Below are 144,179 nucleotides of genomic sequence, written 5' to 3' on the forward strand. Positions count from 1 at the left end.
ACCTATTGTCCCTGTTAACGAACGACGAGAGATGTTGAATCTTGGTTCTTAACAAGTAACTTACTTGAATTGCCGTGAGGTAAGGCTTTGTACTGGGCAGGGATTCGAACTCAGAAGTTAATCGAATAGATATCGACGCACAATCAACTGTGACATTTCGGATTTTCTCGGCAGTAGCTAGATGTTTTAACTGAAATGACGAGACGAAACATTAATTTTTTTCCTTCCCAAGACTCCAACCCGGCATCTATCGCTGTTATATTCTAGAGAAAACGAACGTTAAATATGGGTTTGTTGCACCAGCAGCGACATGTGAGCGTGTTGGAACTAGAAATAATATGACGAAGAGTTCAGTGCTCACTGGGAATACAGCTCCACGCATCATATCGCTTTTGACTACACACAAAGATACGTCAGCTTCCGAATTTTTGTCCAGCTCGGCCTAACATCTTGAACTTACAGTGATCTCGCAAATAGTCCTGTGTCTCACTGGGTGTCAAAACGTCACATATCGTTAGTGTTGACAACGAATGAAAATACATTAAACATTAAAATAATTATCCACCAGCAGATAGGTGTTCTCATGCTAGAGCTTGATAATACATAATGAAATCTATAGTGCCGGGCCAGGATTCGAACCCATTCACGCGCAGTATGTGGAGATGTTGAGGAATCTGCAGTTCTGAACAAACAACAAATAGTAGCCGTGCTGTATTCTCACGAAGGGATCAAATTGAGCGTTAAGTACGGTCTAAGTTGCATTCCCAGTTCAGAACCGAATTTATCGACATACAGAAGCTCAGATAAAATATGGACTAAATGTCCTTTGAGCGTTATTTAAGCATCACAAGACTGCACATACATGCAATCGATTTCGAGGTGCAAAGTGTTTATCTTACTTTGGTGACAGGTGGGCATAAGAGATTTCCAAAAACTTTTTATCGTACTGAAATAATCTTTTGTCGGAAAGAAACAAGGTAAGGGTTTTATTTGTATATATTTTGTAGGAAACTGTAATCGTGATGGAAGATTATACACCTTAATGTTTGACACAACTGCTAGGAGAAAACGCTGCATCCTAACCAAACCCTGCGGTTCCTCTCCATATCCCCGTAAGACACGAGCAGGGGATTCTCCACGCATACCGCTACACAGCTGTTCCTAGCACACCTGAGATTTGGCAACATCGTCACAAACATTAGGCAACACTGTGACAATGCAATCACTTCCGCCTATGGTACTGAATTGGCTCACTAAATTTACTTGATATTACCTTTCCATTTGAATGGCTCATGCTGTATAATCCTTACGTAAACTAAGATACTGAGGCAGAAAATTCAATTTTTTGGCTAAAGAAATGCTATTCTTCACATAAGTGGCAACTTTTATTATCTTTCACGATGCGTTATGAGGCTGAGCGACCAATACCATGATGAGAGTGGTGCAAAGGTAGCAGTGTGTCTGTAACCCGGTGGTACCGCCCATGTCTCGTGTCAGAACGGCTCAATCAGTCGTCAGTTCCAACTGAGGTAGGGACCATCGTGTGCGAGCTTTTTTTTTTAAGGAGTTGCGAATTTCCAGAAAAAATTCTGTATCGAAATCGGAAGAAAACCTTTATACATCAAATCTTCTTGGTAGCTCGACTCAGTAAGTTGTGGTAATCGTCATAGATCATGGCGTTCTGACTTCCAAGCTGCTTCGCAATACCAGCGTCTCTGAAGAAATTCGAATCGATCATCAACGATACGAATTTCAATATTGTTCTTCACTTAAGACTCACATTCCAGGGTGATAAGTATGAAGGAAATGAGCCTCTTGATTACTCTATGCTAAACTTTCCTGCAGACATGTGCTGACAGTGTCTCTAGCAACTTACTTTTTCTCTGGGTAGCTTCAAATGTGGCAGTTTTGTCGCCTTAAATCCAATTGAATATTCTAAATATCATTTGTGAACAGCGTTCACTACTCCATTAATTAATTTATGGACCTCAAAAGAAGCAATTTGCCTTAGTAGCTATAGAGCAGGTTCTGATAGGAATTGACGCAATCTTTTTCATCCATTTACCATAGAAAATCAAAGAAAGAAACCAAACATTACATTGCATTTACTCCCTGTGCCTTGAGTAACACATGTGAATCCATGACAATAATAAATTATTTGAAGAATCTCCTGTGCAAGGAAAAGAACAGAATGGGACGCTTTAATTATAGCGCACTGGATCAGAAACAATGAAATTAATTCTGTGTCACATTGATGTACTGCATTCTAATGTAATAAAATAATCATCAAATAAAAACGGTTTTGTGCCTCCTTTGCTATCAAGAGTGAAACACAAATCGTAGACAGATTTTATGGGTCACTACTCAACAACATTAAAGCATTTTACATGGTTGAGAGTGTGGAGTGGAGCAGATGTTGTCGGCAGAAGGCAGCGCAGTGCCTCAGCCCCCGCCGGTAGGCAGCAAACGGGTCCCAGAGAACTCAGACGCATGCGGTGTTCAGAGGCAGATGCTCGGTAAAGAAATCTTTCGCTAAAACATTGTTGAACCAAACTGTTATTACCAGTGTGACACAAAGCGAAATATATTGTAGATTCGCTTGAATTACACGCATAGCTTCAGCACCGAGAGGAAAGGGGCGATAAAAATTTTGTCGTTGTCTGCTTCCGGTCGCCAGACGTCATATTAGCTAGTCTCACGTTTTACCTCAAGACTACGGCCTTAGTCAAGAATAATGTACTAAGACTGAACTCAAGACTTCCTCTGGGAGGTGCCGCAGTCTACAATGTTGCAGATCGAACTTACTGCCGGACACAGTATCCTGAGAGGAGCACGACTGTGTTGTCCACCTTATGTGGACGGCTCGGCGGTCAATGTTTTGCTCTAAGGCTGTATCTACAACACATATTGCATCCTGAACACCTAGAAGAATTAAAATAACAAAAGTAGTTTATGAGAGCAACGTTAACTATGGCGTTCAAAGTATTCATAGTGTTGTGTTCGTGTGTGCAAACGCCTTCGTATGCCCACTCAAGGAGGACAAGGATACAAAGTCTAGCTTCAGTATTATAAAATCGCTACAGTCTGCGGATAAACTCAGACTTGGGTTGATAATTAATTTGAATATTTAGCAATACTATACCCATTGGTGTTAAACTCGTTATTAACCAATGATTCCCACAGCTAAAGGGACACCACTAGTGATACTTAGGCAGTGCTATCAGACGAAAAGATCAACCTGACACAAACTGTGGGAAGTTTGTTTTACAAACTTCGTACCAGGATAATGAGCTTTTACGTATTTGGGATGTCTGTGAACGTTGCTGCTTGAGACGATTTAAGACGAAAGTAAATTCCTTTAGCAACGACAATGTTTGAAGAAACCGTCTTAACGGGACTAAATCGTGATTTGTAAATCGTTTACCGGCCGTACTCTACCGCATTTCGCTGATTGGAAGGCAAATAGATTACGGAAAAATGTCACAGAAGGAAAAGGGAGAACGAAATGTCTCCCACTGGAAGGTCATGTTGTCTTATTTAAATGATTACAAAATCAGGTAAAACGACCAGTCAGATTGTCAGTATAAGAACATTACTGTTGTCAGTATGATGTAGCACTGCTCAGGGCCTGTAACGATAAAGGGCCCGTTTAGGTCAGTCATATTGTATAAAGAAGTGGAAGAGAGAGCACCGCTAAATTCCACAATCCGTATGCATTGCAGACACACAGAAATTACTGTTACAGTGTACTAATGGAGCCCAATTAATGAGAGAACTGCGTATTTTCCGGCGAGAGAGAGCACTGGCAAATAATCTTCGCTAAATTAGGTTACTTAATCTGGTGTCACTCTGAGCCAGAATTTATGGCCGGCGGCTGAGTGTAAGGTCAGTGGGCCGGATCCGAGTTTTGCAAGTGCGAAATACTTTCCTACATTATAGAAGCGAATATTAAACTGGAACTAATATTCCAAAAATTTTGAACTTGGATAGCTTAGAATGAAAATCTTTTTCTTTATTGCAAAGGAAAACAATTGATTTTCTAAAACATTCTCTGTCATACACAACTTGAAACAGGTCACGTCGACCAAATCATATGGAAAAATTGCCAGCGGCGTATATCGGCAGGCAGTAAGATCTCTTGGCTTTTGGTTTGGCAGTACTCGACAGCCATTTCTAGGCGCAAGTAATAGAAGAAAGGCAGAGCGTTATTGTTATCAAGTAACGTCTTCATCGATTACTTTAGTTTTAATGTAATCTATGAGTAATTACTCATAGATATTAACATGAAAAGAATTCTGTAGACAGAGAAAGAACCTCTTCTTGGGAAACTACTTGTATAGTGACCAAAAGGCACGAACTGATATTCAAGTACAGTGTTCCAGCAGCGGCATGAAGAAAATGATAGTAATAATGACGGTAATAATCCAATTATCCGGTAACTTCACACTTCCCAGTGGATCTTCACGAACTAAGAAAATATCTGAATTTGTGAACATTTCAAAATGGCTTCACATCGAGCCTATGATGCCTACAAGGGTCTTTACATCCTGCTGACATGAGAATAGCATAATCTCCGCGTCAGAAGCTTGTTTCTACTTAAACATTTAATAGACTCGCGTTTTATCCACCGTGACTACTTTTGTAAGCTCAGCACTTCATCCGTTGCAGCTCACTCCTGGGGCTGGGAAATATGGGCACAATGGCCTGGTGGAACTATCACAGGAGCAATGCGTGGGTTCAGACATTTACTTTTAAGAAGCACAAACAGATTTACTTTGCGTCTGGTAACCTCAAAAGAAAGACGTTATAATCCAGAATTCGCAATACAAATCACGTTCCATCATTACCAACTGGGCAGAGCCAGGTTACGTTGGGAAATGACATAGCGGAAGTCATCGTAAACAGAAATACAGTCGCCAGTAAACTTACTTACATTAGAAAATTTTATTTTATTTTATGAACCGATAGCCATTTAAAGGATGGGGCTCTTATTTTACTTGTAATTGATTGAACTAGAGACGTTGAAAAATTTGGTGCTGGACTGTGATTCGAATTCGTTTCTCCTCTTTCGAGGATCTGAATCTCTCGGGACATTATAGTTCAACCATTTCGTCCCTTTTCGCAAGACTGCAACCTTCTCTAGGTCTCCTCCAAAGGTAAGTATGTGGGTCCGAATCCTGATCCAATACAAAAATATTCATAGTTTCAGTTCAAGCCCTATAACGTGCACACCGTCCCGCTAGTGAAAACCAACGTGCGCTTTTAATGTCTATTCATGTGTTGCCAACAATCGCAATAGGTGTCATTATTTCTTGTCAAACACGCACACACCTTACCGTTGGTGAGTAAGCAACTGATATTTAAGCTATATTTGTGGATGCACGGTAGGCGTGTAGTTAGATTGTCGCTTAGGTACAAAAGTTTGTATCCTTAGTTTAGATTCAAACACCTAGCAGCTGGTAAGAAAAACCGATACGTAAATTTGATTTTACTTAATTAACAATACGATTACGTGTTGGGTTCGTATCTCCGTCATATAACTTCACATCATGCACTTAATCTTTAAATGCATGCGCACTTTGTTACTTGAGCATGGAGGTATATCAGACATCTTTCGTGGTTAGTTAACAGGGACGAAATTGTCTTGTTAGGAGTCCCGGTTTATTAAAAAAATTGTCGTCTTTTATTTTCAAGTTTAGATTTCATTACTGGTATTGGCAAAATTCATGACTCTTCATGGATAGCCATCAATATGATATGATTAGATTACATTAGATCAATTCTTGTTTCATAGATCATGAATACGATATTTCGTAATGACGTGTAACGTGTAATTTTAATGAAAGATTTCTTTACATACCATGATTCAATTTCTTTACAACAATTTCTTACTCTCTCTCATTCTTTTTGATTTCTCTCTCTCTCTCTCTCTCTCTCTCTCTCTCTCTCTCTCTCTCTCTCTCTCTCTCTCTCTCTTTCTCTCTATCATACACACACACATTCTTTTTTTCTTTATTTGTTTGTTTTGCTCGACTATCGGCGAGGCATGAAAACGTCTCTGAATGAGCTTCTTAGTTTTTAGTACACTTACGAAATAAATATAAAAATAACTGTGAGAGTTACTGATATATGATGCTTAGTTTTCAGTCAGTTCCGAGTATTATTAGTAACCACGCTCCAGTCCCTAAACCTAGTTACAGAAATGCGAATCAGACGCATTACGTATTCCAGGCCGTAGCAACCCCGACTTGGAGACACCAGCTATGGTCACTTCCCAGACCGCTGTACGATCACATCGGTTCGTCTTCTTTCTGCTGGTACTGTAACTGAGATTTGACAACAAGGCAACGTATGTTTGGCAACTCTGTGATCGACCAGTTGCTTCCTGGTGTGCACGGAATTTATCCTCAAAGTTCACTTGATTTTACCTGTCATTTCCATTGAATAATCTGATTTATTATCGCTTTACGTGTAACAAAAGATTGTAAATTTACGGTTTTCAGCCCAGGAAAGTCGTTGCACGTGGAAATCGCAACTAATCTCGTCCTTTAAATAGCGGTTTACGAGTGCTAGACATTATCGATCTCGTAAGAGTAAGCTAAGACACGTACTTCTACGCCAGCTCTATGGTAATGCGCTGACCTGAGAAATAGCATCTGTTATGGTTCGCACTTCCAGTCTCACTGACTGTAACGTTTTTATCCCTTCTGTGAAAGAGCTACTAACAGTCAGATAAAACATCGATAAGGAAATCGCAAAAAAATACTTTCGGCTCATAGTTCAATGGTGAAAACTTACAATGCTGCACAACGGGTAACTCCTCTTCCCGCCGCTGACAAGCAAATTTTGGGTTTCTAGGAATACAAAACTTTACTTATGAAATGCGACATTTGTACTGCACGACGTTTTCAACAAAGAGATGGCGCAATACAGTAGTTCAAGTGGAAAGAAACACTTCCTTTTCAAATTTGTGCATCCTACACTGTTGGCTGTTCTGTGTAGGTGGCAGGTACGTGATTTTATTTCGGTCGAATTTATGCACTGGGTAGTCGAGGCAGCTAGTTCATTGTGATTCGGTCAACCAAGTAAATGAATTTACTGAACCTGCTGCAAATTACTACAGGAAGCCTGTGTGTCAATTCTCATCCAGTGTGGTGCAACGGCGTTACGATAGGAAAATGAGCCACATACTTATAATATGCTTGAATATCTATGGACTGGGTTCGATTCCAACTTCTGTCAATGATTTTAGATAAGAAGAGACAGATTCCATTCTCTTCTGGCTACACCAAGTGAAGAAGATATAATGACATTGTGGTCTGAAATTGACATGAAAAATGATATTCCTTTTCTACAAAGTAGACGTTAGGATGAATCACAATAAAGACTGGAGCGGCGACACGTAGAAACCTTTCTTATACTTGTTATTTATTTCTAGTGACGAAACAAACGCTATGTAGGCTCACAGGACATTTAGTCCATATTTTATCTGAGCTTCTGTATGTCGATAAAATCGGTTCTGAACTGGGAATGCAACTTAGACCGTACTTAACGCTCAATTTGATCCCTTCGTGAGAATACAGCACGGCTACTATTTGTTGTTTGTTCAGAACTGCAGATTCCTCAACGTCTCCACATACTGCGCGTGAATGGGTTCGAGTCCTGGCCCGGCACTATAGATTTCATTATGTATTATCAAGCTCTAGCATGAGAACACCTATCTGCTGGTGGATAATTATTTTAATGTTTAATGTATTTTCATTCGTTGTCAACACTAACGATATGTGACGTTTTTGACACCCAGTGAGACACAGAACTATTTGCGAGATCACTGTAAGTTCAAGATGTTAGTCCGAGCTGGACAAAAATTCGGAAGCTGACGTATCTTTGTGTGTAGTCAAAAGCGATATGATGTGTGGAGCTGTATTCCCAGTGAGCACCGAACTCTTCGTCATATTATTTCTAGTTCCAACACGCTCACATGTCGCTGCTGGTGCAACAAACCCATATTTAACGTTCGTTTTCTCTAGAATATAACAGCGATAGATGCCGGGTTGGGGTCTTGGGAAGGAAAAAAATTAATGTTTCGTCTCGTCATTTCAGTTAAAACATCTAGCTACTGCCGAGAAAATCCGAAATGTCACAGTTGATTGTGCGTCGATATCTATCCGATTAAGTTCCGAGTTCGAATCCCTGCCCAATACAAAGCCTTACCTCACGGCAATTCACGTAAGTTACTTGTTAAGAACCAAGATTCAACATCTCTCGTCGTTCGTTACAGGGACAATAAATTCGCGTCCGGCAAAAATACTTGCGATATGTAATTTAAAGATGGAATTTGCAAACTGGCTTTGTCTAAAATCGAGGTATATCACTCTCTGTATGCCTAATCAGGAGTGGCAGTTAGTATCCGTCAGGCACGAAATCATTGCTTAGTCTGCATGACCTGAGTTTGCATCCATATGCAGAACGAGACGGTTCGTCGTGTCATTTGAAGTTCATAAATATTCTCAATTAGCTGCTCGTGAATACCTTTAATTTTTAATCTTATTTTGTGTTAAATAATAAGTACGGTATGTTACTTTGAAGAGTAAATCATGAATTCGACGAATTTACAATGTGCAATACCTATCTGACGTAATAATAATGAGAGTGGTAAAATGTCAGGTATGTCATTTATTGTAATAAATGTGAGCTACAAGCCTTAAGGGCAGTCTTATCTGTGATAAGGTGTTCCGTGATATTTGTAGTATCGTGGTATTACTTTACATCTTGAGTTATTGCGATACAGAACAGTTTTTTCTCGTGGTGACTTGTTGGAACCACTTTCAATAGTCAAACGACTGTACCAAGGAGCGATAAGGAGACCTGCTAGACAGTTGCGCTATGTGGGTTGCATGTGAATCAGGCGAATTTCAATTCAGGTCGTTCGGATACTATTGGGCATGAATGAACATCACGTGTATCGATTTCCATCGCGCTGGGGTAAGTCCTCCGGGATACGTTTATTCTCCTTAGTGTGTAAATATATTTGGAGCATGTCATTCAAAAACGTTTGAAACGACATAGACGGGAGCGGGTTGTTGTTAGGAGAGCAGAATGTATTAGACTCGCGGATCATGTGGTGTTATTGGCAGAGAGCGAAAGAAGTATGACTGAAATGTTAAAAGAATTGAACAAGAGGCGTGAGTAAATTGGAATGAGAAATAATAAGAAAATCGCAAAATGTCCGGTGATAGGTGCAAGAAAAGCAAGAACAACTATAATGTTAGGCAGGAAGATACACAACAATTTAGTGTTTTTAGATAACTGCGACGTGCTATTATGGACGACATTGGAAGTAATATGGAGGTGAAAATACGTATAGCAATTGCCAACGAGACGTTTCATAACAGGAGGCTTTTATGTGGGTGCGTTGATAGGGGATAAAATAGGCAGGCACAGTGAGAAATGAGGTGGTGTTGAGTGGGAGAACAGAGAGAAATTTTAAAGGTAGCAGGATGAGCAAACACAATTGGCATGGACACTGAATGAGAAGAGATTGTTTATTGATGGTATGGAGGAAACGGTGAATGCAAGAAGAAGAAGAAGAAGAAGAAGAAGAAGAAGACGATGAACATACCAGGTGATGGACAGCGTAAGAACAGAAAATAGTTGTGAGAAAACAAGAGGGTAACAAATGATGGGACTGCATGGAGAACTACATGTGAAGACCTGCCCTAGGGCAGAACACTCATGGTGGTGGTGTTGATGAAGAGGAGACTTATGTAGGACATTTTGCAAAACGCCCATTTTCTTGTAATCCAAATTTAAACAAAACATAGGCAGCTTATAATTTGTAGTCTATAAATGACCGTGAATTGCGTGACAGATGGAACTTGCCAGTATACCAGTTATTAGGACTTATTCCCACTCCACTGACGTATGGAGCGTGCGAACTGTGGCTGCTTAAAAGCCTCTGTGCGTGCTGTGCTTAGTCTCTTCTGGTCTTCACGCTTCCTACAGTTACAATACGTAGGCGGTTTAAGTATATTCCATTCCTACTTTCATCATGTAACGTCAGTTCTAGAAACTTTCTAATTAGGTCTCCTCGCGATACTTTGCTCTTCCACGGGATAGTCTGTGTCTACCATGAACTGCCCGTTAGTCAGTAAGTGGAATAATTGGTTTTCCGACACATGTCACCATGTTACTGTCGCCCTGTCTCCACGTCAGAGAGACGGAAATTCTGTGTGCCACATTTGAAGATGAGTCTGTAAAGGTTACAAAACTAGTTAATGGAATTACAAATAGTTCAAAAAGTGAGTTTTTGCAGTTTTCCGTATTTACATTCAATGCACTAGTCACAGGCTCTAGGCGATCCTTAGGGGATATGCTTAGTCGGTTGGGAGCGTGATGTGTCCCTCCGAGATTAATTTCACCTGGGCTTTAAGCGACTCACCGGTCAGCATTTACAGAGCTGCCAACTACATCTCACACCGGGAATATTACCAGGATTAGTTTGCATCGCAGCCTACGGAAGAGAACGCAAATCGAACGAGCATTCGCAGTCATTCCCTCCATTGACCACCATTCGCCTATATTCAACAGTTAAGGATTCCTCCGGAAATATTCCAAGTAGACTTTCTCTGGATATTTTACGTTTGTTTCCAAGCGCCTGCCTGTTCAATTTGATCAGAAACTGTGTGACATTTTCCAACGGGTCAAAAAACCTGTGACCATTCGTGCCGCCCTTCTCTGTATACATTCTGTATCGCCGGGCAGTTGTATCTGATTAGGATCCAAGAATCTCGAGCAATATTGGGGGATGGGTCGCAAGCGTGATTTGTAAGCAATTTCTTTTGTACACCGATTGTATTTTCCTAGAATTCTACCAACGAATTGCAGCCAGCCACCGTATTTCCCTAAGACTGCGACTATGTGACGGTTCCATTTCAAATCTCTAGAAATTTTTACACCCAGGTATTCATGTGGGTTGAGCGATTGCGAATTTGACTCGCTGCACTATACTCGTAGGATAAGGTTATATCGTTTTGTGAACCGAACAATTTTACATTTCGGGAACATTTAAACTAAGTTGTCATGCTTTGCACTACACTGAAATCTTATGAGGGCGTGGCTTCTTTCAAACAGAACTTTATTACAGGCAACAGCATCATTTGCGGAAACACTGAAGATCCAAATAGACCGCGTAACCACCGCCCCTTCTCCTCTCCAAATTGCTGTCTCAAAACGGTAAGTCCCATATGTAAACCACCTTCAGAAGTTCGTTCACTTTCCGTATCAGTTAATGTGTTAAAAACTTGACTTGAAGAAACATAACCCTTTGCAGTTGAAGACGCTCTGTTGTAAGAGAAGCTAGTTTTTCGAAAACGTCTCAATATTTATGTACTGAACTAGGTGTTGTACAATTCTATAATTTTCAGGTACATTTGGCGACGTATGTGGATACTGTCTGACAAATGTGTTGCGAATAAAGTGAGTAGTAAAGAAGTAATGAAGTGAAAGATCAAGCCTGATGCTGACACTTTACTGCACGAACAGCGAAAATGTAGAAGTGATAAAAGTCTTTTTCCTTTCATCATTCTGTCAGGGATGTCAGAGGGGAAAAAAAGTTTCGCCAAGTTTCGAAATTGTGTGTGAAGTTTGTTGGAAGTCGCCACGTGCTGCCTTTCACAAATGCTCGGTGAATATAGTCTCGATAATTTGCGCTCCATGAAATTATGCTGCCTTAGACGAGTACGCAGTTTGTAACTTTTAACGCCCGACTTATTGCGTAAACCTATGCCTTTAAATGAAGGACGGAAGGAGGATTGCATTTAATGTGCTATCGATGTCGAGGTCATTAGAGACGGAGCAGGAGTTGGCAATGCGTCAGGGAAGGGTAAAAGAAGTCCGCCGTTCCCTTTCAAAGGAATCATCCCAGCATTTGCTTGGAGCGATTCAGGAAAGTTACGGAAAACGTTTCAGGATGGCCGGATGCGGATTTAAACGTCATCCTCCCGAATGCGAGTCTAGTGTACTAGTTGACAGCTCGTCGTGTAGAAGCTAGCGTTGCTGGTGATGGGATTCCGGGTTCGATTCACGGCTGGGTTGCGTTCTCCGCCCGGGAAGTAGGTGTCTGTGATGCCATCATTTCATCATCATTCGTGAAGGTGGCGAAACTGGACTGTGTAAAGGTTGGGGCTTTGTACAGGCGCTGATAACCGTGCAGTTAAGCGCCCCAAAAACCAAACATCATCATCATCATCATCATCATCATCATCATCATCATCATACCATGTACTAACCACTGCGGCAGCTCGTTCGGTATACATTTAAATGAGCAGATTAAGTCAGCATTTTTAGTATTTACATTGACTTCGTTCTTCATAAATGAAAGCAGGAACTACGACAAGACAAAAGAATTGGGATAACGAATGAGAAATACCTGATTGTGCTTCTGTTTGTAGATGACATGATTCACGTTCACGAAATGACCTCCAAAGATCTATATACCACCTGAACGAAATATGCAATGAATACAACTTTAAAATTTCTAGTAATAAAACGAAAATAAGTGCACTCCGAGGAAAATACTCAGTCATTTTAAAACTAGTTTTGGATAATCCTGCTTTAGAACTGGTCTCTTAATCTTTCACTTAGGCTACGCTGTAAGATCTGATTTTTACTCTGATACTTAAAATAAATTACACAAATTCTAAGCTGTTTGTGACACTATTATCTGAATATTGGGCAATAAAGTACAAAAAGATTGTTCCGAAATTCTATAACGTGGTCCCGGTTCCTGTATTATGCTATGAAAGCGAAAACATGGTTAAAAAAAAAATCAAAAAAAAATCACACGGCAGAGATGAGGTTCCTAAGAAATTCGAAGAGCTGCACAACAAGAAATGATTAGGAATGAAGATACTAGAGAAAAATTAAGTATTTTCAACAGAAACTAAAAAATTCAAAAATATCGTGAAGACTGGTGAGAATGCTACGTCCCAGACTTCCCCAAAATATTATGAACTACAAACGGAATGGAAGACGTGATATTGAAAGGCCTCGGACGTGGGAGCAATTTCGTTTGAGAGACTATCCCGCACGGCGACTACTGAAGTACTTATACATTATAGAATTCTTAAGTTATACAAGCAAAATAAGTAAGTTTTAATGTAGTTTACGTTCACTGATGCAAAAAAAAAAAATTTTCTTGCTTTTTAAAGTGGGCTATGTTCTTTCTCATAGTTCAAACTGTCTCCATGCCAAATTTGAACAATATCTGTTAAGCGGTTTGGACTCGAAAACGAAACAGACTGTGTTACAAAGCAGAAAAGCAACTGAGAGAAAGAAGCGGCGTCGGTTTCTGCAGGAGGCGGACATCATTTTGTAGGACAATGTTCGGGCACGCTCGGTTCAAGTCGTGACTGATTTGATCGGTATATGGGGATGGGGAGCGCCGCATCACGCACCACACTCATCTACATCTACATTTATACTCCGCAAGCCACCCAACGGTGTGTGGCGGAGGGCACTTTACGTGCCACTGTCATTACCTCCCTTTCCTGTTCCAGTCGCGTATGGTTCGCGGGAGGAAAGACTGTCTGAAAGCCCCTGTGCTCTCTCTAATTTTACATTCGTAATGTCCTCGGGAGGTATAAGTAGGGGGAAGCAATATATTCGATACCTCATCCAGAAACGCACCCTCTCGAAATCTGGCGAGCAAGCTACACCGCGATGAAGAGCGGCTCTCTTGCAGAGTCTGGCACTTGAGTTTGTCAAACATCTCCGTAACGCTATCACGGTTACCAAATAACCCTGTGACGAAACGCGCCGCTCTTCTTTGAATCTTCTCTATCTCCTCCGCAAACCCGATCTGGTACGGATCCCACACCGATGAGCAATACTCAAGTATAGGTCCAACGAGTGTTTTGTAAGCCACCTCCTTTGTTGATGAACTACAGTTTCTAAGGACTCTCCCAATGGATCTCAACCTGGTACGCGCCTTACCAACAGTTAATTTTATATGATCATTCCACTTCAAAAAGTTCCGCACGCATACTCCGAGATATTTTACAGAAGTAACTGATACCAGTGTTTGATCCGCTATCATATAATCATACAATAAAGGATCCTTCTTTCTATGTATTCGCAATACATTACATTTGTATATGTTAAGGGTCAGTTGCCACTCCCTGCACCAAGGGCCTATCCGCTGCAGATCTTCCGGCATTTCGCTACAATTTTCTAATGCTGCAACTTCTGTGTATGCTACAGAATCATCCGCGAAAAACCGCATGGAACTTCCGACACTATCTACTACCTCATTTATATATACTGTGAAAAGTAATGGTCCCATAACACTCCCCTGTGGCACGCCAGAGATTATTTTAACGTCTGTAGACGTCTCTCCAGTGATAACAACATGCTGTGTTCTGTTTGTTAAAACTCTTCAATCCAGCCACAGAGCTGGTCTGATATTCCGTGGGCACTTACTTTACTTATCAGGCGACAGTGCGGAACTGAATCTAACGCCTTCCGGAAGTCGAGAAAAATAGCATCTACCTGGGAGCCTGTATCTAATATTTTCTGGGTCTCATGAACAAATAAAGTGAGTTGGGTCTCACACGATGGATGATTCCGGAATCCGTGTTGATTCCTACAGAGTAGATTCTGGGTTTCCAAAAACTACATGATACTCGAGCAAAAAACATGTTCTAAAATTCTACAACAGATCGACGTCAGAGATATAGGTCTATAGTTTTGCGCATCTGCTCTACGACCCTTCTTGAAGACTCGGACTACCTGTGCTCTTTTCCAATCATTTGGAGCCTTCCGTTCCCCTAGAGACTGGCGGTACACGGCTGTTAGAAGGGAGGGCAAGTTCTTTCTCGTACTGTGTAGAATCGAATTGGTACCCCGTCAGGTCCAGTGGACTTTCCTCTGTTGAGTGATTCCAGTTGCTTTTCTACTCCTTGGACACTTATTTCGATGTCAGCCATTTTCTCGTTTGTGCTAGGATTTAGAGAAGGAACTGCAGTGCGGTCTTCCTCTATGAAACATCTTTGGAAAAAGGTGTTTAGTATTTCAGCTTTACGCCTGTCATCCTCTGTTTCAATGCCATCATCACCCCGGAGTGTCTGGACATGCTGTTTCCAACCACTTACTGATTTAACGTGAGACTAGAACTTTCTAGGATATTCTGTCAAGTCGGTACATAGAATTTTACTTTCGAATTCACTGAACGCATCACGCATAGCCCTCCTTACGCTAACTTTGACATCGTTTAGCTTCTGTTTGTCTGAGAGGTTTTGGCTGCGTTTATACTTGGAGTGAAGCTGTCTTTGCTTTCGCAGTAGTTTCCTAACTTTGTTGTTGAACCACGGTGGGTTTATCCCGTCCCTCACAGTTTTACTCTACACGTACCTGTCTAAAACGCATTTTACGATTGCCTTGAACTTTTTCCATAAATACGCAACATTGTCAGTGTCTGAACAGAAATTTTCGTTTTGATCTGTTAGGTAGACTGAAATCTGCCTTCTATTACTCTTGCTAAACACGTAAACCTTCCTCCCTCTTTTTATATTCCTATTAACTTCCATATTCAGGGATGTTGCAACAGCCTTATGATCACTGATTCCCTGTTCTGCACATACAGAGTCGAAAAGTTCGGGTCTGTTTGTTATCAGTAGGTCCAAGATGTTATCTCCACGAGTCGGTTCTCTGTTTAATTGCTCGAGGTAATTTTCGGATAGCGCACTCAGTATAATGTCACTCGATGCTCTGTCCCTACGACCCATCCTAAACATCCGAGTGTCCCAGTCTATATCTGGTAAATTGAAATCTCTACCTAAGACTATAACTTGCTGAGAAAATTGATGTGAAATGTATTCCAAATTTTCTCTCAGTTGTTCTGCCACTAATGCTGCTGGATCGGGAGGTCGGTAAAAGGAGCCAATTATTAACCTAGCTCGGCTGTTGCGTGTAACCTCCACCCATAATAATTCACAGGAACTATCCACTTCTAATTCACTACAGGATAAACTTCTACTAACAGCGACTAACTCTCCACCACCGGTTGCATGCAATCTATCCTTTCTACCTGTCTGTACCTTTGTAAAAATTTCGGCAGAATTTCTCTCTGGTTTCAGCCAGCTTTCTGTACCTATAACGATTTCAGCTTCGGTACTTTCTATCAGCGCTTGAAGTTCCGGTACTTTACCAACGCAGCTTCGACAGTTTACCATTACAATACCGATTGCTGCTTGGTCCCCTCATGTCCTGCTTTGCCCCGAACTCGTTGAGGCTGCCGCCCTTTTTGTACTTGCCCAATGCCATCTAACCTAAAAAACCGCCCAGCCCACGCCACACAACCCCTGCTACCCGTGTAGCCGCTTGTTGCGTGTAGTTGACTCCTGACCTATCCAGCGGAACCCGAAACCCCACCACCCTATGGCTCAAGTCGAGGAATCTGCAGCGCACACGGTCGCAGAACAATCTCAGCCTCTGATTCAGACCCTTTACTCAGCTCTTTACCAAAGGTCAGCAGTCAGTCCTATCGACGATGCTGCAGATGGTGAGCTCTGCTTTCATCCGGCTAGCGAGACTGGCAGTCTTCACCAAATCAGATAGCCAGGGAGGGTTTCCTCCGATCCATAGCGACACACATCATTGGTGCCGACATGAGGGACCACCTGCAAATGGGTGCAACCTGTACCCTTCATGGCATCCGGAAGGACCCTTTCCACATCTGGAATGACCCACCCGGTATGCACACGGATTGCACATTGGTTTTCTTCGCCTCTCTTGCTGCCATATCCTTAAGGGGCCCCATTACGCGCCTGACGTTGGAGCTCCCAACTACCAGTAAGACCACCCTCTGCGACTGCTCGGATCTTGCAGACTGAGGGGCAACCCCTGGAACAGGACAAGCAGCCACGTCAGGCCGAAGATCAGTATCAGCCAGAGACAACCCCGGACTTGCGCCCTTCTGAGCTCAGCTTGATTCCTGACGTGAAGGTAGCGTTCTCGCTTTCCGCGTCTGGGTTCCGGGGTTCGATTCACGGCGGGGTCAGGGATTTTGTCTGCCTCGTGATGGCTGGGTGTTGTGTGATGTCCTTAGGTTAGTTAGGTTTAAGTAGTTCTAAGTTCTAGGGGACTGATGACGATAGATGTTAAGACCCATAGTGCTAAGAGTCATTTGAACCATTTGTCGAACTTTGGGGTATTCGGTTCGGAGCTCTTATGGAGATACGTCAGACAATAGACCGCTCCATTCGAACTACCTATACAACTGCCGTAGTTAGGGGTATCTTGCTCTTTCGACATCACTGGCGATGGCTTATATACATGAGCTGTTCAAAAAATATCCGACCTTTTTTAATTGTTGAAATCAACAATGGTATCAGGGCGCGCATGCGCTCATGTTTTCAGGCATATTTAGCACACATACCTGATTTTCTCCACTACTTTGGAACGCTTGCAAGTGGTACACGTTGGATTTAGTATTCTGAGCAAAATGACGTCTTTACATCACATTTGGCTCCAAGCTTGGCAATTCTCAAGTTGAAACCATCGTGTGTTTGTGGACAAAGTAATGGGTACTGCAGGGCTAAAGGAGTGGTACAACCATTTCAAAGGTAGCCGCTAATCAATGAAGACAGAAGCCAGTTAAGGTACGCCCGCAATATCCGCAAATCAGGTCGTTACTGATCCCGCAATATTGCTGGTGAAGCAGAATGGACGAATCACTATCAGAGAAGTTGCAGTCTAATCTAAAAGCCGTAAAGTCAACTAAATAACTAGGTGTTACAATAACTAACGTCCGCCCGCGGTAGCTGAGTGGTCAGCACGACAGACTGTCAATCCTAAAAGACCGGGTTAGATTCCCGGCTGGGTCGGAGATTTTCTCCGCTCAGGGACTGGGTGTTGTGTTGTACTAATCATCATTTCATCCCCATCGACGCGCAAGTCGCCGAAGTGGCGTCAAATCGAAAGACTTGCACCAGGCGAACGGGCTACCCGATGGGAGGCCCTCGTCACACGCCATTATTATTATACAATAACGAACAACTTAAATTGGAAAGAACACATAGAAAATGTTGCGGTTAAGGCAAACCGAAGACTGCGTTTTATTGGCACGACACTTATAATACGTAACAGACCTACAAAGGAGACTGCCTACACTACGCTTCTCCGTCCTCTTTTAGAATACTGCTGGAAGATGTGGGATCCTTACAAGATAGGACTTACGGAGTAGATCGAAAAAGTCCAAAGAAAGGCAGCACGTTTACTATTATCGCGAAATATGAGAGAGTGTGTCACACAAATGATACTGGATTTGGGCTGGACATCATTAAAAGAAAAGCGTTTTTCGTTGCGACAGTATCTTCTCACGAAATTCCAATCACCAACTTTTTCCTCCGAATGCGAAAATATTTTGTTGACACCGACCTACGTAGGTAGAAACGACCACAACGATAAAATAAGGGAAGTCAGAGCTCGTATGGAAAGACACAGGTGATCATTCTTTCCGGGTGCTATGCGAGATTGGAATAATAGAGACTTGTGAAGGTGGTTCGATGAACAATCTGCCATGCACTTAAATGTGACTTGCAGAGTATCCATGTAGATGCAAGTATAGGTGGTCACATTTTTACTATCCCCTGTATGTGCATATCGCTTCACACGACCTTTGTTACCTCAATGTCGATATCGGCATCATTTTCGAAATATGTGAGCTTACTTATATTATCTGTAATGTTAATATACAACAGGAACAATAAGGCTCCCAACACACTTCCCTCTGGCACAAGTGGTTACTTTTACACGTATAGATGAACTCTCCATTTAGGATGAGATGATGTGTCCCCCCTACAAAAATATTTTATTGGCCGTACTTTATACGATGCAGGCAAACGGTCAACTACAATTGCTGTTTACTGTGCGGTAACCTCTAGCGTATCAGAAGCGGTGTAGGAAAATGTTTTCAAATGAGTATACGCACTCGTATTTCGGCAGGTGCACAGTTTTGCCATTTCAATTTTTGCACGTTTTTACAGATACCTTTTCGAAAATTTCGAGCAAAACAAATCGAAATCTTTATTACATCACGAAACAATGAAGAAGCAAATGCGGGTTTGTTCGCAAGCCCGAAGCATTATCTGGTACAAGAATCATTGATTTTAATAAAGTAGCTGTCGATAGGTTTTTTCGTTGCTAACAAATGTAACTGACAATCACAAACTAATGACTTCTCAAATAACTAATTGTGATGAAACAGGCGTCTCGGTTAATGCTAAAAACCAATCGAACATCGCAGCTTGCAAAGGGAACCGTCCAGTGCGATCGTTAACCTCTGCAGAAAGGGGCGAAACTGCAACCATCCTCATTAGTACGTCAGCAAGCGGAGCTGACATTCCTCCTACGATTATTTTTCCACTAAAGAAGAAGCAGAAAGAATTTGAGTTAGGACTGACAGCAGGAGGTTGCGCTGAGGTCCACAGCACCGCATGGATGGCCACAGAGTCATTCTTTGTATGGTTTCCACAATTAGTGGTATTTTCTAAGACATCAAAGCACGTCCCAGTTCTCCTTATATCAGATGGCCACTCAGCTCATACCACGAACAATGACGTTATGGACTACGCGAGGGAGAGTGGCGTTTCTTCACCACCACATTGCTCTCACAGACTTCAGCCGCTTGATGTTTGTTTTATAAATCCTCGTTATAGTGATCAGCTTCGAAAATGGCTGCGAAGCCACGCAGGGAAAGTCGTAACTATCTTTCAAATTTCAACGCTTTTTGGTTCAGCTTTCGTCTAAAGCGCAACAATGAAAACCGCTATTAAAGGTTTCGAAGCTACTGCAATATGGCCCACGGACCCATCCATATTCAAGACGCACACTTCCTATCGGCACACACAACTGACAGCGGACGTGATAGGCCGTCAGATGAAGGGGTTATTATATCTGAACAATTGGAATTGCCTCCACCTAGCACACCAGCTGAAAAAGACGACTCAAACGGGCTGGATAATCAAGGGGACGAGGTTTCAGCGAATTGTTACAATGAACTGCCGCCTAAGAATAACAAAGTTATTGGGGCTAATTGTTCTAATCTTGGGTGCTCTTGGATGACAACTGACAACACAACCTCCTCATTTCATATTTCACCTGAGATTCTGATTTTCTTGTCAAAAGTTAACGAAAGCAAGAAAAGAGCGAGACTGAAAAGGGGGAACAACGTTGTTTTAACTGATTCGCCGTACAAAAAAGAGTTAAAAGTCATTAATGGGAGAAATAGAAAAAAGAACTTTGACAAAGAAGAAAGAGCAAACAGAAAACTTTTTGCGAAAGAGAATAAAATTAAGAACTCAAAAACGAGAGAAAGAGCCTGAAGATAAATGGAAGAAAGGAGTAAGAATACTATACTAACGAGAGTGATTATGAGGTAAGTTCTGACTGTCAGTGTGTATATTGTGGTGGGTTATATTCAAAATCAGTTGGAGGTTGGGTCGCTTGTTCCACGTGCAAAAAATGGACACACGATTCTTGTGCAGGAATAGATAGCGAAGATGATGAGTGTCTCCCCGTGTGTGAATTTTGTAAACAGCCTCAAGAAAAGGATACGATACATGAAAACTGTAGTTTGACATTAATACTCACTTTAAACTAAAAAAAATACCGAGCAAGCCAATATTTTCTGCATTTCCGATAATTTTATACGTTTTTGTAATCACTTGTATTTACCACCCCATTCTGCCGCGTGCAAATGATATAAATTTCTGTTTTTGAGTGAGAAAATATTGTTGTTTTATTTTATGGCAATGTTCTTATATTTTTGTGATTAATACATCATAATGTGTTCATATAAAAATTTGTAACTCTCTTATTTATCAATTTTGTACATTTAATCAAAGTTTTCAACTGTGCACCCCATTATACCTTGGATTCCCCAACGTGTCGGATAAGAAAGATAAAAATACAATCACTACTCGTTTCTTCAACGACAATTTAAGCTGTGTTCTGTGGTTCCTCCCAGAGTTCATCACGATATATTCCGAAAAAAATCATAGTTAACGAACGTTATAAATTGCTCTAGAAACGAAGGCAATCCCAGTTAACATTTAATAAGGCCACTGGTATCCTTCGAAATGCAACTAATCAAAGTAATGCAGAACGTCGTGGGTCACAGCGGATGGGTGGAATCGAAATATGACATTTACCCACGATCGCTTCTTTTTGTCAATTTGTGCCATTAATTTCTCTGCTCCCTAATCTGATTTCGTATCTCCCCATCAGCTATTCGATCAAAACTTTTTTAGCATTCTTCTACACCACCACATTTCGGAAGTTTCTAGTCGTCTCCTGTTTGGGGAACCAGGCATGTTAACTGCTGATTCGCAATATATTTATTCCGAAAGGCAAAAGGAACCCCGAAAACAATGAAAATAATTTTGTTTATTGGTGACTGTACCAGTTTGATTTACACTTACTGCGAATATGATAGTATTTTATTCCAAATCCTTATTTGAAGGTACTAAAATGTCGGTTTAAATGGCAGCTTGCTATGTAAGACATGCCCACTTGTTTCTCTGTGCCATCTCTTCTTTGAGATGATAAGCCTAGGGACATTTTACCCGTAGTTTTTGAGCTTTCACCTATTGAATACATTTTTTCTTGTCTCGTAGTCAGTTGTTTGCTACAGTAATAACGTTTCTGAACAAAACAAATGCCAAGATCTACCCACAAAGTTTTCGAGAGAAGTTCTAGAAGACTTGCAAGAAATAAAAAAGTAAATATCATGAAACAAATGTTATGTTTTTGTACAGCATGCATACTATTGGAAAGTGAAAGAAACTATGAATTTAAATGAGTGCATGTACGACGTTAAGTGCAATGCAACTTTAAATTTTCCGTAACTTTTCTAACTAAATGTACCTTTCCTCTCAAACCATTTATCCCAGAACCATGGAATTCTAACGGTCAGTTTTCTTACTCGAGGGCATGAAGAGTCGAGGGATATGAAAGGGAAGCAGTGGTTGGGAAGGGAGTGAGACAGGGTTGTAGCCTATCTCCGATGTTATTCAATCTGTTTGCTGAGCAAGCAGTAAAGAAAACAAAAGAAAACTTCGGAGTAGGAATTAAAAACCATGGAGAAGTTGTATTATAATGAACACTATGGTCTTTTTATTTTTGAAATTTGCCTGCAAAACCTCTCTTTCAAAATTTTTCTAAAAATTTCAGTATTAATATATTATTCATGAAAAATTGTCAGCTTGTTGGAAAACAGTGGAAATGCATGTAAGTAATGTTTTGTGTTTTACCGTTAATATAACACAACTTAGAATAAGGATCATATAAATAGATCAGTTAACATGGTGGAGATGGAAGATACGTTCTCACCGTGAATATTGTGTTTAAAAACAAATGAATATTTTCAAATCAACAGCTCATTTCATGAAGTCATAACTAGAAGTGAATAATCTCCACAAAAATTGGTAAGTTAATTACTTTGGTGCAAGAAAGTCTCCATCATTAAGGAGAACGATGTTTTCAATAACTTGCCGGCAGCCACAAAAAGCTTTACTACTGACAGATTTCAGTTTACGAGGAGCCTAAAGGATTTCTTGCTAACCATCTCTTCCGACACCATTAATGAATTGAATTATTTATTAGAACTAGCGCGCGCGCGCGATTGAGAGTGTGTGTGTGTGTGTGTGTGTGTGTGTGTGTGTGTGTGTGTGTGTGTGTGTGTGTGTTAGAGAGAGAGAGAGAGAGAGAGAGAGAGAGAGAGAGAGAGAGAGAGAGAGAGAGAGAGAGAGAGAGAGAGAGGGGGGGGGTCAAATAATACGTGTACAATCAGAAGTGTGACTAAATTTTCATTCCTCGTTCATGATCAGTCCATTTGCGGTCTGTGGATAGTAAATTAGCATATTATTTTCCCATTGAGTATCTCCCCATTATGGATCAATTTCAATGGAAAGTACATATAATCTAACCCTCTTGTCTGCCCCACTTCTGTTGAAGGTTACACATCACACAAATACCTTGTTGTTGTTGTTGTTGTCTTCAGTCCACAGACTGGTTGGATGCAGCTCTCCATGCTACTGTATCGTCTGGAAGCTTCATCTCCCAGTACCCACTGCAACCTACATCCTTGTGAGTCTGCTTAGTCTATTCATCTCCTGGACTCCCTCCTCGATTTTTACCCTCCACGCTGCCCTCCAATATTAAATTCGTGATCCCTTAATGCCTCAGAACGTGTCCTACCATCCGACCCCATCTTCTAGTCAAGTTGTGCCACAAAGTTCTCTTCTCCCGTATCCTATTCAATACCTCCACATTAGTTATGTGATCTACCCATCTAATCTTCAGCATTCTTCTGTAGCACCACATTTCGAAAGCTTCTATTCTCTTCATGTTCAAACTATTTATTGTCCATTATTCACCTCCATACGTGGCTACACTGCATACAGATACTCGGAGAAAAGACTTCCTGATACCTAAAGCTATACTCGATGTTAGCAAATTTTTCTTCTTTAGAAACACTTTTCTTACCATTGACAGTCTACATTTTATATCCTCTCTACTTCGACCGTCATCAGTTATTTTGCTCCCTAAATAGCAAAACTCCTTTACTACTTTAAATGTCTCATTTCCTAATCTAATTCCCTCAGCATCACCCACCTTAATTCGACTACATTCCATTACCCTCGTTTTGCTTTTATTGATGCTGATCTTATATCATCCCTTCAGGACACTTCATTCTGTTCAGCTACTCTTCTAGGTTCTTTGCTGTCTCTGAATTACAAAGTCATCGGCAAACCTCAAGGTTTTAGTTTCTTATCCATGGATTTTAATTTCTACTCAGAATTTTTCTTTTGTTTCCTTTACTGCTTGCTCAATAAACAGATTGAATAACATTGGGGATAGTCTACAACCCTGTCTCATTCCCTTCCCAACCACTGCTTCAATTTCATATCCCTTGACTCTTATAACTGCCACCTGCTTTCTGTACAAATTGTAAATTGAATTCGCTCCCTGTATTTTACCCCTGCCACCTTCAGAATTTGAAAGAGAGTATTCCAGTCAACATTGTCAAAAGATTTCTCTAAGTCTACAAATGTTAGAAACGTAGGTTTGCCTTTCCTTAATCTACTTAATAAGGTAAGTCGTAGGGTCAGTATTGCCTCACATGATCCAGTATTTCTACGGAATCCTAACTGGTCTTCCCTGAGGTCGGCTTCTACCATTTTTTCCATTCGTCTGTAAAGAATTTGCGTTAGTATTTTGCAGCTGTGACTTATTAAACTGATAGTTCGCTAATTTTCACATCTGTCAACACCTGCTTTCTTTGAAATTGGAATTATTTCATTCTTCTTGAAGTCTGACGGTATTTCGGCTGTCTCATGCATCTTGCTCATCAGACGGTAACGTTCTGTCAGAGTTGGGTCTCCCAAGGCTGTCAGTAGTTCTAATGGAATGTTGCCTACTCCCGGGATCTTGTTTCGATTAAGGTCTTTCAGTGCTCTGTCAAACTCTTCACGCAGTATGTCATCTCCCATTTCATCTTCATCTACATCCTCTTCCATTTCCATTATATTGTCCTGAAGTACACTGCCCTTGTATAGATCCTCTATATACACCTTCCACCTTTCTGCATTCCCTTCTTTGCTGATAACAGGGTTTCCATCTGAGCTCTTGATATGCATACAAGTGAATCTCGTTTCTCTAAAGGTCTCTTTAATTTTCCTGTAGGCAGTATCTATCTTACCCCTAGTGATATGCGCCTCTACATCCTTACGTTTGTCCTCTAGATATCCCTGCTTAGCCATTTTGCACTTCCTGTCGATCTCATTTTGAGACATTAGTATTTCTTTTTGCCGGCTTAATTTACTGCATTTTTCTATTTTCTCCTTTCATAAATTAAATTCAATATATCTTCTGTTACCCTCTTTCTCTGCGCATGTCAAGTTCCGTAGGCCCAAATTGAGGAGCAAATCTTCAAGGTCATGGAACGTGTCAGTATCTACATCTACATCCGTACTCCGCAAGCCGCCTAACGGTGTGTGGCGGAGGGTACCCTGAGTACCTCTATCCGTTCTCCCTTCTATTCCAGTCTCGTATTGTACGTGGAAAGAAGGATTCTCGGTATGCTTCTGTGTGGGCTCTAATCTCTCTGATTTTATCCTCGTGGTCTCTTCGCGAAATATAAGTAGGAGGGAGCAATACACTGTTTGACTCTTCGGTGAAGGTATGTTCTCGAAACTTCAACAAAAGCCCATGCAAAGCTACGGAGCGTCTCTCCTGCAGAGTCTTCCACTGTAGGTTATCTATCATCTCCGTAACGCTTTCGCGATTACTAAATGATCCTGAAACGAAGCGCGCTGCTCTCCGTTGGATCTTCTCTATCTCTTCTATCAAACCTATCTGGTGTGGATCCCACACTGCTGAGCAGTATTCAAGCAGTGGGCGAACAAGCGTACTGTAACCTACTTCCTTTGTTGTCGGATTGCATTTCCTTAGGATTCTTCCAATGAATCTCAGTCTGGCATCTGCTTTACCGACGATCAACTTTATATGAACATTCCATTTTAAATCACTCCTAATGCGTACTCCCAGATAATTTATGGAATTAACTGCTTCCAGTTGCTGACCTGCTATTTTGTAGCTAAATGATTAGGGACCTATCTTTCTATACATTCGCATCACATTACACTTGTCTACATTGAGATTCAATTGCCATTCCGTGCACCATGCGTCAGTTCGCTGCAGATCCTCCTGCATATCAGTACAATTTTCCATTGTTGCAACCTCTCGATACACCACAGCATCATCTGCAAAAAGCCTCAGAGACTTTCCGATGTCATCCACCAGGTCATTTATGAATATTGTGAATAGCAACGGTCCTATGACACTCCCCTGCGGCACACCTGAAATCACTCTTACTTCGGAAGACTTCTCTCCATTGAGAATGACATGCTGCGTTCTGTTATCTAGGAACTCCTCGATCCAAGCACACAACTGATCTGATAGTCCGTATGCTCTTACTTTGTTCATTAAACGACTGTGGGGAACTGTGTCAAACGCCTTGCGGAAGTCAAGAAACACGGCATCTACTTGTGAACCCGTGTCTAAGGCCCTCTGAGTCTCGTGGACGAATAGCGCGAGCTGGGTTTCACACGGCCGTCTTTTTCGAAACCCATGCTGATTCCTACAGAGTAGATTTCTAGTCTCCAGAAAAGGCATTATACTCGAACATAATACGTGTTCCAAAATTCTACAACTGATCTACGTTAGAGATATAGGTCTATAGTTCTGCACATCCGTTCGACGTCCCTTCTTGAAAAAGGGGATGACCTGTGCCCTTTTCCAATCCTTTGGAACGCTTCGCTCTTCTAGAGACCTACGGTACACCGCTGCAAGAAGGGGGCAAGTTCCTTCGCGTATTCTGTGTAAAATCAAACTGGTATCCCATCAGGACCAGAGGCCTTTCCTCTTTTGAGCGATTTTAATTGTTTCTCTATCCCTCTGTCGTCTATTTCGATATCTACCATTTTGTCAACTGTGCGACTTCAAGAGAAGGAAGCACAGTGCAGTCTTCCTCTGTGAAACAGCTTTGGAAGAAGACATTTAGTATTTCGGCCTTTAGTCTGTCATCCTCTGTTTCAGTACCATTTTGGTCACAGAGTGTCTGGACATTTTGTTTTGATCCACCTACCGCTTTGACATAGGACCAAAATTTCTTAGGGTTTTCTGCCAAGTCAGTACATAGAACTTTACTTTCGAATTCATTGAAAGCCTCTCGCATAGCCCTCCTTACACTACATATCGCTTCGCGTAATTTTTGTTTGTCTGCAAGGCTTTGGCTATGTTTATGTTTGCTGTGAAGTTCCCTTTGCTTCTGCAGCAGTTTTCTAACTCGGTTGTTGTACCACGGTGGCTCTTTTCCATTTCTTACGATCTTCCTTGGCACATACTCATCTAACGCATATTGTTCGATGGTTTTGAACTTTGTCCACTGACCCTCAACACTATCTGTACTTGAGACAAAACTTTTGTGTTGAGCCGTCAGGTACTCTGTAATCTGCTTTCTGTCACTTTTGCTAAACAGAAAAATCTTATTACCTTTTTAATATTTCTATTTACGGCTGAAATCGTCGATGCAGTAACCGCTTTATGATCGCTGATTCCCTGTTCTGCATTAACTGATTCAAATAGTTCGGGTCTGTTGGTCACCAGAAGGTCTAATATATTATCGCCACGAGTCGGTTCTCTGTTTAACTGCTCAAGGTAGTTTTCAGATAAAGCACTAAAAAATATTTCAATGGATTCTTTGTCCCTGCCACCCGTTATGAACGTTTGAGTCTCCCAGTCTATATCCAGCAAAATTAAAATCTCCTCCCAGAACTATAACATTTCCCTAAGGGGCTCCATCACTAGCCTAACGTTGGAGCTCCCAATAACTAATAAACCCCTCCCCCCGTGTGCCTGCTCGGACCTTGCTGAAGGAGCAGCCACATGTCCATTCACAGGCAGAGCGGGCGATGCCACACGGCCAGCCTCCACATTGACCCTCCGCCTCGTGCGCCGCGAACGCCACTGAACCCGCCACTCCCCTTGGGGAGAGGGTGGCCCAACCGCGCCCGGTACCCGCGAAGATCTCTCGACAGCAGGGACAGTGGGTGAAGCATCTAATACCTGGGGTGCACCATGCGACGCACCAGACTCCCCACTGCCGCTACACTCCGAGGCAGCAGCCTGAAGACGGCTGACCGCGGCCATCAACACGCTCAGCTGTTCGCGAAGAGTGGCCAGCGTCCGTACACAGCAGTCACACATCCTATCCATCCTAAGGAATCAATTTACCGAAGAGACTTAATCAACTTTTAAGTAGACTGCTAATTCACTAAAGGCGGCTGATTACTGACTAAACTGTGATTGCTAACCACTTCTTGTAGAAAACAATGAAAATAGCACTACCTGTCTCTGGACTGTATTCAAAACAAACACTAGCACTACTGGCACTATGGCTGACTACAGGGACTCTCTCTGACTGTATTCAAAACAAACACGAAAACTATTTAACTCTATTACTAGCACTCGACAATTAAAGCTTCCTAAAAGCAAAAACACACGGAAGAAGAAGTGACAAGTAAGAAAAATAGAGTTAATACTTAAATTAAGGTAGCTCGCTGCACAGCAGACGTGAAGCAGCCGGCGGTTAGGGCGACACATGAACTTACAACAAAAAAGTAATAACAGATAGAAATACATGTTCATGAACCTGAGAGAAAATCAGTCCATAAGTTTAAGCAAACGCTATCAGCAGTACAATGAGAATCAGCTTAATTTTTCAATTAACTCCTCGACAGAATAAAAGGAGTGACCCATGAGGAAATACTCCAGTTTCGATTTGAAAGCGCGTGGATTACTGCTAAGATTTTTGAATTCGAGTGGCAGCTTATTGAAAATGGATGCAGCAGTATACTCACACATTTTTGCACAAGAGTTAAGGATGTCCGATCCAAATGGAGGTTTGATTTCTCCCGAGTATTAACCGAGTGAAAGCTGCTTATTGTTGGAAATAAACTAATATTGGTAACAAGAAACGACAATAAGGAATATACATATTGAGAGGCCAAGGTCAAAATACCCAGACTCCCTGAACAGAAGTCGACAAGAGGTTCGTGAACTCACACGACTTTTTGCCCGAACCTCCAGTTTCTGAGCCAAAAATATCCTTCTAGAATGGGAAGAGTTACCCAAAAACATAATACCATACGACATAAGTGAATGGAAATAAGCAAAGTAGACTAATTTACTTGTCGAAGTATCACTCACTTTCGGCACCGTTCCAATAGTGAAAATGGCAGTATTAAGTCTTTGAACAAGATCCTGAACGTGGGCTTTCCACGACATCTTACTATTTATTTGAACACCTAGGAATGTGAACCGTTCAGTTTCACCAATCATATGCCCATGCTGTGAAATTAAAACGTCAGGTTTTGTTGAATTGTGTGTTAGAAAATATAAAAACTGAAGCTTACTGTGATTTAACGTTAGTTTATTTTCTACAAGCCATGGACTGAGGTCATGTACTGCACTACTTGAAACGGAGTCAATGTTGCACCCAACATCCTTTACTACCAAGCTAGTGTCATCAGCAAACAGAAATGTTTTAGAGTTACCCGTAATACTTGAGGGCATATCATTTATATAAATAAGGAACTGGAGCGGCCCCAACACTGATCCCTGAGGAACCCCCTCCCCCTTGACAGTACACCACTCAGATCCCTCATCACACTGTATTACTTTCCCCCATTCCCGTAGATCGTTCCCTAATGATCTTCCTGAAACACTCTACAACTTCTGATTCTGTCAGTTCTTTCAGGTCCCATCTCCTTAAATTCCCACCTTTTTCCAGTTTCTTCAGTTTAATCTACAGTTCATAATCAATATATTGTGATCAGAGTCCACATTTGCCCCTGGAAATGTCTTACAATTTAAAATCTGGTTCCTAAATCTCTGTCTTACCATTATATAATATATATGAAATATTGCAGTATCTCCAGGTCTCTTCCACGTATACAATCTTCTTTCATGATTTTTGAACCAAGTGTTAGCTATGATTAAGTTATGCTCTGGGCAAAAACCTACCAGGCGGCTTCCTCTTTCATTTTTTACCCCCATTCCATATTCACCTACTACGTTTCCTTTTCTTCCATTTCCTACTGTCGAATTCCAGTCACCCATTAATATTAAATTTTCATCTCCCATCACTATCCGAATGATTTCTTTTATCTCATCACACATTTCATCAATTTCTTCATCATCTGCGGACTACTTTTACGACTTTGGTAGGCGTGGGATTCGTGGCTATCTTGGCCACAACAATGCGTTCACTATGCTGTTTGTAGTAGCTTACCCGCATTCCTATTTTTATTAATTATTAGACCTACTTATGCATTAGCTTCATATTAGCCTTCCTAATACTAAAATCTATATCCGATGTTAACAATGACGCCGGTGGATGGACTATCAGGAAATTACTGACCGTCGAGAGAGTCACAAATATAACCGACAAGCTAATGGGCCCTTCACAGGAAAAGGTTTTTTGCCAGAAAACGGGGAAAATTGAAACCCAGCAAATGAGTAAAAAAATGTATATTCACTGACAAAAAAAATAGTGTACGCACACAACTTACACAACAATAGTCTGGGATTACTCTATTACGTAATACAGTTTTTGTGATTGTATCTTGCAGCTTTAGTTATTTTTAATTAAAAGAGGCTTTAAAAGGACAGAAAGAACGTGTTGGACTACGCTACAGATCGTTCTGTTAGCACAGTCTTTACTTTGTAATCACTTTCGTTGACTTCGGCAACTCTCAACAGAAATCTCCAACCTAACCGAGACAATGTGCTACGATACAGCCGAGATCATGACAAGAGAATGGGCTACATCACACTCGAAGTAAATGTATATAGGTAAGGATCCCCATGACCTGTATACGTCTGTTATAAAAAATCTCCAAGCCACTCTCCTCAAATAGACCGCAATCTTCTCTTGACCTTCAACTGTTACTATTTCAGAATTAAAAACCAGATTCAAAGAAAATTTGGCTACAAGGCACAAAACTAGAAAAATAAAAATAATAAAAGTGAGAACGTGAAACATGTTAGCAATAACCATAAACAGGAGATTTACAGAAAATATAATTGAGAAAGGAAATCATTAATATTATCGACCGTTTAGGAACTCTAGGCTACGAAATGGATAAAACCACATATCGAATAAGTGGTGGAAGAGTTAGTGTGTTTTAAGATTAAATCCAAACAAGAATTAGAGAAAAATATATCGAAGCAAGGCCTCTATTACGAAAAATTGCTAAATCTCGAGACAAATTGTGTCCTTCTGTATTAGATGAAATGTTTTGACCCCTAGTACGGATGAAACAGTATCCGCAGTATCAACAGGAACTTCGGACATGTGTTTCATATTTCATCCAAGCCTGCAGTCTATAAATATTTAAACAAAATACTAAAACAAAATACCACTACAGGGGAATTACTTACGAAGTAGTTCTTGGTAAAGAAACACAGGACACAATTACGTATGTAGGCTTAATACGAACTACAACTGTGTTTATAAATCGCTATAGTTGCCTTGGACTAACGACGAGCAAATATCAATATAACCTGTACGCTTTTCAAAGCTGTTATCCATGAAAAAGCCAAACTACGTATCGTGAACAAAATACAATTTAACACCGAAACAATGACATTAGCTGACAATGGGCACAGACTTTAGTCAATGGGCACTGTTGAAAATTTGTGCCAGACCAGGATTAGCACCCGAGTCCCCTGGTTACGAGGGAGAGGCAATGATCACTGTGTCCGAATTACACAGTGGTCAACAGAATAGCACGAACTGCCCGAGCATGCCGTTCTTTAGATCCAAATTCTCAATTTCTCCATAGACTGCTAATGCACTGCTCCTTGAACATAATCCTCCTCCCTTTAATTATACAGTACATGGCCAAAAAAACAGACACCTAATATATGCAAACTTGGCCTTACGAACATTGCAGACGTCGTCTATGTAACACACGTCAAACTTCAAAGAATTTACCAATTCGTTGCATTGTTTACTATAGACCACAAATCAAGTAACGTAAAAAAAGCACTGCGTCTATTGAGATCATGATTCAGAGTTAAAAAAAACTAATAAGTCGCCTACATATTACAGTTGCTGCCGAAAGAGGAGAACCATTATTTTCCCACAAAAGGAAATATAGTTAAAATTACGCTTCTATTTCGGTTAGTTTATGCGGTTACTAAAATTTGCAGTGAAAGTTACATAGTGGACTCTACCCTCCCCCCACCAGAAACGTAGTTATCGTGGCTGTTGTGAGACTTTTGTACACAGTTAGAGAAAGTGTGTTAAATGTGGCGCGGACGGAAACGCTAGGCTACGCTACAGGGCAATCTGCTCGCACAACGTTTAGTCGGCATTCATAATCGTTGGCGTAAACAACTCTCAATCAAATTACCACCTTCCAACCTAACTTAGATCTCGGGCTACACTACCAATCGGCCTGTCATCACAACCAAAAATTCATTGAGGGGGGTGGGGGGATTTCCTGTAGCTCTCTCTAATGTATCTCTAGGCAAAACTGCCAGTTTTGTCAGACTCAACAGCAAGATTTACCAATGGTAAACACTTTTGAGACGGCTCGTAATTTTAGAATAGTCCTCTTCGTCTTACTTGGCATAAATTGTTCGCTGGCGTACCAGCAGCTAGCTCCCTCAGTGTCTGCTTCTGCCATCGCACCACGCTAGTCTGCTGTTGTCCTAGCAGACCGAACGCACCGCACATGCGATACCTTCGGAACCACTCACTGGCCAGTTAGCAACTGAGCGGAACACTGTTTACATCGTGAAAGGAAAACTATGCAAAGATGTACACTTAAATGGCACGACTGAGTAGCACACACACAGTAATATCTGAGGAATGTCCTTCGACACGCGCAGAACGAAAGTCTTCTCGCGAACGTACAGCGTCTCTGAAAAAAAATCTCGTGACTATATTCCGGCGTTACGACCAGGTTCTCATACAAATGAGCAAAAAAGGGTACATTTGAAATTCTTTTTGAGACAATGAAAATACATTCGAAAGATCTGTTTGGGAATTACGAGTGATAATACTATGAGCTTAATTTTAGATTTTCAATAAAAAATGGCTCCCGTAATTATGATTTGATCAAGGGCCTGCGAGACTGGAGTACGCAGAGCGCGTGCAGTGTGGCACCTCATATGTTACCTGAATTCAAAAATGGGTAACATCAGTTGATACTACATTATTCCTCTGAAATTGAAAATGGATAACATCAGTCGATAAAACATAAAATTTATGGGAGCGTATACCTAACCGCAATGAAACAACCTTAAATTTAACGATACAGTGCTAATTCGAACTTTGAGTTCGATTTTTGAGGGTTTGTTTCACTCCTTATGCCTACACAAAAATTAGTTAATATTAACAAATGTCATATTATAGCTATAAGTTCCTAAGCAAAGTGTTTACTTTTAGGGGTCAGAGGTAGATGTTAAGAGAACGAACCACTTTTAATTTATGCTGCATGCCGTTCTGAGAAAATAGTTACCCGAAAAAAATGTGTTCAAAGTTTAGGGAAAACATTTAGTTATATTATTACTTCGATTTGCATGAACTGAGTGTTACATACATATTTTTAATGTCGCTGAAAACGAATCTGAAGTCAGATTTTCAATATTCAAAACAGCTAATCCAATACGGAGGGCAACCGATTATGTTTTGACCAATTTTTACCAAAAATGTATTTTCGTTATTTACGTTTAGTCTGCAAGTCAAGGAGTATTTATCAACCCTTCCTCTACCTCTGATTGTTCCTAGACAGCAACTTCCTGTTCTTCTTGGCAGGAAAAGCCGATCTGTCAAAGCTGGATATGCAGCACTCGGCAGCCTGCACTTGATATTCGTCCGTATTTTCGGTGAGTATGTTTGCATGCATTCTGCAGTATGAATCATTTTGAGCACGTGCGACACGGGACGAGTTATCATCTACATCTATATGGATACCCTGCAAAACACATTTAAGTGCCTGGCAAAGGGTTCATCGAATCACCTTCACAACTGATAATTAATTGAAACCCTCAGCTGCCGACAGGTGTTGTTGATATACTTCGATGGGGACAGCTGAAAAGTGTGCCCCTACTGGGACTCGAACCCAGAATCTCCTGCTTACAAGGCAGACGCTCAATCCATCTGAGCCATCGAGGGCACACATGAACAGCACGACTGCAGGAATTTATCCCTCGCACGCTTCCCGTGAGACTCACATCCCCAACCGTCCACAATCCGCATACGTAATGTACTTAATAGGTATTTGTCCATCCACTCATTACTGGCTCACACTAAGGTGACGATTCCCGTAAGAGTTCCGGCAACCTGTGCGCATTCGCACAGACGAAGGTCAATGGCTGGGTAACGTTTAACCATAGATATGAAGATAGTAACTGCTCTCGAAGGAACAGGCGCCACTGACGACCTTGCAACTCTTCTAGAATACATGATAGACCGGCCGATGTGGCCGAGCGGTTGTAGGCGCTTCAGTCGGGAGCCACGCGACCGCTACGGTCGCAGGTTCAAATCCTGCCTCGAGCATGGGTGTGTGTGATGTCCTTAATTTAGTTAGGTTTAAGTCGTTCTAAGTTCTAGGAAACTGATGACCTCAGATGTTAAGTCCCAAAGTGCTCAGAGCCATTTGAACCATCAGTCCCTATGTTTACACACTACTTACAGTAACTTATGCTAAGGACAACACACACACAACCATGCCCGAGGGAGGACTCGAACCTCCAACAGGGGGAGCCGCGCGAACCGTGACAAGGCGTTGGACACATGGCGGGTACCCCGCGCGGCTCATGGCAGCCGTGACACTGCTTCAAACAATGGACTGTAGAAACTTTTGTAAAGCACGGATTAAAAAAAAAACTTTCTGTTCCAAGAGTCTAGACAAGTACACCTTTTAAAAATGCAACTACAAAGAAATTGAATTTTCGAACGTTTTGAATGAGAACCTGTCCTTATGGAACACCGTTCATCAAATGTCACAGGGATTATATACTCAGGTTTCACATGTGGATTAACACTTTCTAATCAATATCCGGAATGAGCAGGGCTTAAAACTTTGAAGAGTTAAATTTCAAGGGCCGTTCTCTTGTATGCAAATAGTTTCACAGTAGAAATTTTTCTAGTTTTATTTATTAATTTATTTATTTATTTTTTGCTGTAGGTAAAGAAGGATAGCATTGTGAGGAGGGGGAAGGGGGGGGGGAGGAATCTTGCATCTCCCACCTTGGAATTCTCAGTACAGAATTTTTATTCATTACGAGATTCTTAGCCACTTGCAGAAGTGATTTCGAGTGATTCTGCAAAACTTTTCCTTTAGCCAATCGTAGCAACTATAGGATTCCGTTCCTGCTGCATGACATGTCTCGGAACTTAAACTGACCAACTCATTTGCATAAAGAGCTAGCTTATCATCCGCTTCTTTACTTGCGTAGACCGTTCATGGTCTGCAAAGAATTTTTTTCTTTAATCGTTTTTTTATGTCTTTTATAAACTGCAACACTTTCTAAACTTTCTAAACTTAGCGCCGTTGAAGCATGGTCTTTTACTGAATGATCAAAAAGCAATGCTGACAGCTGGAGTCCAAGGTTTTTGTTAATCAAGCCGTTTGTATTCTTGTGGTGATATCTCCGTACAGTCTTTCATTCCCTAACGCATATTTCTTTATATCTAATTGAGAAGTGAAATACCGGTTTTCATAGATGCAGATTTAAAATATTTTAATATAACGCAATAAATATTTCATTAAAATTTTCATCCCCTTATGCTCGAAGTTCCAAAACCAGAAAAACACGTAGTTTTTAAAAATTGTAACATATTAGCCGAATACGAATTGTCAGATATATTTAGCAATCCTTTCATAATGAACCATTTTCTGAAACATCTCACACCCTTTAGGGGTTGGGTTTTCAAAAACAATTAAACACGTATTCTTCTATTTAGAGCCGAGGAGCCAAATTCAAATCTTCATCCATTTAATTCTAAAAATGCTTTCATAGTGAAATATTTCATAAAACATTACATCCCCTATTTCACTCTATTAGTGAGTTAAATTTCCAAAAGCAACGAAACACATTTTTTTTTACATCCAACCGAGATGTCAAATACCTATTTTCATAGATGTAGCTATAAAAATGCTTCAGTAGTTCTTTAATAATGATTTATTTTCAAAAAACCTTCACTAATTATTTTATCCCCCAATGGAAGAATTTCGGAAAATGCTAAAAACCTGTTTCTTTTTTGTATCTGACTGAGACACCAAATGTCAATTTTCGTAGTTTTGTAGTTATAGCTTCAATAGGGACATAGGGACATATTAAAAAAAAAAAAAGACTTTCAACCCATGTTTCACCCCCATAGGAGTGAAATTTCGAACAATCTCTTCTTAAATGATGCTTTCAGCGTAAGATTTACACCTTCATCAAATTTCAAGTCCGTATACTTTGCAGGTTGGGCTGGAAGGCTATGGGTCAGTGAAACCTGTGCCCCTATTGCACCTTCTTGGAGGTTGTAGTTCCAAAAACAGTGAAACACGTAGTTTTCTATAACACAATATTCATAGATTTCGCTTTAAAAACTCTTTCGCACTGAAATACTTTCATAAAACATTACATCCTATATTCCACCCTCTTAATCGTTGAATGTATCAAAAACAGGTTTTCATATATTTCATGAAACATTTCATCCTCTGTGATATGGGGTATGGTAGTGACACACCAAAATCACAATAGTAATCCGTTGTAGTTGCTACATATTTTATTACAATCAAAAGCATTATAAAATCACAAGGCCAGATCAGTTGGACAAATAATAAATAAATTTCGTTAAGTGGAACGAGACCCGTAAAACTTGAAATTTGAATATGACTAGGTATATATACTTAGGTAAAGCTTTACTTAAATAGCACAAATGTCCATAAAATTCATAGCAGAACTCTCACTACTTGCAATCAGGGGAGAAACAGATTAAGCGTAAGAATACAGATATTTAACGTTCGGCTTGCCAACTTTCCTAAACAAAACTGTATAAAAATGACTAAAACAATTAAGGGGGTCCTTTAATTTTGACTAAACGGACCTTCAAATTTACTTACTCAGTTGATTAATCAACAATATTCTTAGAATGATTACAACTAGAACATGACTATATGACAATACCCTTAAAATAAGGTTGCTTCAATATTTCGTGTGAATTGGCGATAGACGCGAGTAGACCAAGGATTCAAATCAATACAAGAGATCCACGAGGCAGAGAATGACATAGAAATATACTCAACATGGCAATGCAATTGAACTTTGGATGCTATAGTTCAGCACCGGAAAGATGGAATCACGCAAAAGTGACAACATAACCCAAGATGTAAAGGAGAGGATATGGCCTCAAATATCTCTCTGCCGCCGTGGTGCTCTGCTCCCAGTATGTTAGCGTCGACCGCTGCCAGTTATCTCTAACACAACACACATCAAGAGCAGACAATTTTCTGAGACATAAACTACACAACCCTATCTGGAGAACAGGTGAGCAATACAACTGGACTGAAACCAATGAGCCTCCGTGAGTTACTTGGCCAGTGCCAGCCCTTAAACTTTGATTAATAAGATCGCTAAAAATCATACCGAAGTTAAGATGACGAGACTTATCTCCAGGTTCGCCATATTAGTGGCAGAGACAATGAATTGGCGACGCTCTTATCCGTATGTTCGCGGCAGTCTGGGGAAGGCAAGGGCCACGTGGAGCCGGATCTGGGGGTCAATTTCCTTCTCTCCGAGACACCCGGCTTCTTCTGCGACTTAGCCAGCAAACAGGCCGAGGACCCCGGGTGGGGACCGATTCGGCAGCAGTTGGCGGATGGCGAGGTCTTCGGGGGGTGGGGTGGGGGGGGGGTGTCTTGTGTAAAGGGGAAGACAACCGTGGTGAAGGGAAGGTCTGTCTTCCACAGGAACGAGTTAGCATGGCACTCAGATATTTCCACGATTCGGCGGTAGGGGATCATTTGGGGTTCTACAAGACCTTGAACGGAGTTCGGGAACACATGTTTTGGCCCACCCTATATGGCGATGGCATGCGATTTGTTGGCAACTGTGTCCAGTGTAAGCGCGGTAAGCCCGATGTTGGGCCGCACAGAGAACTACTACAGTCGGTTAGCGAGCAGTGTCCTCTGGACCGCGACTCAAAGATCGAAACATCGATCGACGGAAACTGGCGCCAGAAACGCACCAGCTCACTCTATTTCATCCCCTTAGGGGTTGAACTTCCAAAAACACGAAAATACGTATTTTCTTATTTGTAACCTTGAAGTCAAATACCAATTTTCGTAGATATAGCCTTAAAAATACTTCCATAGTCCTTCCATAATTTTTTATCTCAAGATAAAATGTTCACCTACTATTTCACCTCATAGAGGTTAAATTCCCAATAATACTGGAACACATATTTCTTTATTTCTGACCTAGAAACCAGATACAAATTTTCGTCTGCCTAGCTTCAAAATTACCTTAATAGCTACATGTTTCAAAAATCCTTTCATTTCCTGTGTATCCCCCTTAGAGGTGGAATTTCGAAATATGCAGTATAAGCGGTATAAGATCAACAACCTTTCCAAATCTCAAGGTTTATTTTCCTTGGCGGTCTGGACTGTGTGAATTTCATAGTAATGGCCTCCACACACACACACACACACACGCACACACACACACACACACACACACACACCACTAACAATGCCACCATCACCTCCTGGGGAAATTTCTGCAGACGCCCTTGTTCCACTGCAGTCATATTTTGCCGACGACCTACATTTAGCAGCGTGGGAGGGATAGTGTCGTGCAACAGACAGTATACTCAGTAGACAACGAACTGTTCGTTGTGAAATCAGGGACATAGGAACCGAGACTGACACAGAAGGTGCTGAAGGTGAAGCACACTAGACTCGTGTCTACCACGGCTTCAAATAGTATCGATTTACTATGAACGGAAGTTCCGAAAAGTGAGCAAGTAATTTTACAGTAAATTCAGTACCGATGGTGAGGATATACAACGAAAAACATTTCTATAATATTTCAGAAATAATGAAACATTCCACTCGAGTCGCGCGGCAGAAAACGCAATGGATATGCTTGCACTTAAGACGGAAGGCCCCACGTGCTTACGCAGGCTTACGACAGATCGCAAAATTCGGCAGTAGGCGTAAGCCAACCTCTTGTGCTGCCATCTGTTATTGATGCCAGGCATCAAGGTCTCAGTAGTTCGACCATCCACTGGAGAGTAGTTGCTTTATAAGTACTCCGTCTTCAGGCCACGAGTGACCTACTGGGACAGCACCATCCGACCGCCGTGTCATCATCCGTGGAGGATGTGAACAGGAGGGGCGGGGATCAGCACACTGTTCTCCCGGTCGTTATGATGGTTTTCTTTGACCGGAGCCGCTACTATTGGGTCGAGTAGCTCCTCGATTGGCATCATGAGGCGGCCTGGATGATCACCCATCCAAGTGCCTTCAACGCCCGACAACGCACTTAACTTCGGTGATCTCACGTGAACCGATGCAACCTCCGCGGCAAGTCCGTTGCTGCAGATATTTTAGAGTAGTTGTTACGTTTCATAATTATCTAGTTTACGGGGAAAATGTAAAAAAGGCGATTGTCACCGAAGCTACAACTAATCTGAATTTCTGGTTAGTTATCAAGTGGTCTTATGTGCAAGCCTGATTTTTTCATCCTTTGTGGTGGGAATGATTCAAACCCGTCATGTTCTTCTTATGAGGTGTTCTATTTATTTTGCACACAATGATCGTTTGTAGTTGTGTTGAGTTACCACCTTGATAAATTTTTGGATGGCGCACGTATCATAACTGAGATCTGCGCTTGCGCTTAATGGCTGAAGGTCAATTAGCGTAATGAGTAGTAGCGAATGTTATAGTAACATGTTTGTAAATTATTTCAGGTAAATTACCTTAGTAGTGTAATATTATCAGTATACCAGTACAGTATGTGGGCCAATTACGTTAGTCATGGAATACTATCCGTATAAGACTATGTCACCTTGATGTCCCGGAATTTGCTTCAATTTTGGAATCCACGAAAGAACTGGAAATTTTCCTTTACACAGCTTTCCATATAATTTCTATTACAGTGATTCAGTCTTGTCTGTCACTCGACTTTTCTGACTGTGAAATAAATTCTATCGCTCATGTGCTTATTACCTCTTCGTGTTTCCATTTGCCGATATTGCGCATAAACACATACATATCTCAACGTTGCTATGTACATTGATGGAACGACACACTTTTCTGTGGCGACACTGCAGTTTAGAGATAGAAAAACCGATCAGTTAAAACGACATGGGTATTTTAGTTCTGAATAACCGATGTCTTTCGGTATTTGTTTGCTCTCGGTTATAACAAGTATCTTTTTATATTTTCCTGATAACCACGTAAAAACAGATATACCAATTAGCCACAGTTGTCGTAGTAAAATTTTTAGTTTTCAAATAAACCTTTTTTAAAAAAGACGAGTAATTTTTATTCGTAAGATTTCCATAGCTCTTAAATACTGCGTTATTACAGAAAAAATGGGAAAAGTGATGTATGTCACTTTAATAACACTGCTGATAGAAACGAGCAACAAGTGAATTGGTCCAACATTGCCGAGACAATACTGTGCCTATTATACAAGCAGTGCGCGAGAATGGACGCAGTTTCTCGCTGTTGTCGAACGTCAGTTGTAACACAGAATGGCACCATCTGGAAGCCTGGAAGTATTTTACGATATGCAGTACGAGTGAAGCACAATGGTCGATTTGGTCGACTTGCGACATCATACAAGGAAAAAAGTTAAAATTTTACAAATCATTCATAGTTCGGGATAAAAATAGAAAGTGCCTGATCTGCTGCCTGTGTCTACGTTATTTGCTTTTAGCCGTTAACAGAGAAATTAAAACGAAAAAGAGAGTTCTCCTGCCGCAGTTTTCACTCTTTATCGCTGGATTATACGTAATGCCCGCATAGTGCTGTGATAACCGATTTAAATATAATTTTTGAGCAGAGTTCTAAAAACTAAAATCAGTAGGATAATACTGGCAGTTTTCTGTGGTATAGAAGTACTCGCTATATTTTGAGAGAAACAGCGAACAGCGGACAAAGTTTTATTGGACTATTTAATTTAAAGAAATTAGAATTATATTAATACCGTCAGTTGCTCACGGGCGTTGATAAATATCAACGTGGACAAGTGAAAATGTGTGCCACGACTGGGACTCGAACCCGGGATCTCTTTCTAAAATGACAGACGCTCTATGCATCTAGGCCACCGAGGGCACAGTGTATGGTTCGACTGCAGGGACTATCTCGCGCACGCCTCCTGCGAGACTCACATTCTTACCTTGAATGTCCATACACTACAGTCGTAGAGTCCCACTCCAACACACTCATTCCTCGTGGAAGACATGTCCATATCCATATAAGTATATGGTTCTGGCAACACCAGCCATGACCTTCTTCTGTGAAGATGCACAAGTATTCCCCGAACTGTTACGGGACTTGGTAAGAATGTGTTCCACGAGTAATGAATGTGTTGGTGTGGGACACTACGAATGTAGTGCGTGGACATGGAAGGTGAGAATGTGAGTCTCGCGGGAAGCGTGCGCGAGATAGTACCTGCAGTCACACTATCGTCTGTGCCCTCGGTGGCTCAGATGGGCAGAGAGCCTGCCATGTAAGCAGGAGATCCCGGGTTCGAGTCCCAGACAGGCACACATTGTCACCTGTCCCCGTTGATATATATCGACACCCGTGAGCAGCTGACGGTATTAATATAATTCTAATTTCGTTCTGGACGGCTGCAGGTCATCATAAATGTATTTGACGTTTTGATTCCATTTATCAAGAAACTGAGAAAGTAAAAATTTTTATCTTTGTTTGATTTCTACGTTTACAAGAGGAAATAATGTAAATAAAATACTGAAAATCGGTTATTACAAGAACTGGTATTGTGACGGGCTTTAACAATTAGGTTAAAGTGAGGCTGGGAAACTGATAAGAGCCGAAAACCAGTTGTTTGAGCGATAACCGACATTCCCACTGCTGTTGTGAGTGGTAAGATTGACGCGCAAGGACATCTAGAACAGTTTCTCAGAAAGGTTACTGCAACTCTGATGTTCTCAAAATGAACGGGCCAGCCATTGGCGTCCGCGAGGGGGAAGGGGAGGGGGAGGGGAGGAGGTGGGGAGGGGAGGATAGGCAAAAGGGCACTTTCACCCGTCGCCCCTAACCATCCTTGGAATCTGGAGTAAAGAGTTTTTATTCGTTACAGTATACTCATACTCTTCCAGATAAGAATTCTCCACAATACTGCTAAACCTTAGCTTTGACCAGTTGTAGCGCTTATAGAGTTAGGGTCTTGTAGCTTGATGCACCTCGTAACTGACCAGCTGATTTGTACACAGAGTGCCAGTCTCAGAATCATGCACTCCAGCCCCGACGCGCCTTCCCCCCTCCCCACCACTGGAAATATTTCTGCAGACTCCAGTCTGCCACTGTGCATATATTTTGATAACATCCTGGTTTTAATAGCATCGAAGGAACAGCATTGTGGAGTAAAGGGTAGACCTAGCACAGACCACACCATTCACAATGAAACGCATCACTTAGTAGATGGTGAAGTACTTTGAAGCTAGCCAGATACAAACAGAACCTCCTGGCACTGTATCTAACCCAAATTCTAATCTTACACTATTCTCTTGTATGTACCTACCACGCCCTCAAAGAGCCAACGATTTACTATTATCAAAAGTTCCGAAAAATGAGGAAGAAATTGACCCACACTTTTTTCCGTTGTTCATTATTTCGATTACCCCATAAAGGGAATGGACTTGTAGCCACAGGTTACACAAGCGATAAATGGTTTAAAATACATAAAAAGAGATGACAATAGGAAACGATTTTTAAAAACACAATGATGCGGCTTTTACGATTTTTACAGGAAAAAAAAATTGATGGCAAAATAAAGGTTTTTCAAAAATATGCTGGTGGACAATATTGGGGATTTTTTATCTTTATAGATGACTAGCGGAAAAGCTTGGTGTTGACCAGGCATTTATTTACAGCTGTGCGTCCACGTCCGTACTATGCAGCGTCTGGCCTTGTCCTGAGTTTTTATGACGTATCTCCTGAAACATGTGTCGTACAATGATATAATTTTGTAGGTGCATTCAGCGTCATATGCGGATACTGTCTGCAAAATTTATTGCGAATATTGTAGCAAAGAAGTAACAAATTTAAATGTCACGAATGCTGTGATCCCCACACACTTGGGTGCAACCAATGTACACAGGATGCTTGGCTCGATCATTATGGCTACCATCACCGCTGGTCGAAATTGGACCAGCTGTGTCGACGTAGTGAAAATATAAATGTGCATAACATGGTAAACGTCCATTCTTTCCAGCCATCAGACCTGATCTACGATCAAAAATATCATGTAAAAGTGGTAGGGGCAACGGCCTTGCCGCAGTGGATGCACCGGTTCCCGTCAGATCACTGAAGTTTAGCACTTTCGGGCGTGGTCGGCACTTGGATGGGTGACCATCCGGGCCGCTATGCGCTGTTTCCATTTTTCGGGTTGCACTCAGCCTTGCGATGCCAATTGAGGAACTACTCGACCGAAAAGTAGCGGCTCCAGTCAAAGGAAACTACCACAACGAGTGGGAGAGCCAGCTCCTCCTCCACCCTCAGTGAGAATGACGTGGCGGTCGGATGGTCCTGATTGGCCACTTGTGGCCTGAACACGGAGTGCTTTCTTAAAGGAGTGCTCCCTACATAAAACTGACAGTCTTCACTCAGGGACTGTCCACGGTAAATGCTGCATTGGACCTACGAATACTATTAAAATAACGGTTTGAGTTCTCTTTAGTTGTCCAATCATCTGAAGTGAGTCCTTATTGAAGTGCGCTGAAAAATAGATTTTATGTTAATGGCGGATAAATTTTATGTTAATGGCGGCAAATTAACTTTACCCTAATGACACACAAGGTCAATGCCGTTCTATCACGTAAAGTATTCTCAGATCGAAATGTTTTGCATTACCAAATCTCCAATGTAGATCCATCATACCGCAATTATAATTCTCAAAATAATTTGGAGCTACGTTCAATGCATACTTAAATGCATCTTTCAAAACAATACCAGAATTCTCATTAGATCATCATTATCAGTGCCTCGAGTATTCCTATTATTTCGTCTACCAAAAACCGCGTCTCACTATGGCTTTTTCAGTACGCTGTTTTGTTTTCCACTGCTGACAATAGAAACGATCTGGCAGATATGACATTGTAGATGTCCAGTATGCGTGTCTTAATGCAAATAAACCGTCTGGAACATTTACCCTTGAACGTCCCTAGAATGGGATATCATGGAACGTTATTACTTTCCTGTGTCCATTTCTATCACACCAGCTGATCGCCACGACTGGGGAGAGTGAGGAGGGGGTGGGGTGAAAGTTGGCAGCACTTTGAGTGGCAGAAACCTCACGTTTCCGTCATTTGTTTTCATAATGACGTAGTGCCAATTCGTCACATTGGACGCTTTTCTCTCGGAAACGTTTACATTCATCGTCTGGATATCAATGTCGCCTTCTGAGGTATGCAGTCGCACCACTCTGTACGAAATAGGTTCTAAGCTGATGCAGTCGACAAGTAACGTCGAAATATATCGTCACCTCGAAATATATCGACACCTCGAAATAAATCCACACCCAGAAATAAATCGCCAACCCGAAATAAATCGCAACCTCGAAATAAATCGACACCATGAAAAAAATCGAAACTTCGAAATAAATCGACACCTCCAAAAGACAGCTACATCGAAATGATTAGATATCCCGAAATATATCGACATCTAGACGCATTTCAGCTTACCATATAGATCGATATCTCGAATCTCACAGACCTCTCGAGATAAATCGAGGTATAGAAATATATCGATATCTTAAAATATATTGGTACCTAGTAATATAAAGATATCTCTAAAAATACAATATCTAGAAATTTATGGATTACTTGAGATATAGAGGTTTCTTGAAATATATCGATATCTCGAAAGGAATAGATATCTGAAGTACACCGATACATGGAAATATATCGATAGCTCGAAATAAACAGACAACCCGATTTGTTTCGGTATATCAAACTAAATCGATATCTCGACATAAACGGATACTTCGAAATCAATTGATACCTCGAAATAAATGGATGCCTCAATATAGATAGATATCTCGAAATAAATCGACATCTCGATATAATGAGTGCTTCGACATAAGTCGATATATCGAAATGAATCGATAATGGGAAAGAATGGACATCTTGAAAAAAATCTGTACCCCTAAGAAAACGATTCTCGAAATAAATAGGTATATCGAAATATATCGCTATCTCGATAAATACCGATATCTAGTGGTCGGATATATGTTTCAAGTTGACTTGACATATCAGTATAGTTCGATATACATCAAAATACTTTTCAATATACCGATAGATTTCTAGACCTCGGGGAAAAAATCGCCGATCCGACCTCAGTGCAAAAACGCAGACCTAGGGAAAAAACGCCGACCTCGGGGAAAAACGCAGACCTCGAGGGAAAACGCCGACCTTCGGAAAACTGCCGACCTCAGGAAAAATCCAGTTCCATTAATTTACACAGACACTAATGTATGTCACCATTAGGTTCTCAAAATACAACCAAATTCCTGGTATTTATCACCTCACACAAAAAGTGGTCGTGACAGAAAAGTCTCGTTCTTTAGAAAGTTTAGAATGAGATGTTCTAAATATTGCAGTTTATCCATTTACAATAATCTACAAGCACTGCACAATGAGAAGAGACTGTCAACCACAGCACTTTGAAATAGTGGACAGCCAGGAAGACAGAGGTTGCATTGCTGTTTCTAATCCTCTGGTGCTTGAGATTTAGAATCCAGGATTGCCTCGAATGAGAACAGCAATAATGGATGTCCTGCACCAGTGTAGAACTTACTCTGGAACTCCACAGAAAATCACAAGGCACAATTATATCACATCATTCTCAGCAAAGTACAGAAGCCTCTAATGGACGTAACAACGTTGTCACCTCCTTCACCAGTGAAAGATCTTAGTAGCTATTGAGTCAAGAGTAGGTGGCCAATTAATAATTTGTTGTTCAAAGCTAACTTCAGTGTATATGGGAATACTCAGTGGACATCTTTAACCATCATATTTTACTGTCTAAGATATGTCAACTTCCCAGACTATAAGTATAAGCAGAGCTTGGTCTTTCCCAATCCGAGATTGTTTAGAATGGGTATCAAGGGAATCAGATCCACTGGGCATTTAGAGCAACCTGCTTTAAACAATATGAGCAGGCAGTAGACACAGACACAGAATTTGGAATTTCTCTGTGAAGTGGTTACCTTCATCGTCTGAAAACTTATGTTGTGTGCTGCGCTATGTGGAGGTACTAATAGCAACACAGTAAAACACAGAAGAAGCTTATAAGTTGATGTAATCAGCCAGTAAGAAGCAGTAAACTTTAAGTTTTAGTAATCGATTATTGACTTATTATCCGGCTTTGGTGCCTTGACATTACCGACGACCTTAAGATTTTGCATGAAGAGAGGCCTAAAAGCCACGTTACACGAGAGAATGTGAAAAGTGTTCATATGTAGTAAAAACCTAAGAAATAAGCCCGTTTTCGTCATTTGCTATCAAATCGACGTATTGCCAGAGCGTTACATTGGCAGCTTTTCTCTCTGAAACGGTTACATTTATCGTCTGCAAACTTATGTCGCGTGCTAAGGAATGCAGAGACACTAAAAACAACACAGTAGAACATAGAGGAAGCTTCTAGGTTGATGTAATTAGCCCGTAGGAAACAGTACAATTCAGGTTTTAGTTATCGATTAGTTGGGAGCTCCAATGTTAGGCGCGTAATGGGGCCCCTTAGGGATACGGCGGCTAAGGAGGGGAAGAAATCCAGTGTGCACTTCGTGTGCATTCCGGGAGGAGTCATTCCTGATGTGGAAAGGGTCCTTCCGGATGCCATGAAGAGCACAGGGTGCAGCCAGCTGCAGGTGGTGGCACATGTCGGCACTAATGACGTGTGTCGCTTTGGATCTGAGGAAATTCTCTCTGGATTCCAGCGGCTATCTGATTTGGTGAAGGCTGCCGGTCTTTCTTACGAGATGAAGGCAGAGCTGACCATCTGCAGCATCGTTGAGAAAACCGACTGCGGACCTTTGGTGCAGAGCCGGATGGAGGGTCTGAATCAGAGGCTCAGACGGTTTTGCAACCTTATTGGCTGCAGATTCATTGACTTGCGCCATAGGCTGGTGGGGTTTCGGGTTCCGCTGAATAGGTCAGGAGTTCACTACACTCAGCTGGCGGCTACACGGGTAGCGGAGGCTGTGTGGCGTGGACTGGGCGGTTTTTTAGGTTAGAAGGCCTCGGGAAAGTGCGGGATGGGCTGCAATGTCAAAGGGTGCTTGGCAATTACAGGACGTGCTTGGATCAAGGAACAGTCGGAATTATAGTTGTAAATTGTTGTAGTTGCGCTGGAAAAGTCCCTGAGCTTCAAGCGCTAATAGAAAGCACAGAAGCTGATATCGTTATAGGTACAGAAAGCTGGCTAAAGCCTGAAATAAGTTCTGCAGAAATTTTTACGAAGTCTCAGACGGTGTTCAGGAATGATAGATTAGGCTGAATTGGTGGTGGAGTGTTTGTGTCTGTCAGTAGTGGTTTATCTTGTAGTGAAGTCGAAGTAGATACTCCGTGTGAATTGGTGTGGGTGGAGGTTATACTTAAAAGCCGAATTAAGTTAATAATTAGCTCCTTCTACCGACCCCCAGACTCCGATGATACAGTTGCAGAACAGTTCAGAGAAAGTTTGAGTCTCGTAACAAATAAATACCCAACTCATACGGTTATAGTTGGTGGGGATTTCAACCTACCCTCGGTATGTTGGCAAAAATACTTGTTCAAAACCGGTGGTAGGCAGAAAACGTCTTCCGAGATTGTCCTAAATGCATTCTCCGAAAATTATTTCGAGCAGTTAGTCCACGAACCCACGCGAATTGTAAATGGTTGCGAAAACACACTTGACCTCTTGACCACAAACAATCCAGAGCTGATAGAGAGCATCATGACTGATACAGGGATTAGTGATCACAAGGTCATTGTAGCTAGGCTCAATACCATTTCTTCCAAATCCATCAGAAACAAACGCAAAATAATTTTATTTAAAAAAGCGGATAAAGTGCCACTAGAAGCCTTCCTAAAAGACAATTTCCATTCCTTCCGAACTGACTATGCGAATGTAAACGAGATGTGGCTCAAATTCAAAGACATAGTAGCAACAGCAATTGAGATATTCATACCTCATAAATTGGTAAGAGATGAAACGGATCCCCCGTGGTACACAAAAAAAGTCCGAACGCTGTTGCAGAGGCAACGGAAAAAACATGCGAAGTTCAGAAGAACGCGAAATCCCGAAGATGGGCTAAAATTTACAGACGCGCGAAATTTGGCACGTACTTCGATGCGAGATGCCTTTAATAGGTTCCACAACGAAACATCGTCTCGAAATTTGGTAGAAAATCCGAAGAAATTCTGGTCGTATGTAAAGTAGACAAGGGGCAAGACGCCGTCAATACCTTCGCTGCGCAGTGCCGATGGTACTGTTATCGACGACCGTGCTGCTAAAGCGGAGTTATTGAACGCAGTTTTCCGAAATTCCTTCACCAGGGAAGACGAATGGAATATTCCAGAATTTGAAACACGAACATCTGCTAGCATGAGTTTCTTAGAAGTAGATACCTTAGGGGTTGCGAAGCAACTCAAATCGCTTGATACGGGCAAGTCTTCAGGTCCAGATTGTATACCGATTAGGTTCCTTTCAGATTACGCTGATACTATAGCTCCCTACTTAGCACTCATATACAACCGCTCGCTCACCGATAGATCTATACCTACAGATTGGAAAATTGCGCAGGTCGCACCAGTGTTCAAGAAGGGTAGTAGGAGTAATCCATTTAACTACAGACCTATATCATTGACGTCGGTTTGCAGTAGGGTTTTGGAGCATATACTGTATTCAAACATTATGAATCACCTCGAAGGGAACGATCTATTGACACGTAATCAGCATGGCTTCAGAAAACATCGCTCTTGTGCAACGCAGCTAGCTCTTTATTCGCACGAAGTAATGGCCGCTATCGACAGGGGATCTCAAGTTGATTCCGTATTTCTAGATTTCCGGAAAGCTTTTGACACCGTTCCCCAGAAGCGACTTCTAATCAAGCTGCGGAGCTATGGGGTATCGTGTCAGTTGTGCGACTGGATTCGTGATTTCCTGTCAGGAAGGTCGCAGTTCGTAGTAATAGATGGCAAATCATCGAGTAAAACTAAAGTGATATCAGGTGTTCCCCAGGGAAGCGTCCTGGGACCTCTACTGTTCCTGATCTATATAAATGACCTGGGTGACAATCTGAGCAGTTCTCTTAGACTGTTCGCAGATGATGCTGTAATTTAACGTCTAGTAAGGTCATCCGAAGACCAGTATCAGCTGCAAAGCGATTTAGAAAAGATTGCTGTATGGTTTGTCAGGTGGCAGCTGACGCTAAATAACGGAAAGTGTGAGATGATCCACATGAGTTCCAAAAGAAATCCGTTGGAATTCGATTACTCGATAAATAGTACAATTCTCAAGGCTGTCAATTCAACTAAGTACCTGGATGTTAAAATTACGAACAACTTCAGTTGGAAGGACCACATAGATAATATTGTCGGGAGGGCCAGCCAAAGGTTGCGTTTCATTGGCAGGACACTTAGAAGATGCAAGAAGTCCACTAAAGAGACAGTTTACACTACACTCGTTCGTCCTCTGTTAGAATATTGCTGCGCGGTGTGGGATCCTTACCAGGTGGGATTGACGGAGGACATCGAAAGGGTGCAAAAACGGGCAGCTCGTTTTGTATTATCGCGTTATAGGGGAGAGAGTGTGGCAGATATGATACACGAGTTGGGATGGAAGTCATTACAGCATAGACGTTTTTCGTCGCGGCGAGACCTTTTTACGAAATTTCAGTCACCAACTTTCTCTTCCGAATGCGAAAATATTTTGTTGAGCCCAACCTACATAGGTAGGAATGATCATCAAAATAAAATAAGAGAAATCAGAGCTCGAACAGAAAGGTTTAGCTGTTCGTTTTTCCCGCTCGCTGTTCGGGAGTGGAACAGTAGGAGATAGTATGATTGTGGTTCGATGAACCCTCTGAAAAGCACTTAAATGTGAATTGCAGAGTAGTCATGTAGATGTAGATGTAGATGATTTATTAGCCGGCTTTGGTGCCAGTGAAATAATCGACTACCTTAAGATTTGGCATTAAACAAGGTCTGGCAGCCACGTTACACGAGAGAATGTGAAAAGTGTTCATATGTACTAAAAACCAAGGAAATCCGATCGTTTTCACATCTGCTTTCGAATCCACGTAATGCCAGATCGTCACATTGGCCGTTTCCTCTCTGAAACGGTTACATTTATTGTTTGCATAGCTATGTAGCGTGCTGCGGTTTGCGGAGACACTAAAAGCACCATAGTAAAACACAGAAGAAGCTTTTAATTTGGTGTAATAGCCAGTAAGAAGCAGTACAATTCAAGTTTTAGTTATCGATTATTGAATTTTTAGCCGGCTTTGGTGCCTTGGACATGAGCTAGGACCTTAAGATTTGGCATGAAGGGAGGTCTGGCAGCCACGTTGCACGGGAGAAAGTGAGAAGTTTTTATGTGCAGTAAAAACCTAAGAAATCCGCCCGTTTTCGTCATCTGCTTTCGAATCGACGTAATGCCAGATCGTCACATTGGCCGTTTTCCCTCTGAAACGGTTACATTTATCGTGTGCAAACTTATGTCGCGTGCTGCGGTATGCGGAGACACTAAAAGCACCATAGTAGAACACAGAAGAAGCTTCTAAGTTGATGTAATAGCCAGTAAGCAACTGTACAATTGAAGTATTAGTTATCGATTAGTGAATTTTTAGAAGGCTTTAGTGCATTCGACATGAGCTAGGACCTTACGTTTTAGTAAGAACGGAGATCTAGCAGCCACGTTGCACGGGAGAACGTGAAAAGTGTTCACATCTAGTAAAAACCTGAGAAATCCGCTCGTTTTCGTCATTTGCTATCCAATCGACTTACTTACAGATCGTCACATTGGCCGCTCTTCTCTCTGAAACGATTACATTTATCGTGTGCAAAGCTATGTCGCGTGCTGCAGTATGCGGAGACACTAAAAGCACCATAGTAGAACAGAGAAGAAGCTTCTAAGTTGATGTAATAGCAAGTAAGAAGCAGTACAATTCAAGTTTTAGTTGTCAGTTATAGACTTTTTGATGGCTTCAGTGCATTGTACATGAGCTAGGACCTTAAGATTTAGTATGCAAGGAGGTCTAGTGGCCACGTTGCACGGGAGAACGTGAAAAGTGTTCATATCTAGTAAAAACCTGAGAAATCCGACCGTTATAGTCATTTGCTATCGAATCGACTTAATGCCAGATCGTCACATTTTCCGCTCTTTTTTCTGAAACGGTTACATTTATCGTGTGCAAAGCTATGTCGCGTGCTGCGGTATGCGGAGACACTAAATACACCATAGTAGAACACAGAAGAAGCTTCTAAGTTCATGTAATACCCAGTAAGAAGCAGTACAATTCAAGTATTAGCTTTCGATTATTGACTTTTTAGCCGGCTTTGGTGCCTTGGACATGAGCTTGGACCTTAAGATTTTGCATGAAAGGAGGACTAGCAGAAGCGTTGCACGGGATAATGTGAAAAGTCTTCTTATGTAGTTAAAACCTGAGATATCCGTCCGTTTTCGTCATTTGTTATCAAATCGACTTAAAGCCAGATTGTTACACTGGCCGCTCTTCTCTCTGAAACGGTTACATTTATCGTCTGCAAACTTATGTTGCGTGCTAAGGAATGCGGAGACACTAAAAACAACACAGTAGAACACAGAAGACGCTTCTAGGTTGATGTAATTAGCCCTTAGGAAACAGTACAATTCAGGTTTTAGTTATCGATTATTGATTTATTAGCCGGCTTTGGTGCCAGTGAAATGACCGACTACCGTAAAATTTGGCATTAATCAAGGTCTGATGAGCCACGTTACACGAGAGAATGTGAAAAGTGTTCATATGTACTAAAAACCTAAGAAATCCGCCCGTTTCCGTCATTTTTTATCGTATCGACTTAAAGCCAGATCGTCACATTGGCCGGTCTTCTCTCTAAAACGGTTACATTCATCGTGTGCAAAGCTATGTCGCGTGCTGCGGAATGCGGAGACACTAAAGCCACGATAGTAGAACACAGAAGAAGTTTCTAAGTTGACGTAATAACCAGTAAGAAGCAGTCAAATTCAAGTTTTAGTTATTGATTAATGACTTTTTAGCCTGCATTGGTGCCTTGTACATGCGCTAGAATCTTATGATTTTGCATGAAGGAAGGTCTATCAGCCACATCGCACAGGAGAATGTGGAAAGTGTTCACATCTAGCAAAAACCTGAGAAATTCGCCCGTTTTCGTCATTTGCAATCGAATCGACTTAATGCCAGATCGAATATTGGCAGCTCTTCTCTCTGAAACGGTTACATTTATCGTGTGCAAAGCTATGTCGCGTGCTGCGGTATACGGAGACACTAAAAGCACCAAAATAGAGCACAGAAGAAGTTTCTAAGTTTATGTAATAGCCAGTAAGAAGCAGTACTATTCAAGTTTGAGTTGTCGATTACTGTCATTTTAGCCTTCTTTGGTACCTTGGACACGAGCAAGGACCTTACGATTTTGCATAAATGGAGGACTAGCAGCTGCGTTGCACGCGAGAATGTGAAAAGTGTTCATACGTAGTAAAAACATGAGAAATCCGTCCGTTTTCGTGATTTGTTATCGAATCGACTTAAAGCCAGATCGTCACATTGGCGGCTCTTCTCTCTGAAACGGTTTTATTTATAGTCTGCAAAGCTATGTCGCGTGCTGAGGTATGCGGAGACACTAAAAGCACCATAGTAGAACACACGTGAAGTTTCTAAACTGATGTAGAAGCCAGTAAGAAGAAGTATAATTCAAGTTTTAGTTATCGATTATTGACTTTATAGCCGGCTTTGGTGCCTTGGGCATGAGCTAGGACTTTAAAATTTTGCATGAAAGGAGGACTAGCAGCCGCGTTGCAAGGAAGAATGTGAAAAGTGTTCTTATGGAGTAAAAACCTGAGATATCGGTCCGGTTTCGTCATTTGTTATCAAATCGACTTGAAGCCAGATTGTTACATTGGCCGCTCTTCTCTCTGAAACCATTAAATTTATTGTCTGCAAAGGTATGTCGCTTGCTGCAGTATACGGAGACACTAAAAGCACCATAGTAGAACACAGAAGTAGCTTCTAAGTTGATGTAATAGCCAGTAAGATGTAGTACAATTCACATTTTAGTTATCGATTATTGACTTTTTAGACGGCTTTGGCGCCTTGGATTTGAACTAGGACCTTAAGTTTTTGCATGATGAAGGACTAGCAGCCGCTTTGCACGGGTAATTTGAAAAGTGTTAATAAGTAGTAAAAACCTGCGAAATCTGTCCGTTTTCGTCATTTGTAATCGTATAGACTTAAAGCCAGATCGTCACATTGGCCGCTCTTCTCTCTGAAACGGTTATATTTATAGTGTGCAAAGCTATGTCGCGTGTTGCGGTATGCGCGAGACACTAAAAGCATCATAGCAGAAACAGAAGAAGCTTCAAAGTTGATGTAATAGCAAGTTAGCAATAGTACAATTCAAGTTATAGTTATCGATTATTGACCTTTTACCCTTCTTTGGTGATTTGGACATTAGCTAGGACTTAAGATTTTGCATAAAGGGATGTCTAGCAGCCACTTTGCACGGGAGTATGTAAAAAGTGTTCATATATATAGTAAAAACCTGAGATATCCGTCCGTTTTTGTCATTTGTTATCGAATCGACTTAAACCCAGAACGTCACGTTGGCCGCTCTTCTCTCTGAAACGGTTACATTTATCGTCTACAAAGCTATGACGCGTGATGCGATATGCGGAGGCACTAAAAGCACCATAGTGGAACACAGAAGAAGCTTCCAAATTGACGTAATAGCCAGTAAGAAATAGTACAATTCAAGTTTTAGTTATAGATTATTGAACTTTTACCCTTCTTTGGTGCCTTGTACATGAGCAAGGACCTAAAGATTTTGCATGAAACGTAGTGTAGCAGTCGCTTTGCACGAGACAATGAAAACGTGTTCATATATAGTAAAAAACTGAGATATTCGTCCGTTTTCGTCATTTGTTATCGAATGGACTTAAACCCAGAACGTCACGTTGGCCGCTCTTCTCTCTGAAACGGTTACATTTATCGTCTACAAAGCTATGACGCGTGATGCGATATGCGAAGAAACAAATAACACCATAGCAGAACACAGAAGAAGCTTCTAAGCTGATGTAATAGCTAGTAAGAAGTTTTACAATTCACGTATTAGTTATCGATTATTGTCCCTTTAGCCGTCTTTGGTGTCTTGTACATGAGCTAGGACATTAAGATTTTGCATGAAAGGAGGACCAGCAGCCGCGTTGCTCGGGAGAATGTGATAAGTGTTGATAAGTAGTATAAACCTGAGAAATCCGTCCGTTTTCCTCATCTCTTATCAAATCGTCTTAAAGCCAGAACGTTACATTGGCCGCGATTCTCTTTGTAACGGTTACATTTATCGTCTGCACAGCTATGTCGGATGCTGTGGTCTGCTTAGACAATAAATGCACCATAGTAGAACACAGAAGAAGCTTCTAAGTTGATGTAATAGCCAGTAAGAAGTAGTACAATTCAAGTTTTAGTTATCGATTATTGACTATTTAGCCGTCTTTCGTGCCTTGGACATAAGCAGTGACATTAAGATTTGCGCATGAAAGGAGGACTAGCAGCTGCGTTGCACAGGCGAGAATGTGAAATGTGTTGATAAGTAGTAAAAACCTGAGAAATCCGTCCGTTTTCCTCATCTGTTATCAAATCGACTTAAAGCCAGAACGTTACATTGGCCGCTATTCACTCTGTAACGGTTACATTTATCGTCTGCAAAGCTATGTCGCGTGCTGTGGTATGCGGAGACAATATAGGCACCATAGTAGAATACAGAAGAAGCTTCTAAGTTGATGTAATAGCCAGTAAGAAGTAGGACGATAACGTTTTAGATATCGATTATTGACTTTTTAGCTGGCTTTGGGGCCTTGGACGTGAGCTAGGACCTTAAGACTTTGCATCAAAGGAGAACTAGCAGCTGCGTTGCACGGGAGAATGTGAAAAGTGTTCACATGTAGTACAAATCTGAGAAATCCGTCCGTTTTCGTCATTTCTTATCAAATCGACTTAAAGCCAGAACGTTACATTGGCCGCTCTTCTCTCTGAAACGGTACCATTTATCTCCTGCAAAGCTATGTCGCGTGCTGCGGTATGCCGAGACACTAACAGCACCATAGTAGAACACAGAAGAAGCTTCTAAGTTGATGTAATTGCCAGTAAGAAGTAGTACAATAACGTTTTAGATATCGATTATTGACTTTTTAGCTGGCTTTGGGGCCTTGGACATGAGTTAGGACCTTCAGATTTTGCATCTAAGGAGGACTAGCAGCTGCGTTGCAAGGGAGAATGTGAAAAGTGTTCATATATAGTAAAAACCTGAGATATCCGTCCGTTTTCGTCATTTGTTATCGAATCGACTTAAAGCCAGATCGTCACACTGGCCGCTCTTCTCTCGGAAACGGTTACATTTATCGTCTGCAAAGCTATGTCGAGTGCTGCGGTATGCAGAGATACTAAAAGCACCATAGTAGAACACAGAAGAAGCTTCTAAGTTGATGTAATAGCCAGTAAGAAGTAGTACAATTCAAGTTTTAGTTATCGATTATTGACTATTTAGCCGTCTTTCGTGCCTTGGACATAAGCTGTGACATTAAGATTTGCGCATGAATGGAGGACTAGCAGCTGCGTTGCACAGGCGAGAATGTGAAAAGTGTTGATAAGTACTAAAAACCTGAGAAATCCGTCCGTTTTCCTCATCTGTTATCAAATCGACTTAAAGCCAGAACGTTACATTGGCCCCTATTCTCTCTGTAACGGTTACATTTATCGTCTGCAAAGCTATGTCGCGTGCTGTGGTATGCGGAGACAATATAGGCACCATAGTAGAATACAGAAAAAGCTTCTAAGTTGATGTAATAGCCAGTAAGAAGTAGCACGATAACGTTTTAGATATCGATTATTGACTTTTTAGCTGGCTTTGGGGCCTTGAACATGAGCTACGGCATTAAGATTTTGCATCAAAGGAGAACTAGCAGCTGCGTTGCACGGGAGAATGTGAAAAGTGTTCATGTGTAGTAAAAACCTGAGAAATCCGTCCGTTTTCGTCATTTCTTACCAAATCGACTTAAAGCAAGATCGTCACATTGGTCGCTCTTCTCTCTGTAACTGTTACATTTATCATCTGCAAAGCTATGTCGCGTGCTGCGGTATGCAGAGACACTAACAGTACCATAGTAGAACCCTGGTGAAACTTCTAAGTTGATGTAATAGCCAGTAAGAAGTAGTGCAATAACGTTTTACATATCGATTATTGACTTTTTAGCTGGCTTTGGGGTCTTGGACTTGAGCTAGGGCCTTAAGATCTTGCATCAAAGGAGGACTAGCAGCTGCGTTGCACGGGAGAATGTGAAAAGTGTTCACATGTAGTACAAAACTGAGAAATCCGTCCGTTTTCGTCATTTCTTATCAAATCGACTTAAAGCCAGAACGTTACATTGGCCGCTCTTCTCTCTGAAACGGTACCATTTATCTCCTGCAAAGCTATGTCGCGTGCTGCGGTTTGCCGAGACACTAACAGCACCATAGTAGAACACAGAAGAATCTTCTAAGTTAATAACACTGCCAGTAAGAAGTAGTAGAATAACGTTTTAGATACCGATTATTGACTTTTTAGCTGGCTTTGGGGCCTTGAACATGAGCTACGGCCTTAAGATTTTGCATCAAAGGAGGACTAGCAGCTGCGTTGCACGGGAGAATGTGAAAAGTGTTCATATGTAGTAAAAACCTGAGAAATCCGTTCGTTTTCGTCATTTCTTATCAAATCGACTTAAAGCCACATCGTCACATTGGCCGCTCTTCTATCTGTAACGGTAACATTTATCGCTTGCAAAGCTATGTCGCGTGCTGCGATATGCCGAGACACTAACAACACCATAGTAGAACACGGAAGAAGCTTTAGAGTTAATGTAATTGCCAGTAAGAAATAGTACAACAACGTTTTAGATATCGATTATTGACTTTTTAGCTGGCTTTGGGGCCTTGGACATGAGCTAGGGCCTTACGATTTTGCATCAAAGGAGGACTAGCAGCTGCGTAGCACGGGAGAATGTGAAAAGTGTTCATATGTAGTAGTAACCTGAGAAATCCGTTCGTTTTCGTCATTTCTTATCAAATCGACTTAAAGCAAGATCGTCACATTGGTCGCTCTTCTCTCTGAAACTGTTACATTTATCATGTGCAAAGCTATGTCGCGTGCTGCGGTTTGCGGATACTCTAACAGCACCATCGTAGAACACAGATGAAACTTCTAAGTTGATGTAATAGCCAGTAAGAAGTAGTACAATAACGTTTTAATTATCGATTATTGACTTTTTAGCTGGCTTTGGGGTCTTGGACATGAGCTAGAACCTTAAGACTTTGCATCAAAGGAGGACTAGCAGCTGCGTTTCACGGGAGAATGTGAAAAGTGTTCATATGTTGTAAAAACCTGAGAAATCCGTCCATTTTCGTCATTTCTTATCAAATCGACTTAAAGCCAGGACGTCACATTGGTCGCTCTTCTCTCTGAAACGGTTACATTTATCGTCTGCAAAGCTATATCGCGTACTGCGGTATGCAGAGACACTAACAGTACCATAGTAGAACACTGATGAAACTTCTAAGTTGATGTAATAGGCAGTAAGAAGTAGTGCAATAACGTTTCAGATATCGATTATTGACTTTTTAATTGGCTTTGGGGTCTTAAAAATGAGCTATGACCTTAAGACTTTGCATCAAAGGAGGTCTAGCAGCTGCGTTGCACGGGAGAATGTGAAAAGTGTTCATATGTAGTAAAAACCTGAGAAATCCGTCCGTTTTCGTCATTCCTTATCAAATCAAATTAAAGCCAGAACGTTACATTGGCCGCCCTTCTCTCTGAAACGGTACCATTTATCGCCTGCAAAGCTATGTCGCGTGCCGCGGTATGCCGAGACACTAACAGCACCATAGTAAAACAGAAGAAGCTTCTAAGTTGATGTAATAGCCAGTAAGAAGTAGTACAATAACGTTTTAGATATCGATTATCGACTTTTTAGCTGGCATTGGGGCCTTGGACATGAGCTAGGACCTTAAAATTTTGCATCAAAGGAGGACTAGATGCTCCGTTGCACGGGAGAATGTGAAAAGTATTCATATGCAGTACAAACCTGAGAAATCCGTCCGTTTTCGTAATTTCTTATCAAATCGACTTAAAGCCAGATCGTCACATTGGTCGCTCTTCTCTCTGAAACGGTTACATTTATCGTCTGCAAAGCTATGTCGCGTGCTGCGGCATGCGGAGACACTAACAGCACCATAGTAGAACACTGATGAAACTTCTAAGTTGATGTAATAGCCAGTAAGAAGTAGTACAATAACGTTTTAGATATCGATTATTGACTTTTTAGCTGGCATTTGGGTCTTGAACATGAGCTAGGACCTTAAGACCTTTCATCAAAGGAGGACTAGCAGCTGCGTTGCACGGGAGAATGTGAAAAAAGTTCATATGTAGTAAAAACCTGAGAAATCCGTTCGTTTTCGTCATTTCTTATCAAATCGACTTAAAGCCAGATCGTCACATTGGTCGCTCTTCTCTCTGAAACGGTAACATTTATCGTCTACAAAGCTATGTCGCGTGCTGCGGTATTCCGAGACACTAACAGCACCATAGTAGAACACAGATGAAGCTCCTAAGTTGTAGTAATTGCCAGTAAGAAGTAGTGCAATAACGTTTTAGATATCGATTATTGACTTTTTAGCTTTCTTTGGGGCATTGGACAAGAGCTAGGACCTTACGACTTTGCATCAAAGGAGGACTAGCAGCTGCGTTGCACGGGAGAATGTGAAAAGTGTTCATATGTAGTAAAAACATGAGAAATCCGTGCGTTTTCGTCTTTTCTTATAAAATTGACTTAAAACCAGATCGTCACATTGGTCGCTCTTTTCTCTGAAACGGTTACATTTATCGTCTGCAAAGCTATGTCGCGTGTTGCGGTATGCGGAGACACTAACAGCACCATAGTAGAAAACAGATGAAACTTCTAAGTTGATGTAATAGCCAGTAAGAAGTAGTACAATAACGTTTTAGATATCGATTATTGACTTTTTAGCTGGCTTTGGGGCCTTGGACATGGGCTAGGACCTTAAGATTTTGCATCAAAGGAGGACTACATGCTTCGTTGCACGGGAGAATGTGCAAAGTGTTCATATGCAGTAAAAACCTGAGAAATCCGTCCGTTTTCGTAATTTCTTATCAAATCGCCTTAAAGCCAGGACGTCACATTGGACGCTCTTCTCTCTGAAAAGGTTACATTTATCGTCTGTAAAGCTATGTCACGTGCTGCGGTATGCGGAGTCACTAACAGCACCATAGAAGAACACAGATGAAACTTCTAAGTTGATGTAATAGCCAGTAAGAAGTAATACAATAACGTTTTAGATTTCGATTATTGACTTTTTAGCTGGCTTTGGGGCCTTGGACATGAGCTCGGACCTTAAGATTTTGCATCAAAGGAGGACTAGCAGCTGCGTTGCACGGGAGAATGTGAAAAGTGTTCATGTGTAGTAAAAACCTGAGAAATCCATCCGTTTTCGTCATTTCTGATCAAATCGACTTAAAGCCAGATCGTCACATTGGTCGCTCTTCTCTCTGAAACGGTTACATTTATCGTCTGCAAAGCTATGTCGCGTGCTGCGGTATGCGGAGACACTAACAGCACCATAGTAGAACACTGATGAAACTTCTAACTTGATGTAATAGCCAGTAAGAAGTAGTACAATAACGTTTTAGATATCGACTATAGACTTTTTACCTGGCTTTGGGGTTTTGGACATGAGCTAGGAACTTAAGACTTTGCATCAATTGAGGACTAGCAGCTGCGTTGCACGGGAGAATGTGAAAAGTGTTCGTATGTGGTAAAAACCTGAGAAATCCATCCATTTTCGTCATTTCTTATCAAATCGACTTAAAGCCAGATCGTCACATTGGAAGCTCTTCTCTCTGAAACGGTTACATTTATCGTCTGCAAAGCTATGTCGCGTGCTGCGGTATGCGGAGACACTAACAGCACCATAGTAGAACACTGATGAAACTTCTAAGTTGATGTAACAGCCAGTAAGAAGTAGTGCAATAACGTTTTAGATATCGATTATTGACTTTTTAGCTGGCTTTGGTGTCTAGGACATGAGCTAGGACCTTAAGACTTTGCATCAAAGGAGGACTAGCAGCTGCGTTGCACGGGAGAATGTGAAAAGTGTTCATATGAAGTAAAAACCTGAGACATCCGTCAGTTTTCGTCATTTTTCTTATCAAATCGACTTAAAGCCAGATCGTCACATTGGTCGCTCTTCTCTCTGAAACGGTTACATTTATCGTCTGCAAAGCTATGTCGCGTGCTGCGGTATGCGGAGAGACTAACAGCACCATAGTAGAAAACAGATGAAACTTCTAAGATGATGTAATAGCCAGTAAGAAGTAGTACAATAACGTTTTAGATTTCGATTATTGACTTTTTAGCTGGCTTTGGTGCCTTGGACGTGAGCTAGGACCTTAAGATTTTGCATCAATGGAGAACTAGCAGCTGCGTTGACGGGAGAATGTGAAAAGTGTTAATATGTAGTAAAAACATGAGAAATCCGTCCGTTTTCGTCATTTCTTATCAAATCGACTTAAAGCCAGATCGTCACATTGGTCGCTCTTCTCTCTGAAACGGTTACATTTATCGTCTGCAAAGCTATGTCGCGTGCTGCGCTATGCGGAGACACTAACAGCACCGTAGTAGAAGACTGATGAAACTTCTAAGTTGATGTAATAGCCAGTAAGAAGTAGTACAATAAAGTTTTAGATATCGATTATTGACTTTTTAGCTGGCTTTGGGGTCTTGGACATGAGCTAGGACCTTAAGACATTGCATCAAAGGAAGACTAGCAGCTGCGTTGCACGGGAGAATGTGAAAAGTGTTCATGTGTAGTAAAAACCTGAGAAATCCGTCCGTTTTCGTCATTTCTTATCAAATCGACTTAAAGCCAGATCGTCACATTGGTCGCTCTTCTCTCTGAAACGGTTACATTTGTTATATTTATCGTCTGGAAAGCTATGTTACGTGCTGCGGTATGCGGAGAGACTAACAGCACCATAGTAGAACACTGATGAAACTTCTAAGTTGATGTAATAGCCAGTAAGAAGTAGTACAATAACGTTTTAGATTTCGATTATTGACTTTTTAGCTGGCTTTGTAGCCTTGGACTTGAGCTAGTACCTTAAGATTTTGCATCAAATGAGAACTAGCAGCTGCGTTGCACGGGAGAATGTGAAAAGTGTTCATATGTAGTAAAAACATGAGAAATCCGTCCGTTTTCGTCATTTCTTATCAAATCGACTTAAAGCCAGATCGTCACATTGATCGCTCTTCTCTCTGAAACGGTTACATTTATCGTCTGCAAAGCTATGTCGCGTGCTGCGGCATGCGGAGACACTAACAGCACCATAGTAGAACACTGATGAAACTTCTAAGTTGATGTAATAGCCAGTAAGAAGTAGTACAATAAAGTTTTAGATATCGATTATTGACTTTTTAGCTGGCTTTGGGGTCTTGGACATGAGCTAGGACCTTAAGACATTGCATCAAAGGAAGACTAGCAGCTGCGTTGCACGGGAGAATGTGAAAAGTGTTCATGTGTAGTAAAAACTTGAGAAATCCGTCCGTTTTCGTCATTTCTTATCAAATCGACTTAAAGCCAGATCGTCACATTGGTCGCTCTTCTCTCTGAAACGGTTACATTTGTTACATTTATCGTCTGCAAAGCTATGTTGCGTGCTGTGGTATGCGGAGAGACTAACAGCACCATAGTAGAACACTGATGAAGCTTCTAAGATGATGTAATAGCCAGTAAGAAGTAGTACAATAACGTTTTAGATTTCGATTATTGACTTTTTAGCTGGCTTTGGGGCCTTGGACTTGAGCTAGTACCTTAAGATTTTGCATCAAATGAGAACTAGCAGCTGCGTTGCACGGGAGAATGTGAAAAGTGTTCATATGTAGTAAAAACATGAGAAATCCGTCCGTTTTCGTCATTTCTTATCAAATCGACTTAAAGCCAGATCGTCACATTGGTCGCTCTTCTCTCTGAAACGGTTACATTTATCGTCTGCAAAGCTATGTCGCGTGCTGCGGCATGCGGAGACACTAACAGCACCATAGTAGAACACTGATGAAACTTCTAAGTTGATGTAATAGCCAGTAAGAAGTAGTACAATAACGTTTTAGATATCGATTATTGGCTTTTTAGCTGGCATTGGGGTCTTGAACATGAGCTAGGACCTTAAGACCTTTCATCAAAGGAGGACTAGCAGCTGCGTTGCACGGGAGAATGTGAAAAGTGTTCATATGTAGTAAAAATCTGAGAAATCCGTCCGTTTTCGTCATTTCTTATCAAATCGACTTAAAGCCAGATCGTCACATTGGTCGCTCTTCTCTCTGAAACGGTTACATTTATCGTCTGCAAAGCTATGTCGCGTGCTGCGGTATGCGGAGACAGTAACAGCACCATAGTAGAACACTGATGAAACTTCTAAGTTGTAGTAATTGCCAGTAAGAAGTAGTGCAATAACGTTTTAGATATCGATTATTGACTTTTTAGCTGGCTTTGGGGCCTTGGACATGAGCTAGGACCTTAAGACCTTTCATCAAAGGAGGACTAGCAGCTGCGTTGCACGGGAGAATGTGAAAAGTGTTCATATGTAGTAAAAACCTGAGAAATCCGTCCGTTTTCGTCATTTCTTATCAAATCGACTTAAAGCCAGATCGTCACATTGGTCTCTCTTCTCTCTGAAACTGTTACATTTATCGTCTGCAAAGCTATGTCGCGTGCTGCGGAATGCGGAGACACTAACAGTACCATAGTAGAACACAGATGAAACTTCTAAGTTGATGTGATAGCCAGTAAAAAGTAGTACAATAACGTTTTATATATCGATTATTGACTTTTTATTTGGCTTTGGGGCCTTGGACATGACCTAGGACCTTAAGATATTGCATCAAAAAAGGACTAGCAGCTGCGTTGCACGGGAGAATGTGAAAAGTGTTCATATGTCGTAAAAACCTGAGAAATCCGTCCGTTTTCGTCATTTCTCATCAAATCGACTTAAAGCCAGATCGTCTCATTGGTCACTCTTCTCTCTGAAACGGTTACATTTATCGTCTTTAAAGCTATGTCACATGCTGCGGTATGCGGAGACACTAACAGCACCATAGTAGAAAACAGATGAAACTTCTAAGTTGATGTAATTGCCAGTAAGAAGTAGTACAATAACGTTATAGATACCGATTATTGACTTTTTAGCTGGCTTTGGGGTATTGGACATGAGCTAGGACCTTAAGATTTTGCATCAAAAGAGAACTAGCAGCTGCGTTGTACGGGAGAATGTGAAAAGTGTTCATATGTAGTAAAAACCTGAGAAATCCGTCAGTTTTCGTCATTTCTTATCAAATCGATTTCAAGGCAGAACGTCACATTGGCCGCTCTTCTCTCTGAAACGGTTACATTTATCGTCTGCAAAGCTGTGTCGCGTGCTGCGGAATGCGGAGACACTAACAGTACCATAGTAGAATACAGATGAAACTTCTAAGTTGATGTGATAGCCAGTAAAAAGTAGTACAATAACGTTTTATATATCGATTATTGACTTTTTATTTGGCTTTGGGGCCTTGGACATGAGCTAGGACCTTACGATATTGCATCAAAAAAGGAATAGCAGCTGCTTTGCACGGGAGAATGTGAAAAGTGTTCATATGTAGTAAAAACCTGAGAAATCCGTCCGTTTTCGTCATTTCTCATCAAATCGACTTAAAGCCAGATCGTCTCATTGGTCGCTCTTCTCTCTGAAACGGTTACATTTATAGTCTGCAAAGCTATGTCGCGTGCTGCGGAATGCGGAGACACTAACAGCACCATAGTAGAACAATGATGAAACATCTAAGTTGATGTAATAGCCTGTAAGAAGTAGTACAATAACGTTTTAGATATCGATTATTGACTTTTTAGCTGGCATTGGGGTCTTGGACATGAGCTAGGACCTTAATACTTTGCATCAAAGGAGGACTAGCAGCTGCGTTGCACGGGAGAATGTGAAAAGTGTTCATGTGTAGTAAAAACCTGAGAAATCCGTCCGTTTTCGTCATTTCTGATCAAATCGACTTAAAGCCAGATCGTCACATTGGTCGCTCTTCTCTCTGAAACGGTTACATATATCGTCTGCAAAGCTATGTCGCGTGCTGCGATATGCGGAGACACTAACAGCACCATAGTAGAACACTGATGAAACTTCTAAGTTGATGTAATAGCCAGTAAGAAGTAGTACAATAACGTTTTAGATATCGATTATTGACTTTTTAGCTGGCTTTGGGGTCTTGGACATGAGCTAGGAACTTAATACTTTGCATCAAAGGAGGACTAGCAGCTGCGTTGCACGGGAGAATGTGAAAAGTGTTCATATGTAGTAAAAACCTGAGAAATCCGTTCGTTTTGGTCATTTCTTATCAAATCGACTTAAAGCCAGATCGTCACATTGGTCGCTCTTCTGTCTGAAACGGTTACATTTATCGTCTGCAAAGCTATGTCGCGTGCTGCGGTATGCGGAGACACTAACAGCACCATAGTAGAACACAGATGAAACTTCTAAGTTGAGGTAATAGCCAGTAAGAAGTAGTACAATAACGTTTTAGATATCGATTATTGACTTTTTAGCTGGCTTTGGGGCCTTGGACATGAGCTAGGACCTTAAGATTTTGCATCAAAGGAGAACTGGCAGCTGCGTTGCACGGGAGAAAGTGAAAAGTGTTCATATGTAGTAAAAACCTGAGAAATCCGTCCGTTTTCGTCATTTCTTATCAAATCGACTTAAAGCCAGATCGTCATGTTGGTCGCTTTTCTCTCTGAAACGGTTACATTTATCGTCTGCAAAGCTATGTCGCGTGCTGCGGTATGCGGAGACACTAACAGCACCATAGTAGAACACTGATGAAACTTCTAAGTTGATGTATTAGCCAGTAAGAAGTAGTACAATAACGTTTTAGATATCGATTATTGACTTTTTAGCTGGCTTTGTGGTCTTAGACATGAGCTAGGACCTTAAGACATTGCATTAAAGGAGGGCTAGCAGCTGCGTTGCACGGGAGAATGTGAAAAGTGTTCATGTGTAGTAAAAACCTGAGAAATCCGTCCGTTTTCGTCATTTGTTATCGAATCGACTTAATGTCAGATCGTCTCATTGGCCGATAATATCTCTGAAACGGTTACATTTATCGTCTGCAAAGCTATGGCGCGTCCTGCGGTATGCGGAGACACTAAAAGCACCATAGTAGAACACAGAAGAAGCTTCTAAGTCGATGTAATAGCCAGTAAGAAGTAGTACAATAACGTTTTAGATATCGATTATTGACTTTTTAGTCGGCTATGTAATAGCCAGTAAAATGTAGTAAACCTCAAATTTTAATTATCGATTATTGAATTTTTAGCCTTCTTTGTTGCCTTGGACATGACCTAGGACTTTAAGATTTTGCATGAAAGGAGGAATAGCAGCCGCGTTGCACGGGAGAATGTGAAAAGTGTTCATATGTAGTAAAACCCTGAGAAATCCGTCCGTTTTCGTCATTTGTTATCGAATCGACTTAAAGCCAGATCGTCACATTGGTCACTCTTCTCTCTGAAACGGTTGTACTTATCGTCTGCAAAGCTATGTCGCGTGCTGCGGTATGCGGAGACAGTAAAAGCACTATAGTAGAACCCAGATGAAGCTTCTAAGTTCATGTAATAGCCAGTAAGAAGAAGTACAATTCAAGTTTTAGGTATCTATTATTGACTTTTTAGCCGGTTTTGGTGCATTGGACATTAGCTAGGACCTTAAGATTTTGCATGAAAGGAGGACTAGCAGCCGCGCTACACGGACGAATGTGAAAAGTGTTCGTATGTAGTAAAAACCTGAAAATCCGTCCGTTTTCGTCATTTGTTATCGAATCGACTTAAAGCCAGATCGTCACATTATCCGCTCTTCTCTCTGAAACGATTACATTTATCGTCTGCAAAGCTATGTCGCGTGCTACGTTATCCGGAGACACTAAAAGCATCATAGTAAAACACAGATGAACCTTCTAAGTTGATGTAATAGCCAGTAAAAAGTAGTACTATTCAAGTTTTTGTTATCGATTATTGACGTTTTACCATTCTTAGGTGCTTGGACATGAGCTAGGACCTTAAGATTTGGCATGAAGGGAAGTCTAGTGGCCGCGTTGCAGGGGAGAAAGTGACAAGTGTTCATATGTAGTAAAAATCTGAGAAATTCGTCCATTTTCGTCATTTGTTATCGAATCGACTTAAATCCAGATCGACACATTTGCCGCTCTTCTCTCTGAAACGATTACATTTATCGTCTGCAAAGCTATGTCCGGTGCTGCGGTATGCGGAGACACTAAAAGCACCATAATACAATACAGATGAACCTTCTAAGTTAATATAATAGCCAGTAAGAGGTAGTACAATTCAAGTTTTAGTTATCGATTACTGACTTTTTACCATTCTTTGGTGCTTCGACATGAGCTAGGAAATTAAGATTTTGCATGAAGGGAAGTCTAGTGAAAGCGTTGGAGGGGGAATGTGAAAAGTGTTCATATGTAGTAAAAATCTGAGAAATTCGTCCGTTTTCGTCATTTGTTATGGAATCGACTTAAAGCCAGATCGTCACATTGGCCGCTCTTCCCTCTGAAACGAATACATTTATCGTCTGCAAAGCTATGTCGCCTGCTACGTTATCCGGAGACACTAAAAGTACCATAGTAGAACACACATGAAGCTTATAAGTTGATGTAATAGCCAGTAAGAAGTAGTACAATTCAAGTTTTTGTTACCGATTATTGACTTTTTACCCTTCTTTGGTGCTTGGACATGAGCTAGGACCTCAGATTTTGCATGAAGGGAAGTCTAGTGGCCGCGTTACAGGGGAGAATGTGAAAAGTGTTCATATGTAGCAAAAAACTGAAAAATTTGTCCGTTTTCGTCATTTGTTATCGTATCGAATTAAAGCCATATCGTCAAATTAGCAGCACTTCACTCATAAACGGTTACATTTATCGTCTGCAAAGCTGTGTCGCGTGCTGCGGTATACGGAGACACTAAAAGCACCATAGTAGAACACACATAAAGCTTCTAAGTTGATGTAATAGCCAGTAAGAAGTAGTACAATTCAAGATTTAGTTATCGATTATTGACTTTTTAGCCGGCTTTGTTGCCTTTCACACGAGGTAGGACCATACGATTTTGCACGAAAGGAGGACTAGCAGACGCGCTGCACGGGCGAATGTGAAAAGTGTTCATATGTAGTAAAACCCTGAGAAATCCGTCCGTTTTCGTCATTTGTTATCGAATCGACTTAAAGCCAGATCGTCACATTGGTCACTCTTCTCTCTGAAACGGTTGTACTTATCGTCTGCAAAGCTATGTCGCGTGCTGCGGTATGCGGAGACAGTAAAAGCACTATAGTAGAACCCAGATGAAGCTTCTAAGTTCATGTAATAGCCAGTAAGAAGTAGTACAATTCAAGTTTTAGGTATCTATTATTGACTTTTTAGCCGGTTTTGGTGCATTGGACATGAGCTAGGACCTTAAGATTTTGCATGAAAGGAGGACTAGCAGCCGCGCTACACGGACGAATGTGAAAAGTGTTCGTATGTAGTAAAAACCTGAAAATCCGTCCGTTTTCGTCATTTGTTATCGAATCGACTTAAAGCCAGATCGTCACATTATCCGCTCTTCTCTCTGAAACGATTACATTTATCGTCTGCAAAGCTATGTCGCGTGCTACGTTATCCGGAGACACTAAAAGCATCATAGTAAAACACAGATGAACCTTCTAAGTTGATGTAATAGCCAGTAAAAAGTAGTACTATTCAAGTTTTTGTTATCGATTATTGACGTTTTACCATTCTTAGGTGCTTGGACATGAGCTAGGACCTTAAGATTTGGCATGAAGGGAAGTCTAGTGGCCGCGTTGCAGGGGAGAAAGTGACAAGTGTTCATATGTAGTAAAAATCTGAGAAATTCGTCCATTTTCGTCATTTGTTATCGAATCGACTTAAATCCAGATCGACACATTTGCCGCTCTTCTCTCTGAAACGATTACATTTATCGTCTGCAAAGCTATGTCCGGTGCTGCGGTATGCGGAGACACTAAAAGCACCATAATACAATACAGATGAACCTTCTAAGTTAATATAATAGCCAGTAAGAGGTAGTACAATTCAAGTTTTAGTTATCGATTACTGACTTTTTACCATTCTTTGGTGCTTCGACATGAGCTAGGAAATTAAGATTTTGCATGAAGGGAAGTCTAGTGAAAGCGTTGGAGGGGGGAATGTGAAAAGTGTTCATATGTAGTAAAAATCTGAGAAATTCGTCCGTTTTCGTCATTTGTTATGGAATCGACTTAAAGCCAGATCGTCACAATGGCCGCTCTTCCCTCTGAAACGAATACATTTATCGTCTGCAAAGCTATGTCGCCTGCTACGTTATCCGGAGACACTAAAAGTACCATAGTAGAACACACATGAAGCTTATAAGTTGATGTAATAGCCAGTAAGAAGTAGTACAATTCAAGTTTTTGTTACCGATTATTGACTTTTTACCCTTCTTTGGTGTTTGGACATGAGCTAGGACCTCAGATTTTGCATGAAGGGAAGTCTAGTGGCCGCGTTACAGGGGAGAATGTGAAAAGTGTTCATATGTAGCAAAAAACTGAAAAATTTGTCCGTTTTCGTCATTTGTTATCGTATCGAATTAAAGCCATATCGTCAAATTAGCAGCACTTCACTCATAAACGGTTACATTTATCGTCTGCAAAGCTGTGTCGCGTGCTGCGGTATACGGAGACACTAAAAGCACCATAGTAGAACACACATAAAGCTTCTAAGTTGATGTAATAGCCAGTAAGAAGTAGTACAATTCAAGATTTAGTTATCGATTATTGACTTTTTAGCCGGCTTTGTTGCCTTTCACACGAGGTAGGACCATACGATTTTGCACGAAAGGAGGACTAGCAGACGCGCTGCACGGGCGAATGTGAAAAGTGTTCATATGTAGTAAAACCCTGAGAAATCCGTCCGTTTTCGTCATTTGTTATCGAATCGACTTAAAGCCAGATCGTCACATTGGTCACTCTTCTCTCTGAAACGGTTGTACTTATCGTCTGCAAAGCTATGTCGCGTGCTGCGGTATGCGGAGACAGTAAAAGCACTATAGTAGAACCCAGATGAAGCTTCTAAGTTCATGTAATAGCCAGTAAGAAGTAGTACAATTCAAGTTTTAGGTATCTATTATTGACTTTTTAGCCGGTTTTGGTGCATTGGACATGAGCTAGGACCTTAAGATTTTGCATGAAAGGAGGACTAGCAGCCGCGCTACACGGACGAATGTGAAAAGTGTTCGTATGTAGTAAAAACCTGAAAATCCGTCCGTTTTCGTCATTTGTTATCGAATCGACTTAAAGCCAGATCGTCACATTATCCGCTCTTCTCTCTGAAACGATTACATTTATCGTCTGCAAAGCTATGTCGCGTGCTACGTTATCCGGAGACACTAAAAGCATCATAGTAAAACACAGATGAACCTTCTAAGTTGATGTAATAGCCAGTAAAAAGTAGTACTATTCAAGTTTTTGTTATCGATTATTGACGTTTTACCATTCTTAGGTGCTTGGACATGAGCTAGGACCTTAAGATTTGGCATGAAGGGAAGTCTAGTGGCCGCGTTGCAGGGGAGAAAGTGACAAGTGTTCATATGTAGTAAAAATCTGAGAAATTCGTCCATTTTCGTCATTTGTTATCGAATCGACTTAAATCCAGATCGACACATTTGCCGCTCTTCTCTCTGAAACGATTACATTTATCGTCTGCAAAGCTATGTCCGGTGCTGCGGTATGCGGAGACACTAAAAGCACCATAATACAATACAGATGAACCTTCTAAGTTAATATAATAGCCAGTAAGAGGTAGTACAATTCAAGTTTTAGTTATCGATTACTGACTTTTTACCATTCTTTGGTGCTTCGACATGAGCTAGGAAATTAAGATTTTGCATGAAGGGAAGTCTAGTGAAAGCGTTGGAGGGGGGAATGTGAAAAGTGTTCATATGTAGTAAAAATCTGAGAAATTCGTCCGTTTTCGTCATTTGTTATGGAATCGACTTAAAGCCAGATCGTCACAATGGCCGCTCTTCCCTCTGAAACGAATACATTTATCGTCTGCAAAGCTATGTCGCCTGCTACGTTATCCGGAGACACTAAAAGTACCATAGTAGAACACACATGAAGCTTATAAGTTGATGTAATAGCCAGTAAGAAGTAGTACAATTCAAGTTTTTGTTACCGATTATTGACTTTTTACCCTTCTTTGGTGTTTGGACATGAGCTAGGACCTCAGATTTTGCATGAAGGGAAGTCTAGTGGCCGCGTTACAGGGGAGAATGTGAAAAGTGTTCATATGTAGCAAAAAACTGAAAAATTTGTCCGTTTTCGTCATTTGTTATCGTATCGAATTAAAGCCATATCGTCAAATTAGCCGCACTTCACTCATAAACGGTTACATTTATCGTCTGCAAAGCTATGTCGCGTACTGCGGTATGCGGAGACACTGACAGCACCATAGTAGAAAACAGATGAAACTTCTAAGTTGATGTAATAGCCAGTAAGAAGTAGTACAATAACGTTATAGATACCGATTATTGACTTTTAGCTGGCTTTGGGGTCGTGGACATGAGCTAGGACCTTAAGATTTTGCATCAATAGAGAACTAGCAGCTGCGTTGCACGGGAGAATGTGAAAAGTGTTCATGTGTAGTAAAAACCTGAGAAATCCGTCCGTTTTCGTCATTTCTTCTCAAATCGACTTAAAGCCAGATCGTCACATTGGTCGCTCTTCTCTCTGAAACGGTTACATTTATAGTCTGCAAAGCTATGTCGCGTGCTGCGGTATGCGGAGACACTAACAGCACCATAGTAGAACAATGATGAAACTTCTAAGTTGATGTAATAGCCTGTAAGAAGTAGTACAATAACGTTTTAGATATCGATTATTGACTTTTTAGCTGGCATTGGGGTCTTGGACATGAGCTAGGACCTTAAGACTTTGCATCAAAGGAGGACTAGCAGCTGCGTTGCACGGGAGAATGTGAAAAGTGTTCATGTGTAGTAAAAACCTGAGAAATCCGTCCGTTTTCGTTATTTCTGATCAAATCGACTTAAAGCCAGATCGTCACATTGGTCGCTCTTCTCTCTGAAACGGTTACATTTATCGTCTGCAAAGCTATGTCGCGTGCTGCGATATGCGGAGACACTAACAGCACCATAGTAGAACACTGATGAAACTTCTAAGTTGATGTAATAGCCAGTAAGAAGTAGTACAATAACGTTTTAGATATCGATTATTGACTTTTTAGCTGGCTTTGGGGTCTTGGACATGAGCTAGGAACTTAAGACTTTGCATCAAAGGAGGACTAGCAGCTGCGTTGCACGGGAGAATGTGAAAAGTGTTCATATGTAGTAAAAACCTGAGAAATCCGTTCGTTTTCGTCATTTCTTATCAAATCGACTTAAAGCCAGATCGTCACATTGGTCGCTCTTCTGTCTGAAACGGTTACATTTATCGTCTGCAAAGCTATGTCGCGTGCTGCGGTATGCGGAGACACTAACAGCACCATAGTAGAACACAGATGAAACTTCTAAGTTGATGCAATAGCCAGTAAGAAGTAGTACAATAACGTTTTCGATATCGATTATTGACTTTTTAGCTGGCTTTGGGGCCTTGGACATGAGCTAGGACCTTAAGATTTTGCATCAAAGGAGAACTAGCAGCTGCGTTGCACGGGAGAAAGTGAAAAGTGTTCATATGTAGTAAAAACCTGAGAAATCCGTCCGTTTTCGTCATTTCTTATCAAATCGACTTAAAGCCAGATCGACATGTTGGTCGCTTTTCTCTCTGAAACGGTTACATTTATCGTCTGCAAAGCTATGTCGCGTGCTGCGGTATGCGGAGACACTAACAGCACCATAGTAGAACACTGATGAAACTTCTAAGTTGATGTATTAGCCAGTAAGAAGTAGTACAATAACGTTTTAGATATCGATTATTGACTTTTTAGCTGGCGTTGCGGTCTTAGACATGAGCTAGGACCTTAAGACATTGCATCAAAGGAGGGCTAGCAGCTGCGTTGCACGGGAGAATGTGAAAAGTGTTCATGTGTAGTAAAAACCTGAGAAATCCGTCCGTTTTCGTCATTTGTTATCGAATCGACTTAATGTCAGATCGTCTCATTGGCCGATAATATCTCTGAAACGGTTACATTTATCGTCTGCAAAGCTATGGCGCGTCCTGCGGTATGCGGAGACACTAAAAGCACCATAGTAGAACACAGAAGAAGCTTCTAAGTCGATGTAATAGCCAGTAAGAAGTAGTACAATTCAAGTTTTAGTTATCGATTTTTGGCTTTTAGTCGGCTATGTACTAGCCAGTAAAATGTAGTAAACTTCAAGTTTTAATTATCGATTATTGAATTTTTAGCCTTCTTTGTTGCCTTGGACATGACCTAGGACTTTAAGATTTTGCATGAAAGGAGGAATAGCAGCCGCGTTGCACGGGAGAATGTGAAAAGTGTTCATGTGTAGTAAAAACCTGAGAAATCCGTCCGTTTTCGTCATTTCTTCTCAAATCGACTTAAAGCCAGATCGTCACATTGGTCGCTCTTCTCTCTGAAACGGTTACATTTATAGTCTGCAAAGCTATGTCGCGTGCTGCGGTATGCGGAGACACTAACAGCACCATAGTAGAACAATGATGAAACTTCTAAGTTGATGTAATAGCCTGTAAGAAGTAGTACAATAACGTTTTAGATATCGATTATTGACTTTTTAGCTGGCTTTGGGGTCTTGGACATGAGCTAGGAACTTAAGACTTTGCATCAAAGGAGGACTAGCAGCTGCGTTGCACGGGAGAATGTGAAAAGTGTTCATATGTAGTAAAAACCTGAGAAATCCGTTCGTTTTCGTCATTTCTTATCAAATCGACTTAAAGCCAGATCGTCACATTGGTCGCTCTTCTGTCTGAAACGGTTACATTTATCGTCTGCAAAGCTATGTCGCGTGCTGCGGTATGCGGAGACACTAACAGCACCATAGTAGAACACAGATGAAACTTCTAAGTTGATGCAATAGCCAGTAAGAAGTAGTACAATAACGTTTTAGATATCGATTATTGACTTTTTAGCTGGCTTTGGGGCCTTGGACATGAGCTAGGACCTTAAGATTTTGCATCAAAGGAGAACTAGCAGCTGCGTTGCACGGGAGAAAGTGAAAAGTGTTCATATGTAGTAAAAACCTGAGAAATCCGTCCGTTTTCGTCATTTCTTATCAAATCGACTTAAAGCCAGATCGTCATGTTGGTCGCTTTTCTCTCTGAAACGGTTACATTTATCGTCTGCAAAGCTATGTCGCGTGCTGCGGTATGCGGAGACACTAACAGCACCATAGTAGAACACTGATGAAACTTCTAAGTTGATGTATTAGCCAGTAAGAAGTAGTACAATAACGTTTTAGATATCGATTATTGACTTTTTAGCTGGCTTTGGGGTCTTAGACATGAGCTAGGACCTTAAGACATTGCATCAAAGGAGGGCTAGCAGCTGCGTTGCACGGGAGAATGTGAAAAGTGTTCATGTGTAGTAAAAACCTGAGAAATCCGTCCGTTTTCGTCATTTGTTATCGAATCGACTTAATGTCAGATCGTCTCATTGGCCGATAATATCTCTGAAACGGTTACATTTATCGTCTGCAAAGCTATGGCGCGTCCTGCGGTATGCGGAGACACTAAAAGCACCATAGTAGAACACAGAAGAAGCTTCTAAGTCGATGTAATAGCCAGTAAGAAGTAGTACAATTCAAGTTTTAGTTATCGATTTTTGACTTTTAGTCGGCTATGTACTAGCCAGTAAAATGTAGTAAACTTCAAGTTTTAATTATCGATTATTGAATTTTTAGCCTTCTTTGTTGCCTTGGACATGACCTAGGACTTTAAGATTTTGCATGAAAGGAGGAATAGCAGCCGCGTTGCACGGGAGAATGTGAAAAGTGTTCATATGTAGTAAAACCCTGAGAAATCCGTCCGTTTTCGTCATTTGTTATCGAATCGACTTAAAGCCAGATCGTCACATTGGTCACTCTTCTCTCTGAAACGGTTGTACTTATCGTCTGCAAAGCTATGTCGCGTGCTGCAGTATGCGGAGACAGTAAAAGCACTATAGTAGAACCCAGATGAAGCTTCTAAGTTCATGTAATAGCCAGTAAGAAGTAGTACAATTCAAGTTTTAGGTATCTATTATTGACTTTTTAGCCGGTTTTGGTGCATTGGACATGAGCTAGGACCTTAAGATTTTGCATGAAAGGAGGACTAGCAGCCGCGCTACACGGACGAATGTGAAAAGTGTTCGTATGTAGTAAAAACCTGAAAATCCGTCCGTTTTCGTCATTTGTTATCGAATCGACTTAAAGCCAGATCGTCACATTACCCGCTCTTCTCTCTGAAACGATTACATTTATCGTCTGCAAAGCTATGTCGCGTGCTACGTTATCCGGAGACACTAAAAGCATCATAGTAAAACACAGATGAACCTTCTAAGTTGATGTAATAGCCAGTAAAAAGTAGTACTATTCAAGTTTTTGTTATCGATTATTGACGTTTTACTATTCTTAGGTGCTTGGACATGAGCTAGGACCTTAAGATTTGGCATGAAGGGAAGTCTAGTGGCCGCGTTGCAGGGGAGAAAGTGACAAGTGTTCATATGTAGTAAAAATCTGAGAAATTCGTCCATTTTCGTCATTTGTTATCGAATCGACTTAAATCCAGATCGACACATTTGCCGCTCTTCTCTCTGAAACGATTACATTTATCGTCTGCAAAGCTATGTCCGGTGCTGCGGTATGCGGAGACACTAAAAGCACCATAATACAATACATATGAACCTTCTAAGTTAATATAATAGCCAGTAAGAGGTAGTACAATTCAAGTTTTAGTTATCGATTACTGACTTTTTACCATTCTTTGGTGCTTCGACATGAGCTAGGAAATTAAGATTTTGCATGAAGGGAAGTCTAGTGAAAGCGTTGGAGGGGGGGGAATGTGAAAAGTGTTCATATGTAGTAAAAATCTGAGAAATTCGTCCGTTTTCGTCATTTGTTATGGAACCGACTTAAAGCCAGATCGTCACATTGGCCGCTCTTCCCTCTGAAACGAATACATTTATCGTCTGCAAAGCTATGTCGCCTGCTACGTTATCCGGAGACACTAAAAGTACCATAGTAGAACACACATGAAGCTTATAAGTTGATGTAATAGCCAGTAAGAAGTAGTACAATTCAAGTTTTTGTTACCGATTATTGACTTTTTACCCTTCTTTGGTGCTTGGACATGAGCTAGGACCTCAGATTTTGCATGAAGGGAAGTCTAGTGGCCGCGTTACAGGGGAGAATGTGAAAAGTGTTCATATGTAGCAAAAAACTGAAAAATTTGTCCGTTTTCGTCATTTGTTATCGTATCGAATTAAAGCCATATCGTCAAATTAGCCGCACTTCACTCATAAACGGTTACATTTATCGTCTGCAAAGCTGTGTCGCGTGCTGCGGTATACGGAGACACTAAAAGCACCATAGTAGAACACAGATAAAGCTTCTAAGTTGATGTAATAGCCAGTAAGAAGTAGTACAATTCAAGATTTAGTTATCGATTATTGACTTTTTAGCCGGCTTTGTTGCCTTTCACATGAGGTAGGACCATACGATTTTGCATGAAAGGAGGACTAGCAGACGCGCTGCACGGGCGAATGTGAAAAGTGTCATATGTAGTAAAAACCTGAGAAATCCGTCCGTTTTCGTCATTTGTTATCGAATCGACTTAAATCCAGATCGACACATTGGCCGCTCTTCTCTCTGAAACGGTTGCATTTATCGTCTGCAAAGCTCTGTCGCGTGCTGCGGTATACGGAGACACTAAAAGCACCATAGTAGAACACAGATAAAGCTTCTAAGTTGATATAATAGCCAGTAAGAAGTAGTACAATTCAAGATTTAGTTATCGATTATTGACTTTTTAGCCGGCTTTGGTGCCTTTGACATGAGGTAGGACTATACGATTTTGCATGAAAGGAGGACTAGCAGCCGCGTTGCACGAGCGAATGTGAAAAGTGTTCATATGTAGTAAAAACCTGAGAAATCCGTCCGTTTTCGTCACTTGTTATCGAATCGACTTAAAGCCAGATCGATACATTGGGCGCTGTTCTCTCTGAAACGGTTACATTTATCGTCTGCAAAGCAATGTCTCGTGTTTCGGTATCCGGAGATACTAATAGTACCATAGTAGAACACAGATGAAAATTATAAGCTGATGTTATAGCCAGTAAGAAGTAGTACAATTCAGGTTTTAGTTATCGATTATTGACATTTTAGCAGGCTTTGGTGCCTTGGACATTTGTTAGGACCTTAGGATTCTGCATGAAAGGAGGACTAGCAGCCGCGGTCCTCGGGCGAAAAAGTGTTCATATGTAGTAAGAAACTGAGAAATCCGTCCGTTTTCGTCATTTGTTATCGAATCGACTTAACACCAGATCGTCTTTTGGCCGCTCTTCTCTCTGAAACGACTACATTTATCGTCTGCAAAGATATGTCGCGTGCTGTGGTATGCAGCAACACTAAAAGCACCATAGAAGAATACAGATCAAACTTCTAAGTTTATGTATTAGCCAGTAAGAAGTAGTAGAATTGAAGTTTTAGCTATCGATTATTGACTTTTTACCCTTCTTTGGCGCTTGGACATGAGTTAGGGCCTTAAGATATTTCATGAAGGGTAGGCTAGTGGCCACGATGCACGGGAGAATGTGAAAAGTGTTCATATGTAGTAAAAATCTGAGAAATTCGTCCGTTTTCGTCATTTGTTATCGAATCGACTGAAATCCAGATCGACAAATTTGCCGCTCTTCTCTCTGGAACGATTACATTTATCGTCTGCAAAGCTATGTCGCGTGCTGCGGTATGCGGAGACACTAAAACCATAATAGTAGTACACAGATGAAGCCTCTAAGTTGATGTAATAGCCAGTAAGAAGTAGTACATTTCAAGTTTTCGTTATCGATTATTACTTTTTAGCCGGCTTTGGTGCAATTGACATGAGCTAGGACCTTAAGATTTTGTATGAAAGGAGGACTAGCAGCCGCGTTGCACGAGCGAATGTGAAAAGTGTTCATATGTAGTAAGAATCTGAGAAATCCGTCCGTTTTCGTCATTTGTTATTGATTCGACTTAAATCCAGATCGACACATTGGCCGCTCTTCTCTCTGAAAGGATTACATTTATCGTCTGCAAAGCTATGTCGCGTGCTACCTTATCCGGAGACACTAAAAGCATCAGAGTAAAACACAGATGAACCTTCTAAGTTGATGTAATAGCCAGTAAGAAGTAGTACTATTCAAGTTTTTGTTATCGATTATTGACTTTTTACCATTCATTGGTGCTTCGACATGAGCTAGGAAGTTAAGATTTTGCATGAAGGGAAGTCTAGTGGCCGCGTTACAGGGGAGAATGTGAAAAGTGTTCATATGTAGCAAAAAACTGAAAAATTTGTCCGTTTTCGTCATTTGTTATCGTATCGAATTAAAGCCATATCGTCAAATTAGCCGCACTTCTCTCATAAACGGTTACATTTATCGTCTGCAAAGCTATGTCGCGTGCTGCGGTATACGGAGACACTAAAAGCACCATAGTAGAACACAGATAAAGCTTCTAAGTTGATGTAATAGCCAGTAAGAAGTAGTAAAATTCAAGATTTAGTTATCGATTATTGACTTTTTAGCCGGCTTTGGTGCCTTTCACATGAGCTAGGACCTTAAGATTTTGCATGAAAGGAAGACTAGCAGCCACGTTGCAAGGGACAATGTGAAAAGTGTTCATATGTAGTAAGAACCTGAGAAATCCGTCCGTTTTCGTCATTTGTTATCGAATCGACTTAAATCCAGATCGTCACATTGGCCGGTCTTCTCTCTGAAACGGTTACATTTATCGTCTGCAAAGATATGTCTCGTGTTGCGGAATGCGGAGACACTAAATGCACCATAGTAGCACACAGATAAAGCTTCTACGTTGATGTAATAGCCAGTAAGAAATCATACAATGCAAGTTTTAGTTGTCGATTACTGACTTTTTAGCCGGCTTTGGTGCCTTGGACATGAGCTACGACTCTACGATTTTGCATGAAAGGAGGACTAGCAGCCGCGTTGCACGGGAGAATGTGAAAAGTGTTCATATGTAGTAAAAACCTGAGAAATCCGGCCCTTTTCGTCATTTGTTATCAAATCGACTTAAAGCCAGATCGTCACATTGGCCGCTCTTCTCCCTGAAACGATTACAATTATCATCTGCAAAGCTATGTCGCATGCTGCGGTATGCGGAGACACTAAAAGCACCATAGTAGAACACAGATGAAGCTTCTAAGTTGATGTAATAGCCAGTAAGAACTACTGCACTTAAGTTTTAGTTTTCGATTATTGACCTTTTAGACTTTTTTGGTGCCTTGGACATGAGCTAGGACCTTAAGATTTTGCATGAAAGGAGGACTAGCAGCCGTGTTGCACGGGAGAATGTGAAAAGTGTTCATATGTAGTAAAATCCTGAGAATTCCGTCCGTTTTCGTCATTGTTATCAAATCGACTTAAAGCCAGATCATCACATTGGCCGCTCTTCCCTCTGAAACGGTTAAATTTACCGTCTGCAAACCTATGTCGCTGGGTGCGGTATGCGCAGTCACTAAAATCACCATAGTAGAACACAGAAGTAGCTTCTAAGTTGATGTAATACCGAGTAAAATGTAGTAAAATTCACGTTTTAGTTATCGATTGTTGACTTTTTAACCAATTTTGATGCTTTGGGCATGAGCTAGAACCTTATGATTTTGCATGAAAGGAGGACTAGCAGCCGTGTTGCACGGGAGAATGTGAAAAGTATTCATATGTAGTAAATACCTAAGATATTCGCCTGTGTTCGTCATTTGTTATCAAATCGACTTTAAGCCAGATCCTCACATTAGCCGCTCTTCTCTCTGAAACGGTTACATTTATCGTCTGCAAAGCTATGTCGCGTGCTGCGGTATGCGGAGACACTACAATCACCATAGTAGAACACAGAAGTAGCTTCTAAGTTGACGTAATACCCAATAAGAAGTAGTACAATTAACGTTTTAGTTATCGATTATTGACTTTTCAGCCTTTTTTGTGCCTTGGGCATGAGCTAGGACCTTACGATTTTGCATGAAAGGACGACTAGCATCCGCGTTGCACGGGAGACTGTGAAAAGTGTTCATATGTAGTAAAAACCTGACAAATCCGTCCGTGTTCGTCAATTGTTATCGAATCGACTTAAAGCCAGATCGTCACAGTGGCCGCTCTTCCCTCTGAAACGGTTACATTTACCCACTGCAAACCTATGTCGCTGGGTGCGGTATGCGGTGACACTAAAAGCACCATAGTAGAACACAGTAGAAGCTTCTAAGTTGATGTAATATGTAGTAAGAAGTAGTACAATTCAAGTTTTAGTTTTCGATTATTGACTTTTTAGCCGGCTTTGGTGCCTTGGGCATGAGCTAGGACCTTAAGATTTTGCATGAAAGGACGACTAGCAGCCGCGTTGCACGGGACAATGTGAAAAGTGTTCATATGTAGTAAAAACCTCAGAAATCCGTCCGTGTTCGTCATTTGTTATCGAATCGACTTATAGCGAGATCGTCACATTGCCCGCTCATCTCACTGAAACGGTTTTATCTGTCGTCTGCAAAGCTATGTCGCTGGGTGCAGTATGCATAGACACTTAAGGCACCATAGTACAACACAGAAGAAACTTCTAAGTTAATGTAATAGCCCACAAGAAGTTGTACAATTCAAAGTTTTCGTTATCGATTATTCACTTTTTAGCCGGCTTTGGTAAGTTGTACATGAGCTAGGACCTTAAGATTTTGCATGAAAGGAGGACTATTAGCCGCGTTGCACGGGAGAATGTAAAAAGTGTTCATATGTAGTAAAAACCTGAGAAATCCGTCCATTTTCGTCATTATCAAATCGACTTAAAGCCAGATCGTCACATTGGACGCTCTTCCCTCTGAAACGGTTAAATTTACCGTCTGCAAACCTATGTCGCTGGGTGCGGTATACGGAGACACTAAAAGCACCGTAGAACACAGAAGAAGCTTCTAAGTTGATGTAATACCCAGTAAGAAGTAGTACAATTCAAGTTTTAGTTATCGATTATTGACTTTTTAGCCGGCTTTGGTGCCTTGGACATGAGGTAGGCCCTTAAGATTTTGCATGAATTGAGGACTAGCAGCCACGTGTCACGGGAGAATGTGAAAAGTGTTCATATGTAGTAAAAACCTGAGAAATCCGTCCGTTTTCATCATATGTTACTGAATCGACTTACAGCAAGATCGCCACATTTTCAACTCTTCTCTCTGAAACGGATGCATTTATCGTCTGCAAAGCTATGTCTCGTGCGGCGGTATGCGGAGACGCTAAAAGAACCATAGTAGAACACAGATGAAGCTTCTAAGTTGATGTATTAGCCAGTAAGAAGTGGTACAAACCAAGTTTTAATTATCGATTATTGACTTTTTAGCCGGCTTTGGTGCCTTGGACATAAGCTAGGACCTTAAGATTTTGCATGAAAGGATCAATAGCAGCCGCGTTCCACGGGAGAATATGAAATGTGTTCATATGTAGCAAAAACCTTGGAAATCCGTCGGTTTTCGTCATTTGTTATCGAATAGACAAAGCCAGATCGTCACATTGGCCGCTCTTCTCGCTAAACGGTTACATTTATCGTCTGCAAAGCTATGTCGCGAGCTGCGGTATGCGGAGACACTGAAAGCACCATAGTACAACTTAGAAGAAGCTTCTAACCTGATGTAATGGCCAGTAAGAAACAGTACAATTCCAGTTTTAGTTATCGATTAATGACTTTTTACCCTTCTTTGGTGCCTTGGACATAAGATAGGACCTTAAGATTTTGCATAAAACGAGGACTATCAGTTGCATTGCACGGGAGAATGTGAAAAGTGTTCATATGTAGTAAAAACCTGAGAAATCCGTCCGTTTTCGTCATTTGTTATCGAATCGACTTAAAGCAGATCGTTACATTGGCCGCTCTTCTCTCTGAAACGGCTACTTTTATCGTCTGCAAAGCTATGTCGCGTGATGCGGTATGCGGAGACACTAAAAGCACCATAGTAAAACACAGAAGAAGCTTCTAAGTTGATGTAATAGCCAGTACGAAGCAGTTCAATTTTGATTTTAGTTATCGATTATTGACTTTTTACTCTTCTTTGGTGCCTTGGACATGAGCTTGGACCTTAAGATTTTGTATGAAAGGAGGACTAGGAACCGCGTTGTACGGGGGAATGTGAAAAGTGTTCATATGTAGTAAAAACCTGAGAAATCCGTCTGTTTCCGTCATTTCATAACGAATCGACTAAAACCTGATCGTCACATTAGCCGCTCTTCTCGCTGAAACAGTTACATTTATCGTCTGCAAATCTATGTCGCGTGCTGCGGTATGCGGAGACACTAAAAGCACCATAGTAGAACACAGAAGAAGCTCCTAAGTTGATGTAATAGCCAGTAAGAAGCAGTACAATTTAAGTTTTAGTTATCGATTATTGACGTTTTACCCTTCCTTGGGGCCTTGGACATGAGTCAGGACCTTAAGATTTTGCATGAAAGGAGGACTAGCAGCCGCGTTGCACAGGAGAATGTGAAAAGTATTCATATGTAGTAAAAACCTGAGAAATCCGTCCGTTTTCGTCATTTGTTATCGAATAGACTAAAAGCCAGATCGCCACATAGGCCGCTCTTCTCTCTGAAACGCTTACATTTATCGTCTGCAAAGCTATGACGCGTGCTGCGGTATGCGGATACACTAAAAGCACCATAGTAGAACACAGATGAAGATTCTAAGTTGATGTATTAGCCAATAAGAAGTAGTACAATTAAAGTTATAGCTATCAATTATTGAGTTTTTCTCTTCTTTGATTCCTTGGACACGAGCTAGGCCCATAAGGTTTTGCATGAATGGAGGTCTAGCAGCCGCGTTGCACGAAAGAGTGTGAAAAGTGTTCATATGTTGTAAAAACCTGAGAAATCAGTCCGTTTTCGGCATTTGTTATCTCATCGGCTTGAAGCTAGATCGCATTGGCCGGTCTTCTCTCTGAAACTGTTACATTTATCGTCTGCAAAGCTATGTCGCGTGCTCCGGTATGCGGAGAGACTATAAGTAGCATAGCCGAACACATATTAGGCTTCTAAGTTTATCTAATAGCCAGTAAGAAGAAGTACAATTCAAGATTTAATTATCGATTTTTGATTCTTTGGTGACTTGGACATTAGCTAGGACCTTACGATTTTGCATGAAAGGAGGACTAGCAGCCACGTGTCACGGGTGAATGTGAAAAGTGTTCATATGTAGTAAAAACCTGAGAAATCCGACCGTTTTCATCATATGTTACTGAATCGACTTACAGCAAGATCGCCACATTTTCCGCTCTTCTCTCTGAAACGGATGCATTTATCGTCTGCAAAGCTATGTCGCGTGCTGTGGTATGCGGGGACGCTAAAAGAACCATAGTAGAACACAGATGAAGCATCGAAGTTGATGTATTAGCCAGTAAGAAGTGGTACAAACCAAGTTTTAATTATCGATTATTGACTTTTTAGCCGGCTTTGGTGCCTTGGACATAAGCTAGGACCTTAAGATTTTGCATGAAAGGATCACTAGCAGCCGCGTTCCACGGGAGAATATGAAATGTGTTCATATGTAACAAAAACCTTGGAAATCCGTCGGTTTTCGTCATTTGTTATCTAATAGACTTAAAGCCAGATCGTCACATTTGCCGCTTTTCTCGCTAAACGGTTACATTTATCGTCTGCAAAGCTATGTCGCGTGCTGTGGTATGCGGAGACACTAAAAGCACCATAGTAAAACACGGAAGAAGCTTCTAAGTTGATGTAATAGCCAGTAAGAAGCAGTACAATTCAATTTTTAGTTACCGATTATTGACTTTTTACCCTTCGTTGGTGCCCTGGACATGTGTTAGAGCCTTAAGATTTTACATGACAGTAGGACTAGCAGCCGCGTTGGACGGGAGAATGTGAAAAGTGTTCGTATGTAGTAAAAACCTAAGAAATCCGTTTATTTTCGACATTTGTTATCGAATCGACTTAAAGCCAGATCGTCACATTGGCTACTCTTCTCGCTGAAACGGTTACATTTATCGTCTGCAAAGCTATGTCGCGTGCTGCGGTATAAGGAGTCACTAAAAGCACTATAGTAAAACAGAGAAGAAGCTTCTAAGTTGATGTAACGGCCATAAGAAGCAGTACAATTCAAGTTTTAGTTATCGATTAATGACTTTATACCCTTCTTTGGTGCCTTGGACATGAGCTAGGACCTTAAGATCTTGTATGACAGTAGGACTAGCAGCCGCGTTGGACGGGAGAATGTGAAAAGTGTTCGTATGTATAAATACCTCAGAAATCCGACCGTTATCGTCATTTGTTATCGAATCGACTTAAAGCCAGATCGTCACATTGGCCGCCCTTCTCTCTGAAACGGTTACATTTATCGTCTGCAAAGCTATGTCGCGTGCTGCGGTATGCGGGGACACTAAAAGCACTATAGTAGAACACAGAATAAGCTTCTAAGTTGATGTAATAGCCAATAAGAAGCAGTAAAATTCAAGTTGTAGTTATCGATTATTATATTTTTACCCTTCTTTGGTGCCTTGGACATGAGCTAGTACCTTAAGATTTAGCATGAACACAGGACTAGCAGCCGCGTTGCACGGGAGAATGTGAAAAGGTTTCATATGTAGTAAAAACCTGAGATATCCGTCCGTTTTCGTCATTTGTTATCGAATAGACTAAAAGCCAGATCGCCACATAGGCCGCTCTTCTCTCTGAAACGCTTACATTTATCGTCTGCAAAGCTATGACGCGTGCTGCGGTATGCGGATACACTAAAAGCACCATAGTAGAACACAGATGAAGATTCTAAGTTGATGTATTAGCCAATAAGATGTAGTACAATTAAAGTTATAGCTATCAATTATTGAGTTTTTCTCTTCTTTGATTCCTTGGACACGAGCTAGGCCCTTAAGGTTTTGCATGAATGGAGGTCTAGCAGCCGCGTTGCACGAAAGAGTGTGAAAAGTGTTCATATGTTGTAAAAACCTGAGAAATCAGTCCGTTTTCGGCATTTGTTATCTCATCGGCTTGAAGCTAGATCGCATTGGCCGGTCTTCTCTCTGAAACTGTTACATTTATCGTCTGCAAAGCTATGTCGCGTGCTCCGGTATGCGGAGAGACTATAAGTAGCATAGCAGAACACATATTAGGCTTCTAAGTTTATCTAATAGCCAGTAAGAAGAAGTACAATTCAAGATTTAGTTATCGATTTTTGATTCTTTGGTGACTTGGACATTAGCTAGGACCTTACGATTTTGCATGAAAGGAGGACTAGCAGCCACGTGTCACGGTTGAATGTGAAAAGTGTTCATATGTAGTAAAAACCTGAGAAATCCGACCGTTTTCATCATATGTTACTGAATCGACTTACAGCAAGATCGCCACATTTTCCGCTCTTCTCTCTGAAACGGATGCATTTATCGTCTGCAAAGCTATGTCGCGTGCTGTGGTATGCGGGGACGCTAAAAGAACCATAGTAGAACACAGATGAAGCTTCGAAGTTGATGTATTAGCCAGTAAGAAGTGGTACAAACCAAGTTTTAATTATCGATTATTGACTTTTTAGCCGGCTTTGGTGCCTTGGACATAAGCTAGGAACTTAAGATTTTGCATGAAAGGATCACTAGCAGCCGCGTTCCACGGGAGAATATGAAATGTGTTCATATGTAACAAAAACCTTGGAAATCCGTCGGTTTTCGTCATTTGTTATCTAATAGACTTAAAGCCAGATCGTCACATTTGCCGCTTTTCTCGCTAAACGGTTACATTTATCGTCTGCAAAGCTATGTCGCGTGCTGTGGTATGCGGAGACACTAAAAGCACCATAGTAAAACACGGAAGAAGCTTCTAAGTTGATGTAATAGCCAGTAAGAAGCAGTACAATTCAATTTTTAGTTACCGATTATTGACTTTTTACCCTTCGTTGGTGCCCTGGACATGTGCTAGAGCCTTAAGATTTTACATGACAGTAGGACTAGCAGCCGCGTTGGACGGGAGAATGTGAAAAGTGTTCGTATGTAGTAAAAACCTAAGAAATCCGTTTATTTTCGACATTTGTTATCGAATCGACTTAAAGCCAGATCGTCACATTGGCTACTCTTCTCGCTGAAACGGTTACATTTATCGTCTGCAAAGCTATGTCGCGTGCTGCGGTATAAGGAGTCACTAAAAGCACTATAGTAAAACAGAGAAGAAGCTTCTAAGTTGATGTAACGGCCATAAGAAGCAGTACAATTCAAGTTTTAGTTATCGATTAATGACTTTATACCCTTCTTTGGTGCCTTGGACATGAGCTAGGACCTTAAGATCTTGTATGACAGTAGGACTAGCAGCCGCGTTGGACGGGAGAATGTGAAAAGTGTTCGTATGTATAAATACCTCAGAAATCCGACCGTTATCGTCATTTGTTATCGAATCGACTTAAAGCCAGATCGCCACATTGGCCGCCCTTCTCTCTGAAACGGTTACATTTATCGTCTGCAAAGCTATGTCGCGTGCTGCGGTATGCGGGGACACTAAAAGCACTATAGTAGAACACAGAATAAGCTTCTAAGTTGATGTAATAGCCAATAAGAAGCAGTAAAATTCAAGTTGTAGTTATCGATTATTATATTTTTACCCTTCTTTGGTGCCTTGGACATGAGCTAGTACCTTAAGATTTAGCATGAACACAGGACTAGCAGCCGCGTTGCACGGGAGAATGTGAAAAGGTTTCATATGTAGTAAAAACCTGAGATATCCGTTTATTTTCGTCATTTGTTATCGAATCGACTTAAAGCCAGATCGTCAGTTGGCCGCTCTTCTCACTGAAACGGTTACATTTATCGCCTGCAAAGCTATGTCGCGTGCTGCGGTATGCGGAGACACTAAAAGCACCATAGTAGAACACAGAAGAAGCTTCTAAGTTAAAGTAATAGCCAGTAAGGAGCAGTACAATTCAAGTTTTAGTTATCGAATATTGACTTTTTACCATTCTTTGGTGCATTGCGCATGTGCTAGAGCCTTAAGATTTTTGAAGAAAGGAGGACTAGCAGCCGCGTTGCACGGGAGAATGTGAAAAGGTTTCATATGTAGTAAAAACCTGAGATATCAGTCCGTTTTCGTCATTTGTTATCGAATCGACTTGAAGCCATATCGTCACATTGGCCGCTCTTCTCTCTGAAACGGTTACATTTATCGTCTGCAACGCTATATCGCGTGCTGCGGTATGCAGAGACACTAACAGTACCATAGTAGAACACTGATGAAACTTCTAAGTTGATGTAATAGGCAGTAAGAAGTAGTGCAATAACGTTTCAGATATCGATTATTGACTTTTTAGCTGGCTTTGGGGTCTTGGAAATGAGCTAGGAACTTAAGACTTTGCATCAAAGGAGGACCAGCAGCTGCGTTGCACGGGAGAAAGTGAAAAGTGTTCATATGTATTAAGAACCTGAGAAATCCGTCTGTTTTCGTCATTTCTTATCAAATCGACTTAAAGCCAAATCGTCACATTGGTCGCTCTTCTCTCTGAAACGGTTACATTTATCGTCTGCAAAGCTATGTCGCGTGCTGCGGTATGCGGAGACACTAACAGCACTATAGTAGAACACAGATGAAACTTCCAAGTTGATGTAATACCCAGTACGAAGTAGTACAATAACGTTTCAGATATCGATTATTGACTTTTTAGCTGGCTTTGGGGCCTTGGACATGCGATAGGACCTTAAGATTTTGCATCAAAGGAGAACTAGCAACTGCGTTGCACGGGAGAAAGTGAAAAGTGTTCATATGTATTAAGAACCTGAGAAATCCGTCTGTTTTCGTCATTTCTTATCAAATCGACTTAAAGCCAAATCGTCACATTGGTCGCTCTTCTCTCTGAAACGGTTACATTTATCGTCTGCAAAGCTATGTCGCGTGCTGCGGTATGCGGAGACACTAACAGCACCATAGTGGAAAACAGATGAAACTTCTTAGTTGATGTAATAGTCAGTAAGAAGTAGTACAATAACGTTATAGATACCGATTATTGACTTTTAAGCTGGCTTTGGGGTCTTAGACATGAGCTAGGAACTTAAGATTTTGCATCAAAGGAGAACTAGCAGCTACGTTGCACGGGGGAATGAGAAAAGTGTAGATATGTAGTAAAATCCTGGAAATTCGTCCGTTTTCGTCATTTCTTATCAAATCGACTTAAAGCCAGATCGTCACATTGGTCGCTCTTCTCTCTGAAACTGTTACATTTAACATCTGCAAAGCTATGTCGCGTGCTGCGGTATGCGGAGACACTAACAGCACCATAGTAGAACACAGATGAAACTACTAAGTTGATGTAATAGCCAGTAAGAAGTAGTAAAATAACGTTTTAGATATCGATTATTGACTTTTTAGCTGGTTTTGGGGCCTTGGACATGAGCTAGGACCTTAAGATTTTGCATCAAAGGAGGACTAGATGCTCCGTTGCACGTGAGAATGTGAAAAGTGTTCATATGTAGTAAAAACCTGAGAAATCCGTTCGTTTTCGTCATTTCTTATCAAATCGACTTAAAGCCAGATCGTCACATTGGTCTCTCTTCTCTCTGAAACTGTTACATTTATCATCTGCAAAGCTATGTCGCGTGCTGCGGAATGCGGAGACACTAATAGCACCATAGTAGAACACAGATGAAACTTCTAAGTTGATGTAATTGCCAGTAAGATGTAGTACAATAACGTTTTAGATATCGATTACTGACTTTTTAGCTGGCTTTGGGGAATTGGACATGAGCTAGGACCTTAAGATTTTGCATCAAAGGAGGACTAGCAGCTGCGTTGCCCGGGAGAATGTGAAAAGTGTTCATATGTAGTAAAATCCTGAGAAATCCGTCAGTTTTCGTCATTTCTTATCAAATCGACTTAAAGCCAGGTCATCATATTGGTCGCTCTTCTCTCTGAAACGGTCACATTTATCGTCTGCAAAGCTATGTCGCGTGCTGCGATATGCAGAGACACTAACAGCACCATAGTAGAACACTGATGAATCTTCTAAGTTGAAGTTATAGCCAGTAAATGTAGTACAATAACGTTTTAGATATCGATTATTGACTTTTTAGCTGGCATTGGGGTCTTGGACATGAGCTAGGACCTTAAGACTTTGCATCAAAGGAGGACTAGCAGCTGCGTTGCACGGGAGAATGTGAAAAGTGTTCATCTGTAGTAAAAACCTGAGAAATCCGTCCGTTTTCGTCATTTCTGATCAAATCGACTTAAAGCCAGATCGTCACATTGGTCGCTCTTCTCTCTGAAACGGTTACATTTATCGTCTGCAAAGCTATGTCGCGTGCTGCGGTATGCGGAGACACTAACAGCACCATAGTAGAACACAGATGAAACTTCTAAGTAGATGTAATAGCCAGTGAGAAGTAGTACAATAACATTTTAGATATCCATTATTGACTTTTTAGCTGGCTTTGGGGCCTTGGACATGAGCTAGGACCTTAAAATTTTGCATCATAGGAGAACTAGCAGCTGCGTTGCACGGGAGAAAGTGAAAAGTGTTCATATGTAGTAAAAACCTGTGAAATCCGTCCGTTTTCGTCATTTCTTACCAAATCGATTTAAAGCCATATCGTCACATTGGTCGCTCTTCTCTCTGAAACGGTTACATTTATCGTCTGCAAAGCTATGTCGCGTGCTGCGGTATGCGGAGACACTAAAAGCACCATAGCAGAACACAGATGAAGGCTATATGTTGATGTAATAGCCAGTAAGAAGTAGTACAATTTTAATTGTAGTTATCGATTTTTGACTTTTTGTCCGGTTATGTTATAGCCAGTAAGATGTAGTACAATTCCGGTTTTAGTTATCGAATATTGAATTTTTAGCCTCTTTGGTGCTTTGGACATGAGCTAGGACCTTACGATTTTTCACGAAAGGTGGACTAGCAGCCGCGTATCACGGGAGAATGTAAATAGTGTTCATATGTAGTAAAAACCTGAGAAATCCGTCCGTTTTTGTCATTTCTTATCAAATCGACTTAAAGCCAGAACGTCACATTGGCCGCTCTTCTCTCTGAAACGGTAACATTTATCGCCTACAAAGCTATGTCGCGCGCTGCGGTATGCCGAGACACTAACAGCACCATAGTAGAACACAGATGAAGCTTCTAAGTTGTAGTAATTGCCAGTAAGAAGTAGTGCAATAACGTTTTAGATATCGATTATTGACTTTTTAGCTGGCTTTGGGGCCTTGGACATGAGCTAGGGCCTTAAGATTTTGCATCAAAGGAGGACTAGCAGCTGCGTTACACGGGAGAATGTGAAAAGTGTTCATATGTAGTAAAAACCTGAAAAATCCGTCAGTTTTCGTCATTTCTTATCTAATCGACTTAAAGCCAGATCGTCACATTGGTCGCTTTTCTCTCTGAAACTGTTACATTTATCATCTGCAAATCTATGTCGCGTGCTGCGGTATGCGGAGACACTAACAGCACCATAGTAGAACACAGATGAAACTACTAAGTTGATGTAATAGCCAGTAAGAAGTAGTAAAATAACGTTTTAGATATCGATTATTGACTTTTTAGCTGGTTTTGGGGCCTTGGACATGAGCTAGGACCTTAAGATTTTGCATCAAAGGAGGAATAGATGCTCCGTTGCACGGGAGAATGTGCAAAGTGTTCATATGCAGTAAAAACCTGAGAAATCCGTCCGTTTTCGTAATTTCTTATCAAATCGACTTAAAGCCAGGACGTCACATTGGACGCTCTCCTCTCTGAAAAGGTTACATTTATCGTCTGCAAAGCTATGTCGCGTGCTGCGGTATGCGGAGACACTAACAGCACCATAGTAGAACACAGATGAAACTTTCAAGTTGATGTAATTGTCAGTAAGAAGTGGTACAATAACGTTTTAGATATCGATTATTGACTTTTTAGCTGGCTTTGGGAATTGGACATGAGCTAGGACCTTATTATTTTGCATCAAAGGAGGACTAGCAGCTGCGTTGCCCGGGAGAATGTGAAAAGTGTTCATATGTAGTAAAATCCTGAGAAATCTGTCAGTTTTCGTCATTTATTATCAAATCGACTTAAAGCCAGGTCATCATATTGGTCGCTCTTCTCTCTGAAACGGTCACATTTATCGTCTGCAAAGCTATGTCGCGTGCTGCGATATGCAGAGACACTAATAGCACCATAGTAGAACACTGATGAATCTTCTAAGTTGGAGTTATAGCCAGTAAATGTAGTACAATAACGTTTTAGATATCGATTATTGACTTTTTAGCTGGCATTGGGGTCTTGGACATGAGCTAGGACCTTAAGACTTTGCATCAAAGGAGGACTAGCAGCTGCGTTGCACGGGAGAATGTGAAAAGTGTTCATATGTATTAAGAAACTGAGAAATCCGTCCGTTTTCGTCATTTCTTATCAAATCGCCTTAAAGTGAGATCGTCACATTGGTCGCTCTTCTCTCTGAAACGGTTACATTTATCGTCTGCAAAGCTATGTCGCGTGCTGCGGTATGCGGAGACACTAACAGCACCATAGTAGAATACTGATGAAACTTCTAAGTTAATGTAACAGCCAGTAAGAAGTAGTACAATAACGTTTTAGATATCGATTATTGACTTTTTAGCTGGCTTTGGGGTCTTGGACATGAGCTAGGACCTTAAGATTTTGCATCAAAGGGGAACTAGCAGCTGCGTTGCAAGAGAGAATGTGAAAAATGTTCATATGTAGTAAAAACCTGAGAAATCCGTCCATTTTCGTCATTTCTTATCAAATCGACTTAAAGCCAGATCGTCACATTGGTCGCTCTTCTCTCTGAAACGGTTACATTTATCGTCTGCAAAGCTATGTCGCGTGCTGCGGTATGCAGAGACACTAACAGCACCATAGTAGAACACTGATGAAACTTCTAAGTTGATGTAATAACCAGTAAGAAGTAGTGCAATAACGTTTTGGATATCGATTATTGACTTTTAACTGGCTTTTGGCTCTCGGACATGAGCTAGGAACTTAAGACTTTGCATCAAAGGAGGACTAGCAGCTGCGTTGCACGGGAGAATGTGAAAAGTGTTCATATGTAGTAAAAACCTGAGAAATCCGTCCGTTTTCGTCATTTCTTATCAAATCGACTTAAAGCCAGATCGTCACATTGGTCGCTCTTCTCTCTGAAAAGGTTACATTTATCGTCTGCATAGCTATGTCTCGTGCTGCGGTTTGCGGAGACACTAACAGCACCATAGTTGAACAATGATTAATCTTCTAAGTTGATGTAATAGCCAGTAAAAAGTAGTACAATAACGTTTTAGATATCGATTATTGACTTTTTAGCTGGCATTGGGGTCTTGGACATGAGCTAGGACCTTAAGACTTTGCATCAAAGGAGGATTAGCAGCTGCGTTGCACGGGAGAATGTGAAAAGAGTTCATCTGTAGTAAAAACCTGAGAAATCCGTCCGTTTTCGTCATTTCTGATCAAATCGACTTAAAGCCAGATCGTCACATTGGTCGCTCTTCTCTCTGAAACGGTTACATTTATCGTCTGCAAAGCTATGTCGCATGCTGCGGTATGCGGAGACACTAACAGCACCATAGTAGAAACCAGATGAAACTTCTAAGTAGATGTAATAGCCAGTAAGAAGTAGTACAATAACGTTTTAGATATCGATTATTGACTTTTTAGCTGGCTTTGGGGTCTTGGACATGAGCTAGGACCTTAAAATTTTGCATCATAGGAGAACTAGCAGCTGCGTTGCACGGGAGAAATTGAAAAGTGTTCATATGTAGTAAAAACCTGTGAAATCCGTCCGTTTTCATCATTTCTTACCAAATCGATTTAAAGCCATATCGTCACATTGGTCGCTCTTCTCTCTGAAACGGTTACATTTATCGTCTGCAAAGCTATGTCGCGTGCTGCGGTATGCGGAGACACTAAAAGCACCATAGCAGATCACAGATGAAGGCTATATGTTGATGTAATAGCCAGTAAGAAGTAGTACAATTTTAATTGTAGTTATCGATTTTTGACTTTTTGTCCGGTTATGTTATAGCCAGTAAGATGTAGTACAATTCCAGTTTTAGTTATCGAATATTGAATTTTTAGCCTCTTTGGTGCTTTGGACATGAGCTAGGACCTTACGATTTTTCACGAAAGGAGGACTAGCAGCCGCGTATCACGGGGGAATGTAAATAGTGTTCATATGTAGTAAAAACCTGAGAAATCCGTCCGTTTTCGTTATTTGTTATCGAATCGACTTAATGTCAGATCGACTCATTGGCCGCTCATATCTCTGAAACGGTTACATTTATCGTCTGCAAAGCTATGGCGCGTCCTGCGGTATGCGGAGACACTAAAAGCACCATAGTAGAACACAGAAGAAGCTTCTAAGTCGATGTAATAGCCAGTACGAAGTAGTACAATAACGTTTTAGATATCGATTATTGACTTTTTAGCTGGCATTGGGGTCTTGGACATGAGCTAGGACCTTAAGACTTTGCATCATAGGAGAACTAGCAGCTGCGTTGCACGGGAGAAATTGAAAAGTGTTCATATGTAGTAAAAACCTGAGAAATCCGTCCGTTTTCGTCATTTCTGATCAAATCGACTTAAAGCCAGATCGTCACATTGGACGCTCTTCTCTCTGAAACGGTTACATTTATCGTCTGCAAAGCTATGTCGTGTGCTGCGGTATGCGGAGATACTAAAAGCGAAATAGTAGAACACAGATGTAGCTTCTAAGTTGATGTAATAGCCAAAAAGTAGTAATACAATTCAAGTTTTAGTTGTCGATTATTGACTTTTTACCCAGCTTTGGTGCCTTGGACATGAGCTATGACTTCACGATTTTACTTGAAAAGAGGACTAGAAGCCGCGTTGCACGGGCGAATGTGAAAAGAGTTCATATGTATTAAAAACCTGAGAAATCTGTCCGGTTTCGCCAATTTTTATCGTATCGACTTAAAGCCAGATCGTCACATTGTCCTCTCTTCTCTCTGACACGGTTACATTTATCCTCTGCAAAACTATGTCGCGTGGTGCGGTATCCGGAGAGACTAAAAGCATCATAGTAAAACACAGATGAACCTTCATAGTTGATGTTATAGCCAATAAGAAGTAGTAAAACTCAAGTTTTAGTTATCGATTATTGACTTTTTTTGCCGGCTTTGGTGCCTTAGACATTAGATTAGCCATAAGACTTTGCATGAAAGGAGGACTAGCAGCGGTGTTGCGCGGGATAATGTGAAAAGTGTTGATAGGTAGTAAAAACCTGAGAATCCGTCCGTTTTCGTCATTTGTTATCGAATCGACCTAAAGCCAGATCGTCACATTGGCCTCTCTTCTCTCTGACACGGTTACATTTATCCTCTGCAAAATTATGTCCCGTGATGCGGTATCCGGATAGACTAAAAGCATCATAGTAAAACACAAATTAACCTTCTAAGTTGATGTAATAACCAAGAAGAAGTAGTAAAACTCAAGTTTTAGCTTTCGATTATTGACTTTTTAGGCGGCTTTGGTGGGTTGGACATGAGATGGGACCTTACGATTTGCATGAAAATGTGGACCAGCAGCAGCGTTGCGCGGGAGAATGTGAAAAGTGTTCAAATATAGTAAAAACCTGAGAAATCCGTTCGTTTTCGTCATTTGTTACAGAATCGACTTAAATCCGGATCGTCAGATTGGCAGCTCCTCTCTCTGAAACGGTTACATTTTTCGTCTGCAAAGCTATGTCACGTTCTGCGGTATCCGGAGACGCTAAAAGCACCATTGTAGAACACAGATGAATCTTCTAAGTTGATGCTATAGACAATAAGACGTAGTAAAACTCAAGTTTTAGTTATCGATTATTGACTTTTTTTTTCGGCTTTGGTGCCTTGGACATTAGATTGGACCTTACGATTTTGCATGAAAGGAGGACTAGCAGCGGCGTTGAGCGGGCTAATGTGAAAAGTGTTGATAGGTAGTAAAATCCTGAGAATCCGTCCGTTTTCGTCATTTGTTATCGAATCGACTTAAAGCCAGATCGTCACATCAACCTCTCTTCTCTCTGACATGGTAACATTTATCCTGTGTAAAACTATGTCGCGTGGTGCGGTATCCGGAGACACTAAAAGCATCATAGTAAAACACAGATGAACCTTCAAAGTTGATGTAATAGCCAGTAAGAAGTAGTACAATAACGTTTTAGATATCGATTATTGACTTTTTAGCTGGCTTTGGGGCCTTGAACATGCGATAGGACCTTAAGATTTTGCATCAAAGGAGAACTAGCAACTGCGTTGCACGGGAGAAAGTGAAAAGTGTTCATATGTATTAAGAACCTGAGAAATCCGTCTGTTTTCGTCATTTCTTATCAAATCGACTTAAAGCCAAATCGTCACATTGGTCGCTCTTCTCTCTGAAACGGTTACATTTATCGTCTGCAAAGCTATGTCGCGTGCTGCGGTATGCGGAGACACTAACAGCACCATAGTAGAAAACAGATGAAACTTCTTAGTTGATGTAATAGTCAGTAAGAAGTAGTACAATAACGTTATAGATACCGATTATTGACTTTTAAGCTGGCTTTGGGGTCTTAGACATGAGCTAGGAACTTAAGATTTTGCATCAAAGGAGAACTAGCAGCTACGTTGCACGGGAGAATGAGAAAAGTGTAGATATGTAGTAAAATCCTGGAAATTCGTCCGTTTTCGTCATTTCTTATCAAATCGACTTAAAGCCAGATCGTCACATTGGTCGCTCTTCTCTCTGAAACTGTTACATTTAACATCTGCAAAGCTATGTCGCGTGCTGCGGTATGCGGAGACACTAACAGCACCATAGTAGAACACAGATGAAACTACTAAGTTGATGTAATAGCCAGTAAGAAGTAGTAAAATAACGTTTTAGATATCGATTATTGACTTTTTAGCTGGTTTTGGGGCCTTGGACATGAGCTAGGACCTTAAGATTTTGCATCAAAGGAGGACTAGATGCTCCGTTGCACGTGAGAATGTGAAAAGTGTTCATATGTAGTAAAAACCTGAGAAATCCGTTCGTTTTCGTCATTTCTTATCAAATCGACTTAAAGCCAGATCGTCACATTGGTCTCTCTTCTCTCTGAAACTGTTACATTTATCATCTGCAAAGCTATGTCGCGTGCTGCGGAATGCGGAGACACTAATAGCACCATAGTAGAACACAGATGAAACTTCTAAGTTGATGTAATTGCCAGTAAGAAGTAGTACAATAACGTTTTAGATATCGATTACTGACTTTTTAGCTGGCTTTGGGGAATTGGACATGAGCTAGGACCTTAAGATTTTGCATCAAAGGAGGACTAGCAGCTGCGTTTGCCCGGGAGAATGTGAAAAGTGTTCATATGTAGTAAAATCCTGAGAAATCCGTCAGTTTTCGTCATTTCTTATCAAATCGACTTAAAGCCAGGTCATCATATTGGTCGCTCTTCTCTCTGAAACGGTCACATTTATCGTCTGCAAAGCTATGTCGCGTGCTGCGATATGCAGAGACACTAACAGCACCATAGTAGAACACTGATGAATCTTCTAAGTTGAAGTTATAGCCAGTAAATGTAGTACAATAACGTTTTAGATATCGATTATTGACTTTTTAGCTGGCATTGGGGTCTTGGACATGAGCTAGGACCTTAAGACTTTGCATCAAAGGAGGACTAGCAGCTGCGTTGCACGGGAGAATGTGAAAAGTGTTCATATGTATTAAGAAATTGAGAAATCCGTCCGTTTTCGTCATTTCTTATCAAATCGACTTAAAGTGAGATCGTCACATTGGTCGCTCTTCTCTCTGAAACGGTTACATTTATCGTCTGCAAAGCTACGTCGCGTGCTGCGGTATGCAGAGACACTAACAGCACCATAGTAGAACACTGATGAAACTTCTAAGTTGATGTAATAGCCAGTAAGAAGTAGTGCAATAACGTTTTGGATATCGATTATTGACTTTTAACTAGCTTTTGGCTCTCGGACATTAGCTAGGACCTTAAGACTTTGCATCAAAGGAGGACTAGCAGCTGCGTTGCACGGGAGAATGTGAAAAGTGTTCATATGTAGTAAAAACCTGAGAAATCCGTCCGTTTTCGTCATTTCTTATCAAATCGACTTAAAGCCAGTTCATCATATTGGTCGCTCTTCTCTCTGAAACGGTCACATTTATCGTCTGCAAAGCTATGTCGCGTGCTGCGATATGCAGAGACACTAACAGCACCATAGTAGAACACTGATGAATCTTCTAAGTTGAAGTTATAGCCAGTAAATGTAGTACAATAACGTTTTAGATATCGATTATTGACTTTTTAGCTGGCATTGGGGTCTTGGACATGAGCTAGGACCTTAAGACTTTGCATCAAAGGAGGACTAGCAGCTGCGTTGCACGGGAGAATGTGAAAAGTGTTCATCTGTAGTAAAAACCTGAGAAATCCGTCCGTTTTCGTCATTTCTGATCAAATCGACTTAAAGCCAGATCGTCACATTGGTCGCTCTTCTCTCTGAAACGGTTACATTTATCGTCTGCAAAGCTATGTCGCGTGCTGCGGTATGCGGAGACACTAACAGCACCATAGTAGAACACAGATGAAACTTCTAAGTAGATGTAATAGCCAGTGAGAAGTAGTACAATAACATTTTAGATATCCATTATTGACTTTTTAGCTGGCTTTGGGGCCTTGGACATGAGCTAGGACCTTAAAATTTTGCATCATAGGAGAACTAGCAGCTGCGTTGCACGGGAGAAAGTGAAAAGTGTTCATATGTAGTAAAAACCTGTGAAATCCGTCCGTTTTCGTCATTTCTTACCAAATCGATTTAAAGCCATATCGACACATTGGTCGCTCTTCTCTCTGAAACGGTTACATTTATTGTCTGCAAAGCTATGTCGCGTGCTGCGGTATGCGGAGACACTAAAAGCACCATAGCAGAACACAGATGAAGGCTATATGTTGATGTAATAGCCAGTAAGAAGTAGTACAATTTTAATTGTAGTTATCGATTTTTGACTTTTTGTCCGGTTATGTTATAGCCAGTAAGATGTAGTACAATTCCGGTTTTAGTTATCGAATATTGAATTTTTAGCCTCTTTGGTGCTTTGGACATGAGCTAGGACCTTACGATTTTTCACGAAAGGTGGACTAGCAGCCGCGTATCACGGGAGAATGTAAATAGTGTTCATATGTAGTAAAAACCTGAGAAATCCGTCCGTTTTTGTCATTTCTTATCAAATCGACTTAGAGCCAGAACGTCACATTGGCCGCTCTTCTCTCTGAAACGGTAACATTTATCGCCTACAAAGCTATGTCGCGCGCTGCGGTATGCCGAGACACTAACAGCACCATAGTAGAACACAGATGAAGCTTCTAAGTTGTAGTAATTGCCAGTAAGAAGTAGTGCAATAACGTTTTAGATATCGATTATTGACTTTTTAGCTGGCTTTGGGGCCTTGGACATGAGCTAGGGCCTTAAGATTTTGCATCAAAGGAGGACTAGCAGCTGCGTTACACGGGAGAATGTGAAAAGTGTTCATATGTAGTAAAAACCTGAAAAATCCGTCAGTTTTCGTCATTTCTTATCTAATCGACTTAAAGCCAGATCGTCACATTGGTCGCTTTTCTCTCTGAAACTGTTACATTTATCATCTGCAAATCTATGTCGCGTGCTGCGGTATGCGGAGACACTAACAGCACCATAGTAGAACACAGATGAAACTACTAAGTTGATGTAATAGCCAGTAAGAAGTAGTAAAATAACGTTTTAGATATCGATTATTGACTTTTTAGCTGGTTTTGGGGCCTTGGACATGAGCTAGGACCTTAAGATTTTGCATCAAAGGAGGAATAGATGCTCCGTTGCACGGGAGAATGTGCAAAGTGTTCATATGCAGTAAAAACCTGAGAAATCCGTCCGTTTTCGTAATTTCTTATCAAATCGACTTAAAGCCAGGACGTCACATTGGACGCTCTCCTCTCTGAAAAGGTTACATTTATCGTCTGCAAAGCTATGTCGCGTGCTCCGGTATGCGGAGACACTAACAGCACCATAGTAGAACACAGATGAAACTTTCAAGTTGATGTAATTGTCAGTAAGAAGTGGTACAATAACGTTTTAGATATCGATTATTGACTTTTTAGCTGGCTTTGGGAATTGGACATGAGCTAGGACCTTATGATTTTGCATCAAAGGAGGACTAGCAGCTGCGTTGCCCGGGAGAATGTGAAAAGTGTTCATATGTAGTAAAATCCTGAGAAATCTGTCAGTTTTCGTCATTTATTATCAAATCGACTTAAAGCCAGGTCATCATATTGGTCGCTCTTCTCTCTGAAACGGTCACATTTATCGTCTGCAAAGCTATGTCGCGTGCTGCGATATGCAGAGACACTAATAGCACCATAGTAGAACACTGATGAATCTTCTAAGTTGGAGTTATAGCCAGTAAATGTAGTACAATAACGTTTTAGATATCGATTATTGACTTTTTAGCTGGCATTGGGGTCTTGGACATGAGCTAGGACCTTAAGACTTTGCATCAAAGGAGGACTAGCAGCTGCGTTGCACGGGAGAATGTGAAAAGTGTTCATATGTATTAAGAAACTGAGAAATCCGTCCGTTTTCGTCATTTCTTATCAAATCGCCTTAAAGTGAGATCGTCACATTGGTCGCTCTTCTCTCTGAAACGGTTACATTTATCGTCTGCAAAGCTATGTCGCGTGCTGCGGTATGCGGAGACACTAACAGCACCATAGTAGAATACTGATGAAACTTCTAAGTTAATGTAACAGCCAGTAAGAAGTAGTACAATAACGTTTTAGATATCGATTATTGACTTTTTAGCTGGCTTTGGGGTCTTGGACATGAGCTAGGACCTTAAGATTTTGCATCAAAGGGGAACTAGCAGCTGCGTTGCAAGAGAGAATGTGAAAAATGTTCATATGTAGTAAAAACCTGAGAAATCCGTCCATTTTCGTCATTTCTTATCAAATCGACTTAAAGCCAGATCGTCACATTGGTCGCTCTTCTCTCTGAAACGGTTACATTTATCGTCTGCAAAGCTATGTCGCGTGCTGCGGTATGCAGAGACACTAACAGCACCATAGTAGAACACTGATGAAACTTCTAAGTTGATGTAATAACCAGTAAGAAGTAGTGCAATAACGTTTTGGATATCGATTATTGACTTTTAACTGGCTTTTGGCTCTCGGACATTAGCTAGGAACTTAAGACTTTGCATCAAAGGAGGACTAGCAGCTGCGTTGCACGGGAGAATGTGAAAAGTGTTCATATGTAGTAAAAACCTGAGAAATCCGTCCGTTTTCGTCATTTCTTATCAAATCGACTTAAAGCCAGATCGTCACATTGGTCGCTCTTCTCTCTGAAAAGGTTACATTTATCGTCTGCATAGCTATGTCTCGTGCTGCGGTTTGCGGAGACACTAACAGCACCATAGTTGAACAATGATTAATCTTCTAAGTTGATGTAATAGCCAGTAAAAAGTAGTACAATAACGTTTTAGATATCGATTATTGACTTTTTAGCTGGCATTGGGGTCTTGGACATGAGCTAGGACCTTAAGACTTTGCATCAAAGGAGGATTAGCAGCTGCGTTGCACGGGAGAATGTGAAAAGAGTTCATCTGTAGTAAAAACCTGAGAAATCCGTCCGTTTTCGTCATTTCTGATCAAATCGACTTAAAGCCAGATCGTCACATTGGTCGCTCTTCTCTCTGAAACGGTTACATTTATCGTCTGCAAAGCTATGTCGCATGCTGCGGTATGCGGAGACACTAACAGCACCATAGTAGAAACCAGATGAAACTTCTAAGTAGATGTAATAGCCAGTAAGAAGTAGTACAATAACGTTTTAGATATCGATTATTGACTTCTTAGCTGGCTTTGGGGTCTTGGACATGAGCTAGGACCTTAAAATTTTGCATCATAGGAGAACTAGCAGCTGCGTTGCACGGGAGAAATTGAAAAGTGTTCATATGTAGTAAAAACCTGAGAAATCCGTCCGTTTTCGTCATTTCTGATCAAATCGACTTAAAGCCAGATCGTCACATTGGACGCTCTTCTCTCTGAAACGGTTACATTTATCGTCTGCAAAGCTATGTCGTGTGCTGCGGTATGCGGAGATACTAAAAGCGAAATAGTAGAACACAGATGTAGCTTCTAAGTTGATGTAATAGCCAAAAAGTAGTAATACAATTCAAGTTTTAGTTGTCGATTATTGACTTTTTACCCGGCTTTGGTGCCTTGGACATGAGCTATGACTTCACGATTTTACTTGAAAAGAGGACTAGAAGCCGCGTTGCACGGGCGAATGTGAAAAGAGTTCATATGTATTAAAAACCTGAGAAATCTGTCCGGTTTCGCCAATTTTTATCGTATCGACTTAAAGCCAGATCGTCACATTGTCCTCTCTTCTCTCTGACACGGTTACATTTATCCTCTGCAAAACTATGTCGCGTGGTGCGGTATCCGGAGAGACTAAAAGCATCATAGTAAAACACAGATGAACCTTCATAGTTGATGTTATAGCCAATAAGAAGTAGTAAAACTCAAGTTTTAGTTATCGATTATTGACTTTTTTTGCCGGCTTTGGTGCCTTAGACATTAGATTAGCCATAAGACTTTGCATGAAAGGAGGACTAGCAGCGGTGTTGCGCGGGATAATGTGAAAAGTGTTGATAGGTAGTAAAAACCTGAGAATCCGTCCGTTTTCGTCATTTGTTATCGAATCGACCTAAAGCCAGATCGTCACATTGGCCTCTCTTCTCTCTGACACGGTTACATTTATCCTCTGCAAAATTATGTCCCGTGATGCGGTATCCGGATAGACTAAAAGCATCATAGTAAAACACAAATTAACCTTCTAAGTTGATGTAATAACCAAGAAGAAGTAGTAAAACTCAAGTTTTAGCTATCGATTATTGACTTTTTAGGCGGCTTTGGTGGGTTGGACATGAGATGGGACCTTACGATTTGCATGAAAATGTGGACCAGCAGCAGCGTTGCGCGGGAGAATGTGAAAAGTGTTCAAATATAGTAAAAACCTGAGAAATCCGTTCGTTTTCGTCATTTGTTACAGAATCGACTTAAATCCGGATCGTCAGATTGGCAGCTCCTCTCTCTGAAACGGTTACATTTTTCGTCTGCAAAGCTATGTCACGTTCTGCGGTATCCGGAGACGCTAAAAGCACCATTGTAGAACACAGATGAATCTTCTAAGTTGATGCTATAGACAATAAGACGTAGTAAAGCTCAAGTTTTAGTTATCGATTATTGACTTTTTTTTTCGGCTTTGGTGCCTTGGACATTAGATTGGACCTTACGATTTTGCATGAAAGGAGGACTAGCAGCGGCGTTGAGCGGGCTAATGTGAAAAGTGTTGATAGGTAGTAAAATCCTGAGAATCCGTCCGTTTTCGTCATTTGTTATCGAATCGACTTAAAGCCAGATCGTCACATCAACCTCTCTTCTCTCTGACACGGTAACATTTATCCTGTGTAAAACTATGTCGCGTGGTGCGGTATCCGGAGACACTAAAAGCATCATAGTAAAACACAGATGAACCTTCAAAGTTGATGTAATAGCCAGTAAGAAGTAGTACAATAACGTTTTAGATATCGATTATTGACTTTTTAGCTGGCTTTGGGGCCTTGAACATGCGATAGGACCTTAAGATTTTGCATCAAAGGAGAACTAGCAACTGCGTTGCACGGGAGAAAGTGAAAAGTGTTCATATGTATTAAGAACCTGAGAAATCCGTCTGTTTTCGTCATTTCTTATCAAATCGACTTAAAGCCAAATCGTCACATTGGTCGCTCTTCTCTCTGAAACGGTTACATTTATCGTCTGCAAAGCTATGTCGCGTGCTGCGGTATGCGGAGACACTAACAGCACCATAGTAGAAAACAGATGAAACTTCTTAGTTGATGTAATAGTCAGTAAGAAGTAGTACAATAACGTTATAGATACCGATTATTGACTTTTAAGCTGGCTTTGGGGTCTTAGACATGAGCTAGGAACTTAAGATTTTGCATCAAAGGAGAACTAGCAGCTACGTTGCACGGGAGAATGAGAAAAGTGTAGATATGTAGTAAAATCCTGGAAATTCGTCCGTTTTCGTCATTTCTTATCAAATCGACTTAAAGCCAGATCGTCACATTGGTCGCTCTTCTCTCTGAAACTGTTACATTTAACATCTGCAAAGCTATGTCGCGTGCTGCGGTATGCGGAGACACTAACAGCACCATAGTAGAACACAGATGAAACTACTAAGTTGATGTAATAGCCAGTAAGAAGTAGTAAAATAACGTTTTAGATATCGATTATTGACTTTTTAGCTGGTTTTGGGGCCTTGGACATGAGCTAGGACCTTAAGATTTTGCATCAAAGGAGGACTAGATGCTCCGTTGCACGTGAGAATGTGAAAAGTGTTCATATGTAGTAAAAACCTGAGAAATCCGTTCGTTTTCGTCATTTCTTATCAAATCGACTTAAAGCCAGATCGTCACATTGGTCTCTCTTCTCTCTGAAACTGTTACATTTATCATCTGCAAAGCTATGTCGCGTGCTGCGGAATGCGGAGACACTAATAGCACCATAGTAGAACACAGATGAAACTTCTAAGTTGATGTAATTGCCAGTAAGAAGTAGTACAATAACGTTTTAGATACCGATTACTGACTTTTTAGCTGGCTTTGGGGAATTGGACATGAGCTAGGACCTTAAGATTTTGCATCAAAGGAGGACTAGCAGCTGCGTTGCCCGGGAGAATGTGAAAAGTGTTCATATGTAGTAAAATCCTGAGAAATCCGTCAGTTTTCGTCATTTCTTATCAAATCGACTTAAAGCCAGGTCATCATATTGGTCGCTCTTCTCTCTGAAACGGTCACATTTATCGTCTGCAAAGCTATGTCGCGTGCTGCGATATGCAGAGACACTAACAGCACCATAGTAGAACACTGATGAATCTTCTAAGTTGAAGTTATAGCCAGTAAATGTAGTACAATAACGTTTTAGATATCGATTATTGACTTTTTAGCTGGCATTGGGGTCTTGGACATGAGCTAGGACCTTAAGACTTTGCATCAAAGGAGGACTAGCAGCTGCGTTGCACGGGAGAATGTGAAAAGTGTTCATATGTATTAAGAAATTGAGAAATCCGTCCGTTTTCGTCATTTCTTATCAAATCGACTTAAAGTGAGATCGTCACATTGGTCGCTCTTCTCTCTGAAACGGTTACATTTATCGTCTGCAAAGCTACGTCGCGTGCTGCGGTATGCAGAGACACTAACAGCACCATAGTAGAACACTGATGAAACTTCTAAGTTGATGTAATAGCCAGTAAGAAGTAGTGCAATAACGTTTTGGATATCGATTATTGACTTTTAACTAGCTTTTGGCTCTCGGACATTAGCTAGGACCTTAAGACTTTGCATCAAAGGAGGACTAGCAGCTGCGTTGCACAGGAGAATGTGAAAAGTGTTCATATGTAGTAAAAACCTGAGAAATCCGTCCGTTTTCGTCATTTCTTATCAAATCGAATTAAAGCCTGATCGTCACATTGGTCGCTCTTCTCTCTGAAACGGTTACATTTATCGTCTGCAAAGCTATGTCTCGTGCTGCGGTTTGCGGAGACACTAACAGCACCATAGTTGAACAATGATTAATCTTCTAAGTTGATGTAATAGCCAGTAAAAAGTACTACAATAACGTTTTAGATATCGATTATTGACTTTTTAGCTGGCATTGGGGTCTTGGACATGAGCTAGGACCTTAAGACTTTGCATCAAAGGAGGACTAGCAGCTGCGTTGCACGGGAGAATGTGAAAAGTGTTCATCTGTAGTAAAAACCTGAGAAATCCGTCCGTTTTCGTCATTTCTGATCAAATCGACTTAAAGCCAGATCGTCACATTGGTCGCTCTTCTCTCTGAAACGGTTACATTTATCGTCTGCAAAGCTATGTCGCGTGCTGCGGTATGCGGAGACACTAACAGCACCATAGTAGAACACAGATGAAACTTCTAAGTAGATGTAATAGCCAGTGAGAAGTAGTACAATAACATTTTAGATATCCATTATTGACTTTTTAGCTGGCTTTGGGGCCTTGGACATGAGCTAGGACCTTAAAATTTTGCATCATAGGAGAACTAGCAGCTGCGTTGCACGGGAGAAAGTGAAAAGTGTTCATATGTAGTAAAAACCTGTGAAATCCGTCCGTTTTCGTCATTTCTTACCAAATCGATTTAAAGCCATATCGTCACATTGGTCGCTCTTCTCTCTGAAACGGTTACATTTATCGTCTGCAAAGCTATGTCGCGTGCTGCGGTATGCGGAGACACTAAAAGCACCATAGCAGAACACAGATGAAGGCTATATGTTGATGTAATAGCCAGTAAGAAGTAGTACAATTTTAATTGTAGTTATCGATTTTTGACTTTTTGTCCGGTTATGTTATAGCCAGTAAGATGTAGTACAATTCCGGTTTTAGTTATCGAATATTGAATTTTTAGCCTCTTTGGTGCTTTGGACATGAGCTAGGACCTTACGATTTTTCACGAAAGGTGGACTAGCAGCCGCGTATCACGGGAGAATGTAAATAGTGTTCATATGTAGTAAAAACCTGAGAAATCCGTCCGTTTTTGTCATTTCTTATCAAATCGACTTAAAGCCAGAACGTCACATTGGCCGCTCTTCTCTCTGAAACGGTAACATTTATCGCCTACAAAGCTATGTCGCGCGCTGCGGTATGCCGAGACACTAACAGCACCATAGTAGAACACAGATGAAGCTTCTAAGTTGTAGTAATTGCCAGTAAGAAGTAGTGCAATAACGTTTTAGATATCGATTATTGACTTTTTAGCTGGCTTTGGGGCCTTGGACATGAGCTAGGGCCTTAAGATTTTGCATCAAAGGAGGACTAGCAGCTGCGTTACACGGGAGAATGTGAAAAGTGTTCATATGTAGTAAAAACCTGAAAAATCCGTCAGTTTTCGTCATTTCTTATCTAATCGACTTAAAGCCAGATCGTCACATTGGTCGCTTTTCTCTCTGAAACTGTTACATTTATCATCTGCAAATCTATGTCGCGTGCTGCGGTATGCGGAGACACTAACAGCACCATAGTAGAACACAGATGAAACTACTAAGTTGATGTAATAGCCAGTAAGAAGTAGTAAAATAACGTTTTAGATATCGATTATTGACTTTTTAGCTGGTTTTGGGGCCTTGGACATGAGCTAGGACCTTAAGATTTTGCATCAAAGGAGGAATAGATGCTCCGTTGCACGGGAGAATGTGCAAAGTGTTCATATGCAGTAAAAACCTGAGAAATCCGTCCGTTTTCGTAATTTCTTATCAAATCGACTTAAAGCCAGGACGTCACATTGGACGCTCTCCTCTCTGAAAAGGTTACATTTATCGTCTGCAAAGCTATGTCGCGTGCTCCGGTATGCGGAGACACTAACAGCACCATAGTAGAACACAGATGAAACTTTCAAGTTGATGTAATTGTCAGTAAGAAGTGGTACAATAACGTTTTAGATATCGATTATTGACTTTTTAGCTGGCTTTGGGAATTGGACATGAGCTAGGACCTTATGATTTTGCATCAAAGGAGGACTAGCAGCTGCGTTGCCCGGGAGAATGTGAAAAGTGTTCATATGTAGTAAAATCCTGAGAAATCTGTCAGTTTTCGTCATTTATTATCAAATCGACTTAAAGCCAGGTCATCATATTGGTCGCTCTTCTCTCTGAAACGGTCACATTTATCGTCTGCAAAGCTATGTCGCGTGCTGCGATATGCAGAGACACTAATAGCACCATAGTAGAACACTGATGAATCTTCTAAGTTGGAGTTATAGCCAGTAAATGTAGTACAATAACGTTTTAGATATCGATTATTGACTTTTTAGCTGGCATTGGGGTCTTGGACATGAGCTAGGACCTTAAGACTTTGCATCAAAGGAGGACTAGCAGCTGCGTTGCACGGGAGAATGTGAAAAGTGTTCATATGTATTAAGAAACTGAGAAATCCGTCCGTTTTCGTCATTTCTTATCAAATCGCCTTAAAGTGAGATCGTCACATTGGTCGCTCTTCTCTCTGAAACGGTTACATTTATCGTCTGCAAAGCTATGTCGCGTGCTGCGGTATGCGGAGACACTAACAGCACCATAGTAGAATACTGATGAAACTTCTAAGTTAATGTAACAGCCAGTAAGAAGTAGTACAATAACGTTTTAGATATCGATTATTGACTTTTTAGCTGGCTTTGGGGTCTTGGACATGAGCTAGGACCTTAAGATTTTGCATCAAAGGGGAACTAGCAGCTGCGTTGCAAGAGAGAATGTGAAAAATGTTCATATGTAGTAAAAACCTGAGAAATCCGTCCATTTTCGTCATTTCTTATCAAATCGACTTAAAGCCAGATCGTCACATTGGTCGCTCTTCTCTCTGAAACGGTTACATTTATCGTCTGCAAAGCTATGTCGCGTGCTGCGGTATGCAGAGACACTAACAGCACCATAGTAGAACACTGATGAAACTTCTAAGTTGATGTAATAACCAGTAAGAAGTAGTGCAATAACGTTTTGGATATCGATTATTGACTTTTAACTGGCTTTTGGCTCTCGGACATGAGCTAGGACCTTAAGACTTTGCATCAAAGGAGGACTAGCAGCTGCGTTGCACGGGAGAATGTGAAAAGTGTTCATATGTAGTAAAAACCTGAGAAATCCGTCCGTTTTCGTCATTTCTTATCAAATCGACTTAAAGCCAGATCGTCACATTGGTCGCTCTTCTCTCTGAAACGGTTACATTTATCGTCTGCTTAGCTATGTCTCGTGCTGCGGTTTGCGGAGACACTAACAGCACCATAGTTGAACAATGATTAATCTTCTAAGTTGATGTAATAGCCAGTAAAAAGTAGTACAATAACGTTTTAGATATCGATTATTGACTTTTTAGCTGGCATTGGGGTCTTGGACATGAGCTAGGACCTTAAGACTTTGCATCAAAGGAGGATTAGCAGCTGCGTTGCACGGGAGAATGTGAAACGAGTTCATCTGTAGTAAAAACCTGAGAAATCCGTCCGTTTTCGTCATTTCTGATCAAATCGATTTAAAGCCAGATCGTCACATTGGTCGCTCTTCTCTCTGAAACGGTTACATTTATCGTCTGCAAAGCTATGTCGCATGCTGCGGTATGCGGAGACACTAACAGCACCATAGTAGAACCCAGATGAAACTTCTAAGTAGATGTAATAGCCAGTAAGAAGTAGTACAATAACGTTTTAGATATCGATTATTGACTTTTTAGCTGGCTTTGGGGTCTTGGACATGAGCTAGGACCTTAAAATTTTGCATCATAGGAGAACTAGCAGCTGCGTTGCACGGGAGAAATTGAAAAGTGTTCATATGTAGTAAAAACCTGTGAAATCCGTCCGTTTTCATCATTTCTTACCAAATCGATTTAAAGCCATATCGTCACATTGGTCGCTCTTCTCTCTGAAACGGTTACATTTATCGTCTGCAAAGCTATGTCGCGTGCTGCGGTATGCGGAGACACTAAAAGCACCATAGCAGATCACAGATGAAGGCTATATGTTGATGTAATAGCCAGTAAGAAGTAGTACAATTTTAATTGTAGTTGTCGATTTTTGACTTTTTGTCCGGTTATGTTATAGCCAGTAAGATGTAGTACAATTCCAGTTTTAGTTATCGAATATTGAATTTTTAGCCTCTTTGGTGCTTTGGACATGAGCTAGGACCTTACGATTTTTCACGAAAGGAGGACTAGCAGCCGCGTATCACGGGGGAATGTAAATAGTGTTCATATGTAGTAAAAACCTGAGAAATCCGTCCGTTTTCGTTATTTGTTATCGAATCGACTTAATGTCAGATCGACTCATTGGCCGCTCATATCTCTGAAACGGTTACATTTATCGTCTGCAAAGCTATGGCGCGTCCTGCGGTATGCGGAGACACTAAAAGCACCATAGTAGAACACAGAAGAAGCTTCTAAGTCGATGTAATAGCCAGTACGAAGTAGTACAATAACGTTTTAGATATCGATTATTGACTTTTTAGCTGGCATTGGGGTCTTGGACATGAGCTAGGACCTTAAGACTTTGCATCATAGGAGAACTAGCAGCTGCGTTGCACGGGAGAAATTGAAAAGTGTTCATATGTAGTAAAAACCTGAGAAATCCGTCCGTTTTCGTCATTTCTGATCAAATCGACTTAAAGCCAGATCGTCACATTGGACGCTCTTCTCTCTGAAACGGTTACATTTATCGTCTGCAAAGCTATGTCGTGTGCTGCGGTATGCGGAGATACTAAAAGCGAAATAGTAGAACACAGATGTAGCTTCTAAGTTGATGTAATAGCCAAAAAGTAGTAATACAATTCAAGTTTTAGTTGTCGATTATTGACTTTTTACCCGGCTTTGGTGCCTTGGACATGAGCTATGACTTCACGATTTTACTTGAAAAGAGGACTAGAAGCCGCGTTGCACGGGCGAATGTGAAAAGAGTTCATATGTATTAAAAACCTGAGAAATCTGTCCGGTTTCGCCAATTTTTATCGTATCGACTTAAAGCCAGATCGTCACATTGTCCTCTCTTCTCTCTGACACGGTTACATTTATCCTCTGCAAAACTATGTCGCGTGGTGCGGTATCCGGAGAGACTAAAAGCATCATAGTAAAACACAGATGAACCTTCATAGTTGATGTTATAGCCAATAAGAAGTAGTAAAACTCAAGTTTTAGTTATCGATTATTGACTTTTTTTGCCGGCTTTGGTGCCTTAGACATTAGATTAGCCATAAGACTTTGCATGAAAGGAGGACTAGCAGCGGTGTTGCGCGGGATAATGTGAAAAGTGTTGATAGGTAGTAAAAACCTGAGAATCCGTCCGTTTTCGTCATTTGTTATCGAATCGACCTAAAGCCAGATCGTCACATTGGCCTCTCTTCTCTCTGACACGGTTACATTTATCCTCTGCAAAATTATGTCCCGTGATGCGGTATCCGGATAGACTAAAAGCATCATAGTAAAACACAAATTAACCTTCTAAGTTGATGTAATAACCAAGAAGAAGTAGTAAAACTCAAGTTTTAGCTATCGATTATTGACTTTTTAGGCGGCTTTGGTGGGTTGGACATGAGATGGGACCTTACGATTTGCATGAAAATGTGGACCAGCAGCAGCGTTGCGCGGGAGAATGTGAAAAGTGTTCAAATATAGTAAAAACCTGAGAAATCCGTTCGTTTTCGTCATTTGTTACAGAATCGACTTAAATCCGGATCGTCAGATTGGCAGCTCCTCTCTCTGAAACGGTTACATTTTTCGTCTGCAAAGCTATGTCACGTTCTGCGGTATCCGGAGACACTAAAAGCACCATTGTAGAACACAGATGAATCTTCTAAGTTGATGCTATAGACAATAAGACGTAGTAAAACTCAAGTTTTAGTTATCGATTATTGACTTTTTTTTTCGGCTTTGGTGCCTTGGACATTAGATTGGACCTTACGATTTTGCATGAAAGGAGGACTAGCAGCGGCGTTGAGCGGGCTAATGTGAAAAGTGTTGATAGGTAGTAAAATCCTGAGAATCCGTCCGTTTTCGTCATTTGTTATCGAATCGACTTAAAGCCAGATCGTCACATCAACCTCTCTTCTCTCTGACACGGTAACATTTATCCTGTGTAAAACTATGTCGCGTGGTGCGGTATCCGGAGACACTAAAAGCATCATAGTAAAACACAGATGAACCTTCAAAGTTGATGTAATAGCCAGTAAGAAGTAGTACTGTTCAAGTTTTTGTTATGGATTATTGACCTTTTACCATTCTTTGGTGCTTGGACATGAGCTAGGACCTTAAGATTTTGCATGAAGGGAAGTCTAGTGGCCGCGTTGCAGGGGAGAAAGTGACAAGTTTTCATATGTAGTAAAAATCTGAGAAATTCGTCCGTTTTCGTCATTTGTTATCGAATCGACTTAAAGCCAGATCGTCACATTATCCGATCTTCTCTCTGAAACGATTACATTTATCGTCTGCAAAGCTATGTCGCGTGCTACGTTATCCGGAGACACTAAAAGGATTATAGTAAAACACAGATGAACCTTCTAAGTTGATGTAATAGCCAGTAAGAAGTAGTACTATTCAAGTTTTTGTTATCGATTATTGACGTTTTACCATTCTTTGGTGCATGGACATGAGCTAGGACCTTAAGATTTTGCATGAAGGGACGTCTAGTGGCCGCGTTGCAGGGGAGAAAGTGACAAGTTTGCATATGTAGTAAAAATCTGAGAAATTCGTCCGTCTTCGTCATTTGTTTTCGAATCGACTTAAATCCAGATCGACACATTGGCCGCTCTTCTCTCTGAAACGATTACATTTATCGTCTGCAAAGCTATGTCCGGTGCTGCGGTATGCGGAGACACTAAAAGCACCATAATACAATACAGATGAACCTTCTAAGTTAATGTAATAGCCAGTAAGAAGTAGTACAATTCAAGTTTAAGTTATAGATTATTGAATTTTTAGCCGGCTTTGGTGCCTTTGACATGAAATAGGACCTTAAGGTTTTGCATGAAAGGCAGGACTAGCAACCGCGTTGCACAGGGGAATGTGAAAAGTTTTCATATGTAGTAAAAACCTGATAAATCGGTTCGTTTTCGTGATTTGTTATCGAATAGACTTAAATCCAGATCGCCACATTGGCCGCTCTTCTCTCTGAAACGGTTACGTTTTGTCATCAGCAAAGCTATGTCGCGTGCTGCAGTATCCGGAGACACTAAAAGCAGCATAGTAGAACACAGATGAACCTTCTAAGTTGATATAATAGCCAGTAAGAAGTAGTAGAATTCAAGTTTTAGCTATCGATTATTGACTTTTTACCCTTCATTAGCGCTTGGACATGAGTTAGGGCCTTAAGATATTTCATGAAGGGAAGGCTAGTGGCCACGATGCACGGGAGAATGTGAAAAGTGTTCATATGTAGTAAAAATCTGAGAAATTCGTCCGTTTTCGTCATTTGTTATCGAATCGACCTAAATCCAGATCGACACATTTGCCGCTCTGCTCTCTGGAACGATTACATTTATCGTCTGCAAAGCTATGTCGCGTGCTGGGGTATGCGGAGACACTAAAACCATTATGGTAGTACACAGATGAAGCTTCTAAGTAATGTAATAGCCAGTAAGCAGTAGTACAATTCAGGTTTTAGTTATTGGTTATTAACTTTTTAGCACGCTTTGGAGACTTGGACATTTGCTAGGGGCTTAGGATTTTGCATGAAAGGATGATTAGCAACTGCGTTGCACGGGAGAATACGATAAGCGTTCATATGTAGTAAGAATCTGAGAAATCCGTCCGTTTTTGTCATTTGTTATTGATTCGACTTAAATCCAGATCGACACATTGGCCGCTCTTCTCTCTGAAAGGATTACATTTATCGTCTGCAAAGCTATGTCGCGTGCTACGTTATCCGGAGACACTAAAAGCATCAGAGTAAAACACAGATGAACCTCGTAAGTTGATGTAATAGCCAGTAAGAAGTAGTACTATTCAAGTTTTTGTTATCGATTTTTGACTTTTTACCATTCTTTGGTGCTTCGACATGAGCTAGGAAATTAAGTTTTTGCATGAAGGGAAGTCTAGTGGCCGCGTTGCAGGGGAGAATGTGAAAAGTGTTCATATGTAGTAAAAATCTGAAAAATTCGTCCGATTTCGTCATTTGTTATGGAATCGACTTAAAGCCAGATCGTCACATTGGCCGCTCTTCTCTCTGAAACGATTACATTTATCGTCTGCAAAGCTATGTCGCGTGCTGCGGTACACGGAGACACTAAAAGCACCATAGTAGAACACAGATAAAGCTTCTAAGTTGATGTAATAGCCAGTAAGAAGTAGTACAATTCAAGATTTAGTTATCGATTATTGACTTTTTAGCCGGCTTTGGTGCCTTTCACATGAGGTAGGACTATACGATTTTGCATGAAAGGAGGACTAGCAGCCGCGTTGCACGAGCGAATGTGAAAAGTATTCATATGTAGTAAATACCTGAGAAATCCGTCTGTTTTCGTCATTTGTTATTAATTCGACTTAAATCCAGATCGACACATTGGCCGCTCTTCTCTCTGTAACGGTTACATTTATCGTCTGCAAAGCTATGTCGAGTGCTGCGGTATGCGGAGATACTGAAAGCACCATAGTAGAACACAGATGAATCTTCTAAGTTGTTGTAAAGCCAGTAAGAAGTATTACAATTCAAGTTCATTTATCGATTATTGACTTTTTAGCCGGCTTTGGTGCATTGGACATTAGCTAGGACCTTAAGATTTTGCATGAAAGGAGGACTAGCAGCCGCGCTGCACGGGCGAATATGAAAAGTGTCATATGTAGTAAAAACCTAAGAAATCCGTCCGTTTTCGTCATTTGTTATCGAATCGACTTAAATCCAGATCGTCACATTGGCCGCTTTTCTCTCGGAAACGCTTACATTTATCGTCTGCAAAGCTATGTCGCGTGCTGCTGTATGCGGAGATACTGAAAGCACCACAGTAGAACACAGAAGAAGCTTCTAAGTTGATGTAATAGCCAGTAAGAAGTAGTACAATTCAAGTTTTAGTTATTGATTATTGACTTTTTAGCCGGCTTTGGTGCCTTGGACATGAGCTAGGACCTTAAGATTTTGCATGAAAGAAAGACTAGCAGCCAAGTTGCAAGGGACAATGTGAATAGTGTTCATATGTAGTAAAAACCTGAGAAATCCGTTCGTTTTCGTCATATGTTATCGAATCGACTTAAATCCAGATCGACACATTGGCCGCTCTTCTCTCTGAAACGGTTACATTTGTCTTCTGCAAAGCTATGTTGCGTCCTGGGGTATGCGGCGACACTACAAGCACCATAGTAGAACACAGATGAAGCTTCTAAGTTGATGTAATAGACAGTAAGAAGTCATACAATGCAAGTTTTAGTTATCGATTATTGACTTTTTAGCCGACTTTGGTGCCTTGGATATGGTATACGTCTATACGATTTTGCATGAAAGGAGGACTAGCAGCCGCGTTGCACGGGCGAATGTGAAAAGTGTTCATATGTAGTAAAAACCTTAGAAATCTGTCTGTTTTCGTCATTTGTTATCGAATCGACTTAAAGCCAGATCGTCACATTGGCAGGTCTTCTCTCTGAAACGGTTGCATTTATCGTCTGCAAAGCTCTGTCGCGTGCTGCGGTATACGGAGACACTAATAGCACCATAGTAGAACACAGATGAAACTTATAAGTTGATGTAATAGCCAGTAAGATGTAGTACAATTCAGGTTTTAGTTATCGATTATTGACTTTTTAGCAGGCTTTGGTCACTTGGACATTTGCTAGGACCTTAGGATTTTGCATGAAAGGAGGACTAGCAGCCGCGGTCCTCGGGCGAATGTGAAAAGTGTTCATATGTTGTAAGAAACTAAGAAATCCGTCAGTTTTCGTCATTTGTTATCGAATTGACGTAACACCAGACGTCTTATTGGCCGCTCTTCTCTCTGAAACGGCTACATTTATCGTCTGCAAAGATATGTCGCGTGCTGTGGTATGTGGCGAAACTAAAAGCACCATAGAAGAATACAGATGAAACTTCTAAGTTTATGTAATGGCCAGTAAGAAGTAGTAGAATTCAAGTTTCAGCTATCGATTGTTGACTTTTTACCCTTCTTTGGCGCTTGGGCATGAGTTAGGGCCTTAAGATATTTCATGAAGGGAAGGCTAGTGGCCACGATGCACGGAGAATGTGAAAAGAGTTCATATGTAGTAAAAATCTGAGTAATTCGTCCGTTTTCGTCATTTGTTATCGAATCGACTTAAATCCAGATCGACACATTTGCCGCTCTTCTCTCTGGAACGATTACATTTATCGTCTGCAAAGCTATGTCGCGTGCTTCGGTATGCGGAGACACTAAAACCATAGTAGTAGTACACAGATGAAACCTCTAAGTTGATGTAATAGCCAGTAAGAAGTAGTACAATTCAAGTTTTCGTTATCGATTATTGACTTTTTAGCCGGCTTTGGTGGCTTGGACATGAGCTAAGACTTTACGATTTTGCATGAAAGGAGAACTAGCAACCGCGTTGCACGGGAGAATGTGAAAAGTGTTCATATGTAATAAAAACCTGAAAAAGTCGTATCGACTTAATTCCAGATCGACACATTAGCCGCTCTTCTCTCTGAAACGGTTACGTTTTGTCGTCTGCAAAGCTATGTCGCGTGCTGCGGTATGCGGAGACACTAAAAGCAGCATAGTAGAGCACAGATGAAGCCACTAAGTTGATGTAATAGCGAGTAAGAAGTAGTACAATTCAAGTTTTAGGTATCGATTATTGACTTTTTAGCCGGCTTTGGTGCCTTGGACATGAGGTGGAACCTTAAGATTTTGCATGAAAGGAGGACTAGGAGCCGCGTTGCACGGGAGAATGTGAAAAGGGTTCATATGTAGTAAAAACCTGAGAAATCCGTCCTTTTTCGTCAATTGTTATCGAATCGAATTACAGCCACATCGTTACATTGGCCGCTCTTCCCTATGAAACATTTAAATTTATCGTCTCCAATGATATGTCGCGAGCTACGGTATGCGGAGACACTACAATCACCATAGTAGAACACAGAAGTAGCTTCTAAGTTGACGTAATACCCAATAAAAAGTAGTGCAATTAACGTTTTAGTTATCGATTATTGACTTTTCAGCATTTTTGGTGCCTTGGGCATGAGCTAGGACCTTAAGATTTTTCACGAAAGGACGACTAGCAGCCGCGTTGCACGGGAGAATGTGAAAAGTGTTCATATGTAGTAAAAACCTGACAAATCCGTCCGTGTTCGTCAATTGTTATCGAATCGACTTAAAGCCAGATCGTCACATTGGCCGCTCTTCTCTCTGAAACGGTTGTACTGATCGTCTGCAAAGCTATGTCGCGTGCTGCGGTATGCGGAGACACTAAAAGCACCATTGTAGAACACAGATGAAGCTTCTAAATTGATGTAATAGAAAGTAATATGTAGTACAATTCAAGTTTTAGTTATCGATTATTGACTTTTTAACTGGCTTTGGTGCCTTGGAAATGAGCTAGGACCTTAACATTTTGCACGAAAGGAGGACTAGCAGCCGAGTTGAAAGGGAGAATGTGAAAAGTGTTCATATGTAGTAAAAACCTGAGAAATCCGTTACTTTTCGTCATTTGTTATCGAATCGACTTAAAGCCAGATCGTCACATTGGCCGCCCTTCTGTCTGAAACGGTTACATTTATCGTCTGCAAAGCTATGTCGCGTGCTGCGGTGTGTGGAGACACTAAAAGCACAATAGTAGAACACAGATGAAGCTTCTAAGTTGTTGTAATAGCCTGAGAGAAATATTACAATTCAAGTTTTAGGTTTCGTTTATTGACTTTTTACCCTTCTTTGGTGCCTTGGACATGGGCTAGGAAATTAAGATTTTGCATGAAAGGAGGACTAGTAGCCGAATTGCACGGCAGAATGTGAAAAGTTTTCATATGTAGTAAAAACCTGAGATATCCGTCCGTTTTCGTCATTTGTTATCGAATCGACTTAAAGCCAGATCGTCACATTGGCCGCTCTTCTCTCTGAAACGGTTGTACTGATCGTCTGCAAAGCTATGTCGCGTGCTGCGGTATGCGGAGACACTAAAAGCACCATTGTAGAACACAGATGAAGCTTCTAAGTTGATGTAACAGCCAGTAAGATGCAGTACAATTCAAGTTTTAGGTATCGATTACTGACTTTTTAGCTGGCTTTGGTGCCTTGGACATGGGCTAGGACCTTAAGATTCAGCATGAAACGAGGACTAGCAGCCGAATTGCACGGCAGAATGTGAAAAGTTTTCATATGTAGTAAAAACCTGAGAAATCCGTCCGTTTTCGTCATTTGTTATCGAATCGACTTCAAGCCAGATCGTCACATTGGCCGTTCTTCTGTCTGAAACGGATACATTTATCGTCTGCAAAGCTATGTCGCATGCTGCGGTATGCAGAGACACTAAAAGCACCATAGTAGAACACAGATGAAGCTTCTAAGTTGATGTAATAACCAGTAAGAAGTAGTACAATTCAAATTTTTGGAATCGATTATTGACTTTTTACCCTTCTTTGGTGCTTTGGACATGAGCTAGGAACTTAAGATTTTGCATGAAAGGAGGACTAGCAGCCGCGATGCGATGGAGACTGTGAAAAGTGTTCATATGTAGTAAAAACCTGAGAAATACGTCCGTTTTCGTCATTTGTTATCGAATCGACTTAAAGCCAGATCGTCACATTGGCCGCTCTTCCCTCTAAAACGGTTGTACTTATCGTTTGCAAAGCTATGTCTCGTGCTGCGGTATGCGGAGACACAAAAGGCACCATAGTGCACACACAGATGAAGCTTCTAAGTTGATGTAATAGCCAGTAAGAAGTAGTTCAATTCAAGTTTTAGGTATGGATTATTGACTTTTTAGGTATCTTTGGTGCCTTGGACATGAGCTAGGACCTTAAGATTTTGCATGAAAGGAGGACTAGCAGCCACGTTGCATGGGAGAATGTGAAAAGTGTTCATATGTAGTAAAAACCTGAGAAATCCGTCCGTTTTCCTAATTTGTTATGGAATCGACTTAAAGCCAGATCGTCACATTGGCCGCGCTTCTCTCTGAAACGGTTGTACTTATCGTCTGCAAAGCTATGTCGCGTGCTGCGGTATGCGTAGACACTAAAAGCACCATAGTAGAACACAGATGAAGCTTCTAAGTTGGTGTAATAGCCAGTAAGAAGTAGTACAATTCAAGATTTACGTATCGATTATTGACTTTTTTGCTGGCTTTGGTGCCTTGGACATGAGCTAGGACCTTAAGATTCTGCATGAAAGGAGGACTAGCAGAAGAGTTGTATGGGACAATGTGAAAAGTGTTCATATGTAGTAAAAACCTGAGAAATCCGTCCGTTTTCGTCATTTGTTATCGAATCGACTTGAAGCAAGATCGTCACATTGGCCGCTCTTCTCTCTGAAACGGTTGTACTTATCGTCTGCAAAGCTATGTCGCGTGCTGCGGTATGCGGAGACACTAAAAGCACCATAGTGGATCACAGATGAAGCATCTACGTTGATGTAATAGCCAGTAAGAAGTAGTACAATTCAAGTTTTAGGTATCGATTATTGACTTTTTACCCTTCTTTGGTGCCTTGGACATGAGTTAGGTACTTAAGATTTTGCATGAAAGGAGGACTAGTAGCCGCGATGCGCGGGAGAATGTGAAAAGTGTTCATACGTACTAAAAACCTGAGAAATCCGTCCGTTTTCGTCATTTGTTATCGAATCGACTTAAAGCCAGATCGTCACATTGGCCGCTCTTCTGTCTGAAACGGTTACATTTATTGTCTGCAAAGCTATGTCGCATGCTGCGGTATGCGGAGACACTAAAAGCACCATAGTGGATCACAGATGAAGCATCTACGTTGATGTAATAGCCAGTAAGAAGTAGTACAATTCAAGTTTTAAGTATCGATTATTGACTTTTTAGCTGGCTTTGGTGCCTTGGACATGAGCTAGGACCTTAAGATTCTGCATGAAAGGAGGACTAGCAGCCGAGTTGTACGGGAGAATGTGAAAAGTGTTCACACGTTGTAAAAACCTGAGGAACCCGTCCATTTTCGTCATTTGTTATCGAATCGACTTAAAGCCAGATCGTCACATTGGCCGCTCTTCTCTCTGAAACGGTTGTACTTATCGTTTGCAAAGCTATGTCGCATGCTGCGGTATGCAGAGATACTAAAATCACCATAGTGGAACACAGATGAAGCTTCTAAGTTGACGTAATAGCCAGTAAGAAGTAGTACAATTCAAGGTATAGGTATCGATTATTGACTTTTTAGCTGGCTTTGGTGCCTTGGACATGAGATAGGTCCTTAAGATTCTGCATGAAAGGAGGACTAGCAGCCGAGTTGCATGGGAGAATGTGAAAAGTGTTCATCTGTAGTAAATACCTGAGAAATTCGTTCGTTTTCGTCATTTGTTACCGAATCGACTTAAAGCCAGATCGTCACATTGGCCGCTCTTCTCTCTGAAACGGTTGTACTTATCGTTTGCAAAGCTATGTCGCGTGCTGCGGTATGCCGAGACACAAAAAGCACCATAGTGGACACACAGATGAAGCTTCTAAGTTGATGTAATAGCCAGTAAGAAGTAGTACAATTCAAGTTTTAGGTTATGGATTATTGACTTTTTAGCTATCTTTGGTGCCTTGGACATGAGCTAGGACATTAAGATTCTGCATGAAAGGAGGACTAGCAGCCGCGTTGCATGGGAGTATGTGACAAGTGTTCATATGTAGTAAAAACCTGAGAAATCCGTCCGTTTTCGTCATTTGTTATCGAATAGACTTAAAGCCAGATCTTCACATTGGCCGCTCTTCTCTCTGAAACGGTTGTACTTAACGTCTGCAAAGCTATGTCGCGTGCTGCGGTATGCGGAGACACAAAAAGCACCATAGTAGAACACAGACGAAACTTCTAAGTTGATGTAATAGCCAGTAAGAAGTAGTACAATTCAAGTTTTAGGTATCGTTATTGACTTTTTAGCTGGCTTTGGTGACTGGGACATGAGCTAGGACCTTAAGATTCTGCATGAAAGGAGGACTAGCAGCCGAGTTGCATGGGAGAATGTGAAAAGTGTTCATATGTAGTAAGAACCTGAGAAATCCATCCGTTTTCGTCATTTGTTATCGAATCGACTTAAAGCCAGATCGTCACATTGGCTGCTCTTCTCTCTGAAACGGTTGTACTTATCGTCTGCAAAGCTATGTCGCGTGCTGCGGTATGCGGAGACACTAAAAGCACAATAGTAGAACACAGATGAAGCTTCTAAGTTGATGTAATAGCCAGTAAGGAGTAGTACAATTCAAGTTTTAGGTATCGAATATTGACTTTTTAGCAAGCTTTGGTGCATTGGACATGGGCTAGGATCTTAAGATTCTGCATGAAAGGAGGACTAGCAGCCGAGTTGCACGGGAGGATGCGAAAAGTGTTCATATGTAGTAAAAACCTGAGAAATCCGTCCGTTTTCGTAATTTATTATCGAATCGACTTAAAGCAATGCGTCACATTGGCCGCTCTTCTCTCTGAAACGGTTGTACTTATCGTCTGCAAAGCTATGTCGCGTGCTGCGGTATGCGGAGACACTAAAAGCACCATAATAGAACACAGATTAAGCTTCTAAGTTGATGTAATAGCCAGTAAGAAGTAGTACAATTCAAGTTTTAGGTATCGATTATTGACTTTTTAGCTGGCTTTTATGCCTTGGACATAAGCTAGGACCTTATGATTCTGCATGAAAGGAGGACTAGCAGCCGAGATGCATGGGAGAATGTGAATAGTGGTCATATGTAGTAAAAAAATGAGAAATCAGTCCGTTTTCGTCATTTGTTATCGAATCGCCTTAAAGCCAGATCGTCACATTGGCCGCTCTTCTCTCTGAAACGGTTGTACTTATCGTCTGCAAAGCTATGTCGCGTGCTGCAGTATGCGGAGACACTAAAAGCACCATAGTAGAACAGAGATGAAGCTTCTAAGTTGATGTGATAGCCAGTGAGAAGTAGTACAATTCAAGTTTTAGGTATCGATTATTGACTTTTTAGCTGGCTTTGGTGCTTTGGACATGAGCTAGGACCTTAAGATTCTGCATGAAAGGAGGACTAGCAGCCGAGTAGCATGGGAGAATGTGAAAAGTGTTCATATGTAGTAAAAACCTGAGACATCCGTCCGTTTCCGTCATTTGTTATCGAATCGACTTAAAGCCAGATCGTCACATTGGCCGCTCTTCTCTCTGAAACGGTTGTACTTATCGTCTGAAAGCTATGTCGCGTGCTGCGGTATGCGGAGACAGTAAAATCACCATAGTAGAACACAGATGAAGCTTCTAAGTTGATGTAATAGCCAGTAAGGAGTAGTACTATTCAATTTTTAGGTATCGAATATTGACTTTTTAGCTGGCTTTGGTGCCTTATACATGAGCTAGGACCTTAAGATTCTGCATGAAAGTCGGACTAGCAGCCGAGTTGAATGGGAGAATGTGAAAAGTGTTCATATGTAGTAAAAACCTGAGAAATCCGCCCGTTTTCGTCATTTGTTATCGAATCGACTTAAAGCCAGATCGTCACATTGGCCGCTCTTCTCTCTGAAATGGTTGTACTTATCGTCTGCAAAGCTATGTCGCGTGCTACGGTATGCCGAGACACTAAAAGCACCATAGTAGAACACAGATGAAGCTTCAAACTTGATGTAATAGCCAGTAAGAAGTAGTACAATTCAAGATTTAGGTATCGATTATTGACTTTTTTGCTGGCTTTGGTGCCTTGGACATGAGCTAGAACCTTACGATTCTGCATGAAAGGAGGACTAGCAGCCGAGTTGCACGGGATAATGTAAAAAGTGTTCATATGTAGTAAAAACCTGAGAAATCCGTCCGTTTTCGATATTGGTTATCGAATCGACTTAAAGCCAGATCGTCACATTGGCCCCTCTTCTCTCTGAAACGGTTGTACTTATCGTCTGCAAAGCTATGTCGCGTGCTGCAGTATGCGGAGACACTAAAAGCACCATAGTAGAACACAGATGAAGCTTCTAAGTTGATGTGATAGCCAGTGAGCAGTAGTACAATTCAAGTTTTAGGTATGGATTATTGACTTTTTAGCTATCTTTGGTGCCTTGGAAATGAGCTAGGACATTAAGATTCTGCATGAAAGGAGGACTAGCAGCCGCGTTGCATGGGAGTATGTGACAAGTGTTCATATGTAGTAAAAACCTGAGAAATCCGTCCGTTTTCGTCATTTGTTATCGAATAGACTTAAAGCCAGATCGTCACATTGGCCGCTCTTCTCTCTGAAACGGTTGTACTTAACGTCTGCAAAGCTATGTCGCGTGCTGCGGTATGCAGAGACACTAAAAGCACCATTGTAGAACACAGGTTAAGCTTCTAAGTTGATGTAATAGCCAGTAAGAGGTAGTACAATTCAAGTTTTAGGTATCGATTATTGACTTTTTGCTGGCTATGTTGCCTTGGACATGAGCTAGGACCTTAAGATTCTGCATGAAAGGAGGACAAGCAGCCGCGTTGCACGGAGAATGTGAAATGTGTTCATATGTAGTAAAAACCTGAGAAATCCGTCCGTTTTCGTCATTTGTTATCGAATAGACTTAAAGCCAGATCGTCACATTGGTCGCTCTTCTGTCTGAAACGGTTGTACTTAACGTCTGCAAAGATATGTCGCGTGCTGCGGTATGCAGAGACACTAAAAGCACCATACTAGAACACAGGTTAAGCTTCTAAGTTGATGTAATAGCCAGTAAGAGGTAGTACAATTCAAGTTTTAGGTATGGATTATTGACTTTTTGCTGGCTATGTTGCCTTGGACATGAGCTAGGACCTTAAGATTCTGCATGAAAGGAGGACTAGCAGCCGCGTTGCACGGAGAATGTGAAAAGTGTTCATATATAGTAAAAACCTGAGAAATCCGTCCGTTTTCGTCATTTGTTATCGAATCGACTTAAAGCCAGATCGTCACATTGGTCGCTCTTCTCTCTGAAACGGTTGTACTTATCGTCTGCAAAGCTATGTCGCGTGCTGCGGTATGCGGAGACACTAAAATCACCATAGTGGAACACAGATGAAGCTTCTAAGTTGATGTAATAGCCAGTAAGAAGTAGTACAATTCAAGTTTTAGGTTTCCATTATTGACTTTTTAGCTGGCTTTGGTGCCTTGGACATGAGCTATGTCCTTAAGATTCTGCATGAAAGGAGGACTAGCAGCCGAGTTGAAAGGGAGAATGTGAAAAGTGTTCATATGTAATAAAAACCTGAGAAATCCGTCCATTTTCGTCATTTGTTATCGAATCAACTTGAAGCCAGATCGTTACATTGGCCGCCCTTATATCTGAAACGGTTGTACTTATCGTCTGCAAAGCTATGTCGCGTGCTGCGGTATGCGTAGACACTAAAAGCACCATAGTAGAACACACATGAAGCTTCTAAGTTGATATAATAGCCAGTAAGAAGTAGTACAATTCAAGATTTACGTATCGATTATTGACTTTTTTGTGGCTTTGGTGCCTTGGACATGAGCTAGGACCTTAAGATTCTGCATGAAAGGAGGACTAGCAGCCGAGTTGCACGGGAGGATGCGAAAAGTGTTCATATGTAGTAAAAACCTGAGAAATCCGCCCGTTCTCGTAATTTATTATCGAATCGACTTAAAGCAGTGCGTCACATTGGTCGCTCTTCCCTCTGAAACGGTTGTACTTATCGTCTGCAAAGCTATGTCGCTTGCTGCGGTATGCGGAGACACTGAAAGCACCATAGTAGAACACAGATTAAGCTTCTATGTTGATGTAATAGCCAGTAAGAAGTAGTACAATTCAAGTTTTAGGTATCGATTATTGACTTTTTTGCTGGCTTTGGTGCCTTGGACAAGAGCTAGGACCTTAAGATTCTGCATGAAAGGAGGACTAGCAGCCGCGTTGCACGGAGAATGTGAAAAGTGTTCATATGTAGTAAAAACCTGAGAAATCCGTCCGTTTTCGTCATTTGTTATCGAATAGACTTAAAGCCAGATCTTCACATTGGCCGCTCTTCTCTCTGAAACGGTTGTACTTAACGTCTGCAAAGCTATGTCGCGTGCTGCGGTATGCGGAGACACTAAAAGCACCATAGTAGAACACAGACGAAACTTCTAAGTTGATGTAATAGCCAGTAAGAAGTAGTACAATTCAAGTTTTAGGTATCGTTATTGACTTTTTAGCTGGCTTTGGTGACTGGGACATGAGCTAGGACCTTAAGATTCTGCATGAAAGGAGGACTAGCAGCCGAGTTGCATGGGAGAATGTGAAAAGTGTTCATATGTAGTAAAAACCTGAGAAATCCATCCGTTTTCGTCATTTGTTATCGAATCGACTTAAAGCCAGATCGTCACATTGGCCGCTCTTCTCTCTGAAACGGTTGTACTTATCGTCTGCAAAGCTATGTCGCGTGCTGCGGTATGCGGAGACACTAAAAGCACAATAGTAGAACACAGATGAAGCTTCTAAGTTGATGTAATAGCCAGTAAGGAGTAGTACAATTCAAGTTTTAGGTATCGAATATTGACTTTTTAGCAGGCTTTGGTGCATTGGACATGGGCTAGGACCTTAAGATTCTGCATGAAAGGAGGACTAGCAGCCGAGTTGCACGGGAGGATGCGAAAAGTGTTCATATGTAGTAAAAACCTGAGAAATCCGTCCGTTTTCGTAATTTATTATCGAATCGACTTAAAGCAGTGCGTCACATTGGCCGCTCTTCTCTCTGAAACGGTTGTACTTATCGTCTGCAAAGCTATGTCGCGTGCTGCGGTATGCGGAGACACTAAAAGCACCATAATAGAACACAGATTAAGCTTCTAAGTTGATGTAATAGCCAGTAAGAAGTAGTACAATTCAAGTTTTAGGTATGGATTATTGACTTTTTAGCTGGCTTTTATGCCTTTGACATGAGCTAGGACCTTATGATTCTGCATGAAAGGAGGACTAGCAGCCGTGATGCATGGGAGAATGTGAATAGTGGTCATATGTAGTAAAAAAATTAGAAATCCGTCCGTTTTCGTCATTTGTTATCGAAACGCCTTAAAGCCAGATCGTCACATTGGCCGCTCTTCTCTCTGAAACGGTTGTACTTATCGTCTGCAAAGCTATGTCGCGTGCTGCAGTATGCGGAGACACTAAAAGCACCATAGCAGAACAGAGATGAAGCTTCTAAGTTGATGTGATAGCCAGTGAGAAGTAGTACAATTCAAGTTTTAGGTATCGATTATTGACTTTTCAGCTGGCTTTGGTGCTTTGGACATGAGCTAGGACCTTAAGATTCTGCATGAAAGGAGGACTAGCAGCCGAGTAGCATGGGAGAATGTGAAAAGTGTTCATATGTAGTAAAAACCTGAGAAATCCGTCCGTTTCCGTCATTTGTTATCGAATCGACTTAAAGCCAGATCGTCACATTGGCCGCTCTTCTCTCTGAAACGGTTGTACTTATCGTCTGAAAGCTATGTCGCGTGCTGCGGTATGCGGAGACACTAAAATCACCATAGTAGAATACAGATGAAGCTTCTAAGTTGATGTAATAGCCAGTACGGAGTAGTACTATTCAAGTTTTAGGTATCGAATATTGACTTTTTAGCTGGCTTTGGTGCCTTATACATGAGCTAGGACTTTAAGATTCTGCATGAAAGGAGGACTAGCAGCCGAGTTGAATGGGTGAATGTGAAAAGTGTTCATATGTAGTAAAAACCTGAGAAATCCGCCCGTTTTCGTCATTTGTTATAGAATCGACTTAAAGCCAGATCGTCACATTGGCCGCTCTTCTCTCTGAAACGGTTGTACTTATCGTCTGCAAAGCTATGTCGCGTGCTGCGGTATGCGGAGACACTAAAAGCACCATAGTAGAACACAGATGAAGCTTCAAACTTGATGTAATGGCTAGTAAGAAGTAGTACAATTCAAGATTTAGGTATCGATTATTGACTTTTTTGCTGGCTTTGGTGCCTTGGACATGAGCTAGAACCTTACGATTCTGCATGAAAGGAGGACTAGCAGCCGAGTTGCACGGGATAATGTAAAAAGTGTTCATATGTAGTAAAAACCTGAGAAATCCGTCCGTTTTCGATATTTGTTATCGAATCGACTTAAAGCCAGATCGTCACATTGGCCCCTCTTCTCTCTGAAACGGTTGTACTTATCGTCTGCAAAGCTATGTCGCGTGCTGCAGTATGCGGAGACACTAAAAGCACCATAGTAGAACACAGATGAAGCTTCTAAGTTGATGTGATAGCCAGTGAGAAGTAGTACAATTCAAGTTTTAGGTATGGATTATTGACTTTTTAGCTATCTTTGGTGCCTTGGAAATGAGCTAGGACATTAAGATTCTGCATGAAAGGATGACTAGCAGCCGCGTTGCATGGGAGTATGTGACAAGTGTTCATATGTAGTAAAAACCTGAGAAATCCGTCCGTTTTCGTCATTTGTTATCGAATAGACTTAAAGCCAGATCGTCACATTGGCCGCTCTTCTCTCTGAAACGGTTGTACTTAACGTCTGCAAAGCTATGTCGCGTGCTGCGGTATGCAGAGACACTAAAAGCACCATACTAGAACACAGGTTAAGCTTCTAAGTGGATGTAATAGATAGTAAGAGGTAGTACAATTCAAGTTTTAGGTATCGATTATTGACTTTTTGCTGGCTATGTTGCCTTGGACATGAGCTAGAACCTTACGATTCTGCATGAAAGGAGGACTAGCAGCCGAGTTGCACGGAGGATGCGAAAAGTGTTCATATGTAGTAGAAACCTGAGAAATCCGTCCGTTTTCGTAATTTCTTATCGAATCGACTTAAAGCAGTGCGTCACATTGGCCGCTCTTCTCTCTGAAACGGTTGTACTTATCGTCTGCAAAGCTAGGTCGCGTGCTGCGGTATGCGGAGACACTAAAAGTACCATAGTAGAACACAGATTAAGCTTCTAAGTTGATGTAATACCCAGTAAGAAGTAGTACAATTCAAGTTTTAGGTATCGATTATTGACTTTTTATCTGGCTTTTGTGCCTTGGACATGAGTTAGGACCTTAACATTCTGCATGAATGGAGGACTAGCAGCCGCGTTGCACGGGAGTATGTGAAAAGTGTTCATATGTAGTAAAAACCTGAGAAATCCGTCCATTTTCGTCATTTGTTATCCAATCGGCTTATAGCCAGATCGGCACATTAGCCCCTCTTCTCTCTGAAACGGTTGTACTTATCGTCTGCAAAGCTATGTCGCGTGCTGCGGTATGCGGAGACACTAAAAGCACAATAGTAGAACACAGATGAAGCTTCTAAGTTCATGTAATAGCCTGTAAGGAGTTGTACAATTCAAGTTTTAGGTATCGAATATTGACTTTTTAGCTGGCTTTGGTGCCTTGGACATGAGCTAGGACCTTAAGATTCTGCATGAAAGGAGGACTAGCAGCCGAGTTGCACGGAGGATGCGAAAAGTGTTCATATGTAGTAGAAACCTGAGAAATCCGTCTGTTTTCGTAATTTATTATCGAATCGACTTAAAGCAGTGCGTCACATTGGCCGCTCTTCTCTCTGAAACGGTTGTACTTATCGTCTGCAAAGCTATGTCGCGTGCTGCGGTATGCGGAGACACTAAAAGCACCATAGTAGAACACAGATTAAGCTTCTAGGTTGATGTAATAGCCAGTAAGAAGTAGTACAATTGGAGTTTTAGGTATCGATTATTGACTTTTTACCTGGCTTTTGTGCCTTGGACATGAGCTAGGACCTTATGACTCTGCATGAAAGGAAGACTAGTAGCCGAGATGCATGGGAGAATGTGAATAGTGTTCATATGTAGAAAAAAAATGAGAAATCCGTCCGTTTTCGTCATTTGTTATCGAATCGACTTAAAGCCAGATCGTCACATGGGCCCCTCTTCTCTCTGAAACGGTTGTACTTATCGTCTGCAAAGCTATGTCGCGTGCTGCAGTATGCGGAGACGCTAAAAGCACCATAGTAGAACACAGATGAAGCTTCTAAGTTGATGTGATAGCCAGTGAGAAATAGTAGAATTCAAGTTTTAGGTATCGATTATTGACTTTTTAGCTGGCTTTGGTGCCTTGGACATGAGCTAGGACCTAAAGATTCTGCATGAAAGAAGGACTAGCAGCCGCGTAACACGGGAGGATGTAAAAAGTGTTCATATGTAGTAAAAACCTGAGAAATCCGTCCGTTTTCGTCATTTGTTATCGAATCGACTTAAAGCCAGATCGTCACATGGGCCCCTCTTCTCTCTGAAACGATTGTACTTATCGTCTGCAAAGCTATGTCGCGTGCTGCAGTATGCGGAGACACTAAAAGCACCATAGTAGAACACAGATTAAGCTTCTAAATTGATGTAATAGCAGGTAAGACGTAGTAATATTCAAGTTGTAGGTATCGATTATTGACCTTTTAGCTGGCTTTTGTGTCTTGGACATGAGCTAGGACCTTATGATTCTGCACGGAAGGAGGACTAGCAGCCGAATTGCTTGGGAGAATGTGAGAAGTGTTCATATGTAGTAAAAACCTGAAAAATGCGTCCGTTTTCGTCATTTGTTATCGAATCAACTTAAAGCCAGATTGTCACATCGGCCGCTCTTCTGTCTGAAACGGTTGTACTTATCGTCTGCAAAGCTATGTCGCGTGCTGCGGTATGCGGAGACACTAAAAGCACCATAGTAGAATACAGATGAAGCTTCAAAGTTGATGTAATAGCCAGTAAGAAGTAGTACAATTCAAGATTTAGGTATCGATTATTGACTTTTTTGCTGGCTTTGGTGCCTTGGACATGAGCTAGGACCTTACGATTCTCCATGAAAGGAGGACTAGCAGCCGAGTTGCACGGGAGAATGTAAAAAGTGTTCATATGTAGTAAAAACCTGAGAAATCCGTCCATTTTCGTCATTTGTTATCGAATCGACTTAAAGCCAGATCGTCACATTGGCCTCTCTTCTCTCTGAAACGGTTGTACTTATCGCCTGCAAAGCTATGTCGCGTGCTGCGGTATGCGGAGACACTAAAATCACCATAGTGGAACACAGATGAAGCTTCTAAGTTGATGTAATAGCTAGTAAGATGTAGTCAATTTAGGTATCGATTATTGACTTTTTAGCTGGCTTTGGTGCCTTGGACATGAGCTATGTCCTTAAGATTCTGCATGAAAGGAGGACTAGCAGCCGAGTGGCATTGGAGAATGTGGAAAGTGTTCATATGTAGTAAAAGCCTAAGAAATCCGTCCGTTTTAGTCATTTGTTATCGAATCAACTTGAAGCCAGATCGTCACATTGCCCGCTTTTCTCTCTGAAACGGTTGTACTTATCGTCTGCAAAGCTATGTCGCGTGCTGCAGTATGCGGAGACACTAAAAGCACCATAGTAGAACGCAGATGAAGCTTCTAAGTTGATGTGATAGCCAGTGAGAAGTAGTACAATTAAAGTTTTAGGTATCGATTATTGACTTTTTAGCTGGCTTTTGTGCCTTGGACATGAGCTAGGACCTTATGATTCTGCATGAAAGGAGGACTAGCAGCCCAGTTACATGGGAGAATGTGAAAAGTGTTCATATGTAGTAAAAACCTGAGAAATCCGTCCGTTTTCGTCATTTTTTATCGAATCGACTTAAAGCCAGATCGTCACATTGGCCGCTCTTCTCTCTGAAACGGTTGTACTTATCGTCTGCAAAGCTATGTCGCGTGCTGCGATATGCGGAGACACTAAAAGCGCCATAGTAGAACACAGATGAAGCTTCAAAGTTGATGTAATAGCCAGTAAGAAGTAGTACAATTCAAGATTTAGGTATCGATTATTGACTTTTTTGCTGGCTTTGGTGCCTTGGACATGACCTAGGACCTTAAGATTCTGCATGAAAGGAGGACTAGCAGCCGAGTAGCACGGGAGAATGTAAAAAGTGTTCATATGTAGTAAAAACCTGAGAAATCCGTCCGTTTTCGTCATTTGTTATCGAATCGACTTAAAGCCAGATCGTCACATGGGCCCCTCTTCTCTCTGAAACGGTTGTACTTATCGTCTGCAAAGCTATGTCGCGTGCTGCAGTATGCGGAGACACTAAAAGCACCTTAGTAGAACACAGATGAAGCTTCTAAGTTGATGTGATAGCCAGTGAGACGTAGTACAATTCAAGTTTTAGGTATCGATTATTGACTTTTTAGCTGGCTTTGCTGCCTTGGACATGAGCTAGGACCTAAAGATTCTGCATGAAAGGAGGACTAGCAGCCGCATTGCACGGGAGGATGTAAAAAGTGTTCATGTGTAGTAAAAACCTGAGAACTCCGTCCGTTTTCGTCATTTGTTATCGAATCGACTTAAAGCCAGATCGTCACATGGGCCCCTCTTCTCTCTGAAACGGTTGTACTTATCGTCTGCAAAGCTATGTCGCGTGCTGCGGTATGCGGAGAGACTAATAGCACCATAGCAGAACACAGATTAAGCTTCTAAGTTGATGTAATAGCAAGTAAGAAGTAGTACAATTCAAGTTTTAGGTATCGATTATTGACCTTTTAGCTGGCTTTTGTGCCTTGGACATGAGCTAAGACCTTATGATTCCGCACGGAAGGAGGACTAGCAGCCGAGTTGCTTGGGAGAATGTGAAAAGTGTTCATATGTAGTAAAAACCTGAAAAATGCGTCCGTTTTCGTCATGTGTTATCGAATCGACTTAAAGCCAGATTGTCACATTGGCCGCTCTTCTATCTGAAACGGTTGTACTTTTCGTCTGCAAAGCTATGTCGCGTGCTGCTGTATGCGGAGACACTAAAAGCACCATAGTAGAATACAGATGAAGCTTCAAAGTTGATGTAATAGCCAGTAAGAAGTAGTACAATTCAAGATTTAGGTATCGATTATTGACTTTTTTGCTGGCTTTGGTGCCTTGGACATGAGCTAGGACCTTACGATTCTGCATGAAAGGAGGACTAGCAGCCGAGTGGCACGGGAGAATGTAAAAAGTGTTCATATGTAGTATAAACCTGAGAAATCCGTCCGTTTTCGTCACTTGTTATCGAATCCACTTAAAGCCAGATCGTCACATTGGCCCCTCTTCTCTCTGAAACGGTTGTACTTATCGTCTGCAAAAATATGTCGCGTGCTGCGGTATGCGGAGACACTAAAAGCACCATAGTAGAACACAGATGAAGGTTCTAAGTTGATGTGATAGCCAGTGAGAAGTAGTACAATTCAAGTTTTAGGTATCGATTATTGACTTTTTAGCTGGCTTAGGTGCCTTGGACATGAGCTAGGACCTTAAGATTCTGCATGAAAGGAGGACTATCAGCCGCGTTGCACGGGAGTATGTGAAAAGTGTTCATATGTAGTAAAAACCTGAGAAATCCGTCCATTTTCGTCATTTGTTATCGAATCAACTTGAAGCCAGATCGTAACATTGGCCGCTCTTCTCTCTGAAACGGTTGTACTTATCGTCTGCAAAGCTATGTCGCGTGCTGCGGTATGCGGAGACACTAAAAGCACCATAGTAGAACACAGGTGAAGCTTCAAAGTTGATGTAATAGCCAGTAAGAAGTAGTACAATTCAAGTTTTAGGTATCGATTATTGACTTTTTAGCTGGCTTTTATGCCTTGGACATGAGCTAGGACCTAATGATTCTGCATGAAAGGAGGACTAGCAGCCGAGATGCATGGGAGAATGTGAATAGTGTTCATATGTAGTAAAAAAATGAGAAATCCGTCCGTTTTCGTCATTTGTTATCGAATCGACTTAAAGCAGATCGTCACATTGGCCGCTCTTCTCTCTGAAACGGTTGTACTTATCGTCTGCAAAGCTATGTCGCGTGCTGCGGTATGCGGAGACACTAAAAGCACCATAGATTAAGCTTCTAAGTTGATGTAAAGCCAGTAAGAAGTAGTACAATTCAAGTTTTAGGTATCGATTATTGACTTTTTAGCTGGCTTTGGTGCCTTGGACATGAGCTATGTCCTTAAGATTCTGCATGAAAGGAGGACTAGCAGCCGAGTTGCATGGGAGAATGTGAAAGGTGTTCATATGTAGTAAAAACCTGAGAAATCGGGCCTTTTTCGTCAGTTGTTATCGAATCGACTTAAAGCCAGATCGTCACATTGGCCCCTCTTCTCTCTGAAACGGTTGTACTTATCGTCTGCAAAGCTATGTCGCGTGCTGCGGTATGCGGAGACACTAAAATCACCATAGTGGAACACAGATGAAGCTTCTAAGTTGATGTAATAGCCAGTAAGAAGTAGTACAATTCAAGTTTAAGTAGCGATTATTTACTTTTTAGCTGGCTTTGGTGCCTTGGACATGAGCTATGTCCTTAAGATTCTGCATGAAAGGGGGCCTAGCAGCCGAGTTGCATGGGAGAATGTGAAAAGTGTTCATATGTAGTAAAAACCTGAGAAATCCGTCCGTTTTCGTCATTTGTTATCGAATCGACTTAAAGCTAGGTCGTCACATTGGCCGCTCTTCTCTCTGAAACAGTTGTACTTATCGTCTGCAAAGCTATGTCGCGTGCTGCGGTATGCGGAGACACTAAAAGCACCATAGTAGAACATAGATGAAGCTTCTAAGTTGATGTAATAGCCAGTAAGAAGTAGTACAATTCAAGATTTAGGTATCGATTATTGACTTTTTTGCTGGCTTTGGTGCCTTGGACATGAGCTAGGACCTTACGATTCTGCATGAAAGGAGGACTAGCAGCCGAGTTGCATGGGAGAATTTGAAAGGTGTTCATATGTAGTAAAAACCTGAGAAATCGGGCCTTTTTCGTCAGTTGTTATCGAATCGACTTAAAGCCAGGTCGTCACATTGGCCGCTCTTCTCTCTGAAACGGTTGTACTTATCGTCTGCAAAGCTATGTCGCGTGCTGCGGTATGCGGAGACACTAAAAGCACCATAGTAGAACACAGATGAAGCTTCTAAGTTGATGTAATAGCCAGTAAGAAGTAGTACAATTCAAGTTTAAGTAGCGATTATTTACTTTTTAGCTGGCTTTGGTGCCTTGGACATGAGCTATGTCCTTAAGATTCTGCATGAAAGGGGGCCTAGCAGCCGAGTTGCATGGGAGAATGTGAAAAGTGTTCATATGTAGTAAAAACCTGAGAAATCCGTCCGTTTTCGTCATTTGTTATCGAATCGACTTAAAGCTAGGTCGTCACATTGGCCGCTCTTCTCTCTGAAACGGTTGTACTTATCGTCTGCAAAGCTATGTCGCGTGCTGCGGTATGTGGAGACACTAAAATCACCATAGTGGAACACAGATGAAGCTTCTAAGTTGATGTAATAGCCAGTAAGAAGTAGTACAATTCAAGGTTAAGTAGCGATTATTTACTTTTTAGCTGGCTTTGGTGCCTTGGACATCAGCTATGTCCTTAAGATTCTGCATGAATGGAGGACTAGCAGCCGAGTTGCATGGGAAAATGTGAAAGGTGTTCAATGTAGTAAAAACCTGAGAAATCGGGCCTTTTTCGTCAGTTGTTATCGAATAAACTTGAAGCCAGATCGTCACATTGCCCGCTCTTCTCTCTGAAACGGTTGTACTTATCGTCTGCAAAGCTATGTCGCGTGCTGCGGTATGCGGAGTCACTAAAAGCACCATAGTAGAACACAGATGAAGCTTCTAAGTTGATGTAATAGCCAGTAAGGAGTAGTACAATTCAAGTTTTAGGTATCGAATATTGACTTTTTAGCTGGCTTTGGTGCCTTGGACATGAGGTAGGACCTTACGATTCTGCATGAAAGGAGGGCTAGCAGCCGAGTTTCACGGGAGAATGTAAAAAGTGTTCATATGTAGTAAAAACCTGAGAAATCCGTCCGTTTTCGTCATTTGTTATCGAATCGACTTAAAGCCAGATCGTCACATTGGCCCCTCTTCTCTCTGAAACGGTTGTACTTATCGTCTGCAAAGCTATGTCGCGTGCTGCGGTATGCGGAGTCACTAAAAGCACCATAGTAGAACACAGATGAAGCTTCTAAGTTGATGTGATAGCCAGTGAGAAGTAGTACATTTCAAGTTTTAGGTATCGATTATTGACTTTTTAGCTGGCTTTGGTGCCTTGGACATGAGGTAGGACCTTAAGATTGTGCATGAAAGGAGGACTAGCAGCCGCGTTGCACGGGAGTATGTGAAAAGTGTTCATATGTAGTAAAAACCTGAGAAATCCGTCCCCTTTTATTCATTTGTTATCGAATCGACTTAAAGCCAGATCGTCACATTGGCCGCTCTTCTCTCTGAAACGGTTGTACTTATCGTCTGCAAAGCTATGTCGCGTGCTGCGGTATGCGGAGACACTAAAAGCACCATAGTAGAACACAGATGAAGCTTCTAAGTTGATGTAATAGCCAGTAAGGAGCAGTACAATTCAAGTTTTAGGTATCGAATATTGAATTTTTTGCTAGCTTTGGTGCCTTGGACTTGAGCTAGGACCTTAAGATTCTGCATGAAAGGAGGACTAGCAGCCGAGTTGCACGGGAGAATGCGAAAAGTTTTCATATGTAGTAAAAACCTGAGAAATCCGTCCGTTTTTGGAATATATTATCGAATCGACTTAAAGCAGTGCCTCACATTGGCCGCTCTTCTCTCTGAAACGGTTGTACTTATCGTCTGCAAAGCTATGTCGCGTGCTGCAGTATGTGGAGACACTAAAAGCACCATAGTAGAACACAGATGAAGCTTCTAAGTTGATGTAATAGCCAGTAAGAAGTAGTACAATTCAAGTTTAAGTAGCGATTATTTACTTTTTAGCTGGCTTTGGTGCCTTGGACATGAGCTAGGACCTTACGATTCTGCATGAAAGGAGGACTAGCAGCCGAGTTGCATGGGAGAATGTGAAAGGTGTTCATATGTAGTAAAAACCTGAGAAAACCGTCCATTTTCGTCATTTGTTATCGAATCGACTGAAAGCCAGATCGTCACATTGGCTCCTCTTCTCTCTGAAACGGTTGTACTTATCGTCTGCAAAGCTATGTCGTGTGCTGCGGTATGCGGAGACACTAAAATCACCATAGTGGAACACAGATGAAGCTTCTAAGTTGATGTAATAGCCAGTAAGAAGTAGTACAATTCAAGATTTAGGTATCGATTATTGACTTTTTTGCTGGCTTTGGTGCCTTGGACATGAGCTATGTCCTTAAGATTCTGCATGAAAGGAGGACTAGCAGCCGAGTTGCATGGGAGAATGTGAAAGGTGTTCAATGTAGTAAAAACCTGAGAAATCGGGCCTTTTTCGTCAGTTGTTATCGAATAAACTTGAAGCCAGATCGTCACATTGCCCGCTCTTCTCTCTGAAACGGTTGTACTTATCGTCTGCAAAGATATGTCGCGTGCTGCGGTATGCGGAGTCACTAAAAGCACCATACTAGAACACAGGTTAAGCTTCTAAGTTGATGTGATAGCCAGTGAGAAGTAGTACATTTCAAGTTTTAGCTATCGATTATTGACTTTTTAGCTGGCTTTGGTGCCTTGGACATGAGGTAGGACCTTAAGATTGTGCATGAAAGGAGGACTAGCAGCCGCGTTGCACGGGAGTATGTGAAAAGTGTTCATATGTAGTAAAAACCTGAGAAATCCGTCCCCTTTTATTCTTTTGTTATCGAATCGACTTAAAGCCAGATCGTCACATTGGCCGCTCTTCTCTCTGAAACGGTTGTACTTATCGTCTGCAAAGCTATGTCGCGTGCTGCGGTATGCGGAGACACTAAAAGCACCATAGTAGAACACAGATGAAGCTTCTAAGTTGATGTAATAGCCAGTAAGGAGCAGTACAATTCAAGTTTTAAGTATCGAATATTGAATTTTTTGCTAGCTTTGGTGCCTTGGACTTGAGCTAGGACCTTAAGATTCCGCATGAAAGGAGGACTAGCAGCCGAGTTGCACGGGAGAATGCGAAAAGTTTTCATATGTAGTAAAAACCTGAGAAAACCGTCCGTATTCGGAATATATTATCGAATCGACTTAAAGCAGTGCCTCACATTGGCCGCTCTTCTCTCTGAAACGGTTGTACTTATCGTCTGCAAAGATATGTCGCGTGCTGCGGTATGCGGAGTCACTAAAAGCACCATACTAGAACACAGGTTAAGCTTCTAAGTTGATGTGATAGCCAGTGAGAAGTAGTACATTTCAAGTTTTAGGTATCGATTATTGACTTTTTAGCTGGCTTTGGTGCCTTGGACATGAGGTAGGACCTTAAGATTCTGCATGAAAGGAGGACTAGCAGCCGAGTTGCATGGGAGAATGTGGAAAGTGTTCATATGTAGTAAAAATCTGAGAAGTCCGTCCGTTATCGTCATTTGTTATCGAATCAACTTGAAGCCAGATCGTCACATTGCACGCTCTTCTCTCTGAAACGGATGTACGTATCGTCTGCAAAGCTATGTCGCGTGCTGCGGTATGCGGAGACACTAAAAGCACCATAGTAGAACACAGATGAAGTTTCTAAGTTGATGTAATAGCCAGTAAGGAGTAGTACAATTCAAGTTTTAGGTATCGAATATTGACTTTTTAGCTGGTTTAGGTGCCTTGGACATGAGCTAGGACCTTAAGATTCTGCATGAAAGGAGGACTAGCAGCCGAGTTGCACGGGAGGATGTGAAAAGTGTTCATATGTAGTAAAAACCTGAGAAATCCGTCCGTTTTCGTAATTTATTATCGAATCGACTTAAAGTCAGATCGTCACATTCGCCGCTCTTCTCTCTGAAACGATTGTACTTATCGTCTGCAAAGCTATGTCGCGTGCTGCGGAATGCGGAGACACTAAAAGCACCATAGTAGAACACAGATGTAGCTTCAAAGTTGATGTAATAGCCAGTAAGAAGTAGTACAATTCAAGATTTAGGTATCGATTTTTGACTTTTTTGCTGTCTTTGGTGCCTAGGGCATGAGCTAGGACCTTACGATTCTGCATGAAAGGTGGACTAGCAGCCGAGTTGCACGGGAGAATGTAAAAATTGTTCATATGTAGTAAAAACCTGAGAAATCCGTCAGTTTTCGTCATTTGTTATCGAATCGACTTAAAGCCAGGTCGTCACATTGGCCGCTCTTCTCTCTGAAACGGTTGTACTTATCGTCTGCAAAGCTATGTCGCGTGCTGCGGTATGCGGAGTCACTAAAAGCACCATAGTAGAACACAGATGAAGCATCTAAGTTGATGTGATAGCCAGTGAGAAGTAGTACATTTCAAGTTTTAGGTATCGATTATTGACTTTTTAGCTGGCTTTGGTGCCTTGGACATGAGGTAGGACCTTAAGATTGTGCATGAAAGGAGGACTAGCAGCCGCGTTGCACGGGAGTATGTGAAAAGTGTTCATATGTAGTAAAAACCTGAGAAATCCGTCCCCTTTTATTCATTTGTTATCGAATCGACTTAAAGCCAGATCGTCACATTGGCCGCTCTTCTCTCTGAAACGGTTGTACTTATCGTCTGCAAAGCTATGTCGCGTGCTGCGGTATGCGGAGACACTAAAAGCACCATAGTAGAACACAGATGAATCTTCTAAGTTGATGTAATAGCCAGTAAGGAGCAGTACAATTCAAGTTTTAGGTATCGAATATTGAATTTTTTGCTAGCTTTGGTGCCTTGGACTTGAGCTAGGACCTTAAGATTCTGCATGAAAGGAGGACTAGCAGCCGAGTTGCACGGGAGAATGCGAAAAGTTTTCATATGTAGTAAAAACCTGAGAAATCCGTCCGTTTTCGGAATATATTATCGAATCGACTTAAAGCAGTGCCTCACATTGGCCGCTCTTCTCTCTGAAACGGTTGTACTTATCGTCTGCAAAGCTATGTCGCGTGCTGCAGTATGTGGAGACACTAAAAGCACCATAGTAGAACACAGATGAAGCTTCTAAGTTGATGTAATAGCCAGTGAGATGTAGTACAATTCAAGTTTTAGGTATCGATTATTGACTTTTTAGCTGGCTTTGGTGCCTTGGACATGAGCTAGGACCTTAAGATTCTGCATAAAAGGAGGACTAGCAGCCGCGCTGCACGGGAGTATGTGAAAAGTGTTCATATGTAGTAAAAACCTGAGAAATCCGTCCATTTTCGTCATTTGTTATCGAATCGACTTAAAGCCAGATCGTCACATTGGCCCCTCTTCTCTCTGAAACGGTTGTACTTATCGTCTGCAAAGCTATGTCGCGTGCTGCGGTATGCGGAGACACTAAAATCACCATAGTGGAACACAGATGAAGCTTCTAAGTTGATGTAATAGCCAGTAAGACGTAGTAGAATTCAAGTTTAAGTATCGATTATTTACTTTTTAGCTGGCTTTGGTGCCTTGGACATGAGCTATGTCCTTAAGATTCTGCATGAAAGGAGGACTAGCAGCCGAGTTGAATGGGAGAATGTGGAAAGTGTTCATATGTAGTAAAAATCTGAGAAGTCCGTCCGTTATCGTCATTTGTTATCGAATCAACTTGAAGCCAGATCATCACATTGCACGCTCTTCTCTCTGAAACGGATGTACGTATCGTCTGCAAAGCTATGTCGCGTGCTGCGGTATGCGGAGACACTAAAAGCACCATAGTAGAACACAGATGAAGCTTCAAAGTTGATGTAATAGCCAGTAAGAAGTAGTACAATTCAAGATTTAGGTATCGATTATTGACTTTTTTGTTGTCTTTGGTGCCTTGGACATGAGCTTGGACCTTACGATTCTGCATGAAAGGAGGACTAGCAGCCGAGTTGCACGGGAGAATGTGAAAAGTGTTCATATGTAGGAAAAACCTGAGAAATCCGTCCGTTTTCGTCATTTGTTATCGAATCGACTTAAAGCCAGGTCGTCACATTGGCCGCTCTTCTCTCTGAAACGGTTGTACTTATCGTCTGCAAAGCTATGTCGCGTGCTGCGGTATGCGGAGACACTAAAATCACCATAGTAGAACACAGATGAAGCTTCTATTTTGATGTAATAGCCAGTAAGAAGTAGTACAATTCAAGATTTAGGTATCGATTATTGACTTTTTTGTTGTCTTTGGTGCCTTGGACATGAGCTTGGACCTTACGATTCTGCATGAAAGGAGGACTAGCAGCCGAGTTGCACGGGAGGATGCGAAAACTGTTCATATGTAGTAAAAACCTGAGAAATGCGTCCGTTTTCGTAATTTATTATCGAATCGACTTAAAGCAGTGCGTCACATTGGCCGCTCTTCTCTCTGAAACGGTTGTACTTATCGTCTTTAAAGCTATGTCACCTGCTGCGGTATGCGGAGACACTAAAAGCACCATAGTAGAACACAGATGAAGCTTCTAAGTTGATGTGATAGCCAGTAAGAAGTAGTACAATTCAAGTTTTAGGTATCGAATATTGACTTTTTAGCTGGCTTTGGTGCCTTGGACATGAGCTAGGACCTTACGATTCTGCATGAAATCAGGACTTGCAGCCACGTTGCACGGGAGTATGTGAAAAGTGTTCATATGTAGTAAACACCTGAGAAAACCGTCCATTTTCGTCATTTGTTATAGAATCGACTAAACGGCAGATCGTCACATTGGCCCCTCTTCTCTCTGAAACGGTTGTACTTATCGTCTGCAAAGCTATGTCGTGTGCTGCGGTATGCGGAGACACTAAAATCACCATAGTGGAACACAGATGAAGCTTCTAAGTTGATGTAATAGCCAATAAGAAGTAGTACAATTCAAGTTTTAGGTATCGATTATTGACTTTTTAGCTGGCTTTGGTGCCTTGGACATGAGTTATGTCCTTAAGATTCTGCATGAAAGGAGGACTAGCAGCCGAGTTGCATGCGAGAATGTGAAAGGTGTTCATATGTAGTAAAAACCTGAGAAATCGGGCCTATTTCGTCAGTTGTTATCGAATCAACTTGAAGCCAGATCGTCACATTGCCCGCTCTTCTCTCTGAAACGGTTGTACTTATCGTCTGCAAAGCTATGTCGCGTGCTGCGGTATGCGGAGTCACTAAAAGCACCATAGTAGAACACAGATGAAGCTTCTAAGTTGATGTAATAGCCAGTAAGGAGTAGTACAATTCAAGTTTTAGGTATCGAATATTGACTTTTTAGCTGGCTTTGGTGCCTTGGACAGGAGGTAGGACCTTACGATTCTGCATGAAAGGAGGACTAGCAGCCGAGTTGCACGGGAGAATGTAAAAAGTGTTCATATGTAGTAAAAACCTGAGAAATCCGTCCGTTTTCGTCATTTGTTATCGAATCGACTTAAAGCCAGATCGTCACATTGGCCCCTCTTCTCTCTGAAACGGATGTACTTATCGTCTGCAAAGCTAAGTCGCGTGCTGCGGTATGCGGAGTCACTAAAAGCACCATAGTAGAACACAGATGAAGCTTCTAAGTTGATGTGATAGCCAGTGAGAAGTAGTACAATTCAAGTTTTAGGTATCGATTATTGACTTTTTAGCTGGCTTTGGTGCCTTGGACATGAGCTAGGACCTTAAGATTGTGCATGAAAGGAGGACTAGCAGCCGCGTTGCACGGGAGTATGTGAAAAGTGTTCATATGTAGTAAAAACCTGAGAAATCCGTCCCCCAATTTTATTCATTTGTTATCGAATCGACTTAAAGCCAGATCGTCACATTGGCCGCTCTTCTCTCTGAAACGGTTGTACTTATCGTCTGCAAAGCTATGTCGTGTGCTGCGGTATGCGGAGAAACGAAAAGCACCATACTAGAACACAGATGAAGCTTCTAAGTTGATGTAATAGCCAGTAAGGAGCAGTACAATTCAAGTTTTAGGTATCGAATATTGAATTTTTTGCTAGCTTTGGTGCCTTGGACTTGAGCTAGGACCTTAAGATTCTGCATGAAAGGAGGACTAGCAGCCGAGTTGCACGGGAGAATGCGAAAAGTTTTCATATGTAGTAAAAACCTGAGAAATCCGTCCGTTTTCGGAATATATTATCGAATCGACTTGAAGCAGTGCCTCACATTGGCCGCCCTTCTCTCTGAAACGGTTGTACTTATCGTCTGCAAAGCTATGTCGCGTGCTGCAGTATGTGGAGACACTAAAAGCACCATAGTAGAACACAGATGAAGCTTCTAAGTTGATGTAGTAGCCAGTGAGATGTAGTACAATTCAAGTTTTAGGTATCGATTATTGACTTTTTAGCTGGCTTTGGTGCCTTGGACATGAGCTAGGACCTTAAGATTCTGCATAAAAGGAGGACTAGCAGCCGCGCTGCACGGGAGTATGTGAAAAGTGTTCATATGTAGTAAAAACCTGAGAAATCCGTCCATTTTCGTCATTTGTTATCGAATCGACTTAAAGCCAGATCGTCACATTGGCCCCTCTTCTCTCTGAAACGGTTGTACTTATCGTCTGCAAAGCTATGTCGCGTGCTGCGGTATGCGGAGACACTAAAATCACCATAGTGGAACACAGATGAAGCTTCTAAGTTGATGTAATAGCCAGTAAGGAAGTAGTACAATTCAAGTTTAAGTATCGATTATTTACTTTTTAGCTGGCTTTGGTGCCTTGGACATGAGCTATGTCCTTAAGATTCTGCATGAAAGGAGGACTAGCAGCCGAGTTGCATGGGAGAATGTGGAAAGTGTTCATATGTAGTAAAAATCTGAGAAGTCCGTCCGTTATCGTCATTTGTTATCGAATCAACTTGAAGCCAGATCGTCACATTGCACGCTCTTCTCTCTGAAACGGATGTACGTATCGTCTGCAAAGCTATGTCGCGTGCTGCGGTATGCGGAGATGCTAAAAGCACCATAGTAGAACACAGATGAAGTTTCTAAGTTGATGTAATAGCCAGTAAGGAGTAGTACAATTCAAGTTTTAGGTATCGAATATTGACTTTTTAGCTGGTTTAGGTGCCTTGGACATGAGCTAGGACCTTAAGATTCTGCATGAAAGGAGGACTAGCAGCCGAGTTGCACGGGAGGATGTGAAAAGTGTTCATATGTAGTAAAAACCTGAGAATTCCGTACGTTTTCGTAATTTATTATCGAATCGACTTAAAGTCAGATCGTCACATTGGCCGCTCTTCTCTCTGAAACGATTGTACTTATCGTCTGCAAAGCTATGTCGCGTGCTGCGGAATGCGGAGACACTAAAAGCACCATAGTAGAACACAGATGAAGCTTCAAAGTTGATGTAATAGCCAGTAAGAAGTAGTACAATTCAAGATTTAGGTATCGATTTTTGACTTTTTTGCTGTCTTTGGTGCCTAGGGCATGAGCTAGGACCTTACGATTCTGCATGAAAGGTGGACTAGCAGCCGAGTTGCACGGGAGAATGTAAAAATTGTTCATATGTAGTAAAAACCTGAGAAATCCGTCCGTTTTCGTCATTTGTTATCGAATCGACTTAAAGCCAGGTCGTCACATTGGCCGCTCTTCTCTCTGAAACGGTTGTACTTATCGTCTGCAAAGCTATGTCGCGTGCTGCGGTATGCGGAGACACTAAAATCACCATAGTAGAACACAGATGAAGCTTCTATTTTGATGTAATAGCCAGTAAGAAGTAGTACAATTCAAGATTTAGGTATCGATTATTGACTTTTTTGTTGGCTTTGGTGCCTTGGACATGAGCTAGGACCTTACGATTCTGCATGAAAGGAGGACTAGCAGCCGAGTTGCACGGGAGGATGCGAAAAGTGTTCATATGTAGTAAAAACCTGAGAAATGCGTCCGTTTTCGTAATTTATTATCGAATCGACTTAAAGCAGTGCGTCACATTGGCCGCTCTTCTCTCTGAAACGGTTGTACTTATCGTCTGCAAAGCTATGTCACGTGCTGCGGTATGCGGAGACACTAAAAGCACCATAGTAGAACACAGATGAAGCTTCTAAGTTGATGTGATAGCCAGTAAGAAGTAGTACAATTCAAGTTTTAGGTATCGAATATTGACTTTTTAGCTGGCTTTGGTGCCTTGGACATGAGCTAGGACCTTACGATTCTGCATGAAATCAGGACTTGCAGCCACGTTGCACGGGAGTATGTGAAAAGTGTTCATATGTAGTAAACACCTGAGAAAACCGTCCATTTTCGTCATTTGTTATCGAATCGACTAAAAGGCAGATCGTCACATTGGCCCCTCTTCTCTCTGAAACGGTTGTACTTATCGTCTGCAAAGCTATGTCGTGTGCTGCGGTATGCGGAGACACTAAAATCACCATAGTGGAACACATATGAAGCTTCTAAGTTGATGTAATAGCCAGTAAGAAGTAGTACAATTCAAGTTTTAGGTATCGATTATTGACTTTTTAGCTGGCTTTGGTGCCTTGGACATGAGTTATGTCCTTAAGATTCTGCATGAAAGGAGGACTAGCAGCCGAGTTGCATGCGAGAATGTGAAAGGTGTTCATATGTAGTAAAAACCTGAGAAATTGAACCTATTTCGTCAGTTGTTATCGAATCAACTTGAAGCCAGATCGTCACATTGCCCGCTCTTCTCTCTGAAACGGTTGTACTAATCGTCTGCAAAGCTATGTCGCGTGCTGCGGTATGCGGAGTCACTAAAAGCACCATAGTAGAACACAGATGAAGCTTCTAAGTTGATGTAATAGCCAGTAAGGAGTAGTACAATTCAAGTTTTAGGTATCGAATATTGACTTTTTAGCTGGCTTTGGTGCCTTGGACATGAGGTAGGACCTTACGATTCTGCATGAAAGGAGGACTAGCAGCCGAGTTGCACGGGAGAATGTAAAAAGTGTTCATATGTAGTAAAAACCTGAGAAATCCGTCCGTTTTCGTCATTTGTTATCGAATCGACTTAAAGCCAGATCGTCACAATGGCCCCTCTTCTCTCTGAAACGGTTGTACTTATCGTCTGCAAAGCTAAGTCGCGTGCTGCGGTATGCGGAGTCACTAAAAGCGCCATAGTAGAACACAGATGAAGCTTCTAAGTTGATGTGATAGCCAGTGAGAAGTAGTACAATTCAAGTTTTAGGTATCGATTATTGACTTTTTAGCTGGCTTTGGTGCCTTGGACATGAGCTAGGACCTTAAGATTGTGCATGAAAGGAGGACTAGCAGCCGCGTTGCACGGGAGTATGTGAAAAGTGTTCATATGTAGTAAAAACCTGAGAAATCCGTCCCCCAATTTTATTCATTTGTTATCGAATCGACTTAAAGCCAGATCGTCACATTGGCCGCTCTTCTCTCTGAAACGGTTGTACTTATCGTCTGCAAAGCTATGTCGTGTGCTGCGGTATGCGGAGAAACGAAAAGCACCATAGTAGAACACAGATGAAGCTTCTAAGTTGATGTAATAGCCAGTAAGGAGTAGTACAATTCAAGTTTTAGGTATCGAATATTGAATTTTTAGCTGGCTTTGGTGCCTTGGACTTGAGCTAGGACCTTAAGATTCTGCATGAAAGGAGGACTAGCAGCCGAGTTGCACGGGAGAATGCGAAAAGTTTTCATATGTAGTAAAAACCTGAGAAATCCGTACGTTTTCGGAATATATTATCGAATCGACTTAAAGCAGTGCGTCACATTGGCCGCTCTTCTCTCTGAAACGGTTGTACTTATCGTCTGCAAAGCTATGTCGCGTGCTGCAGTATGTGGAGACACTAAAAGCACCATAGTAGAACACAGATGAAGCTTCTAGGTTGATGTGATAGCCAGTGAGATGTAGTACAATTCAAGTTTTAGGTATCGATTATTGACTTTTTAGCTGGTTTTGGTGCCTTGGACGTGAGCTAGGACCTTAAGATTCTGCATAAAAGGAGGACTAGCAGCCGCGCTGCACGGGAGTATGTGAAAAGTGTTCATATGTAGTAAAAACCTGAGAAATCCGTCCATTTTCGTCATTTGTTATCGAATCGACTTAAAGCCAGATCACCACATTGGCCCCTCTTCTCTCTGAAACGGTTGTACTTATCGTCTGCAAAGCTATGTCGCGTGCTGCGGTATGCGGAGACACTAAAATCACCATAGTGGAACACAGATGAAGCTTCTAAGTTGATGTAATAGCCAGTAAGAAGTAGTACAATTCAAGTTTAAGTAGCGATTATTTACTTTTTAGCTGGCTTTGGTGCCTTGGACATGAGCTATGTCCTTAAGATTCTGCATGAAAGGGGGCCTAGCAGCCGAGTTGCATGGGAGAATGTGAAAAGTGTTCATATGTAGTAAAAACCTGAGAAATCCGTCCGTTTTCGTCATTTGTTATCGAATCGACTTAAAGCTAGGTCGTCACATTGGCCGCTCTTCTCTCTGAAACGGTTGTACTTATCGTCTGCAAAGCTACGTCG

The 144,179-nt window shown here is 41.3% G+C and overlaps 1 non-coding gene across 1 annotated transcript; it reads right to left on the bottom strand.

The window, feature by feature from the left end:
* Nucleotides 1-33,740: 33,740 nt before the first annotated feature.
* On the bottom strand, nt 33,741-33,815 carry Trnat-ugu (transfer RNA threonine (anticodon UGU)). Its single transcript has one exon. It is a non-coding gene; the product is annotated as a tRNA-Thr (tRNA).
* Between the last annotated feature and the right edge of the window lie 110,364 nt (nt 33,816-144,179).

This window comes from Schistocerca gregaria, unplaced genomic scaffold (assembly GCF_023897955.1).
Source record: "Schistocerca gregaria isolate iqSchGreg1 unplaced genomic scaffold, iqSchGreg1.2 ptg000711l, whole genome shotgun sequence".
NCBI classification, from domain to species: Eukaryota; Metazoa; Arthropoda; class Insecta; order Orthoptera; family Acrididae; genus Schistocerca; species Schistocerca gregaria.